The 144179-nt window shown below is 36.5% G+C and overlaps 4 protein-coding genes and 2 pseudogenes across 4 annotated transcripts in view; 2 read left to right on the top strand and 4 right to left on the bottom strand.

The window, feature by feature from the left end:
- The window catches only part of HMGN5 (high mobility group nucleosome binding domain 5), a 7031-nt gene extending 6240 nt beyond the window's left edge, over window positions 1-791 (bottom strand). Inside the window, exon 1 of the mRNA XM_054566602.1 lies at window positions 680-791. Within this exon, the coding sequence (XP_054422577.1) occupies window positions 680-694 (15 nt within the window). The 5' untranslated portion in view covers window positions 695-791. The remainder of the gene's footprint in view (window positions 1-679) is intronic.
- Window positions 792-33824: 33033 nt separating this feature from the next.
- Window positions 33825-34650, bottom strand: LOC129065368 (60S ribosomal protein L7a-like; annotated as a pseudogene).
- Window positions 34651-38221: 3571 nt separating this feature from the next.
- LOC129065367 (peptidyl-prolyl cis-trans isomerase A-like) lies at window positions 38222-44825 on the bottom strand (annotated as a pseudogene).
- An 8951-nt stretch (window positions 44826-53776) lies between these two features.
- SH3BGRL (SH3 domain binding glutamate rich protein like) lies at window positions 53777-112130 on the top strand. The gene is made up of 4 exons (XM_054566649.1): window positions 53777-54009; window positions 105633-105818; window positions 108386-108466; window positions 110480-112130. Exons 1-4 carry the CDS (start codon window positions 53965-53967, stop codon window positions 110510-110512), a joined length of 345 nt encoding a protein of 114 aa, XP_054422624.1. The 5' UTR covers window positions 53777-53964; the 3' UTR covers window positions 110513-112130.
- A 7798-nt stretch (window positions 112131-119928) lies between these two features.
- On the bottom strand, window positions 119929-122817 carry LOC129065335 (SH3 domain-binding glutamic acid-rich-like protein 3). The gene is made up of 3 exons (XM_054566601.1): window positions 122770-122817; window positions 120403-120570; window positions 119929-119994 (listed from the first exon to the last, which is right to left on the bottom strand). Exons 1-3 carry the CDS (start codon window positions 122815-122817, stop codon window positions 119929-119931), a joined length of 282 nt encoding a protein of 93 aa, XP_054422576.1.
- A 4769-nt stretch (window positions 122818-127586) lies between these two features.
- LOC129065334 (TLR adapter interacting with SLC15A4 on the lysosome-like) lies at window positions 127587-128466 on the top strand. Its single transcript, XM_054566600.1, has one exon. The coding sequence runs from the start codon at window positions 127594-127596 to the stop codon at window positions 128464-128466; it is 873 nt and encodes a 290-aa protein (XP_054422575.1). The 5' UTR covers window positions 127587-127593.
- The last annotated feature ends 15713 nt before the right edge of the window (window positions 128467-144179 follow it).

The following is a 144179-nucleotide window of genomic DNA, read 5'->3' as shown; positions in this document are numbered from 1 at the left end:
ATGCCAACATGAACAACAGTTTGTCTGGTTTAGTTCTTTTTTCTTTCCACCTTTAGACGGAGAGCTCGGAGAGCCCCGGAGCTCTCAGCCCTAAAGTTGCTAATTACAGCGGTGAATCTCTCCCTTCCCTAGGACAGTTTGAAGTCTGCGCCGCCTAATGGCACAGGATTACCATTGCATAGCCATCTGGCATGACAAGAAGTGGAGGAGGGAAGGAAAAAAAAGGAAAAAGAAAACGGGAAGAACAAAGGCAAATATGGGAGAAAGCCATGGCTTTCGTACTCCCAAACGGGACGGTTCCCGGAGAAAAGCCGGAGGCTGAGGAGGAAACTGGTGCCTGGAAGTGTGGTTGGGAGAAGTGTTCTCCAATAGGGTAAGCGGAGGAAGGGGGGTGGGGTAGGAAGCGACAGCACAGCGCTATGGCTGTTTGTAATTCAGCATGGAGACACCTCTTAAGCGATTCTTTGCCTTAAACAAAACAAGTCAAAAGTGAACTACTAGTTGCATGCGAGACCATCCTAAACCTTACACCGACTGCTCTTTGCCGCTCCCTCCCCTTCCATTCCGTACATCATAAAATCGAACTGGAAGCCAAAATGCTTTTTTAAAAAAATCTCTGCCGATTAGGAAATATGTATTTCGGTAGCTAATCCCCTTTATATCTTCCCATTTCACTTACCTTTCTTTTGGGCATTGTTGCAGCTCTCCGTAGGAGATTTTAGCAGTGAGCAGAAGAAAAGCTGAAAGCAGTCTCCGCTCCGGCGCTCTGCGAGCAACTGAGTTTTCAATGAACTAATTGCAGCACGACCTGTACTCGCCTTCCCCCTCCCAAAAAAAAAAAAATCTCTCGTTATTGGCAACATTAAACACACCAAGACGCAACCGAACTACGTGAATGGTTAGCTGGAGTGGGAGCCAGATTGGAGTGACAGGCTATCGGGCCAATGAGAGGTGGTGACCAGTCTAGGGGGCGTGGTGCACGGACTTGCCCGAAGCCCGTACGCTCCCAGCTCCGACCGCTGCCTGAGCAGAGGAGCACGCGGACTTGGAAAACGCAAAATGTTCAAGCACGAAACCAGCCAGAGCGCCCGAGTTGTCTCGATCATTTTCCCCCCCCATTTATGTTGTAATGACAGGCAAAAGCCAGTGCAGTTGTTTTCTCCACAGTCTCCAAAACCTCCGCTTTTACTTCTTCCCGGGGCAGGACGTGGAGGGGAGTGCTTTTGAGACCAGGTTGCGCGTAGACTCGTCTTTCCATTCTAACTTTGGCGGGAGGATGGAAATGAACTAAGCGGAGAGAGCGCTCATTCCAAAGTACCAAAGGGCAAAGATGTTTTTCTGGTTATGGGTATTTTCCGCGAAAGCAGAACTGTGGTCCTGGAACAAGGAAGGTGCCAAAATTGCCTGTCTCCTGCAAGTAAAGAGTAGCGCCAAAACTGGGAGCTCGAAGAGCAAGAGGTGCCTGAAGGCAGGGGCACGCGATAAATAACCCTTATCCCACTTGGTGGGAATGCACCAAGAATTCAGTGGGACCCCGCATGAGCTTTATACTATCCAGAGGGAAAGTGCTGTTACGATGGATTTTAAATCTAAAGGGAGGTCCACATATGAAAGTACTTAGGACTCAAGTCAGGACTAAGATGAGGTGGTTAAAGCACTCACCTCTGGCGCAATATTTAAGGATGTGTCCCAAGCTCGACAGATTACAGTTTAGCGATTGAGGTGAGCCCTGTTAAGTGTAAGGTAGAATCCTGTCCTTATTTAAAAATGTGATATTTTGTTAGTCATGGACTTTTACATTCATTTACTTCTTTAAAATAGTGTATTAAATATCTATCTTCATTACTGAGTTTTGGGGTGCCTTCGGGGCGCTTAAGGAGCGTGCTTCCCTAGCCTCGCCCTAGTCCTAGCCATTTTAAGTGGCTTTCTACTCTAAAAGAGGCTTCTCTCTGCTTTCCAAAGTTATTTCCTGAGACCTGACAGTTGTTGGAGTGGGGCTGGGCATTGGCAAATAAGGTATTGAGTATAATTATGGGTAAAACATAGGACCCAAGTCCCTGAAGCCCTTTCTGAAAGTACCTTGCTTTGGTTGTTAGACAGCTAATTGGACGTAAAAGGGCTCCAACAACAGCCCAAATCCCTGCTCTGGAAAATTTATCCAAAAAAAGGGGGGGGGAGGGAATTAACCAAATTAACCTTTCGAACAGCTATTTAAAGAGAGAATTCCATTTGTATTCATGTGGATTTAAAAAATTGAAATGGTGAGTTAAAAAAATAAATATTCATAGCTGTTACAGAATACCAAACTATCCCTTCAAATTAAAATGCAGCCTAACAGGAAAACCCATCATTTTAATTTTTATCCATTCTTCCCCCGCATCTATAGTGGGGAATTAAACAGATTAGGTAGAATAAGACTGACTGCAGCTCAATTCCCTTCTTCCATTCCCTTCTTCCAACCTCATTTTGTATTTGAAGTCAAGTAGGTAAACCAGAAAGATGTTTAAATTGCATCTTTTGCCCATCATTATTAGGATCATCCCCAGATGCCTTAGCTGCCTCTTTTTACCCTTATCGTGAAAGCATTATTGGGTGAGACTAGATATGTTTCAATCATTTTATTTTCCAAGAGTTAGAAGCTAAGCATAAAAATTGGGTTCAATATAAGTATTGCCTCATAAGGATAAAGAGAAACATGAAGGGAATAAATGATCTATCATCACTGGAACACATTCATTCAACAAATATTTAGCATTATTTTGTGAGTTGGATTTTGTTTTTGTAGACTAGCCTAAGAAAATGCAAAGCCCTGTGGCATGAAAAATTACACTGCGTGGTTTGTGGCTTTAAGGATTTTTTTTGTAAGTTTGCAGGATAGAGCAAACAGATGCATACATATTTATAAATCAAGGTTGCTGGTTGCTTGTTTCATGTAAGTTGTGCAATCTAAGTTCAATTTACTCTGAATTGTTTGGTAGATTTGTTATGTTATGGCAAATGCAGAGGTAGGGAGAGTTTGTTCTTATTCTGAGAACAGAATGCCTTGTCCGAGTGGATTGAAACAAATGATTATGAGGAGCTTTGGGAGAGAAGACAGTTGGGAGGCAGAGCAAATCTTTCAGGTCAGTGAGCTCTAAAATTCCCCTTAAGTTTGCAAGCAATTTTCTTTCTTGATCAATTTCTCTTCCACGCAATGTAACCTGTTGCAGTTGTGATTTATGTCTTAGCAAAATGCAAAAATAGCTATACACGCATAAGAAAATCTCTGATATGAAGTATTTCTTTAATTCCTGACCTCCACCCTCCATGTTCTTTTTTCAACCATCAACCAGAGTGGTCTTCTGGACAAACCAACCTGCCCTAGGCTCTTTGCCTTTGCTAAATTATTACTACTGACTGCAGTCTCATTCTCTCTCATCTTCACCTATCTAATGTCTACCAAACTGTTCAGGCCCCAGTTCAATATCACCTCTTTGAAACAAGCCTTCTCCAATCATTTCAGCCCTAAAAGATACTACCTTCTTGTTAGACTATAGAATTTAGATAATACCACTCATATGACGTAAGAAAGCTTGATATTTTCCACTACATCCCCAATAACTCAGTCCTACAACTTCACATTTAATGAAAATTGTATATATTAGTTCCTTTTGCCTAAATATTTTGTCAACACAACACTGCATACCACCTATAGAAGTTAACTTTAAATGCCATTTTTCTAAAATTGATAAATCATTCCTTAGTAAAGTTTTTATTTTTCGTACAATTGTTGAAGTTAGACTTCTTATTGTTTTTTTTTCCTAAAATTATATTGGCTAATTTCTCTTTTTAGATTATTTTTTAATGACTATGAAGGTTGATTGCCAGGCAATTCTCCACAGTGCACTCTAATTTCCACTGGGTATTAAGTGTGCTACTACGACTCTGAAAACTTACAGGAGCTTTAGCGTGTCCATTTTGTAACCACGGGGAAATGACATGGGATGATATGAAAAATTATAGAGGGACACACCAATATTAACCTGTTTGAGAAAGAGAATCCAAAAGAAAATATGGCTTTATGAGGAAAGGAATGCTAGGCAGTTAAGATAAAAGGGATATTCAAATATTTTTGCATAATCATAATTTTAAAAGATATATATATATCTTTTACACAAAAGATATATACACAAAACACTCACTGGGATGTAAAGTACAGCACATGGAACAGAGTCAATAATATAGTAACTATGTACAGTGTCAGGCTGGTACTGGAAATGCCAGGGGGACCACTTTGTAGAGTCTATGACTGTATAACCACTATGCTGGACCCCTGAAACTAATACAAAAGAATATTGAGTGTGAACTGTAATTTAAAAAAATTTAAATTGTGATATACACATACAGTGGAATATTACTCAGCAACAAAAAGAAAAACACTATTGGTGCCCATGGCAATGTAAGAGAATATCACAGACACTACGTTGACTAAAAAAGCCAGACATAAAACAACACATGCTGCTGTATTAAATGTACATGAAGTTCTAGAAAAGGAAAAACTACGGTGACAGAAACAGAAATAGGAGAGATTGAATTTTTGGATGTGATAGGAACTTATGATAATTGATTATGCTGACATTTACACTGCTGTCCACATTTGTCAAAATGCATCACACTGTATACTTTAAATGGGTGCATTTTATTTTATGCAAACTATGTATCAATAAAATGGATCTTTAAAAGTGGGGAAAAAGACATATAAACGATGCATTATTACATGCATTTCTAAATACACTACTTTGCATGCAATGGGATCTCAAAAATACTGGTTCATCAATAAATATTTTCTTTCCCTTATTGTTATCTTTAATTTTGGCCTCATCCACTACCATTATTATCCTTATTATATCAGCAAAACAAAAATGAACAAAAATTAGTTACTATTGTTAGCAAAAAAATAATGTAAAACTTCTAGCATATAATTAAGAGAATATGTTTTAAATAAATTGTTGGTTGGTGTTTTTCAAGGGCCAAATAAATGGTAAGTCTATAGTGAACCAAATACATCAATGTGCTTATTTTTTGAGCTTTGTTTAAGATTGATGTCAGCACTTAGCAGAAACTCTGGAAAAAAATAATCCTGAGACCCAAAGCTTCCCATATTCTATGTTCATTCACAGCAGTCCTGAGATTAATAAAATATTGCATTAATGAGTGACCCCTGATATGAAGGATCTGGAAAATGTTTCCAATGATAAAAAGTAAATGGGGCTGTTTTCTAGAGGAAAAAGGAATATAATACAATTTTATGTTTTTAATTGCAAAATGTCTACCTACTTATAAAATAATAATTTGAAAGAATTCTATTTTTAGGCTTTCAGACCTTAAAGCTTAGATGAGACTGTTAGGACTTGCCAAGTACTTGCCCATGTTTCTTCTTTCTTTTGCCAGAAGAGTGATTTCCAGCTTCTAGTATGTGTCCTCATTTACCTGAATAGTTTCAAAGTTTCTCACTTTAGCTAGAGAATTCTGGTTCCCTTAACTTTACTAAATTCTATCTATTGAATTTAACTTGCTTTTGTTATGGTTAATATCCATGTTTTACATGAAATGTAAGACTTTTAAAACCTTAAACTTTTTATAATGATCAGCCTTATCATACAGAAGCATAGATATAAGTCTATAGCACATAAACTAAGATTTAGATTGGTACACTTCTACACGTTGTGTGAATATTATGGTACACTAACACAATAGCATCTTTAGTTTAAAACATTTATATTTTGGCTTTTTATATTTTAATTTACCTTAGTGCTCCAGGCTTTTTCTCTCTCTTTAGAAAGTTCATTAATGCTGGTTACCCTTTTAAAATAATTAAAAATTTGATTAATGTCTCATGGTTCCCATATGGGACTAGAGTTTATTTTCAAAAAAAGATGGGCCAGATTTTTGGTGTAGTCCAACTGTCTTTCAGTGGGGTTTCACTAGAAACAGTCACCTTTCACTGAGAATATAGTGATGACCTGTCAGATAGGCTATGTGTCTTCATTAATAAAAATATTCAACTTAGTGAATTGATATCATTTTAACCTCAAGCTAAAGGTAAATATTTGGCCTTTATCTACTCACTTAGAGCTTTACATATCAGAATGTTTTATAATAATTACCCTCCAAAATGCTTTATTTTATTGTAAATTACTTGAAACACATGGGCCATCGACAGAAACTTGTTTAAATTTAGACATATCTAAAGTGTGATGCCAAAGTTAAAACTACTTTTCTTCAATCTTCAAACTATAGTTAAGAATGCTGTGATAAAGTTGTAGAACTCAGGTAGATTTTGTTTTGGAAAATTGGCAATCTGTGCTGTTGTTATTACTAACCGTATATTCCTTCAGGAAGATAAATGAATCAACAGCTGTAAAACAAAGGTGTTCGGTCTGAAAATGCTTCAGAGTGTATAGCAAAGGAAGAGTGGAAGAAGGAAGAGAAAAAAGATCACTGAAGAATAATCATTAAGGAATTCTCTCTTAAGAGTCATCAACATACAGAAGAGAATGAGAATAAGAAAGGACCAGAAAAGAACTACAAAAATATTCAGAAACAATAAAATATCAATACCCACATACCTATCAATAATCACTTTAAATGTCAAAGGTTAAATGCTAAAATCAAGACATTTTTGGATAAAGAAGAAGTGGTACATATATACAATGGATTATTACTCGACTGAAAATAAGAATGAAATCTTACCATTTGCAACAGCACGGATGGACCTAGAGAGAATTATGCTAAATCCAGTAAGTCAGACCTACAAAGACAAATACCATATGTTCCACTTATATGTGGAATCTAATGAAGAAAATAAACACACAAAAAAATAGAAACAAAGTCACAAATACAGAAAACAGACTGATGGTTGCCAGAGGAGAGTGGTTGGGGGGCTGGGTGAAAAAAGTGAAGGGATTAAGAAGTACAGATTGGCAGTTACAAACCACTCATGGGGTTTTGAAGTACAGCATAGGGAATATAGTCAATAATATCGTAATAGCTATGTATGGGGCCAGGTGGGTACTAGACCTATGAGGGGGATCACTTTGTAAATTATATAAATGTCTAACCACTGTGCTGTACACAGGAAAATAATATAATATTGAATGTCAACTGCAACTAAAAAATAAAATTTAAAAAAGTTATTTGGGTGGATAATTTATAAACATCTGTGTTCTTAAATTCTAAGCACATGGAAAACATTTATGGCAGGGTCACCCTCATTACTTCTTTTTCAAGGAATCATTCTTTCTGTTTGTTTGTTCCTATCCTCTTTTTATTTTCAGTTTATGTTCAATTTATTTGTTAAACAATAGCTGACTTGCTTCATTCATTTCCCACTTACTTAAAGCCCGGGAAATTATATTTCACATTGAAATCAGTAACAAGTCATGCAAATGGGCAAGCTCAATTTTTATATACTTTGATGACAGTGGTATAAGTCTACATTTACATATTCTCATTAATTACAATAAACTAAACATATCTTTGGAACTTCTTTTGGTTTTGCATTTATATTGTCTAAATGCAAATAAGACAAAAAATTTTTTATATGAACATTAAATAATTTATTTGTTAGATTGTATATTTTCTTGTCCATTTGATGTATGGAGTCATTGCTGATTCAAAGGAAGGGAAAACAGAATTACTCCTTCAGTCTCCTTTTGTTTTAATGTTCTACTTCATTTCTAAATTTATTGTGAGATTAATTGCCATTCATCACTTAATTTCTTCCAAATATAGCCAACAATGGAGATTTTTAAAGGAGTAATAAAATGCATGGTATTTGGGTACATGAAGTGTACTTTTTAAAAAATTTATAAATATTTATTTGTTTTTATTGTTGTTCAAGTACAGTTGTCTCCATTTTCTCCTCTTTTTGTTCTGTGAAAAAATATAATTTGTGTAATTCTTGAAAACAAACATTATTTTGTTATTTTATGCTAATTTTGAAAATTAAAAGTAGTATTCTATTACAGTCATCTTAATTTCACCTTTAAAATAATTGTGGCAGAATATTTTTTTTAAAATATCACTTTGTTTTGTTTACATTTAAAGAACTTACCCAAATCTTTGTTTATCTTACCTTCAGCCAGTTGTTGATGTCTGTGCTTTGAGAAGTACACAGGCCAGGTTCTTGGAAATTGAAAAACTTGAGAGAAAGGAGTCCCAGAGAGTAGAAGAGAAGGGAAGAGCCATTGTAAAGGAAACTTTGAACTTTCCTCAAGGCAAAGGAGATGGCAGGTCACAGGATAGTAAGACCAATGTACTTATTTGGCAGTTAATGTCCCAGATTAAAATATGCCTAATTAGATACTAAAAATACGGTAAGAAGAGGAGTTCAGAAAATGATTGGAGAAGAAGTGACTCAGAGACGGTAACAAGAACCATTCTTGGAAATATCTTTTCCCATTCAGTTGGTTGCCATTTTGTTTTGTTGGCAATTTCTTTTGCTCTGCAGAAGCTTTTTAGTTTGATATAGTCCCATTCGTTTATTTGTGCCTTTACTTCCCTTGCCTTTGTGGTAAAACTCATAAAATCTCTAGGATCAAGGTCCATAATTTTATTACCTATGTTTTCTGCTATGTGTTTTATTGTTTCAGGTCTTATATTTAGGTCTTTGATTCATTTTGACCTTATTTTTGTATAGTAGGAGAAACAATAGTCTAGTTTCATTCTTTTGCATATGGCTTTCCAATTTTCCAGCACCATTTATTGAAGAAACTTTGTTTTCTCCATTGTATGTTTTCTACTCTTTCATTAAAAATTATTTGCCCATATACATGTGGTTTTACGTATGGGCTCTCAGTTCTGTGTATTTTTCTGCCAACATCATGCTGTTTTGATTACTGTTACTTTGTAGTATGATTTGAATAACGTTGTGTGATAACACCAGCTTTGTTCTTTTTTTCTCAGGATTGTTTTGGCTATTTGGGGTCTTTTGAGTTCCATGCAAATCTGATGATTTTTTTTCTTTTAAAAATGTCATTGGGATTTTCCACAACAGTTCTGACAAGGGGTTAATACCCAAAATATATAAAGAACTCACACAAATCAACACCATACTATTCAATTGAAAAACTAAAAAACAGCAGAGAACCTGAACAAACACTTCTCCCAAGAAGACATGTAAATGGACAACAGAGATATGAAAAGATGCTCAACTTCACGAGTTACTAGGGAAGTACAAATCAAAACTACCATGAGATACAAGCTCACACCTATTAGAATGGCTACTATCAACAAGGCAAGTAGAAACCAGTGTTGGAGAGGTAGGGAGGAAAAAGGGACCCTCACTCACTGCTGGTGGGAATGTAAACTGGCACAGCCACTGTGGAAAACGGTATGAAGTTTCCTCAGAAAATTAAGAATAGAGTTAACATGTGATTCATCAACCCTGCTCCTAGGTATCTATCTGAAAAATTAAAAAATGTTGATTTGCAAAGATATATGCACCCCTGTGTTCATAGCAAAATTATCCACAGAGGCCAAGACATGGAAACAACTGAAGTGTCCTTCCACAGAGGACTAGATAAAGACGATGTGGTACATACATACAATGGAATACTACTCAGCTGTAATAAAAGATGAATACTGTCATTTGTAACGACATTGGATGGACCTTGAGAATATCATGCTAAGTGAAGTAACTCAGTCAGGAAAAGCTAAGAACTATATTATTTCACTCATATGTAGGATATAAAACTGAATACAACAATGAACAAACAAGAAAAACAAAGAAGTAAAAATCATAGACACAGACAACAGTGTGGTGGTTACCAGCGGGAGGCTTGGTGGGGTTAGTAAAAGTTAAATGGAGTCAAATATATAGTAGTGGAAGGAGATTTGACTTTGGGAGGTGGGCACATGATGCAATATGCAGATGATGTATTATAGAAATGGACACTTGAAACCTATGTAATTTTGTTAACCAATGTCCAATAGATTTAATTAACCATTTTTAAAAAATCGATAAAAAAGAACCAATGCTGGAGAGTAGCACTGCTTCACTCCCCCACCAACACAGAAGTATGCCACTTCCTTACCTTGGCCAGCAATTGAATGATATTATAGTACATACTATTCAATTGAATTGAATAGTATATTGAATGATATTAATTTTTACTTATTAGATAGTTTAAAATATCTCCTTTTGATTTGCATGTTTTTAATTATGAGTGAAGTGAGCATCTTTTTAAGTTGATGGCCACTTATCATTTTTTTCCGTGAATTATTTGACCATATCCTTTCTTTTCCGACTTGATTTATTCTTTCATCTTTTGAAGGTTTTGTGCTTTTTTTTTTTTTATACCGGTATGTTTTTCAGAGAGAAGATTTAAGTTTTAATTTCATCACTTCTTCTTTATGACTTTTTGATTCTGTTTCTTGAAGAAGAATTTCCCCATTTCAAAACTGTAAAAATACCCATGCATACTTTTCTTTATAAATTATATAGTTTCACTTTTTATAAATATTTTTACAGTCTTCTGGTCTTTATTTTGTAAGGAGTGAGTGAGGATGTACCTTTATATTTTTTTCTAAATCTGAGTCAATTGTCTCTGCATAAAACTAATAATAAATGTTTTATATATAAATATAAATATTTAAATATAAATATAAAACTAATATAAGTGAGGAAACTCAGGCAATGAAGCAACTCACCTAAAATGTCTCCGTAAGTTATTAGCAAAGTTGAGGGTAGAAATCAGTTCTCCTACTTTAACTCTTGGCCTGTAATTTTTCCAGCAAAGTGCACTGACTCATTGTCACTGCCTCTGTTTAATTAAGTACTTTCCTGGCTTGACAGTATTGTGATTTAGTCTAACCCACTAGAAATTGGATGAAAAAAGCTTTTTATTATAAACAATTATCTGCTTGCTACCAGGAAAGTGTGAATTAGAAAATGATTTATTTCCTTGTATAGGAAGATCTATACCAGGAACTTCAGAGAGGGAGACCAGCTGCGATTTAGACTGGTGCTTGGCATAAGATGGGAAGGTAACGATTACAGCGTTATCATGACAAAGGGTTGAGGCAAGAATGGGAGGAAGATAAGAGGGGGAACTGGACTTCTTTAAATTTTGCTCTTAGGTCATATTTTCAGAGAGTCAGCCCTTGGAGATCATTAGTAAAATATTCCCCACTTTTCTCCAGATTAAATTAATAAACACAACTACCATTTATTGGAAGCTTACCATGTGTCAGTTACTGTTTAGGCTCTATATGAATTATCTCTGGTCCTCAGTTTACATATGGTGTATGTAGTAATTGTTGAGCCAGAATCCAAACTCAGATGAGCTTGACTCCGAAGTCTTTGATCTTTTCATTACATTTCAGTTCTTTCAACATGTAATGAGCATAAAAATACCTGTTTATTTTATCCAGTAATTCTACTTTTGAATTATAGTTTAGAAATCGATTATTATAACAACACGCAAAATAAAAATGTGCTAATGTAATTAATTAGATAAAGAATTAATTGCGTTTGGTTTCCTGTCTTGCAGTTTTAAATTTTCAGTTCTCCCTAGGACATACACGGTGCCACCTTGCCTCCAACTGTGAAATAGCTGCTAGATATATGCTTGTAAATGTAATATTTGTGACCACAACTGTAATTCGCATTCATTCACTCCATAAATATCGATTGAGCATTTCCCAGGGCCTAGCTATTCCATTAGGCAATGAGAATACAAGGATTTGACTCTGGTTCTTGAGGAACTCATAGTCTAGTACAGAAGTAGGCATGCCTACAAAAATTACAGTGTAGTATCAGATGTGATATAATCAAAATATGTGCAAAATAGTATGGGAATCAGAATAAGAATCAACTAACACTGTTTGAACATAAGATCAGGAAAGACTTTATTGAAGAAGAAAAAATAAAAGATGAGAAATGAGCATTACAAGTAAAGAATTACTAATAATTTTATATGTCTTTTTACTCATTGTAAAGAAGTAATATTTGTTAAAATGCCGATGTGCTGATTATTTATGTTTTGGAATTCACATTAAAACAAATGCATATGTATTAGAATGCTTGCCAACGTTATCACCCCAAATTATCTTCTAGAGCACCTATGAGTGTGCTCACACTTTGAGAGGTACTTTTCTCTTAGAAGGACTGGCCCTGTTCCTCCCAGGGCTCAGTGCAACTGCCTGTTTTTTTTTTTCTGTAACTGAACAATTAAGTGAGCATTCACTATTATGTATTTTTTTAGGTAGTGCCGAATAAGTAACCTTTCTTATTTCTTGCTGGGCTAGACAGAAGTAGAACTCTGCCTTGGGTACAGCTAGGTAAACCCATGCAAAAGAATTGTGCTGGAATTGAGAGGGGTTATGTTAGTGCACAGCCAAAGTAGCCAATTTGATCTTGACTAGCTACCATTTTAGGGAAGCAGGAGCTGCTATGAAATCAGCTAGCAGATTTGTGGAATAAGTCAGTCTCCTTGCATAAGATGTGAAGATAAGACTGGCAAACATATGACATGTATACCACATAATTTCACTAACATATGAAAAATTAAAACTATTACCTTTTTAGCTTAATATATCTTTTTTAAAAATTGCCAATTCATTTCAATATTTAAATTAAAAATTGAAGCATAAAAATGTCGTGATTTAGGTAAGTTGGACTGCCATTGAAATTGTTTTATTATATACTCATATAATGACAATGAAAATACCTATTTGCTTTCAATGAGTACTAAGAAATGAATGAATCTATTGATGAGGAATCTATGAATAGATATACATCTGGCAAATAAGAGTGACACTAAAAAAACAGAATGTTTATGCATATTACAAAACTTGTCTAATATAAACAGAGCAGCTGACTAAATATTGAACATTAGCCTGTTAGAAATCATGCTATGTGCTGTACTGTTGTACTGCCATTTCTCTATTGTGTTGCGCTCTTTGGTTACAAGGATTTATTACAACGAGTTTAGGACCTCATATTGAACTTGAATATTGCAATCAGTTTTGGATTTAATATTTGTCTTCATTAATATTTTAAATTTGTTATGATCAACCTTCAAATTTCATCATTAGGTTTATTTCTTCTTTAATTAAGCAAGTTTATTGAGACATAATTCACATACCATAAAGTTTACCCATTTAAAGTGTACAATTCAATGAATTTTACATATACAAAGGTGTGAACACATCACCACAATCAATTTAGAATATTTAAGTCGCTCCAAAAAGTACACTTTTACCCATTAGCAGTCACTCCCCATTCTCTCCTAACCACCACACCAATTGATCTGCACATTTAATACAACCCCTAAATTCATGTGAAAATTAAAGGGACCTAGAAAAACCAAAGTAATCTTAGAAAAGGAGAATAAAGTTGGAGGACTCACAGTTCCCAATTTCAACATTTATTACAAAGCAATATTAATTAAGACAGTGACATAAGGATGGACATATAAATTATTACATGTGTGAATAACTGGTTTTCGACTAAGGTGCAAAGACGATTTGACAGAAAAGAAGTCTTTTCAACAAATGACACTGGAAAGAGGAGATATCTACATGCAAACAAATAAAGTTTCATTCTTTACACCATGTATAAATTCACTCAAAATGCATCATACATGTGAATGTAAGTGATAGAATGATAATACTCTTAGAATAAAACATAGGAGTAAATATTTGTGACCTTTGGGTTAGGCAATGTTTTTGTAGATATGACACCAAAGAACAAGCAACAAAAGAAAAACAAATATGTTAGAGTTCATCAAAATACAATATATTGTGATTCAAACAATATCATAAAGACAGTGAATAGACAACATGCACAAGGAGCAAATATTTGAAATCATTTATCTAATAAGTGACTTTTATTCAGTGTATGTGAAGAACACTTACAGATAAATAATAAAAAGATACATAAACCAATTTAAAAATGGATACCAGATCTGCTATGACTCAGCACTTCCACTTCTAGATATCTTCCAAAGAGAAATAAAAACACACATATACACAAACACTTGTACACGAATGTTCATAGCAGCATTATTCATTATAGCCAACAAGTTGGAGGAACCCAAATGTCCATCAACTGATAAATGTGTAGGTAATATATGGTATATACATATAATGGAATATTGCTTAACAATAGAAAAAAATGAAATGGTGATACATTCTACAATTATGGATGACACCTTAAAAACATTATATTAATTGAGAGCAGCCAGTAACAAAGATGATATATGATATAATTTTATTTACGTAAAATATCCAGAAAGGCAAATCTATCGACACTGAAAATCAATGTACTGGTAGTTGCTTGGGATTGACAGGGATGGGAGGAATTTTGGGGAATGGACAGTGAGTGTTCAATAGGTACAGTGTTTAATTCTAGAAGGACAAAAATATTTTAATATTGATTGTGATGATTGTTGCACAACCATTTTATACTAAAAAATATTGAGTTGTACAATTTGAGTGAGTGAATTATATGGTATCTAAATGACTTATTAATAAAGCTGTTAAAAGGAAATATAGGTACATACAATAGATTATCCTTTTCCTCGTGAGTTTTATAAGTCATATTTTAAACAAAACAACTAATCAACAAAACAAACAAGCAAGAAAAATATAACTGGCAACACTGAAGGAAAAAACAAACCGACAGTAACCAGAAGGGAGGAGGGAAGGGGTAATAGGGAAAAGAAGGGGAAAGGCAAAGTCAAGGAACATGTATAAAAGACCCATGGACCAAGCCAAAGTGGGGAAGGATGGAGGCAGGGAGGTGAGGGTGGGTGGGGCAGGGGAAAGTGGTGGCAGTAAAATGGAGAAAGCTGTAAAAGAAGAAAAAAATTTAAATGAGAACAAAAATAATGCTATCAAATATAAAGACAATGACATTTAAAAGTGAAGAATGTAAAGGGACCCCCATAGAAGCATGGTATCCACACTACAAAGTGGTAAAATATTGAAATCAGTAGACTGTGATATACTGCAACACCCAGAGCAACCTCTATAAAAACTATACAAAGATAAATGCTCAAAAGCAATATAAATAATTCCAGGTAGAATCTTAAAATGTTTTCTTTTTTAATTTATAAATCATGTTTATTCTATTACAGTTGTCTCAGTTTTTCCCCCTTTGCCCTCCTCCACCCATCCCGCCCCCCTCTCCCACAGTCAATTCCCACTCTGTTGTCCATGTCCATGGGTCATTCATACATGTTCTTTGTGTAGTCCCTTCCCCTTCTTTCCACCATTGTCCTCCTTCCCCATCCCCTCTGGTCACTTTCAGTCTGCTCCATGTTTCCATGCCTGTGGTTTATTTTGTTCGTTAGTTTACTTTGTTCAATAGAGTCCATTTATAGGTAAGATCATATGGTAATTGTCTTTCATCAGCTGGCTTATTTCACTTAGTTTAATATTCTCCAGTTTCATCCATGTTGTCACAAAAGGTGGCAGTTCCATCTCTCTTTCTTTCTTTCTTAAATGCAGATTGATTTTATTTATTTTTTTAATGTCAAAGTTAATTATATTAAAAAAATGTAAAACCATTATAAAGTCTTAGCAATTAAACCAACATGACACCAGCACAGAAAGTCAAGAAAAGAGAAACAAAAGAATGACAACCACAGGTAACAAACAGAAAACAATAATAAATGGCAGACTTAAACTCTAATATATCTATAACAACATTAAATGCAGATTGTCTCAATACACCAATAAAAAAGCTGAGATTGCCAAAGTGGAAAAAAAAAGTCTCAACTATGTGCTGTTAACAACAAACTCATTTCAAATTCAATGACATGAATTGGTTGAAAATAAAAGTATGGGGATAGATATACCATGCAAATATTTATTTTAAAAAGCAAGAGTCACTATGTTAATATCCAATAAAGTAGACTTCAGGATAGAGAAATTACCAGAGACAGGAGGACATTAAATAATAATAAAAGGATCAATCCACCAGGAAGATAAATGACTTAAATGTCTATAAACTATGCAATAGAGCATCAAAACAAACACATGGAGCAAAAACTGATAGAGTTGAAGGGAGAAAAAAACAAATCCACAACTATAATTGGGGTTTTCAACATTCTCTTCTTAGCAACTTACAGAACTGCTAAGCAAAATCAGCAAGTATATTGAAAGAACAATACAATAAATAAACAGAAATATATATGTACAAAGGTCTGTCCATGTAATATGAAAAGTATATTTATTGAAGAAGATACAAGAAACATTTTACATAGGACAATGATGCCTTAGTCTTCTTCAAAGTACACACCTTGGGGCCTCACACAGTTCTCCCATTTGCCATCAGCTGCCCCATTGTATGTTCCTGAATCTCATCGACGGTGTGAAATCTCTTCCCTTTCAAAGGTTTTTTTAATTTTGGGAAAAGCCAGAAGTCGCAGGGCACCCAATCTGGGCTGTAGGGGGGCTGAGTCACCTGGGTGATTTGATGTTTCACAAAAAATAAAGCATGAGGCATGATGCATGAGTGGACGCATTGTCGTGATGAAGCTGCCAATCATCAGTTGCCCATAGCTGCAGCCTTCTGAATCATCTGAATAGTTTTCATGGAGGAACGTTCAAGCTTAGTGCAAAATTGCATGCAGATTTGTTGCTCTACTGACTCAGTCATTTTGAATGCGACAGCCACACAGTACACATGCTCACTCAACAGCGTCTACTGCCCCCACTGACTAGGACAGTGAAGTCATCATTGCTCATGATGCACATTCCAGTCCACTCTCCTTGGCTGCCAGGTTACATCAATGTTGTGCAAACCATTCTCGTTATATTAACAATGGACTTTTTCTGGACAGACATTGTGTGTGTGTGTGTGTGTGTGTGTGTGTGTGTGTGTGTATACACACAGATACACAAACCACTCCACCCAACAACAGCAGAAAAACAACAGGTTTTTCCAAATACCCGTTGAAAATTCACCAAGATAGACTGTATCCAGGGCCATAAGACAAACATCAACAAATATAAGAAATTGAAATTATATGGATATGCTTATAACTTGCTAGTGGTAATGTAAAATGGTACAGTAGCTCTGGAAAACAACTTGGCAGTTTCTTGTAAAAGTACATATGCAATTAGCCTACAACTCAGCAATTGCTCTCCAGGGCATTTTTCCTTGGAAAATTAAAACTTATGTTAACCTATAATCCTATACAGGAATGTTAATATCAGCTTTATTGATAACAGTCAAAAAGTATAAAAATTCAGATGTTCTTCAATATTTCAATAGTTAAGCTGTGGAACAACTATACCTTGGAATAGTATGCACTGATGTAATGGAATGAACCATTGATGCATGCAACAACATGAATGAATCTCCAGGGAGTTAATGAGTGAAAAAAGCCAACCCCCAACGGTTTTATGCTTTATGAATCACTATATAACATTCTTGAAATGACACAATTTTAGAAATGAAGAAATAGTTAGTGATTGCAAGATATTAGGGACAGAGTAAGAGGTAGAGAGAAGGTTGTGTGTGTTTATAAAAACACAGCACAAGGGGTCCTTGTGGTGATGAAATTTTCTGTATCCATACTTGGCTGGGGATATATGAACTTGCATGTGTGATAAAACTGCATAGAACTTAATAAAAACACAAACAAATGAATGCATAGAATATGGGGAAATATGAAAAAGATTAGCAGATTATATCAATATATTGTTTGTGCTATTGTTTTATATGTGTATACACACACACATATATATATACATATTTTTGAAAGTTGTTATTGGTGGAAACTGAGTAAAGGACACAAGGGATCTCTGTATTTTTTCTTACAACTCATTGGGAATCTATAATTATATCAACAAAAATTTCAATTTAAAAAACAGAAAGAGGATCAGATTTGATCCATAAATTGTAATTTGTTGACCTTCCTCTAAAGAGTATGCAATGCCATTTTTCTTCAGGAATTAAATGATTATTCATGTTAGTTGTTGAATGGCTGGTGTTTTCCTGCAATGTTTGCCTCCAATGTAGTATTGGAAGCAGATATTTGTGCTATGTGAAAGTGTCCTATATCAGGATAGGCCAGAGTATGGCCAGAAGTAAAGCAGGACTAACCCATCTCAACAACAGCTAACATCATGCTGATTCCATTGTTATTTAATCACAATGACTGAGCCCTCAACACAAAATTTAAAACAGAGTTAAAATTTCAATTCTGGGTTCCTCTGTGTAGAGCTCTTCCTTCCAGATAGCTCAATGTTTTGGTTCTTCAGCTTCTTACAATATTTGATTAAATATCACTTTCTCAGAGAACCATCCTTGATGATCACATTTAAAAAACTATTTCCTTATCCCCTTTCCTTGCTTTATTCACCTCCATAGCACTTATTACTTTCTAACATACTATTTGTTTAACTAACTTGTTTATTTTGTCTTCTACTCTAGAATGAAAGCCTTATAAAGCAAACAATTTTGTCTGCTTTGCTCACCACTGTATGTCAAGTGGCTATATCATAATAAGTCATCAATAATTACTTATTCAATAAGTGAATAGCTGGGCATCTCCTCAGCATTTTGTTCTGAGAAGACTTCTTGATAGATCTATTTCTTCTTGGGCACTCTGGCAATATAATTATGAAACCAAGCATATCTTAAAAACCTGTAATCATTGATATTATCAGTAGGCAAAGATGAAGCTAACAGAATGTTCCAGATGATAGTTCAGTTATGAGCTTAGACTGATTGAACTCAAGAACCAACATCAGAATGAGTAGCCCCATGTAATTACCTACCTTAATAAGTTCTAGTAGATGAGTTTCCCCTACCAGCAGATGCCCATTACATGTGCCCACAAACCCTGGCAAAAGCTTGAAGTGTGTCTGGACCTACTGGACCATGAATGAGTTTCGTTCCCCAATTCCCTGAAATCTGTCATTATGTGGGTCTATAGGCAGATTATATAGGTAACTAGGAGTTCCCTGACTTAAGACAAAGCTAGAGGGAGAGAAGCTAGCTGATTTTTATCATTATTGAATAGCTGCAGCATTTGTTGCTGATGGGCCCAGCACATATGTACATAAAGTGACTGACTTTTGCGCAATAAAATATTTCATCCTGCTGCATTCACTGCTGACTTCTGCTAGACTGAATCAGGATGGCTAGGAGGTGGGTCCAAGTGCCCAGGTAGTTTTTCAGCTATACATACAGGTCCAAGTTGCTAGTCTTGGTTATCTAAATCAGTGGTTCACATTAAAATATGTAAATCCTCTCTTGGGTGTCATGTTTAGAGCAGCATCATTCCATAGTATATCCTTTCTAGACACTGGAACTCATTCACAGTGTCTGCCTTCTGCTCTGGAAGTATGGGAACCTCCTCATAAGCAGAAAGTCACATAACATCCAAAGTTCTAATGCTAATCCAATGTCGATCTACAGGATTGCTGTCCGCTCATCTATGTCCATATGTATATGTGTAGTGTTTCTGGAGCTATGGGTTTTATAATATGATGGTACTGGGTTAGTAAAAAAAGTTCATTTAGTTTTTTCTGTACGATGGCTCTAGTAGTGCTTAGTTGTCTTTGACTTTATTCGAAACAATTTTGTTAGATTGTTATGACAGCTGTCATAACAGTGTGCATTTCAAAATCTTATCAAGTTGGTGAGTTTCTGTAGCCATTTTAACTGGAATAGAAGTGTGTATCTGTAAGTGGAATGCTGTTATAACAAAATCTAAAAATGTGTATCAGCTGGGATGAAAAGAAATAGAAATAGTACAAAATGGAGTCCTGTGGACTGCCAGACTACTACAGGGGGAAGCAAGCTGGGAAAACTATTTAGCTGCAAACATGAACTATTATTTTTATGCAACAAGGAAAGATGGCTTAGATTTGGAACCAAGTGGCTAGAGTGAACCAAGTAGGTAGAGTGAGGAGTAATAGAGAGCAACTTTCAAGCAGTAGTACACAAGAAGGAAATGGCAACATGTCCATACTTAAATGTCGGAATTGCTATGGACCAGTGATTGCTACCTTCTTTCTATTCCCCCCTCCTCTCATTCCCATTAGTGTCTATACTGGCTATGTTAGGGCTGCCCCCGCAATTGTATGTTGGGTATGTCTATCAGATAAATTGTAATATTAGTTTTCCTACATTCAAGTCAAGATATACTCAAGGAACTGTATCCAAAGGACCAAATATGAGGATCTTCATTTATACCTGGACTTGATTTAAAGAATGAGATCTGGTAGGTAAATGTCTTTCATATGGGCTTAGACTTGAAGGATGGGATCAGTGTATTTTGTATATGGGAAGGATGTTAATTGTTGTAGCCAGTGGGCGAATTGTGACAGATTGTATTTTCCAGGGTTAACTATAACAATATCTCCAACAGCACATATTTTTCTTAAAATGTGACTTTTAACATTTATTTCATCAAGAGCTAGGATTTATGTCTCCTCCCATTCAATCTGAGTGGGCCTGTAACTATGGAACAACTGATGCTGTTTGAGTTTCAAGGCTAGAACATAAAAGCTGATAGAGTTTCTACTTTGTGACTATTGAGACACTTGCTCTTGGATCCCAGCCACCATGCTGTGATACAGCCTCAGCAGCTATGTGAAGAGGTCACATGTCCAGTTGACAGTCTCAGCTTAGATCAGAGCTGACAGCATCAATTGCCAAACATAGGAGTGAGTGAAGCTTCAGATGATGTTAGCTGTCTTTGATTCTTCTTATCTGAGGCCCCAGACACTGTTGGGCAGAGACAATTCATCTCTGATGTGTCCTTTCCCAATTTGTAACCTGTAAAATCTGCGTGCATGATAAATCAGTTGCTATATACCATTAAATTTGAATGGTTTGTTATATTGCAATAGTAACTGGAACAAGACCTAATAGCCAATAGATTTCGTTCCTAAATTAGGTACTAGCCAGATAGGTAGAGTGTACTATGATAGTTTTGGCTGAGGAACTCCATCTCTAGACTTTTCAAGCGGTATTTTTAAAAAATTTAGCCTGGATAGTACATAAAACTCATTGCTGTTTGGATTAGGAGTTTGTCAGAGAGCTATACTGTGAAATATATTAAATATATCAAATAGGTCACTGTTCTTCAAGCTTTCTAGCCTCCTAACACACATGAGGAATGAATCCCTTTCTCAATACAGCAGTGGCATTTAGGTATGAGGGTAGGAGGTATGTACCATAATCTACAAGGGGTAAGAAGAGGGAATTCATAGCTTGAAAAAGCCCTTAATCCCTGGATATTCTTATGTTTTCTCTATTTGAGATTAATTGATTGATATACTAACATGCCTCTCAGACCTGAGACAAGACGATTGGCAGGTTTCAGTTTTTCAGCAGCCAGGGGCATTGAAAAAGACAAAGGAAATCATTAGGAACTGAATTTATTTTATAAGTGTCCTTGAGTTGTTACATAGGGCTCTGGAGTTTCATATTTGTTTAAATGTGGCCCTTTGGTTGATATATAACTTCAGGGATGCACAAAAATAGATAGAAGCCCCATAATACTAATAATGTTATTTCAAGGTGACATAGAAAAGCTGTCATTAAGTATTACTGGGTTCTTTCTATCAGGGATTCTCCTCCCCTACAATAACAAGACTATGTCCAAAGTGCTGAAAAAGTCTAAAGTACTAAGATCAAATTTTAGTTCAATGCACTAATTGTGTAGTCTGACTCACATCTATTTGTTTCCTGATGGGAGTAAAACTCAGTCCGAGATAAACAAGAGCAAGGATACAGAATCAGAAAGATGATTGTTTGAATACACCTCTATTTCCTCTAAGTCTTCCTTTCCTAATGCACACTGGCATTTTCAAACCAGACCCACCCTTTTACCCTTACTCCCTCCAATACTGTGTAGCTAATGTCCCATCTTTGTTATATTTTGTCAATCTCAGAATACAGATTTCTTTGTCCACTTATCTTAATTTGGGTTCATAATGAAATTTATTTCATTATGAATGCCTCTCATTCCTTTTTATGTAGCATTCTTTCCCTTTCCTTTTGACCAAGGTCAATGTCTCTCTAGTTTCTGGATTGCCCCATTATCTATTTCAGTTACTCAAAGCAACCAGTAAATTTGTAGGAAACCTATAAAATAACATGCAACATTGAGAAAAGCTGCTGGAATAGGGGAAAGGGGAAAATAGGGTTGCATCTAGGATTTCTTTCTAATATCGGAGGTGGGGAATGGAGGTTCTCAGAGAACCCGTGGGTTTATAACAGCAAAGACCTCTGGAATCCCTGCTTTGTTATAAAGAAACTTGCTATACAATAAGCTTTCCTCAGGTCTGGTGTTTTGTCAGTTCCCCCCCCCCCCCGATGTATCCAAGCACTTACAATAATTCCTGGCATACAGTAGGTGCTTAATATAAAAATTTGTTGAATGATTAAATGCAGTCCCCCTTCTGTCTGGGAAGCAGCCTGATATAGTGGAGAGACATTGGCTGTGGATTGATCCTTTATCTGACATCAAATGTTGGAGTTACCCAAGAGTTTAGTTATGGACTACTTTCTCTTCTCTTTTTTATTTCTTTTTTTGAAAATTTATTTTAAACCATACTATATAATATTAATCTCAGGTGGACAACATAGTGATTCAGCATTTATATATCTTATGAAGTGATCATGACAATGTCTATAACCATCTTTCACTGCCTGTAGTTATTACAATATTATTGACTCCATTCCCTGTGCTGCATATTATATCCCCATGGCTCACTTTATAACTGGAAGTTTGTATTTCTTTTTATTCAGTATACTTTATGTATCACACTATTATAATTGCCCCAATTTTTCCCCATTTGCCCCCATCCACCCAGTACCCCCTCTCCCTCCAGCAATCCCCCCCTTAGTTCATGTCCATGGGTTGTACATATAAGTTCTTTGGCTTCTCCATTTCCTAGACTGTTCTTAACCTCCCCCTGTCTATTTTGTACCTACCGATTATGCTTCTTATTCCCTGCACCTTTTCCCCCATTTTTCCCCCTCCCCTTTCCTGCTCATAACCCTCCATGTGATCTCCATTTCTGTGATTCTGTTCCTGTTCTAGTTGTTTGCTTGGTTTGTTTGTTTGTTTGTTTTTAGATTCAGTTGTTGATAGTCATGTATTTGTTGTTTCTTTCATGTTCATAGTTTTGATCTTCTTCTTTTTCTTAAATAAGTCCCTTTAACAATTTATATAATAATAGCTTGGTAATGATGAACTCCTCCTCTAAATCTATATTATTTCTTCAACTGTTACCATCTGCTCCCATGGCTTCAATTACCATCTGTAAGCTGATGATGCCCACATTTTTATTTCTACCTCCAATTCCATATATTCAATTACCTGCTTGACATCTCTGCTTGAATGACTCACAGGCACTTCAATCTCATATTTAAAATTGAACTCATTATCTGTTTCCCATATCAGCCACTGAGATGAGTTGAACCAATCCTGCTGTGGTGTACATGACATTGATTGAGCCTAATTTTAGCTTTTTTAAGTCCTAGAATATTATTTCCAGCAGCAGACTGATGATATATCCATAACACAACTCCCTTTACTTACCTTATATATACTTGTTCACCAGAATTAGAGTCGAATAGAAACAAAAACAACTTTCAAACTCTGTTTTTTCCTCCTGGCTACCATCCTAGAAAATTCTATGTTTAAGATCTGAGCTAACTTAATTTTGAGTTTCAGAACTATTCAAGTTCTGAGAAACACAATTAGGATTTGAGAAGGAATATCAGAATTAGGGCCATGGTATACATTCTATGTAAACGAGAAGGTATATACAGGGAATAGCTCACCTTAGCTTTGAATGACTCAAGGAAATATTAGGGTTAAGTATCAAGGTCAGGACAAGATTTTTCAACATCAACATGAACACTATTGACATTTTAGACCAAATAATTCTGTGTGTGTGTGTGTGTGTGTGGCAGGGCAGGGGAGGGGAGGAGGCTGCCTTGTGCATTGTATGATGTTTAGCAGTATCCTTGGCTTCTACCCATTAGATCTCAGTAGGACACTCCCCACAAAGTTTTGATGGCCAAAAATGTCCTCAGATGTTGCTAAATATTCCAAGAGGCAAAAATTTCCTTGGTTGATACCCATTGATCTAAGAAGATGGCTTTACCAGAGGTTAATGATCTGAGAAATCATATTTAAAAGTATACACTAATGGGATTATTACCAAATCATTCTGTACATACACCTTACCTGTTGCAGTAATGAGACAAAGTCTGAAAATTTTTTATTGGGCATGGGTTAATCATACAGTTACTATGACCAGAAACAAAATGTATAGTATGGCTTATTAGAAATTCAATAAATTACTCAATTATATTTGCTCAATATGAATAATAAAATCCCAATCATTGATGTAAGGAAAACATATCTTTTTCAACTTAAGAGGCTGCTTCAGAGAAACAAAATAGCTTTGCTGCCTCACAATAACAAATGGAAAGACAATGGATTAGATGAACTACCTAGAAGTATTGGTAGTTCTAAATGACAGCATTGCCTTTATCAGGGTATTGAAAGAACACAGATTTTGGCTATTTAAATCCCCAAGTCACCTGAGTATAGCCAATTTGAAAAGATATTTAGAAAATATTAGTTCCGTTGAGATGCTTTTAGAGACTTACACAAAGAAGAACCTCATACATTCTTGGCTTCTAGCCAATCAGTTGCATTAACAACAAGATCCTAAATAGTCATTTCAGTATCATTGTTGGCACGGACTCCCAGATGCTATATCCAGCATTGGTCTTCACTGTCCCTGACATCTTGCTTGTCTTGGGTAAGAGATTCAATAATACTTTCAGGGTAGATGTTACTTGGCATATGTGCATGCTGGTTTATCCAGATTAAAATTTAAAAGCTTTAATCTATGCTACAGGACCGGGTTAGCAACAGAGATATGCCATCTCACGCGTTCCATGTATAGGAAATGGAATCTATTCCCAAGGAGGAAATTAGGACTATTTGGAATTCCTGGAGTACCTGGTACTCTGTTTTAGCAAACATGTCTGAACACTTGTGTCTGCCTTCAGACAATATTTGTAGTAGCTGTCAGCTATGTTGCCCTACATAAATCCTTGTTGCCTCAATTTATGGGGTAAAAGATAGATGCAGAGCATTATGAGCTAAGAGAAAAGGACCTTCTAGACGAAGAGGACTCGTGATTTATCTATGAAAATAAATTTCAATTTTTTACGACTACTATCCAAAGTACAAAATAAATTTTATGTCTCTATGCATAAATGTATATGCATACATACACACAAAAATATTGAACAGAAACATAAGTTTCACAAAATAATCATTTTTCTAAATACTATGCATTCTTATATTTCTTTCTTTTTAAAAATATTTTACTTATTTATCTTTAGAGCGAGGGGAAGGGAGGGAGAAAGAGAAGGAGAGATACATAGATCTGTTGCCTCTCACACATGCCCATCTGGGGACCTGACCCTCAACCCAGGCATATTCCCTACACTGGGAATTGAACTGGCAACCTTTTGGTTCACAGGCTGGTGCTCAATCCATTGAGCCACACCAGCCAGAGCACATTCTTATATTTTTTACTCTGTTCTATTATGCTTCACTTTATAAAAATGCTGTTTGCAACCCACTGACTTGATTTCACTACTTAATGGGCTATTATCTGCAGTTTGAAAAGCATTCTTCTAGGGTGATTAAGATTTTACTTTAAGAATGATATAATTTGCAGGCAGTCAATCAGATATTATGCTAACTTCTGCACTGCTTTGTGCAAGGGAAGTAGAAACATTAGGGATTTTTTTTACACATTTGTTTTCTCTCAAATGATATTGGCATATATTTATGACAGTATTCGCAATGACTATTAAAATAGAAAAGATCCTAGACCTACTTGGATCTGGATTTTTTTTTTTTTTTTTGCTTGCCAAGGGTGACAGAAGACATTACGTCCACTATGAAACTTCTGCACACTGCAAAAGATGTCCAAATTTGGCAGCTTATCTGGAAACAATCCATAATGGCCAACTCATAGTGTTAATGAACAGAGATGTCTTGTTTTTAAACCAGATAACAAAATTGTGGGAGCAGCTAACTCTTGTAAACCAATTATTTTACCCATCATGCCAAAAATTAAAGGGATCTAATCACAGTTGCTTAGATTTTGTGGAGGAAATGCTTCTCTCTATATAAGCTATTATGCAAAGTAGTCCAAATGATGGACACACAAAAATCCAGAACCACACTATCGTGATTCTCAGGAGATTCACTGCCTACAGTTTGATTTTGCTGAAACATGCCAGGCAATGGTAGTGTGGACAGAGCAAAACAGTTAGCACATGATATTCTTAGCACTTGGCTATAAAGACTCTAAAAAATGCCCCTTTCTTTACCCTTCATTTCTGATATTTATAGAGAATCCCAACTGTCTCCAGAGCCCTAACTTGTAGTGGATGTTCAGAATGCTTATTCAGTAAACCAGACCTATCATGTGGCTAGATAAAATGAGAAACAACCGGGCATCCCCAGATGAAAAATCGCTGTGGCTCACAACAGCAATGTCAACACTTGTGTGCTGTGCGAGGGACTCCAGGATGGGTGATGAGTACTGTTATAGACCTTGGGCCACCCTTTCTAGTATACTGAATGAGAGGTGAACATTATACCCCACCTAGTTAGATTAATTTTGAGGCCACCACCTATGCAAAAAGAGCTGGTATAAAATGAGGTGGATATAATACAGGGGGATCTACAAACATGATCTATTGCCTGAGGATGAACTAGAGAAATATACTTTTCATACATAGGTATGTCCAGCACTTGGGGACCAAGGCAGGAGTATGAATCATCTGTCCTTTGCTGAATCAGACTCACTGTGTCTGATTTCCATAAGAAAGATAGGTAGAGAGTGAGTCAGAAAATGAGGCTGGAGTGGTTGTCATCGTAAGCTATGGAGCCTGACTACCCTTACCCATAGACTTTCTAATGGACAGTGTTTTTTGAACATGTGGCTACCCAGAGAGGACTCAGTAACTTACATAACACAAAAAAGACCTGGAGGCTTATTTCTGTAGGGAAAAAAGGGATCAGAGGGAGAAAAGAAAATGCTCATCTTGAAAAAGAGTACTAACTCACAGCAGAAGTCATTTGAAATCTGGATTAAAGGCCAGCTTTATTCTGTCACCGTGGCTGTGCCAGGGGAGGATGTCACAAACAAAGTTCAGGGTTATTTGGTATGGGAGAATCCGGGCCTGTGAATCAAGCTTAGAATGATTAGATAAAAGAGTGCTTATTTTTCCCATTCTTGCAAGAATGTAGTAATTAATTCCTGCATAAAGATTTACACTGTTGCCTGTATACTACAAAGTTTTTACTAGAAAGAGAAAGTTGTAGGGAGTCTCAGTATACACTCATGTTTTGTTCAAGGTTTTGGGGGGACTGGCAGGAAAGCAGCCCCAGGAAGCCAGTTACCTGAGGGGCCAAAGAACTTCTTGGAAAATATCTTGTCCTCAGAAAACAAAAATCCCAGAACACAAGATGAGTTCAATGGGTCAGCCCCATTAGAAAGAGTGATTTCCATTACAGCACAGGTATGTATCACTCAGTTGCATTAGGCACTGACCTAGCTCATTCACAGGCACTTACATTGAAGTCCTGGAGGGATACCTAAACAATAAAAGAATGAAAAATGCAATGAATTGTTTCGCATATTAGACAGCATTACATGACTGCTTTACCGCAGCTCTGTCATTCTTCATGACACATTAAGTATTTAATCCTTACATTCAAGTATCAGGAGCATTAATGTCAGCAACCTTAGATGGGAGACGGCATTCTCAGGCCACATACTCCTGTCAGGCTAAGGCAGTAGGTATTAGCAACCTTAATGCAAAATTTTTCCAGGAGTACCATTAGCAGTGAGAACCTTCAAAAGCCATCAGTAATGAGAGGTGCCTTAAAAGGCAATGGATACCATAGCTTTTTTTAGCATGGGCAAGGACAAGACATAATTACAGCAGAGAGAGTAAGAAAATGGGAGGCACCAAGCAGTAGCCAAAGGACTGACTGATTCACACAACATCTGACAGATGTACCTCAAGGACTCTCAAATCTACTTGTGTTGCACTAGGGCCATAAGTAGAGGGAGGTAGAGAAGGCACTACATTTTTTGAAGCAAGTGAATCCAGAGTCATAGAAATACTATTTGTTAGAATAAATCTATTTTACATCCATGACAATGCGGCCTGGAAAACAAAAGTCACTTATAATATTACTTTTCTAGAAGAAAAAAATGTATAACAAAAAAACTTGAATATGGGCTGGTGGGGGGAAGTAGGTTTACAGCCATGAGTATGCAAAACAGAGTTTATTTTTGTGTTATTTATAAATTATTGTATTATTTTCCATATAAACAACTGTAAACCTACTTTTGCCCCACTCCTGTATATTAAGAAAATAAGGCAAAATTAAGTAAAACCAGTTTGCGTAGTTATGTTAATGGTATAATTTATAAGACTGTAAGTGTATGCACTAGGGGCATAATGGAGTCAACTGTACTTGAACAACAATTAAAGATGCAAAAAAAAAAAAAGAAAAAAGTAAAATCAATGGTCTTCCAAACAGTAATAACAAATGATTATCAATGAAATATATAAATGATGAAACATACTTTGTATTTTGTATCTTCTTCAATAAATGTCTTTATTTTTTATATTACACGGCTGGATACATTCTGGACAGACTCTGTGTGTGTGTGTGTGTGTGTGTGTGTGTGTGTGTGTGTGTGTGTGTACAGAAGAGGATTTGAAACACATTAGTATATAAATCTCAAATCCTCCAAATCTATCTGCATGGTAGGAATAATAGTGACTAACATGCAGAGCCTTCACAACCACTATCAGTTTCTGTTATTCATATGTAGATAAAGAAGCTAAAAAGACAGACTGTGACTTAGCCCTGACATACTACAAATATATGATAAAATTGGGATTGGGCTCTTGTTCTGACCGACTTCAGTCTTTTGCTACAGTATTCTGCCTTCCAAGAATGTTGATTCCAAACATAGAAAAATGTATGGTGCTGCCACGAGAATAGCACATTGTTATTGTGACCGAAAGGGAATCTGCCTTAATATCCAATCTGTGTGTTACACTAAAAGTAGGTATAATTTGGTGAACATTAAGTGATGGATAAAATGCATTTTGGAGATCTGCTTATGAGAAAATGAGATTTTATATATGGACAAACCAGTGGCCATGAAATTACAGCTTTCATTAAAGACAAAAAGCCCTGCACTTTAGGTAAGTGGGAAGGAAAATGAATGGCACTGAAGTAATATCTGAAAAGGTAATGATTGTACAAATTTTCTTTTTCTCACAAATATAATTTATTTTCTTTACAAATACAAACTTTTGAACCCTGAATTCTTAAATGCCAGGTAGTAGATTGGTTCTAGTTTTGCATAAAATTCAGGAGTTGTTGGAAATGTGAATAGAAACATAATGGCATGTTCCCAGGCTTGAGAAAATAATTTAATCAGTTCTGACTCACATGTTGGTGGATGAGACAGAAACAGCTTACATTTCCTTGTGTATTTTTATGTGAGATAATTAATAAACATAGAAATATTCTGAATTTTCCTGAGGTGAAGGTGTGCAACTAAAAAATTAAAACTTTTTATTGGCTTCCCATTATTCTCTGGATAAAACCCAAAATCCTATGACCCTAGAAAGCCCTGCATGGTTGGCAGCAGCCTCTTTCTCTGCACATCATCTCGAGTCACTCAAACCCTTGTTCACTACACTCTGGTCACACTGCTTCAAGGTCATTACACATACTGTACCCTAATTATGATACATTACTGAAATTATTTTGTCCTCCCATTAGAAAACATTTCAAACATAACAATAAGTATATAAAACAAGAACTGATAAGTATGCTTGCAAGGAACTATTTGAAGAATTCTAGATTAATGTAATAAAGTTTAGACTTATCAAAAGCAAATTACTTTTTCTGAATCATATGCCTTGATAAAACTAAATGTGCTGGGCAAAGCTAAAAGTTATTTGCTTAAATCTTATTTCTTTCTTGAAAGAATTTGAGGAGGCTCTAAATCTCGTTTTAAAGAGTGACACTGCACCCTTTCGTTTCTCTTCTGTGTGCTCCTTAAATGTCTATACATAATACAGGGGAAAATAGAGGGTATACATTTGGGAAACCAAATGTAGTGTGTAGACCTTATTTGGATGGCAATGAGAAAAGAAATAAATGGTTATAAAAAGACATCTTTAAGATAATCAGGGAAATAATTAATGTAGCCTGGGTATTAGTTGGTATTAAGGAATTACTGTTAATTTTGTTAGGTATGAGAATGGCATGGTAGTTATATGAGACAATAAGTCCTATAAATTAGTTATTATACTTAGGAGGAAGCACACATGATGTCTGAAAATTGCTGTAAAATATGCCAGCAAAAAGTAAAGGAAGAAATACATGCAAAAAGATTGTCATAATGAACGCTGAACACCCAAGGTAAACTCCTGATGTTAAAGAGAAAAAAAGCTATAGAAGAATGTGAAGAAAACACAGGTAAATTTTTTAATAATTGAGGAAGAGAAAAGGCTTTTAAAACTGTGGTTCAAGATTGAGAAGCCAAAAAATAAAAGATCAATAAATAGCATAAACTACATTTTTAAAAAGACACTTCTGCATGACAAAAAAAGTTGTATATTTTTAAAACAATAAAAAGCTGGACAAATATTTGCAACTTAAATCACAGATGAGAGCAAATATTTCTAGTTTATTAAGAGGTCCTAGAAGCTAATATGAAAAAGACAAGTAATCTAATGGAGGAAAATGAGAAAAAGACATAAACGGACACTTCAGAGAAAAGTGAGTACAAATTTCCCATACATATAAAAAACGTTCCATCTCACTTATAATAAGAGAATTATGCATTAAATGCCAATGAAAGATACTTTTTACCAATCAGTTTTGGGAAATAAACATTCTCAATACCTATGGAGTATAATTTGATAGTATTTATCAAAAATATAAATGAATTTATCTTTTGACTCATCAATCCTAATGAGAATTTGTGTCTACAAATATATCTTCATATGTATACAAAGCTATTTATTGGTGTACTGTTTGTAATAGAAGATTGGAAATAACTCAAATGTCCATCACTAGAGAACTTAAATAAGTTGTGGTAAACCATATAATGAAGCATTATACACCTGTTTATAAAAACCATGAGGAACCTCTCTGTATATACTGATATGCAAAGATCTCCAGGATATACAGTTAAGTGAAAGAGAGTATGAAAATGAAGAGGACCTATAATAAAATACCTTTTGAATAAAGGACAGAAGTAATAATGGCATATATCTTCATTTTCTTGTATTTACATAGAAAAACACTGCAAGTATCCACAAGAATTAACGAAAGCACTCAGTTGCAGGGTGTAAAAGAAAGAGGTGCTGATGGAGAAGAGATAGGAATGGGACTTCCCAATATAAACCTTGATTTTTTGCTTTATTTTTTGAATCATTTAAGTACATTCTAAATCCAGAACAATACAAATAACATTTTAAAAGAAGAAAGTTAACTCCTCAACAAGCCTTGAATATTTCATCCAAGCAGGTTTAGTCTTTTTCTTTACTGTCCTCCCACTGTATTTTAAATGCAGTTTTCTATAACACTCTTCAGTCATTTCCATAATTTTTGTTTCTTGTCAGTCATTCCTACAAAGCTATGAACTTAAGTGTAGGCATCCTGTATTAATGCATTTCTGTCTCTTTCATAATGCACACAGTGCCTTGCATGTGGTAGCTGACCATTAAATATAACCTTTTCAGGCCCAGCTTTTTTAAAAATAGATTTTATTTATTCATTTTAGAGAGGGGAAGGGAAGGAGAAAGAGAGAGAGAGAAACATCCATGTGTGATTGCCTCTCACGCGCCCTACAGGGGACCTGGCCTGCAACCCAGGCATGTGCTCTGACTGGGAACTGAACCAGCAACGCTTGGGTTTGCAGGTCAGTCCGCTGAGCTACACCAGCCAGGAAAGTTTTGCTTGTTTTTATCAGATGGTGAACCCTTAATGATTTATTAGGTATTAAATTAAGATAATGAACCGAGAAAGACCTTGAAAGATTAAAAATAATTTTTCTATAATTTCTAAGTTAAATGATGCCAATACTATCACAATACTTAGTGATATCTAACATGATCACTCCCTAGTGAAATAATAGAACCTCATTAGTGGAAAATAAGAATCATACCTTTAAAAAATCTTTGCTCATTACACTGATGCACTTATCCGTGAAGACCTCCCACATCCTTCAGTTTTTTATTAAGGGTTTGCAGAAATCTATTAAGCTGTTTTTAAAATCTGCCCTTGTTTTAGTTTCCATAATTTGAAGAATTGATTTTGAAAGACATTAATGATATTTAGACTACTATAGACCAGTAGAGTAGAACAACATTAATAAATAAGAATTGAAGTTCTAAGACTGATAGAAATATTTTCCTAGAAAGCATATAAATTCTTTGAATGCATGAAATTCCCTAGCTGAAATGTATTTATTAATATATTCATTCATTCAGCAAAGATTTTTTGAGCAACTGCTATGCTAGACATTCTGAAGTATTAAGATATAAATGAAATACAGTCTTTGTCCTCAGGGAGGCAGTATTGCATAGTGGTTAAGAACATATGGAATTAAACATAATTTTGAAATATTGCGTCTCTACACAACCTTGCGCATTATTAAACACTGTGCCTTATCTTTATCTTCTGTCAAATAGGGCAATGATAACTATTTTACAGCATTGTTATGAAGATTTAGATTAAATAATGTGCATACAGACTGTACACAGTGCTTGGCACATAATAACCGGTGCAAAAGTGTTTCTTTTCAGTCTTATTGTCTAAAAATAAAAGAATTCTTTTTATGCAATCTATCTTTTCATAAGAGTAACATTCGTATGTTTTATTATAGAATGTAATCCCATTCCAAATACTTGCATGGTATTACACATGGTACCCTTATCCTAATTCTCAGGCTCTATGAAGCATGGGAAAACAACTTTTTCGAGTAATGAGGATATTAGTAAATGAAATTGATGAATTATTATTAGTGCTGTTAATAAGAAGAATAAAAGAGGTCGCCAAAACTGATGATGAGAGAATACATGTAATTTATTTGAATGAGAGAGGAATTTTAACAAAGATTCTAAGTGTATTAAAAAGTATTTTGAAAAGGAAATGGTAACTACTGAAAGTCGGTATGGGTTCACTAATATATTATGCTAGACTAATAGACCACTGTTACCTAAACTGGTATCCCTCAGAACATCAAATGCTGCTAAAATTATATTTACTTTCTGTGGACAGGTAAGTCTAGGAAACATGAGATTAAGCAAAATTAAATGTCGTCATGGGTATTCACTGCAGAACTTTTCAGAATTTTAGTACACTAAAATGTATTTCATGTTTCCAATAGGGTAATACAGTATGCAGTCTTCCCCAAATGTGAGCCTAACTACAAGGTTGGACAAAAGTAGGTTTACAGTTGTTCATATGGAAAATAATACAATAATTAATAAATATAAGAATATAAACCCTGTGTGTTATGTACTCACAACTGTAAACCTACTTTTGTCCCACCCTGTATTGTGGAGGTGAGATGTGTGTGCTCACTAGTGTGAGCACATTACTTAATCAGCATTACCCAAACTAATGTTTTATAAAATATAGTTTTGAAAATACAGTTCTATTTCAAGTTTCTGTTTTGTTTGTTTGTTTGAAGAATTTTTATTACTTTTTTATGTATGAAAAATTCAACAGTGTACACTTAGCCATCTTGGCGGCCAGGTCTTTAGCCCTGGCCTTTTCCAGTTTGGCAATGTGAGCCACTGACTTTGGACCCCAGGATGTTGCCTCCCTAGTGGCAGTGGATCTCATCACATCTGTCCTTGTAATTGGTCCAGACAGCTTCCACCAGCTTAGCCAGAGCTCCTTTGTCTTCCAAGTTAATCTGTTTAAAAACGACAATGGTTCATGCCTTCCTGTGGACTAGAGGCCCCCTTTGGCCTTGCCCTTGGCGATGCAGTAGGGAACCCTCGTCTTCCCGCACAGGGCCGGCAGAAAGACAACCAGCACGATGGGATCCACATCCTGCGCAATCGCTACCAGCTGGACCTTCTTGCTCCCCACCAAGGCGATGAGAATGTTAACCTTTGCTCGAGGGACGGATGGCCTCTTGATGGGCACATCCCCTTTGCCAGCAGCCTTTTTCTCAACCTGGGCCAGCAATCTCTGCTTCTTCTCTTACTTTGTCTCTGGTCTGTACTTGTGGACCAGCTTGAGCAGCTGTGTAACTGTTGGATGTTTCAATGCCTGGTTGAACTGGTTAATGGCAGGAGACTCTTTCAGATGCTTGTAGAGAATAACCCTTTGCCTCTGCAGCTGAATGTAGCAGAGTCATTTGATAAAGCAGGTGAGGTCCCTTTGAGGCTGGATGGACTGTCCAATGCCAAAATTCTAGGGCCTTTTCTCAAACAGGGGATTTACCACCTTCTTGGCCTCCCACTTCTTCATGACAAGATGTCTTCTTCCCCTTAGACTTCTTTCTTTTTGTCATCTTGGTGGCAGGAGGAAAGTTAAAGTTTCCTTATAGCGTTAATAGAGTAGTAGAAAGGAGAATGGCTCGGCATTATATTTTAATTTTTAGAAGGCATTTGAAAAAATTCATACCATTAATCTAAGGTGGAAAAATGTTCTCTGGCTCAGTCATCTTTAAACAGTTTTCTTACATACCCCTTAAAATAATTTTGAAAACATATATGTAATCTCCATATTTTTAAGTTGATACCAAACATTTTTCATCATAATTTTTAAATTATTTTCTAAAATTTTGGATCTCAGAAGTACAGAATTGGCTTCATCATAAACATTTTCTATGGTCTACTCTTTTCATTGGTCTTATACATGAACTACTTTGAGTCATTTCTTCAGTCAATCATTTTGTATAATGTAATAAGCATGCACAAAACCAACACCCAAAAAGAAACTTAGGCCCTGAGAGTAACTTCACATTTATCCACATATTTTCCTGCCAGTATTCCATTTCCCTGGGTCACCTAACCTGAATCCAGTGTTCATTGTTCCTTAGCTTTCTGTTTTATTTAGCTTTATTGTGTTTAAACACATTCATAGACATATGAAAATATGCTCAACGTCATTAACTGTCGTTGAAATGCAAAATAAAACCATAATGAGATACCACCTCACACCTGTCAGAATGGCTACCATCAATAAATTAACAAAAACGCCAAGTGTTGGAAGCAACTTAAATGCCCATCAGTAGATGATTGGATCAAAAAATTATGGTACATTTACACAATGGAATACTACGCAGCAGAAAGAAAAGAAGAACTACTAAACTTCGCGACAGCATGGATGGAACTGGAGAGCATTATGCTAAGCAAAATAAGCCAGGGGGCGAAAGACAAATACCATATGATCTCACCTATAAGTGGAACCTAACCAACAATACAAAGATGCAAGGAAAATAAGACCAGCAACACTGAAAGGAAAAGAAACCAACAGAGACAAGAGGGAAGGGGGGGTGGGGTAAAGGAAGGGAAGGGGAAAGTCAAGGAACATATAGCAAGGACTTGTAGACAAAACCAAAGGGGAAGAGTTGAGGGAGGAAGGGAGGGAGGGAGGGAGGGGGCAAGGGAAAGTGGTGGGGGGTAGGCAGAGACAAATGTATTTGGAAAAATAAATTAATTAATTAAAATTTTAAAAAAACCAACAAGTGCTAAGGAAGATGTGGAAGAAAGGAATCCTTTTGCACTGTTAATAGGAATGCAGACTGGTGCAGCCGCTATGGAAAGCAGTGTGGAGTTGTCTTAAAAAATTAAAAATGAAATGGCCTTTTGAGCCGGTGATTCCACTTCTAGGAATATATCTGATGAAGCCTGAAATACTAATTCAAAACAATATGTGCACCCCTATGCTCATTGTATTATTTCAAGCCAAGATTTGCAAGCAGCAGGAGTGCCCATGAATAGATGAGGGGATACAAATGTTGTGGTACATTCACACAATGGAATTCTTCTTGGCAGTAAAAAAGAAGGAAATCTTAACCATTTGCAACAACACGGAGGGACCTGGAAAGTTTATGCTAAGCGAAATAAGCCAGTCAGAGAAAGACAAGTACCATTTGATTGCACCTACACAGGCAACCTAATGAACAAAATATATTGAGGAACAAAATAGAAACTGACTCATAGATACGGAAAACAGACTGACAAGCTGTTAAGAGGAGAGAGGGGTTAGAGGACTGGGTGAAAAAAGAGAAGGGATTAAGCAAAAAAAGAAAAAAAAAAGCCCAAAACTCATGGACACAGGAAACATGATGGTGATTGCCAGAGGAGGAGTAGGGACAGGTAGAAGGTAGACAGGGCATAAAGAGTGATGGGAGGAGACTTGACTTTGGGTGGTGAACACACAATACAATATACAGATGATGGATTATAGAATTGTATGCCTAAAACTTTGATAATTTTAGTAACCAATGTCACCCCATTAATTTCAATAAAATTAAAATAAATAAAAATAAAAATAAAAAGGTCTGAGGAAAAATAGATTTTAGGTATTTGATATTTTACACTATTTTATATATTGTTTTTTTATTGTTGTTCAATTACAGTTGTCCCCATTTCCCCCCATTACTCTCCCCTGCCTTACCCACCCCCACCTCCCACACTCAGTCCTACCCGCCTTTAGGTTTGTCCATGGGTTCTTTATACCTGTTCCTTGATGACCCTTCCCTTTCTTTCTGCCTTTATCCCCCTCCTCCCTCCCCCCGGTCACTGTCAGTATGTTCTTTATTTTAATGTCTCTAGTTCTGTTTTGCTTGTTTGTTTTATTGATTAGGTTCTACTTATTGGTGAAATCATGTTTGGTTTTTTTTTTCTTGTCTCCGTTGTCATGTGTTGCTAGTAGCTCTTTTTCTGCTGCAGATTTTATTGTGTAATGTACAAGTTTTTTGATGCACTCATTTACCGATGAGCACTTTAATATATTTTTAAAGGTACAGTTCCTACATCTATTGCTAATATGTTGGAATACCATTCTGTTTATATATTGAACTTACATCCCTCTTTCTTGCCAAATAAATTAATTTATTATTTAAAATAGTTCCTCTATAGATTTTTGGATTTTTACATGCACAAATATTATTTATAAATAATGATATTTAAATTTTCCCCTTCAAATCATTATATCTTTATTTTATTTTTCTTGTCTTACTGTATTGGCTAGAATATCTAACAGCAGGTTAAGCATAAAAGGTAACAGTGAACCTGTATTCTCCATTCCCTCTCTGAGAGAAAAAAAAAATCTCAATATTTCACCTGTAAGTATGATATTTGTTTTAGGTTCTTGTACCCTTTTAAAATCAGATTCAATATCCTCCTTTTTATTCCCATTTTGCTATTTTTTTACTCATGAAAAGATGTTAAATTTATCAAATCACTCTCTCCAACTATTTCGATGATCTTAATGTTTTTCTCCTTTACTCAAATAATGAGGCTGGGGGGAGGGAGTGAAGAGGGAAAAATTGGGACAACAGTAAGAGCATAAACAATAAAATATTTTTTCAAGTTTTCTTAAAAATAAAACTGTCTCTGTGAAATTCATTCGAAAAACACACCTTAGAAAAACATATCATTTCAAAACTATTTTAATTTCTATATTAATGTAACATTCCCTTACATAGGCATTAGGTAGACAAGTTTAGTCTATATCCTTACTCTATGAAATATACAATCTGTATAAAACCTGAACGTTTCAAGGACAAAAGAAAATCTGGTTTCTTTGCTAAAGGAACAATTATCCCTGTTTCCAAATAAATATAGTAGATTTCCTACTTAATTTCAAGAATTATTTTAGTTAAGTTATATCATCCTTTATTAAAAATAGTGGAGATTTTCCTTACCTCCTTTTTTCAGTCAAAAAATAACTAGAAATCATTGACACAAAGACTCAAAAAATTGCATTGATTGCTTTTCAAATACTGAGGCAATACTGAATTCGTAGAATAACCCAACTTGGTCATAAAGTATTATGTATTTTATTTTATTTTATTATTTTTTGTTGTTTAGTTGTTATTTAATAATCATAAAGTTAACTCTGCAGTCCAGCTAGACTTGGAAGGGGTAAGGAAAACAAGAAACCCAATGAACTGCGGTGAGAACACGAAGATTATAGAACATTCCAAGCAGATGGGGGTGAAGGGGTACTCTTCTGAGCTGCAGAAGGAATGGTCTGGTGGTTAAGATAAAGCATAAGTCAAATTTATGAGAGTTGTCACAGTCAGTAATGGTGATCTTCTTGCTGGTCTTGCCATTCCTGAACCCACAGTGCTCCACGGCTGTGACAACATCCACGCCGTCTTTCCCCTGGCCGAAGACCGCATGCTTGCCGTCCACCCAGTGAGTCTTGACTGTGCAGATGAAAACCTTGGAACCACTTGTGTTGGGTCCAACATTTGCCGTGGACAAGATGCCAGGACCCGTGTGCTTCAGGATGAAATTCTCATCATCAAATTTCTCCCCGTAGATAGACAAGGGGTTAATTGAAGGCGTGTGAAGTCACCACCCTGTCACGTCAAGCCTGGAATAATTCTGTGAAAGCAGAAACCTTTATAAGCAAATCCTTTCTCCCCAGTGTTTAAAGCATGAAAGTTTTCTGCTGTCTTTGGAACTTAGTCTGCAAACAGCTCGAAGGAGACACGGCCCAAGGGCTCACTGTCGGCAGTGACGTCGAAGAACACCGGTGCTGTTGATCGCGGCGGGGCGTGGAAAAAACCGAGACTGTGGCTTCTGCATGGCCATATGATTTTTACTAATACTAAATTTGGTTTACTATTGTTTTGTTCAGCAACTTTGCCTCTATTTTTCAATAGTGGGATGGGACTACTGGTTTATTTTCTTGTTACTCATCAGGTTTTGAAATGAATATGAAGCTGTCATTAAAGTGATCTGGAAATAGCCCTTTTTGTCTATTGTCTGAAGAAATTTGGATAAAACTGGTATTCTTTATTCCTTAAAATTTTGGTAGAATTTGCCAAGGAAACCATTAGGGCCTGTAGTTTACTTTGTGGTAAGGTTTTAATTATATATAAATTATTCTTTGGCAAGGTTTTAATTATATGTAAGTTCTTAGTGGTTATAGAACTATTTAGGCCATTTTGTGTACATTCTAGTAAGTTATATTATTCTAGTAATTTGACCATTTCATTTCCTTTACTTCCATAAAATTATTAATATTTTCAAAATTATACACGTTGTGGTGTGTTCTTTTCATTCCTGAGATAGGATAATGCAGTTTCTCTGTCTTTGTCTCTGTCTGTCTTTCTGTCTGTCTCTCAAAGTCAATCTCTCTAAGGGTTTATGAACTTTGTTACTTTTTATGAAAGAACTAACTTTTGGCTTTGCTGACTGTATTGTCTATTTTATTTTTTATTTCAGTAATTTCTGTGCTTATGTTTGTTAATCCTCCCTTTTTCCTTTTATTTTCTTTGGGTTTAATTTAATGTGCTTTCTTGAGACTGGTGCTTAAATCACACATTTCCTTGTAAATGTGGCTTTAACTGAATACTACAACTTTTTTTTTCTTTTTTTTTCAATTTATTTACTTTTTAAATACATTTGTCTCTGCCTCCCCCCCCCCACCTCTTTCCCTTGCCCCCTCCCTCATTCCCTCCCTCAGCTCTTCCCCTTTGGTTTTGTCCATGAGTCTTTGCTATATGTTCCTTGACTTTCCCCTTCCCTTCCCTTTCCCTGCCCCCCCTTCCCTCTTCTCTCTGTTGATTTCTTTTCCTTTCAGTGTTGCTGGTCATATTTTCCTTGCATCTTTGCATTGTTGGTTAGGTTCCGCTTATAGGTGAGATCATATGGTATTTGTCTGTCGCCCCCTGGCTTATTTCGCTTAGCATGATGCTCTCCAGTCCCATCCATGCTGTCGCGAAGTTTAGTAGTTCTTTTTTTCTTTCTGCTCCGTAGTATTCCATTGTGTATATGTACTATAATTTTTTGATCCAATCATCTACTGATGGGCATTTAGGTTGCTTCCAGCACTTGGCTATTGTAAATTGTGCTGCTATGAACATTGGGGTGCATAGGTTCTTTTGTATTGGCGTTTTGGTGTTCTCAGGGTATAGTCCCAGCAGGGGAATCACTGGATCAAAAGGCAGTTCCATTTTCAGCTTGTGAATACTACAACTTTTGATATGTTTTCATCATTGTTCAGTTTAAACTTTTCTAGTTTCAATGGTGTATTTTTATTCTTTGACTCTTGGATTGTTTAGAGGTATGTTGCTTAATTCCTCAAACATATTAGGATCCTATAATTTTGTTTTGTTATGGATTTATAGCTAAATATATTCTGTGTGACTTCAATCCCTTGAAATTGATTAAGGCTTAATAGTACAACATATGTCAGTTTTATAAGATTTCATGTGCACCTGAAAATGATATATACTGTACAGTCATGGGGTAAAATGTTTTTTTTTTTTTGTCCCTCAGGCCAAGTTTCTTAATTGTGTTTTTCAAATCATTTATGCCTTATACTGATTTTAGCCTGGTTTTTCTATTTAACAGAAAACTGTTAAAATATCCCTCTATTATTGTGAATGTGTATATTTCTCCTTATAATTCGGACTTTTAATGTTTTATTTATTTAATATTCCTAGGTGGCATTAAGTGTGACTAGGTACATATACATTTAGAATAACTATATATATTCACTGGTAAATTAGCTGTTTTATCATTATGAAATGCATTTTTAACCTCTAGTAAGTTGTTGCTTTAAAGTCTATTTTGTCTGGTATTACTATAGCTAGACCAACTTTCTTTAGGGGGTAGTTTTTCCATTGTGTATTTTTTCTATCTTTATTTTGAGTTAACATGTATCTCTTTTTTAAAAGATTTTATTCTTTATTTTTTAGAGAGGGGAAGGGAGGGAGAAAGAGAGGGAGAGAAATATCAATATGTGGCTGCCTCTTGCATGCCCCCTGCTGGGTACCTGGCCCACAACCCAGACATGTGCCCTGACTGGGAATCAAACCAGCAACGCTTTGGTCCTCAGGATGGCACTCAGCCTGCTGAGCCACACCAGCCAGGGCAACATGTATCTCTTATAGGTGGAATAAAGTTGGATTTTCAGCTTACGCAGTCTAAAAATCTTTAGCTTTTAATTTGATTAGTGACTCTCTTTACATGTAATGTATTTCATATATATAAAATATTTGTGTGTATATATACATATATATGACTTATTACTATGAGATGTCGCACTCATTTCTGTTGCTTTTACTTTCCAGTTTCTCCTCATTTTAGATTGATTTTTATTTTTTCACTTTGATATTCTATTAGCTGGTTAAACTTTTATATATGTATCCTTCTACCATTTCCTGGATACTATAAAGATCTTTGAATCTCTGAATGACATTTATCCAATTTATATTAAAATTTTCTTGTGCCTTTAATTCTGAACATATTTTAAACTCCAAATGACACAGTTATTATTGTTTCACATGGTCATTGTTTATTTCAGATTGACTCAAATATTTCCATGCTGCATCTCTCAGTTTTCATCTATAACATTTTTATTTTGCCTGAAATACATCCATTACTATTTTAATTAGTATGGGACTGCTGGTGAAAATTACTGTTTTGTTTATCTGAAACTGTCTTAATTTGACATTAATTGAAAAGAAATATTTGTTAGTTTTAGACTTCTTTTTTGAAAGTTGGATTCTTTCAGTACACTAGAGCTATCTTTCCATTGTCTTCTGTCTCCTTTTATTTTTTGATGAGCAGTCAGCAGCAGGTCATATTGCTTCACCTTCTATAGTAATATGTCTGTTATTTTTGGGGGGAGGCTGCTCTTATGATTTTTCTCTTTCATTGCTTTTTAGTATCATTTCTAATCATTTAGAATAATTTCTCTTTTTAAGCAGGATATTATTTTCTTAAACATCTTATAAATTTCCAAGTACAAATTTTTTACCTCCCTGGTTAAATCTATTCTTAGGTAGTTTTTGAAATTAAATTTATTGGGGTGACAATAGTTAATGAGATTATACAATTTCAGCTGTATGATTTTATAATATATCACCTGTATGATTTTATAATATATCACCTGTAAAAACTGCAATGAAATACCACCTCACAACAACCTAAAGTCAAATCAACTTCCATCACCATATATTTGACCACCTTTATCCTTCACTACCCTCCTCCCCCTTCCCCTCTGATAACCACCATACTGTTGTCTGTGTCTATGACCTTCTGTTTGTTTTTCTTGTTTGTTTGTTTATAACTTCCACTTTTATATCCCACATATGAATGAAATCATATGATTCTTAACTTTTTCTGTCTGATTTATTTCACTTAGCATAATATTCTCAAGATCCATCCCTGTTGTTGCAAGTGGCAGTATTTTGCCTTTTCTTATGGCTGAGTAGTATTCCACTGTGTATATGTACCACAAGTTCCTTATCCAATCATATTTTGAGGAACACTTTGGTTGTTTCAATATCTTGGCCACCATGAATAATGCTGCAGTGAACATAGTAGTGCATATACATTTGCACATAAATGTTTTTCAAATTTTGGGGGTAGATACATCAAAGATGGTTTGCTGGGTCATATGGTAACTCTATTCTTAATTTTTTGAGGAACTTCCATACTGTTTTCCATGGTAGCTACACCAGTTTACATTCGCACCAGCAGTGAATGAGGGTTCCTTTTACTCCGCAACTCCTCCAACACTTGTTATTTCCTGTCTTGATGATAATGGCTATTCTAATACCAGCTGTGAGGTGGTATTTCATTGCAGTTTTTATTTGCATTTTCTTAATAGCTAGTGAAGTTGAGCATCTTTTCATATATCTGTTTGCCATTTGGAGGTCTTCTTGGAAGAAGTGTCTGTTCAACTCATTTCCCTATTTTTTTTAATTGGATTGTTTGTTTGGTGTTGAGTTGTATAAGTTTTTATATATTTTAGAAATTAACCCCTTGTCAGAACTGTTGTTTGCAAATATTTTCTTCCATTGGGTTGGTTGCATTTTTGTTTTCTGGGCCATTTCTGTTGTGCAGAAGCTTTTTTTGTTTAATATAGTCCCATTCATTTATTTTTGCCTTCACTTCCTTTACCTTTGGGGTCAAATTCATAAAATCTTCTCTATGACTCAGGTCCATAAGTTTAGTACCTATGTTTTCTTCTATGTCAATTTATTGTTTCAGGTCTTATATTTAGGTCTTTGGTACATTTTGAGTTTATTTTTGTGTATAAGCATAAACAACAGTCTAGTTTCATTCTTTTCTATGTGCTTTTCCAATTTTTCCCAGAACCATTTATTGAGGAAACATTCTTTTTTCCATTGTATGTTTTTGGGTTCTTTATAAAAAATTATTTGCCCATATACATATGGGTTTATTTCTGGGCTCACACTTCTGTTCCATTGGTCTGTGTGTCTGTTTTTCTGCCAACAACATGCTGTTTTGATTATTGTCTAAACAGTATTATTTTCAAGTGCTAGAGATTGTTGGTGAAAAAAAATTAGTAACAGTAAGAGTCTGGATGATATTTTATTTCAAAGAGTAATTACTATTGCTTTTGGAGCAATATCAGATTACCTCACTCTAATCAATGTCCGTTGGGGATGTGGTCCAGTTTTGTTTTCTGTGTTTGTGGAGTATAGCTTTTTGGAGAAGCAATGCTATGTGTCTTCCAAGGTAAGGGCATAAAAGGTCATAAAGCTTCTGCCTTATTCTCTGGAGCTCTGATCTGCATTTTAAGATCAACTATCTGAAGATGCCACAAGGAAGACTAAGTCACATGTTCAGGTCACATGGAAGCACTCTTGACACCATTTGCAGATGAGCTTAGTGCTTGAGTCACCTCCACATACACACCTGATACATGAAGAAAGAAGTCTCCATATGATTTTTGCCTCCAGCCATTAAGTTACTGTCACCCTTAAAGACTTTGTAGATGAGGCCACAGACACTGGAGATAATATTCACTGCTGTGCTGTGGCTGAATTCCTGGCCTATAGAATCTTTCAGCACGATCAAATGGTTTTTTCATGGTGCCATGTTTCAGAGTTTTTTATTAGACAGCAACAGTACACAGAATGAATGATTTAGAAGTGTCAGTTCAATAAGAAAATGAAAATAATATATGAATGGAAAGAAAAAATAAAACTGTCACTTTCTTGAATGATATTACTGTATAAATATAAATGCTAAAATATACACAGGTACATTATTAATATTAACATTTATGTTTATATTATTAATATTAACATTTATATTTAGCAAATTTTCTGTATACAAGGTCACTATCCAAAAAATAATTGTATTTTTGGATTGCAGTTACAAACATGCTAACTTATTAAAGGGAATCATAAAAGACTATGAACAGTCAAGACACTAAACAAAGAAAACCGAAGTAGGAAAACTTGCTGTAACAGATTTCAATTCATTAAAATTGATAGTAATTAAGATAGTGTGATATTGGCACAAAGGTATATGGACACATGGAATGTAATAAAGGTACCAGAGCACACCCAGTCCCAGTAGAGGCAGCCACAGATAACAAATTGTGTGACAGCTCCAAGCGGATAGCCCAAGGCAGGTTACAAGCAGCATCTGATGTTAACCTGCACTGGAACCCTGAACTAGTGGATCCAGGACAAACACAACCAGGTGTAGGCTTCAGACCATACCAGAGCATGACCTAACTAATCACACAAGTGGCACACCCAAAGGAAGATCCTGGCAAGAACTAGACCTTGCAAAAAAAGACCCTCCCCAGGGGGCAGCCTCTGTGGTCTATCCTTAGAGTCAGCCAGCCTGAGGGTTCACCTCACACACAATTGGGCCAACAGCATTCAAGACTCAACTACACAGGGAGTCTCATATAATCCACACAGGAGACATTCCCAGAACACTTCGCTCAGGTGATCTGGAAGATTGCACCCATAAGCGCCATAAGGCACCTACAACATAAAACCACCACAACAAGTTTGGGAGTCATAGCAGATCTACCTAATACATAGTGATAAAGACAAGAAGGCAGACAAAATGGAACCACAAATAAACATGCCCCAAGTGAAAGAATAAGAGATATCCCCCAGAATAAGAATGAAATGAAATGGAAACAACCAAAATACCAGATGCAGAATTCAAAACAATGGTTATAAAAATGGTCAAGGACCTTAAGGGGAAGAATGGATGATCTAGGGGAGAACCTAAAGCATCAAAGAGATCCAAAGCACTAAAAAGGACATAGAAACCATAAAAAAGAACCAGTCAGAAATGAAGAACACAGTATCTGAGATGAAGAATAGAGTAGAAGGATTCAACAGCCAGTTAGAGGAAGCAGAGGCTCAAATCGGGGAATTAGAGGGACAATATGACAGACTAACATGTGTCAAAGGCGAGGGTGGTTGGGGGGCTGTGTAAAAAAGGTGAAGGGATTAAGAAAAACACACACGCGCGTGCGCATGCGCACACACAGAAACAGGCAACAGTATGATCATTATCAGAGGGAAAGTGGGGCAGGGGTGGTGGGAAAGGGTAAACAGAGTAAATGTAATGGAAAGAGACTTTACTTGGGGCAATGGGTGCACGATGATATTTCGTTGAGTTGTACACTTGAAACCAGTATGGTTTTATTAACCAATGTCACCCGAATAAATTCAGTAAAAAAGACAAAAAAGCATAGGTAGACATAAATAGATAAAAAAAGATACCAGCAACAAAACACCCAGGCATGTTTGATCACTTGATCTTTGACAAAAGTGGCATTGCAAACCAGTGGAAAAAGAATGTCTTTGCTCTTTTTCAAAATTTCTAAACAGATATTCCACAAAATAAAATATCCAAAAGGCAATAAAATGTAAAAAGGTGAACAACTGCCTAGTAATCAGGGGAATGCAAATTAAAACCACAATAAGATAACCATTCCTCACCAAATAGAAGGCATAAAAGAGAAACATAGGATCCAGAATGAGGATCCCACACTAGTCTATATGATGCTAATCAAACCATATTTGGAGTGTGAAATTCAGTTCTTGAGACCACCCTTTCAAGAAGAAAGAAGCGGACAAAGTGGAACATGTTGAGAGGAGAGGCCTGTAGACATCACAGCGTATAGAGTGGTTAGAGCAATAGGGACTATTAACTTAGAGGAGAGAAGGCTTCCATTACAAAAGCTTTCACAAGAATAGAGACGAGTTTACAACTGTGAATTATTAGTATGAAAGAAACATAAAAGGAAACAGTTGTCAGCTCAACCTCAGGAAAATATTTCTAAAGTTTGGAGCTGACCAAAAATGGAATAGGGATGTCTCAAGAATTGTGAGCTAACTGTAACTGGAGGAGTTCACCAGCAATGCCTAAAGGACAATTTGATGATGTCATTATTGTTAGGGTGTGGAGGGAGCTGGGGGTTTAGACAGACCTGTGAGGTTCTTTTCAAATTTCTAAATCCGTAAGTCATGGGGCATGTTTGTATGTGAAAGAGATCTGAAAACAGGCCTCCCTTTGGAATAAATAACACCTGTACCCTAAACCCCATTGCATTTCAGATTTCTAAATCCATAAATCATGGGGTGTGTTTGTGTATGAAAGAGATCTGTAAACAGGCCTCCCTTTGGAAGAAATAACACCTGCACCCTCCCCTCCCCCATTACATCTCTTTCTAGCGATAACTGAGCTGACTCACTACTCTTCTGGAATCAATGATTCCCCATGAAAGAATAACAGACCAGTTGTCCTTACTGCAAGCACAAGAATTTAGAAATAATTATCGCTATTGCTGGAATCCTATTGTTCTCTGAGAACTTTTCTTGTTACTGCTCAGGGACAATGGATAAAATGACATTCTACACATGTCTCAGTTGGGATTCTGTACAGAGCTGATAAAATCTTGTCTTTAAATTTGGTTTCCCACCAAAGGGGACTGGAGGGAGGTTAGGGAAGGGGGGGTAGCAGGGAGGGGAAGGGGAAGGGTCAGATCAAGGAACAGGTATGAAGGACACATGGACGAAGCCAAGGTGAGGGATTGAGGCGGGGAGGAGAGTGGGTGGGGCAGGGGAAAGTGGTAGCCAGTAAATGGAGACAAATGTATGTGAAAAATTTTTTTAAAAGAAATAAATTTTTTAAGTAATAAATAAATAAATTTGGTTTCCCAAGCAAGGAACACTTATTTTCCATGGGTATATGGCACCCTCTAGTGGCTACAACTATGAACATAACGTGTTGGGTGAGATCAGAACTCTGAACCCAATACTTCAAATACAACTTTTGGCACCAAGCCATAAAGTTGCTTCCTGCTAGTGAGCATCACCGTATAGCAGGTAAGTGAGACAGGCTTAGAACTCTTAAGCAGAACACGCTGCTGGCACCCAAGGAGAAAAACAGTAACTCCTCAAAAGTACAGTATTTTTCTGTATTTAAATATTTTGTCTTAATGTGTTGTTTGTTAATAGAAGAAAAATGTGATATTCCTAGTTTACCACTTGCCAGAGCAACCATAAATGTGGGGACTATGTCATCGTTGAGTAACGCCGTTGACGATCCAATCTAACAGTCAAATCTCTTTGAATATAATCAAGAACCCAGGTATTCTTATTTTGAAAACACAACTCCACAGTGTATCAAAGAAAATTTCAAATGTATTTACCTCCTTATTGATCGATTGATCGATTCGGAGAGAGAGAGAGAAGGCGGGGAGAGAGAAAGAGATAGAGATCGATCTATTTGTTGTTGCACTTATTTATGCATTCATTGGTTGATACTTGTATGTGCCTATACCAGGGACTGAACCCACAGCCTTGGCATAGCAGGCTGATGCTCTAACCAACTGAACTACCTGGCCAGGGTCCCTACCTTCTTATTTAAATAGACATGAAAAAAATGTTCAACGTCACTAATCATCAGAGAAATGCAAATTCAAACAACAATGAGACATTACCTCACAATGGTCAGAATGGCCACCATCAATAAATCAACAAACAAGTACTGCAAGAATGTGGGGAAAAGGGAACCCCAGTGCACTGTTGGCGGGAATGCAGGCTAGTACAGCCACTGTGGACAACAGTGTGGAGTAACCTCAAAACTTAAAAATGGAACTGCCTTTTGACCCAGTGATTCCACTTTGGGGAATTGAGTCAAAGAAACCCAAAACACTAATTCATAAGAATATATGCACTCCTATGTTCATTTCAGTGTCATTTACAATAACCAAGATCTGGAAACAGCCCAAGTGCCCATCAGTATGTGAATGGATAAAAACGCTGACACGACAGAGTACTACTCGGCCATTAAAAAAAGGAAATCTTACCTTTTGCGACAGCATGGATGGACCTGGAGATTATTGTGCTAAGTGAAATAAACCGAGCAGAGAAAGACTAATGCCATATGATCTCACTTATATGTGGAATATAATTGAGGAACAAAATAGAAACAGAAACAGGACACGTGGAACAGACTGACAGCTGTCAGAAGCTAGGGGGTCCTGGATGAAAGAAGGTGAAGGGATTAAACAAAAGGCATATGACACATAGACACAGGTAACAGTGTGGTGATGGCCAGAGGGAAAGGTGGGGTGGGAGCGGTGTGGAGGTGGGCAAAGGAGGGATAAATGGGGACAGAAAGAGACTTTGCTCTTGGTGATGAGCGCATGATGCAGTGCGCAGATGATGATTTGCTGAGTTGTACACTTGAAGTCTGTATGGTTTTGCAAACCAATGTCACCCCAATAAAATAAACAAAAAATAAAAATATGTAAATAAACAAATATCAAATAAAAACCGTTACAATTTTAAAATTTTGTTTTTAAATTTAAAATTATTTAGGACCAAGAAATTTATTAAATTATGCTCGACAGTGATTTCTTGACAACCATTATATGTACCTGGGAATTCTGCTAATGTAGGGGAAAAAAATCTAAATTCCAATTGTTTTCAAATGAAATGAACTTTATGATTACTAAATTTAATATTTAACCAAGTTGATGTGGTGATGTTTTGTAGACATTTCATTAAACGTTTCTTGATTGTGTATTTGTGGGCTTCTTCTTTTTATAATGTGGGGTCAACAGTATTTTTACTTTCTCCAAAGTTTAAAATTAGGAAAAAAATTCTTCTTCTGGCCACGGTGAACTAGGTGATCTGGAAAAACCATCTCCTAAAGGAAATGTAAAATGTTAGAAGACACTTGACAAAATTTTCTTAAAAACGTCGAAGACCTAGACTAGAAAGTGAGGAATTACCAGGTTCAGAAAAGGGGATAGATTACAACTTCTGAGAGCTGAGTAAGGCCGTAAAACTGCTTTTGCCCTAGTCAGGGCTTCCCTTTTGGCATGGGGAAGAGAGAGAACTCTTCTGGGGACTGATACCTTTGAGTGGGGTATGAGAGCAAAAGCAGTCTCCACTTGAACAGGAACCTCTGCTCTAAAGAAAAAAAACCTATCAGTTAAGGCGAGGGAGTAGAAATCATTCAGAGAAAAGACTGAAGATGTAGGAGTGTTTTCTCATCATAAAAGTGAACCTCCATCCCTGGCTGGTGTGGCTCAGTGAACTGAGCGCCGGCCTGCAAAACCAAAGCGTCCCCAGTCTGATTCCCGGTCAGAGTACGAGCTGGGTTGCAGGCCAGGTCCCCAGTAGGGGGCGCGCGAGAGAGACCCGCACATGGATGTTTCTCTCCCTCTCTTCCTCCCTTCCCCAATCTCTAAAATAAATAATTAAAATGTTTTTAAAAAATCTACTCTCCAGGGAATGCAGTGAACAAGTTTGGGGAAGAGAGAAACGTGGACACTGAAGCTGAGGTAGAATTTTCGAATGGAAGATGCCTTCTTGTACTTATCCTATGCCATACACGCGACCCATATTAACTAAAATCCTGGTTGGAACCCTTCCGTGTGAACAGATATCCGCAACTCTGTCTCTTTCTTATTCTCTTTGTTCACCTGCAGCCATGCCTCACGCCCGAATTCTACCACGGTGTGTACAGTTTACTAAAACTGTACTAGCTCAACAGTTGGCCCAAAAATGTAGGGCAGGAAACCAAAATGTATGTTTTGGGTAGTGTGGTACTCAACCATTAGCAGTATGAGTACCTGACCCATCAAAAGGAATATGGAGCAGAGAAGTATTTGTAAGAACTGACCTGCCACCTTAGAAAAGTGCCGCATGTTAGGGACTTACGTCAAGACAATCTGTGAAGGAGTGGGGGTAAAATTCTTGTGACTGGGGTAACATCAACTACTTCTGAACAAAATTAATTGCACTGTAGACCACGGCGACACTGGGCCCCAACTGTAACTTTGTAAGAGTAAACTGGAATGCTTATCCAGTTTTCCAGCAATTCCACATCTAGGAATTTATTCTGAAGATATTATTAGATAGGTGGGCAAAAATTTATTGATAAATATATACTTCAACAGTAAGTACAATACAGAACGATTGAAAACAAGCAATATGTTTAATAATGCAGAATTGTTTAAATAACTTTTGGGACATCTATAAAATGGAACCATGTAAAGCCATGAAAAAGCATTTTGTAAATTCATATTTTTAAACATGGGATAATTTGTTTTATTTTTTTATTACAGTTTACATTCAATATCATTTCGTACTAGTTTCAAGTGTACAGCATACTGGTTGGGCATTTATATAACTTACAAAGTGGTCCCCCTGATATTTCCAGTCTCCACCTGGCACCACACATAGTTACTGCAATATTATTGGCTCTACTTCCTCTGTTGTACTTTACATTCCTGTGACTATATTATAACTACCAATCTGTACTTGTTAATCGCTTCACTCTTTCACCCAGTTCCCCAATCCCACTCCCCCCTTGGCAACCGCCAGTCTGTTCTCTGTATGACTTTTTTTTCCTGTATAATTTTGAAAATATATTTTTGAAGTGAAAAAGAGCCATTTACAAAATAGTGTCTTATCATAAATAAATTTCAAAGATATATTTACTCCCTCCCTTTCCTGACTCTTCTCTCAAACCCTCATACCCGCCCTCATCTATCTATCTTTGACTATACCTGGAAGGAATTACATCCACATATTAAAAAGTGGTTATCTCCAGATGTTGGGGATATGGATGATTTTTTTTGCAATGTTTGTTAAGTTTTCTGCACATAGCATGCATTTATTTTATAATTTTTGAAATATGTTAGCATTTAGTTAATAAATAGATTTCTTTTTTAAAGATTACATTCATTTATTTTTAGAGAGAAGGAAAGGGAGGGAAAAAAAGAGGAAGGGAAACATCCATGTGTGGTAGCCTCTAGCACACCCCGTATTGGGGACCTGGCTTGCAACCCAGGCATATGCCCTGACTGGGAATCGAACTGATGACCCTTTGATTTGCAGGCCAGCACTCAATCCACTGAGTCACACCAGCCAGGGCAGAGAAATAGATTTCTTATCACAGTAGGTTATAAATACTGTTCAAAAACTCATTGATCCATCTTAGTTTACTCAGGCTTTAACCTTTTCGGTCAAATTATATGAACTAATAGTTTTGGAGAGAGTTTTATGATGGAGTAAAATGAAGCAGAAATGAGCATTCTAGAACATACATTCCAGGGACGGTTGCATATAGTAGGGAGCAGGTCTAATATAATCTGTTATGTTAATTTCTAGGGGAAAAATACTAGTAAAGCCCTTCCCCCAATACATCCTAAGTGTTCTTGTGAATAAGAATCAACAGATTTTGTTTATATATCAATTTAGTGGGGATATTTTCACTTAGATTAATACATCTGTATTTAAAAGAAGTTAAGTATCAAAGAACATCTTCCCATTCATCTAACTTTCAGATAAAGCTCCCTGGACTCTTTGCTAATCCTGGCACTCAGTTCTCTGGAGATACTAATTTTGTCATATGTATATGTAGAATAAATAGAAGAGTTTTTCTTTTTTCTCTTTATTTTTTTCATCAATTCAATAAAGACTATTGGTCCAAATAGAATACATGTTGACCAGGAAGGGATGGGACTATGCTAGTAGATGGCAAATGATGTCAGTTTTCCCAAATCAAAACCTGAAGGAAGTTTTCCCTGTCCTGTGACCTGGGAAACACAATAACACTGACTCTGACAGTGATGAGGGTGGCTAGGGTATCCTGCTGGCTCATTTGTGTAACAGTTTTAAATCGGAGCTAGAAAGGTTAAGAGTTGGGCAGATGCAGAGGGCAGAAAAGAATATGAGGATGTGGGAAAAGGTGAATAAAATGATAGGAAGAGCAAAGACATGAAAACAAGTAAGTACTGGGATTTCAGTGGGGAGTAAACAATAATTCTGCAGGGAAGTTAGTTTAAGGGAACAATGAAGACTATGTAAACAGTGTAGGGCCAGATTAAGGCGGGAGCTCCTTAGAAACGTATCACTTTGGTTTGATTTGATAGTCAGTGGAGAGCTATCTTAAGCATTTCAGTCTGTGCTGTCTTTAGTGCCAAATAAAAGTGATGTTTTAGGGGAAAAAATAGTTAACAATTATTGCGTACTTTTCCTGTTCCAGGAAGTGTGTTACAATTATGGTTAAGAGGGTGGCCTTTGGAGTTGGTTGGACTTGAGGTCTAGTTCTGGCTCCGGAATTTACTCGCTCTATGACTTTGAGAAAAAGTATTTATTCCCTGAGACTCAGTTTCTTCTGTAAAACTGATATAATAATATCTATCTCTTAAGGTTGTTTTATGGATCACATAAACTGGAGAAGGGGGAACCTGTTAACAGGAAATAGTTAGAAAGCTACAACAATTACTAAACATGGGAAAAGGTGGTAAAACCAGTGGAATACAGAGAGAAACCAAGTACAAAGGAAAGTAAAGAAGTAGGACAGGTGACTGATTCCCTCTATCAACTCCATCTGTGAGTTCCTTAATTCTGTTCATTTGACATAATTTGGAAATTTGAAATTACAGTGTCACATACATGGTGCCTCTCTGGACAAATAACCATTTGCTCCCTTTCTGTCCACCATTTCATCATCCCCTGCAATATAGGATCCAAACTCCATTTCTTCAGTCAGTTAATAAGGAAACAATGCAATAAAAAATGAAAGATCATTTACTTTCACCGCATTTTCATTATTATTAATTTTTTTGTTTTCAAGGTCTTCCTCCATTCTTGAGCTTGCCAGTCAGTCTTCCTGCGTGTTCACACAGAAGCAGGATTCCTAATCTTAACAAAAAGCAAAGCTGCAAAAGAAATCAAACCCTGCCATTTCTGGCTGAAGGAAACCTGAAACTTTTTATAACGCTCAGCCCTTCAGTGCCCAATTCCTGCCACCAGGTAACATCAGAACAATCAGTACATAATAAACAGTGTCCTTAAAATGCACAAGGGTTTAAGAACACGGGCTTTCTTCCTAGGGTGCGGATTCCTAGGGGATTCAAGGAACATGTGTCTTCTTATTTGCATTTATTTGTGAGCCGGAAGTTCTACGCAGAACTTTTAGTCTCCGTGGGAAAAGGTCCTTCATTCTAATCTAATTGAATTAAACCCTCCCTTTTTCTGTTTCTTTCGCCTATCCCCGTTCTCGTGAAGAGAGTAGTAAAAAAAAGTGTCAACAGATCTCGCGGTGCTATTCGAGATTCCTTAAAAAAAAAAAAATTAGAAATGATGCAAACAAACGCGTGCCTTCCGGGGTTTGGGGCTGGGACTGCAGAGCTCCCAGCCCAGTGAAAGCAGCCAAGGGAGGAGGCGGGGCTCTAGCGAGTTCCCCTTCCACGTTCCCCCACCCATCTCTTCCAACCTCTGTTCGGCTGCTAGCTCAACTCCAGCCTTCGCTGCAGCTGCTCTCCAGCCATTTGCAGGACCCAAACCACCGCAGCCTCTGTTCCCAGGATGGTGATCCGTGTGTATATTGCATCTTCCTCTGGCTCTACGGCGGTAAGGAGGGCGGGGAGCTCATCTTTGTTGTTTTCCTCCACACCAGGCTGCTACTGCCCCAGAACCGTTAAATTGCAGAAGTTCGTCTGGCAGCTTCTCTTTCGGAAGACACTCCGACCCCACCCCCTTCTTCTCTTTCTTCCCTTTGTTGTATTGATTTGGTTTTTTCCACGGAGTTTAGCTTTGTTTGTCTTGGGACATTGGGGCCACGTTTCTTCTTTGAAGGAAAAAGAAAGCTATGGAGTTTTGGTAGATGAGAGATGGTGATATAGAGTCTTAAAAGTTAGGCCAATAAGTCAGGTAAAAATCACACACTGGTGCTTTTCAAGAGTGGGACATTTCACATATGTACTCTAGTTACTGAGGTGAGGGTCAGAATCGCACATCTGTAAAGGGTATAAAACATGCTCTAACTGATAACAACTGAATGGAGGCCTACTGAGGCATTACTTTCAGAAAGTGATACTTCTGTAATAAAAAGACTTATTTTACTTGTACGTAGGAGAGGGTGTTTAACTTCCGCCTAAAGAGTCTGTCAGAACTAGACACAATGGGGGGGGGGTGTAGCTGAAAACAACAGTACAAAGTTGTGGGTTTTAAAAAAAATAACAATAATCTCCCCCCCTCCCATATTGTATCTTATTTTGACCTTTGCTTTTCTTTCAAAAGCTTTTACTTCGAACATTTCCTAACTGGTTCAAATATATTGAGAAAAATGAATGAAAAGGGAACTTAGAAGTGGCTCCTTGGGTACTGCCAGACTGAGGTTGCTGCTGCTTCTAATTATAGGACATACCCCCAAATTCACATGCTCTTAATTTATAGTAACTTTTTTTTCAGCAGCCATGCGAAACAAAAGGCAAAAGGATAAACTTTCGTGAAAGTTGAGTGTATATCCATGATGAAAGTCTCTTTTCCACAGCTTAGGGGAAAAGCCAACAGTGTGGGATCAGATGTAAGATGGACAAACCCCATCCCTCTTCCTAGCTTTAGAACACCAGCTTTTCTGTTGTTTTTGTTTTTGTTTTTGTTCTGCTTATTTACTCCCTAAGAGGATTTGGAGCAGAAATGAATGTTGTGTGAAAACCCAAGAACTTGATTGAACCTTGAGCTTTGGCTTCTTTAGCCACCATATGTGAGTTGTTCAGACAGTTTTCAAGTTGAATACTTACCTTTAAACTTTTTGAGCAAGTTTAGGTTAAAAAGAAAAAGAAAACTTTTAAAATTGCCTTTGAACATCACTTTTGGAGCTTCTCGCCTTATTACTTTCCATATATATTAATTCTGATATTTCAAAGTAATATTTGAGTTGTTCAGAGTCTCAAGTCCAATACAATGTTTGTAAAATTTGAAAGACCAGCTTAATACCCTTAGTTAAACCCTTGTTTAGATTGACCAGATCAGGAAGTTAGTTTCATTTTGGGTGATAGGCAGTTCAATATTGCTGTTTATTCTTTGCTTTCTTACTCTTCTACCCCTCCTCCAAAAGCATAAAACTCCTTTCAAAGTTCTCTTCATGCAAGAACAACTGCACCTCTCTGTTTATCAAGACTTAAGTTTCTAAGAGCCTTAAAAATGACTGCTATCTCCTATTATGTTCATTTTTAGACTCCATTGTTGAAAACTATGCAAATAAGAAATATCTATGTTACCTGTGTTTTGTTTCAGTTTTATTTTCTTACGGGTGATTAGAGACTTGTCTGTTGTTGCCGTGATACTTCTGATGAACCTGTTATCAAAGTTCTACTGCATATTGCTGAAATAAATCTTTGTTTCAGTACAACCTTACCGCACTTTTAAAAAATACTAAAACAGTATAAAGTCAATGTGCTTCAGGAAGAGATCCTTTATACCATGAGTGCACTTCCATTAGCAATCCAAAGAGTTTTCCTTCAATATCGATGACATGTTTTTAAAACAAGATTTAGAAATTTGGCAGCAGACACCAAAATGGGAACCCAACAATTGCACAAAGTGAGATGCTCTTATTAAGTAACTATGTGTAGTTTTCTGAAGAACTTTTGAAAGACAGTTTTTGGTTTGGTATTGGCAAGCTCTGTTTTCTGACTCCTCCATAATTGTCATAAAAATAGCCAATATTAGATGTTTTATCAGGCCGGGTAGGATCTATGAGAATTGCAAGACCATATTAACTTATTCTTTCCTTTTCTCAAGATGCCCTTTCCCTGATAGCTTGATTTTTTTTTAAAGTTTTCAAACTTGTACTCAACTCTGTCCTAAGATGGAGGAGTAACACTTGCTTCTGAAAAGTTTAGAAATGAAAGCAAGTATGTTCCTTTTGGCAATGGATTTCTTGACAGGTGATAATAGAAACACTTAAGTTTGCCAGATACTATCTCATTTTTTCTTGACAATTTGTAGTCCTGGGAATTAGATACTATGATTATCTCTATTTTCAAGATAAGGAAATACAGGTTCAGAGAGGTAAACGGCTTTCTCAAGGTCACACAAGTAGTAAGCCACAGAGCTGGAATCTAATACAAGCTGTTTGAGTCCAAATAACATGTGTTTAAACACCAACAAATATATGCTCCCAGCGATGCTTCACAGCTAGAAGGAATGAGGAAATAAACGTCGACGTGAGGTGAGAGGTATGGAAAGGAGTAAGCCCTGTAAGTGGAGCAATTGCCTGGATATATACATATAAGGGAATAGGAAAAAAGGAGCTAGTGTGAAGGAGGGATAGTATGTCTATATAAAGGTGAATGTCAGTATGTGGAGTAAATGGCTGTTCATTCAAGGCCAGGGAGATCACAAAGACATGCACATTTGGAGCTGATTTTTTATAGGTCAAAGTATGAAAATTCAGGTCTGAATACTGTTTCTTTTTATGGTAAACATTTAGCAAGAATGTACCTCCAAAACTGTCTGTAGGACGTGACTTCTGCCTGTTCAGAACTGTTCATGCATGTCTTGATCCACTATAACAGTAATATACAGCATGCATTTCTTGAGATTGTAATAACCTGTAAATTTATATTTAATGGGAAACAAATAGTAAGTACAGAGGTTATATGACTTAATAAACTTCAATAACTTTTGACAAAAATCAATACTGGCCTTTGGTAAGAATTACCGGAGTGGTAAAGCTTGGTTTTAACTGGTTTGGAAGTTTTCTTCCTGTACTCTTTTGCCTTAGATCCCTAGTAATCTCCCTTTTGTGGCCTCTGTTCATTCTAGGTGTACTTGGTGTAGACATTTTAAAGTTGTCGTAGATGATAGATGATTTCTGAGGGTTTCATTTATGGAATAACTTTTGTAAAATGATCCCTTTCATGACTGCTAACATATAGACTACTTGGATTGTCCATAGAGCAAATGAAATATACATACTTTTCCTCTATGGCAGTATTCAGTGCATATGCTATAAAAACAAGTAAGATGAACACTCATGCTAGCCAATGCATGAGTCACTAGTCACAGTATTTTCTTCATTCAGATAATATGTATATAGAACAACAAACCACAGTTCATATACATAATTCCCAATTAATTGCATCTTAGGTGACAAAGTGTTTTTGCTGCTCTGTCTCTGTATTTATAAATCAAACATTGATTTGGTTTATGCAGTGGTCTTTGTGATAGCTTACAAAGTTTGATTGAATGCTGTTTAAAACTGTTCATGAACTACTTAGAAGAACAAAATCAGAAGCTTTTCATCAGAGGACTGGACATGGGTTTTGGATTTCCCTAGCAGTGAAAAATGGGCATCTTTTCCATGGCAAATGCAGGAACTCAAGACCAGTGCCTTCAGCTTGGTGCCCTCTGTTCAATGACTGGTTTCCTAAGTTTCATAGGAATGGCAAAGTCTTTTAAATAATTTGGCCCAGTCTAAAGAGGCTTGGGAAACAGTTAATGATGATGATTCTTGGTCGTTTAAAAAGGTACTGAAAAGTAAATTGGTTGTAGGGAAGAATGTATTGTGGAATTTAGTAAGATTAATAATCTGGTAGGAGGGATGGATCCATCTCAATATCAAATACTAGTCACTTTATTAAGGAAGCATTTTGATCAATAAACCTTAATGTCAGTCCTTGCCCTGGGTTAGCTTGGAAAAAAATAAATTAAAGCCCTACCCACAATCAGGTAAAATATTCTAATTCTCTAGTTAATCTCTAAATTCTTTTCTAAAATATATATTGTACAAACATGTATTTTATGGGACTACTTTCTGATTTAATTGAAATGTCAAGGGTGAATGATAGGTTGCATTTCTTACTGATAAAGTTAAACAGACTGAGAATCTGTTGGTTGCTATCTGACCATCTGTTTTGTTTCAGTTCTATTTAGCAGTGCACCAGGAGGCCTTTGAAACCTGCTCCTTAAATACTTCCTCCAATCCACACCAAGATTAAAAAGCCATACATTTAGAGAGAAGGGGCAGTTCATTTATGGTGGTGGTTTTTAGTAATGTGAGAGGCAGAGTTGACTTTTTTCACTTGTCCAATAGGGAATAATTCCAAGCAAAGGAGTTATTCTCTAGCCCAGTCTTTCACATTTTGGCTTTATTAGTTGCTTTGAAGTGTTGTAGATTGCCAGACATCAGGCAAAAATTAAATATAAGTTTAAAAATATCATGACTATTTCAAAGGTCGTATATTCAAAATTATTCAGTGTCAGTGCGGCTAACTTTTTTTTTTGTTTTAGTAGCCTTTCATTAACGTGATTAATCAAGATTTTACTCTAGTAATAGTAAAAACTAATATTTATTTATGCATCATATATGTCAGGCATTGTGCCCTGTGCTTTACATACATTATCTCTCTTATTTTTACCCTTATAATAACACTGCGAGGTAAGTGCTATTATTAGATCCATGTCATGTAATGGGAAAGAGGGTTACATTTCTCTAAGACCCAGAAACATTAGGTACATTGCTCAAGATCAAAGAGCTACAAATGGCCGAACTGGGATTAGAAACCAGGTTGTTCTGATTCCAGAACCCACTCCTAAACACTGTTATTTACAGATCCTCTTAGTGTATAAGTATTGAACAGAGATTATGTCACTAGCACATTAAAATCTTGTCGTGATTAGGAGTCTATAACTGCCGTTTAAGATGGTGTGTGATTTCTGAAAAGAACAAAAAAGACTGGGTGACGCCTAAGCAAGCAAACGTTTCTGTATCCATAATCTGCGTGAGAGTTAGGTGAGAGTGGGGGAGGTAGGGAGGTTAGTAGCACCATTTTCATGTACAGTTTAGTTTTTTTTAAATAAAATTGCCTAACCAAAGGCACGTTTTTAAATAACATTTGTGCCACATATTGAACTTCTGTGTCTTTGATTCTCTCCCTGAAAAGTATCTTTCTGTGGATAGACCAACATGATTAAAAGGTGGCTTTTTATGATTCTATAAATCTAAATTTATCAGGAATGCAGTACTACTCTAGTCCCTTTGGCTTAGTTGTTTCTTAAAATGAGACCCTATCGAAGAGTTGGAGTGGGGACAAACATTTTTGCTTAGGCGATTTCCAACTGTGAGTCAAGACAAATAGAACTTCACTTTCTTAAATACCAGAGAATATTCATCTCAGTTAACAGTTATACGTAAATTTTGTTGGTTTCCTCAGTAGCACTCAGCCAGTTGTTTCATCAAAGTGCAGCATATTTTTCAATGTTAAAATTATAACAGTAAATATATATTTAATAATAGTGGTATGATACTAGAAACGACTCTATCCAGTGTGGTATTTCAAAGTTAATTTAGGAGGAAAATGAGCATAGATAATTACTTAATATGCTAAAAATATGATACATCATCTCACTTTAATTTCTCACGCAATTAATTTGTCAGCTTTAGTTGTTAATAATAAGAGCTATCATTTATTGAGCAGTTAAAATATGCCAAGGATAGTAGTAAGAACTTTATATGTATCAGATTATTTAATTCTAATGGCAACTCAGTGAATTCGGTAATGTTAGTATGCCCATTTTTAAGAAGAGGAAACAGGCTCAAAGGGCTAACAACATCAGAAAGCTAGCAAAGGACCCCCAGTTTATATGATCTGGAGCCCATGATTCTAACCCCTATGCTATTTTCTGACTACTCAATAATAGCAATAATATGCTATTATCTGATGGATATTTATTAATCACTCACTTGAATGTGGCTCTGAAACTAATTTAAAATCATTGAAAAATTGCTTTTCTAATGAACTTGGAAAATTAGAAAAAATACTTCTTAATTAATTCGTCTCTAGCAGGACCAAGAATAATTCTAGTGGCCTGTTACATCATGTAGAGAACTTAGGATTCGTCAGAGCAGAAAATCAAAGTTGTATAGCTTAGTATTAGTTAGAATGCATAACATGTACCTTTATCCCAATATAAGAAATTTACTTTGTGTAAGGCACTCTAACTAAATGCAGATGGACAAATTATTTTTGGAAGGGATTGTAAGCTTTTAGCTAGAGCTAGTAACTTTAGAGTGATGTATGCATTATTGGCTCTTGCCTCTGTGATTTGAGTAGGTCATGAAACCTTTGTTTGCTGCTCATCACTCTCACAAGTGGAATATAAATGACACAAAATGAAGAGTAGCATGTAAGAAAGCCTCTGCAAGTGTTGTTATTGGAACTTCATTACTGAAAATTACGGAATCTGAAGAGAGAAGTATATATTTCTCACTTGGAATTCAGTCTAGCTCTACTAAAAGATTGACTTTGAGAACTAGAACTACACATTGCTGCAGGGTATCCACCAGCCACAGTGCATTGTGTGTACCTTCAAAAGTCAGTAACTACATTTACATTTCATGGAAAGCGATGTACTGTGTGATGTTTTAAAACACAACACATCTAACACAATCTTATCTAAGTTACATCTAGATGCCCAAATGGATTTACTGTAAGTCAGTATCTAATTACTTTTTCAAAATCACTCATTTACAGGGATAGATTTTTTTTTCACTGCATAAGTGGTTGGCAGAGACATATTAGTATTGTACTTTTAGGTTAATATATAAACTAGTGGAACAGTACAAAAAACATTTAAAACAAAAGGTAATAATGGTACAACAATTAGATACCATGTTGTGGAACAGCTCATATTAAGAGATTCTGGGAGAAGGAAAAAGCAAACTTTGAACCCTTGAATTGTCAAAACATGCATTGCTCCAACGATTACAAATAAAGGTAGTTAGATTATCTCCCAGTGAGTGAGATAATTATGGCCTAAGTCTATACTCTCACTTGCAAAAAAGACCATCATTTGATGTCTTTTTACGATTTCTTGAGGTTGGGATGGTGGGCATAAATTCGTGTGTCTATTTTGTTTTAGTAAAAATGTATAGCAATGTTCATTTCATATGGTTAGTGATTAATAAGTATTCTATATAAAAGAATATGATAAAAAGACAAAGACATATTGTATATAATATTAAATTTTTTCTTCTAAACATTTTTTCAAGCTATAGAGACTGTCTCTATCACAGTAATTGTCTTAATTCACGTACATAAAAAACAAAACATTTTGAGGCCAAGTCAATGTTTTTACAGTTAATGTCCTAGCTTTTCTCCTCTTACATTGATAGGTCTGTCAAAATTCAAGGTATCTTGTAGAGCTCTACTTTGCAATAGTACTATTTCAAAATTCAACAGAGATAGCAACAACTTCTGTACCTTCTGCACCAGACCATGAGCTTCTTACTGCCCAGAATATGTTTATACATGGTAAGCTTCTAACTAAATGCTTGTGATGCAAAAATGGACGACATGTTTAAATTCAAGTTGAAACAAGTCAGTGAAATAGAGATGTGCAGTTGCTAGTGGGAAATGTGTGACTAGAACTTGGGGAAAATGGTGGCTGGAGAGTACATTTGTGATTCATTCACAAAGATGTGCTTGAAACCATAGGAAAGAATGAGCTCACTTGGAGGGAGGAATTACAGAGTGAGATGAAAAGAGAGCTGAGAATAAGGACAGGACCCTGGTGAGTGTTCACATTTGGGATAATGTGAAAAGAAGCAGGTGGGCAAGGAAATAAGAGGATTCATTGAGACATCACAGTGGTATTCTTTAATGGAAATGGGTAGGGAAGAGTTTTCCAGGACAATGAACATTGTTGCTGGTACTATACAGAAATCGTAAAAGCTGACTTGAAGAGGCCATTGAATTCAAAATAAGGAAATTATTAGTGACCTTGGAAGTAAGAGTTTCGGTGAATTAATGAGGAGAGCAGCCTGAGTGGAAAGTGTTAAGAAATGCAGAGTATAATGAGGGACAGGTGAGTTATATAGACTAATAGTGGAGTAGTTTGGTGAAAGGAAAGGAGATAGTTGACAAGAAAATGAAATTATTCTTGAGCTACTAAAAAAGAACAACACTAAGTGAACTAGAATTTTGCTTTGAAAAATTCCATTTGTCGGTTTTCCCAGCTTATGTTTATTAGAACATTGATTTTTTTTATTTCCCTGTTGAATCAACTTTAAACTAACTCGAAGACTAGTGGCTGAAATATTAAAAAAACTAATATTTTGTAAATTATGACAGAGAGAAGATGAACATTTGTGATTACAAAACAATGAAACAATGTCCAACTTTATGATTTATATCTGAAAAATGGCCAATGAATATTTTATCAAGACAAATACAAATTACTTTAGACAACATTGTCTTTGAAGTATAAGAGCCTTTGCTAATTTCACTGAGAACTAAAACCATATAAAGTCTGAGTTGACCATGTAGAAACATGTCTTTATTTTTAAATTTAAATTAGCCTTGTAAGAGAATAAGCAGGAAGGTTGAAGTTCTTAAAGAAATTATGAACAAAACCAAAGGGGAAGAGCTGAGGGAGGGAAGGACGGAGGGGGCAAGGGAAAGTGGTGGGGGGGTGGCAGAGACAGATGTATTTGAAAAAATAAATTAAAATAAAATTTAAAAAAAATTAAAAAAAGAAATTATGAAGAACAGGGGACAGCTTCCATTACCCTTCTTGCCACACTTCAGTAAAGACCAGTTTGACTCTTTACAAAATATTGTTCTAACTTGCTATGAGATGTATTATTTTAGTCATAAGAAAGTACAACCAATCTGTTTTTTTTTCAATTTAGTGTTTTACATTTAGTCCCCTCCCCCAATCCTAAACCAGTTTCCAAAAGGCTAGAAGGAGTTACAGGACTGGCAGGTCAATAGGCAGATAGTCCACTTAAGATTTCTGGAATGACTTGGCGTTTGGTGAATGCAATTTAAGAAAGAAAAAAAAACCAATGAAAGATAAGTGGAAAGAAATGAAAAATTTGGGATTCTGTATAAATTAAATGATTAAATTCTAGATCAGAGTGTGCAATATTTCTAATTGAACAATCATAGTAGTATATGTACGCACACATATCATATAAACACTTGGCAGAGATGCTCAGGAGCTTACACAGGGGGTGGACAATTTGAATAAGTTATGTAGACAGGCCCTGCCAATTCTGGGTCTCTAAGCTGTGCTGGGGATTCTCTTCCTTTTACCCCAAGTTTGTTTATTCAGGATATATTTTTTGCCATGCACTGAGCTGGACTCTGGACTGAGGTGTTTGAGGGCAAAAAAGGGCCAAGATCAAAGATTTCTCAGGCTTTTCCATGATCCAGAATATGGAAGGAAGTATGGGGATGTCAGTGTAGGGGACTAAGCTGTGTCTGCAAAAAAAAAGGTGTATAGGATAGGCTGAGATGCAGAAATACTTTAGGACTACTTGCATGCAAGTTGGTACGCCATCTCACAGGAATCAGTCTCCTGCCTCCCAACATATTTTCTAAAGAATTTTGTCCTCCCTCTCCAGTTTTCCTAACAGTGAACTCTTCCTTGAATAGCTGTTGTAGAAACAGCAAGAGTTTATGAGTTCAATTCAACTTTTTAGTTTATGAGTTCAGTTCAACTTTTAGTTGGTGTTCCTGCCATTTCACTAGTGAAAGATGTGGGAAGTAGATTGTAACCACGGCTTGCCCTTTCCTCTTATATCTGGACACTTGGCTCAGTCATGATTGTTATACAGTTCTGATTAAAGCCAAATGTATCGGTGATGACACCAAGTTCAAGATCTGTAGTTTCATTGCCTATTTCTAGCTGTTATCTCAGGATTCTGGAACAAAGCATGCTAATGTCCTTTTTCATTGTCTGAAAAATGCCTTTTAGGCTTTATAATTCCTTCATTTTGGGATCACCCTGGCCTTGATTTTTTTGTGTAAACAATTATGCCGTACAAAAATCTTAGGTATATTTACTAACTCCTTTGTTTATAACACTCCAGCCATCTTATGTTTGTCTCTCCCTTCCTGCTCTCCTTAGCTCTTTCCATGTTTCCCAAAGATTTTTGGGCTCCCAACACTATGTTTTAATGTCTGGTTCAGGGTTCTGCTTATCAGTGTGCTTTATTTACTTTGGGTTTAGTTCATGCCACTGCTACACTGAGGTTTGATAAGGATCTTGTGCTAGACCTTCCCCTGTGCAGGCTATTCAGTGTTTGCCTCTGGTCAAGCATAGGGCAAAGAGGCTAAGAGCTCAAAATATCAGTATTACTCCCTGTCTTTCCACCAAATCATTAGAGAAGTAAAGATAATTTTAGCTCCTCTTCCCCCCTTCCAACATATTTCTAACTCTCCCAAACACAAACATTTGAACTCTATCAACAATGGTTGCCTCATTACCAAGAGTTATTAAGCATGGAAATCTGGTTTGGTCCTGTTGTTCTGGTGTATAATTTTTCTCCTACTATCAGATTGTTCTTCTTAAAATAGCATTATGGCTTACAAATTTTTATAATGGTAGTTTTGTACACTAAAAGGACTATATCTTGATAGAGAGGGCATGGAAAAAATTAATCTTTATTGAGATTAATGTCACTTGTTATTAAGGACCTTAAGAGTATAATGCTGGAAGTCCCTTCTCCATTGCAGAAAAAAAGGTAGTTTTTGGTCTTTTTCATTTTTATCAGCATCAAACATACTGAACACAAAATATCAGAAGCGTCTGGTTAGAAGGGATCATAGGAGGTCATCTAGTCCATCCACATAAGGACTGCCTGTGAACTGTCCCAGAAAGATTGTAATCAATTTTCTTTTAGTAAACTCTCCAAAGGAGGAAATATACAACCTCCCTTGGTAATATGCTGCAGTACTACTTTCTATTATTTGTTGTCCTAGACTCTGGGACTAAGATTGTAGAAATCTGGGTGACCAATGAAAGATATTTTTTTACCTGTTTTTGAGTAGTGAAGAGGAACATCAGATTTTTGAAACCATGGAAGCAAAGGAAGTAAAGCACTATACAATATGTAGAAGATATACCAGTTATCAATTTACCATATATTTCCTAAATATCTGCTGATACAATGTTCAATTCAGGACAAGGTCTTTCTCCTGAAAGAGCTTACAACCTACCTTGGTTTGGAAAGCTTTAAATAAGTCTGCTGATTTTTCTTCTCTTCTCTGTTCCCCTTTTCTTTTTCAGGAAGCATGGTGGGTTCATGCCCATAGATCGGTACACTCTCAGATCATGCTATAAGGGAATATTTTCATATGTTGGTTATTTTGTGAGATTTGTGATTTATTGAATTTAAACTAGTCTCAAAATCAACATTTTTAACATTTTTAAATCAACAGTTCCCTGAAACCCAAGTATTGAGCATTGTTCATTTATTATAAAAAAAAATAGTGTTATTAATGCAGAAAATAATATGACATGGTTAATATAAGACCTAATGCAATACCTTTAAAAATTGAATTTCCAGAAGAATATTTTGTTGTAAAACTATGAATTTTACTGGTTGCTGTTACAAAAAAACCCCACAAAACATGGCTGTTTTAGAACACCGAGTAGAAGGCTGTGACTTTTTAATGTTGTTTAATAATAATTTCTTTGGACTCTTTCCCATTATTAGTGTACTAATCAACCAGAGGGTCCTGGATTTGGAAGAAAAGGCCTTAGAATAATAGGTTAATCTCTATGCCTTTTTCCCCCTCTGTAAAATAGAGGAAATGACCTTACCCTTATTTCCAAAGAATGTTACTTAGATTTTTAAAAAATGGGATTAATAGTAAGTACTTTGAGTTCCTTAGAAAGAAAATTTTCTTCATCAGCAGCCCAAAATACCTTGTTAAAACTGTTAGGGCACTTGCCTTTCTCTGACTGGCTTATTTCACTTAGCATAATGATCTCCAGGTTCATCCATGCTATCACAAAGGGTAAGGTTTCCTTCTTTTTTATGGCTAAGTAGTATTCCATTGTGTAAATGGACCACAGCTTAAGCATATGATTTGCCATATGATTTCACTCATATGTAGAATCTAATGAACAGACTGAACTAACAAGGAAAATAGAGACAGACTCATACATAGAGAGCAGGCTGAGAGTTTTGGGGAGGGAGAGTTGGGGGGCTGGGTGAGAGGGTTGGAGAGATTGAGAAAAAAAAGAGAAAAACTCATGGACAAAGACAACAGTTTGGTCTTTGCCAGGCATTGGGGGAGAAGAGTGGAGGAGAATATAGGGGAAATAAATGATGGATGGACAGTTGACTTGGGGTGGTAAACACGCAATATCGTTGTTAGATGATGTGTTGTAGAACTGTGAACCTGAAACCTGTATAATTTTATTAATCAGTGTCACCCCAGTAAATTCAATAAAAAGGGAAAAAACTGTTAAGGCAAATAGCCTTTCTGTTTTTGTTTTAGAAATTGGGATTTCTTGTTTATTTTTAGAAGTCCAAGGTTAGGTTTCAAGAGAACTTCAGCTTGTTTTGTTTTGAAATGCTAATATTGGCTCAGAATAGTGTCCTATCTATTATTATTCCTTTTCCTTTGAAAATTCTTCTCTTAAGTGGAACCCAATCAACAAAACAAACAAGCAAACAAAATGTAACCAGAGACATTGAAATAAAGAACAAACTGACAGTAACCGGAGGGTAGGGAAGGGCAGATAACAGGGGAAAAAAGAAGGGTCATCAAGGGACATGCATAAAATACCCATGGACAAAGCCAAAGTGGGGTAGGATTGGGGATGGGTGGGATGGGATAAAGTGGTGGTGGGAAAATGGAGACAACTGTACTTAAACAATAAAAAATTTTAAAAATTACTAGCAGAAAAAAAAGGAGAAATATTGTGGGCTCCTATGTTTGTGTTCTCTGTCCCTGTCTCTGTTTCTCTCCCTTTCCCCCTGTCTCCCTCCTTCCCAGCTTCTCTTCCTCCTTCTCTCTCTCTCTCTCTCTCTCACTCTCTCTCTTGCTCTCTTTCTCTCTGGTTCTTCTGTATGCACTTGAAAGAACGCACAGTGATTTGCAGGTAGTTGGGTGTGATGATAATAACAAAGGTGAGTGCCAAAGGAGATATATTTTAAGCAAGGAAAAAGGGTATAAAAATGTTATACAAGATTTTCAACTCTGCAAAATAGGCTAATAATGCTACTTGCGGCATTCACATTTCCAAATTAGAGTTGTCCCACATAAAGAATTTTGGATATGTATTTTTGTGTTCTAGACAGAGAATCTTATGCTATTGAAAACGATCACATTCTTTTCATTGATAGTCTTTCTCTTCTTAGATGATTTCATCCCCACCTTCCATTTCTTCTGAATCATTAGTAGCTCTTACACTTATTTGTAAATATTAAAAATCTTTTCTCCCTTCGCCACAGCATACATGCATCTAGAGAGCATTATGCTAAGTGAAATAAGCCAGGAAGTGAAAGACAAATACCATATGATCTCACCTATAATTGGAACCTAATCCACAAAAAAGCAAGCAAAATGGAACCAGAGACATTGAAATAAAAAACAACTGACAGTAACAGCGGGGGGCGGGGAGAGGTGGAGAATAACAGGGGGGAAAAGGGGAAGGAAGGGTCATCAAAGAACATGTATAAGGGACCTACGGACAAAGCCAAAGGGGGTAGGTTCGAGGGTGGGGCTGGGGGGAGAGGTGGGGAGAAATGGAGAAAACTACTTTAACAAGAATAAAAAAAATTTTTTAAATATTTTTTGTTTGGTTATATTTCAGCTCTTACAGGCAAATTTGCAGTAACTTCCAGTCTCAAGACATCCTAAATTATGAACACATTTTATAAAACCCTACTGTCTATACCCCAAATATGACTACTTTTAAGTACAGCTTACAAATCAGAGAGACAAATGAAGGCACAGTTTATAGTTAACCCCAAACCACAGAGTTGGAGGCAAGGCTGAGAATGAATCAAGAATAGCTATTAAAAGGCATTATTTCAGGTTACAATTAATGTGTGAGATTAAGATGGTTTGTATTGACTAATTTTATTTTATACATAAAGCTTATTTTGAGCGTCCATTGTGATTCCACTGCGTTTTCCTTAAACTCCATTTTTTGATAGTGTAATAAAAAGACCATGAGTCATTCTTTGTTTTAGTCAATTTTGTCAACAGTCTTTTTTTTTCCCCCCTTTTTTCCCCTCAACTCTGGGTTGGAAACATGATTTATATTTTAAAAAAAAAGCATGAGAGGGGTGTTGTTATAATTTCTTCTTGGAGATTGGCGATTTAAAGCTAACACAACTTGTCTTTTCTAAAGAAGACAATGGATCAGATAATGACCTGATAAATGATATGCAGAGCTAAGTAAATCTGGTTTCCTCATAAAAGCTCTGTACAAGTAGAGACTATATTCCACTCAACACTCAGCACTTTTTCAAGACTTCTGTGCCTGACATAAGTTCTGCTACCCCCACTGTGATCCTAGTTGGACTGTTTAACCAAAACTGTGGCTCACTACCAGTTATATGTGAATAAAGTCAAAACCTCAGAAAGAGGGATGCTGTACCTTAATCCAAGAGTGGGCAGTCAATTATGGTTTTCTTCCAGAAAAAAGTGAAGTTTCTTTTTAAAATTAGGCGTCTGTTAGAATTTTAGACACCTACATTCAGCTCAAGGTTCTTTGGTGATACCTGTGGATTTGTAAGCATTAGTTGAGCTTTTGCTCTCTTATGAAAGTTTTTAAAAAAGTAATGAATGGTTTATGTTGATAATGTTAAACTTGATAAATAGGAAGGATGATTTAGCAATCTCAGAATCCAGTTGATAATGTACATATTTCTGAGAACTGCAGGCTAGCTCCCAGCTGAATGAAATTGATACTTTATCTTTGATTGGGAGAAATGTCAACCCTTCCCTTAAATGTCTCTGAATTGTCTCTTTCTGTAATCCACTGCATCCAGAATCCCTATTAACTTTCCTAAATATACTTTAACTTTCTGCATGAAACATCTTGAACCTAAGTGTCTTTTTATAATCCAGTAAAACCTTGTGCATATTTTATTGTATATTGTATTGTAATTTTGTTTATATCTCTCTTCCCTACTAGACTGCGAGCTCCTTGGGCTTTGTTTTGTCCATCTCCATCGTGTTCTCAGCCTGTAGCACAGTGCCCAGTGCCTAAAAATTATGTAACGAGTGCATTCTTTAGGAATTAGTGCATGCATGAATGACGGCATGCGTGAATAAAGCAGTTGATTTATACCAAACAGTAGTATCTGTTAACTCATGGATTTGATATGCTGTTGGCCTATTTTTTTCTATTACACATTAGTATAAACACACAGAATTGGATAGATACTTCATTCATGTACTAAAAACATCTTGAGTGCCATCAGTGAAAAGCTCTGTACTGGAGACGCTCTTCGATCCAGATGTCTGGGATCGCTACTCCCAGCATGGGCCAGGTGTCTCTCAGCCTCTGTGCCTTTTTGTTCCCAGTGTTTGCTTCACGTGAGTTGTCTTTCTCCTCCCATTCCGCAGGCTTTGGTCTTACCCCTTCTTTACCCCTTCTCACTAGTGAAGTCTTTCTTAGCTACATAAGCTAAGACAGTTCTCTCTCTACCTCTAAACTCCTTTAGCACTTACTGTCTATGATTTTTGAGGGATGCTACTTACATTGTCAGTTGTCTCTTTGGTGTCTATGTTCTGATCACTCCATTAAACTCTCTAAGGATAGGAACTTTATCATATATATCTTTAATTCCTAAGCCAGAAGAGATGTTCGGTAAATGCTTGTTGATCAATTTCTTTACTTTTTCTTCATATTGTTGCCTTAATAAAATGAGCAACATTGCTGTAAAATTTTATGTGGGAAGAATTGTATCTCTTGCTGAAGTCTAATTTTAACCCCATAGAGTGTTCTAGCTGAACTGGAATTATAGTCCCATTTTCCAACATTTTATTCAATGCAGACATCTTTTATTTTTTTACAGCCTTTCAAATATTGGCATTCTCCAATCTTTAAATATTGTTTCATTGTTATACAACTGGTTAACTTCTACTTCTAACTATTAGTTACTACTACTACTAACTACTAAGTTAGTAAAAACAACTTCCAGTAATTCTAAAAATAGATTGTTTCGTTATTAGACAACTTGAGTTATTAAAAAGAATTTTCAATTAAGCCAAAATATGGTGCATTCTAAGCTCTACTCAGTGGTCTGGGTTTTTGTATCTGTAAATGCTCTCCTTGATATCAGAGCCCTTCACCTGAAATAAGACCCCTATGACGTCTCCCTGCAGTTTTCTGAAAAGATCTTTTGAATATCTGTCTGAATTGAGCATTCCTAATTCTTTCAGACATTACACATTATACATATATTTTATATTGTTTACCATCCTGGCTGGCACCTTATAATTTAGACCTTAGTAATTATTTTTAAAGTTTTTAATCCTGAAACCTTTAGTGATAGTCTTCAATGTTGTCTTAGATACACATACACACATCTATATACAAAATTTAATAAATTTTATTAAAAGCATATTCAGACAGATGATATGTTCAAATTGTCTTTGTGAATGAGAGAGACTCTGATGGCAGTAGCACCTGGAATAAATGTTGTGATAGAGATAAGAGCTGTGGTTCTGTTTTGTAATGAATTAGAAATGTGATTTTCAAATCACCTGTTTTCTGTTAGGAAAAATTAAGGAGGACCAGCTTTGTGATCATTGGACTACTCTCGATACATTCATTGGGTGAATTCACACAGGTGATTCCTGTGCCCAATCCCAGTGGATTAATTATTGGTGTTAGAGCCAATAGTGGTCAGCAGAGTAATGGACTCCCAAATGTGCCCACATCTTCATCCCTGGAACCTGTGTCTATATTACCTCATATGGCAAAGGGGACTTTGAGGTTGTGATTAAATTAAAGATCTTTAGATGGGAAAGTATTTTGGACTATCCTGGGGGGACTATTATGATCAAAAGTTTCCTTATAAGTGAAAGATGGAGACAGGATAGTCAGTGTCAGATTGATGCCATATGAAAACGATTTGATACTCATTTCTGGCTTGAAGGTGGAGGAAAGTGCCAGGAGCCAAGAAATGTGGGCAGCCTCTAGAAGACGGAAAAAAACAACAAAGAGGATTATCCCCTAGAGCCTCCAGAAAAGAATGCAGCCATGCCAATACCTTGATTATAGTCCACTGAGACATGTAGGACTTCTGAAAGTCCAGAAACATAACAAATTTGTGTAAGTTTAAGCCACTAAATTTGTGGTAATTTGTTACAGAAGCTAACATACAAATGTTCAAATTTAATAGTCTGAGTTTTCCTTGACATAATACAGAGAATTGAAAGTAAGAAGTTCTAGAAAATTACTGGCAATGAAGAGGCAAGATGATGTTCCTATATGGAACAACTGAGCATTTTTCCAATGATCTGCTAATTTCGCAATTGTCTATATGGGACTATGACCAGAGTTCTGGAATATCTAATCTAGCATCATGGAATTGTGTCTGTCTGCCTGTTTTGTTGAGAAAGATGCATCACTTTGGGCACAGTCAGTATGTTATGGCTTGTCTGTATAACTTAATCTCCATATGAACACTTTCTGACTACATAATATAAATGGTTACAGAGCCAATGTAGCAGAAGGAATCCACAGGCCTATTTTAAAGTCTAATCTCAAAGTTTTTCTGTCTCAAGAAAAATACTAAGCAAGTCTCCCTGTTTTTCTATGCCTAGGATCTTCGCTATATAATATTTGTTATTACTTCTCAAAGCTTCATGAAGATGATAAGCAATGGGATATTTGACCTATACGAAGATTGTTAAGCATTAATGAAGATATGATGATACTAAATGACTAGCCCTCGCATTCTTAGAGAAGTAGTAGTAGAGTGAAAATTAAAATTTTGCTGGTTTCAATGTGTAGTATTTTCAGGTTGTACCATATTTTACTATAATAAGGATATCGGTTATAGGAGGAGATTTATACCATTCATGGCAATAACTTTTGATCTGTAAGAATTTTAATTTCATCTTGTCTAAACTCATTTTACACATAAAACTGAGTTTCAGAATGATGAAGGAACTTGACCAAAGTTACACAAGTCACTAGTGATGCAACCGGGAGGACATACACAATTTTTACATATAATGCTGATGTCATAATTAACGTTAGTAATGTGTATGGAATCTTCAGAATTTATCAACAGAGGTAAAGATATTTTAGGGGTAGGATGCGGGGGGGGGAGGTGGGGATAAGGAACTATCTTGTTTATCTAGATTTTTTCATTAGCATTACTTAATAGGTAATTGAACTTAATAGGTAATTACCAGCCATCCTTTTCACTTATGTGTATATAGGCCTGGCTTTTGCTCTACATCTTGGTCTACTGATTCCTATCTTAAAGCTAGAATTTAATTAAAAATTTTTACTATGAAAATGTTTTGCTTTGTTGCAAATTGACTTTAATACTTCTTTATATTTTCATTATTATTGTATGTTTTCCAGAAGAGCAGTTTTATTTTAAATCACAACACTGATAACCTGTCTTAACTGTGTGTGGGACGGGGGGGCGGAGGGAGACGGAGGAGGAGAGAGAGGGAGAGAGAGAAAGAGAATGAGTTTTTTTCTTTTGCAAGAATCCCAGAATCACACAGAAAACCAGTAGCAACCCATGGCAGCCATACAACTGTGGGTAAATCATCCTTGGTTTCGCGAATGAAGCATGAATGTGCTTGGATTCAGTTCTATTCCGGAGATAGGCAGAGCAGTAGCCCCCAAAGATATCGAGGTCTTAATCTCTAGAACCTGTGAATGTTACCTTATATGGCCAAGTGGACTTTACTAGTATGATTAAGTTTAGGATCTTGAGATAGGGACATTATCCTGGGTTATCTTGGTAAGCCCTAAGTGTAATTACAAGGGTCCTTGTAAGAGGGAGGCAGAGGAAGATTTGATGGCAGAAGGAGAAGTAGGTGATGTGATGATGGAAATAAGAGGTTGGAGTGACACAAAGAAAAGCAGGTCACCAAGGGCCTTCAGATGGAACCAGCACTTACACAATCTTGATTTTAGCCCCATAAGACTAATTTCAGGCTCTGACCTCCAGAACTTTATGAGAATAAATCTGTTGTTTTAAGACCCGAAATTTGTGGTAATTTGTTACTGCAGTAAATAGGAAACTGAGAATCCTGCCTCTCTGACATTGATACATAAGTCATGCACACTCAAATAGTTCACTTAACTGTGTCACTGCTTTTGTATCTCTTAAGTAAAGATGGTTTTAACTGGCCCAAACTACAGATCTCTCAGGCCCGTCATGGGTAAATTTGTAAAGTTGTACCTGAAATGAAAATCTTTGGGCTTTTCACAACAATGATGCTCATTGGGAAAAATGGAAGGCCAGAGGCCAAATGTTGAGTACTTGATTGTTGGAGCCCCCATGAGTTAGAAATATGGTGCAAATGGTTCAGTTACTTCGTGCCTTTAAAACTGCCACATTTTATATTGATCTGAAGGAGATCACCAGAGCCATTGCTAAAGTGATCAATTAGCCTCTCCTTTAAGAGTTCCATTTTATCTTCCTACTTAAAATTAACTAAAATGTTCCCTTTTGTACATTTCCCACCAGTGCCTATCCTAACTCTGTTGGGTCTATTTCAGAACAGAGAGCCTGCCTTATGACTTGCAAAACCCTTGGGAACTGAGTCTATGTGAGGAATGCACAAACATTCTTGAAGAAACTATTAGATGTTGACAGCTTCCTAGCCTAAAGGAAACCAGTTATCTTAGTTTTAAAATTTTGCTTTAGAAATGACTTATTTTTGTTTGCTCTCTTGATAAGTATCTTAAAGGTCCAATGATTTCATTTGCTTTTTAAGCTTTAAGGAGTAACATTTATTGCAAGTACTCTTTTAATCATAGAATTAAATTTTCTTTTTAGTTTGTGTAAGTTGGACTTGCTTTAACTATGCTAAGCTGAGAATAGGCTGAGTACAATGAATGGTGAACTAACGCTTGGAGTGTTAATCCATGTGATAACCTTCTTCACTCATTTCTTGAATTTCTGCACTCTCTAGCAATTTACAGAAGTTATTACAAAATAAGCTTTGATCGTGTAGCTTCATGTTCTCTCATGTATTTCACCAAGCAGGCAATTTTAGATACCAGTACTCTAGGAAATATGATGACAGTGATTTCACGTGAATATGTAGAGACCTTTCCTAGTGGTAGTTAATATTAATGTGCTTATAAGAAAAAATATTCCATTTTAATCTGTTTGTAATATATGTTAATTGATTTTTTCTGTGCTTATATGTTTTGGCACAGAAATTTTTTTTAACAAAATATATTTCTAATTTTTTTAACAAAGTAATATTGAGTGTGACACATGAGCTACATATAGGATTTAGAGGTTTTAAGATTAGCTATTACTGAAGTTGGGGAGTCCTATGTGGCCTGTCTGGAATGGTGGTCCTCTTTTGGAAAGAATGTAGGTATCTGGTTGACTCTTTTTTAAGGAAGTCTGTGATGCATATTTATCTCTGATGTCTAGAACTCATTTCCGGAGGCTATGAGCAGGGTGCAAATGATTAAACATGGGGTTACTAGTAATTAGGGAATTTCTAGATATGGGGTAGAAAGGAAACTAGATTTGGAGTAAGAAAGTCAGAGTTTGAATTTTATTTTTATTTCTTAATATATTGTCTTTATTAGATTTTCCCATTACCATTTAGTCCCTTATGCCTGCCTCCCCCTAGCAGTCACCACACTGTTGTTCATGTCCATGAGCAGAGTTTGAATTTTAGTTCCTCCATTCACAGAGCTTTGTTATAGGTCCCCTAGTTTCGATGAACCACAGTAACCTCAACTAGAGAATGGGTATACATATTCCATGAGGTTGTTGTAATGAGTAAGTAAATACATGTTAATTCATTTATTCATTCGCCAAGTGTATTTGAAGCATCTTCTATGCGCTTGACTCTGTGTTAGGCCCTAGAGATTCAGCAGTGAACAATACTGACATGGCCCCAACTTTCATTAAGCTTAATTCTGATGGAAAATGCAGCTATTAAAGAAGTAGTCATAAATACATTTGTAATTACAATTTGAGATAAGTCCCATGAAGGAAGGGTACAGGGTTTAGAGTGAGAGCATAACAGACTTACTTTAGATTAGTGTGGTCATGGCAGGCCCCATGGTGGAAGTGGTAATTAAGCTTAGTTGTGAAGGAAAGAAGAACAAGGTATATGCCATACAAGAACAAGAACATTTCAGGCAGAAGAGCAATGGCGCGAAGAGCTAGAAGAGGAATTGAGCTCGTTATATCTGAGGAATATGAGAGATCCTTGGGGTGGCTGGAACAAATTGAATCATTTGAAAGAAAATTGGAGTGAAAATCAGAAAATAGATCAAATAGAGCCTTGTGAGCACAATGGCAAACTATATAAACTCTAAAATCTTCTAAAGTTTAAAGTGGTGACAATATTGTTGTTACTGCTATTATCAACATAATAGCCCCGAGTTCTTTCATCCCTGTAATGTGTGATTTTAACTGGTTCTTAACATGAAGATAAGATAATGTATTTTCTGTATTGCTATTTTGACTCTGAGCCAAATAAATGGGAGGAAATCTGGGTTTCCCTCACTTGCCTTAATATTAAAAGTATGCTTCTGTAGTTACTTTTCTCCAAATGAGATTATTGGTCCCTTGGAGTTCCTAATTAGCTCACAGTAGGTTGAAGAGTTTTAGCTGTTTGTATTTATAACATCACCAATTTCATCTGTGTAAGGGAAGTAAAGAGCTCTTCTATGGAGAGGGAGGGAGGGAGGAAGGGAAAAGAGAGTGCACGTGGCAGGGAGGGGAGGAGGGGAGAGCAAGCACAGGAATGAGGGAGGGAGGGAGAAGAATTACAAAAAGCACATTGCTTTTTTTTTTTTTTTGGTATTTATTCTGCTTTAATGTACCCAATTTCCCTCTAAGTTTTTTCTTTTTTATTGTTGATTCTATTTTTTGTTTATTTTTATTGTTTATTCTATTACAATTGTCCCAATTTTTTCCCTTTTGCCCCCTTCCACCCAGACCACCCTTCTCACCCTCTCTCCATTGTCCATGTCCATGGGTCATTCATACGTGTTTTTTGACTAGTCCCTTCCCCTTCCTTTCACTATTTCTCCCTCCTCCCCTCCTACAGCTGTCATTCTGTTCCATGTTTCCAGGTCTCTGGTTCTATTTTTCTAGTTTCTTTTGTTCATAAGGTTCCAGTTATAAGTGAGGTCATATGGTATTTGTCTTTCGCCAGCTGATTTATTTCAGTTAGCATAATAGTCCCCAATTACATCCATGCTGTCACAAAAGGCAGGAGTTCCTGCTTTATTTCTGCTGTGTAGTATTCCACTGTGTAAATGTATCACAGTTTTTTAACCTGCTCATCAACTGATGGGCACTTAGGCTGTTTCCAGCACTCGGCTATTGTAAATAGTGCTGCTATGAACGTAGGGGTGCTTAAGTTCTTTTGAGTGTTTCAGGATTTTAGGGTATATTCTCAGCAGTGAAATCACTGGGTCATAAGGTAGTTCCATTTTTAGTTTTTTGAGGAAATTCCATACTGCTTCCCACACTGGCTGCACCAGCCTGCATTCCCACCAACAGTGCACTAGGGTTGTTTTTCTCCACAACCTCACCAGCACTTGTTTGTTGATTTATTGATGGCAGCCATTCTGACCAGTGTGAAGTGACAGCTCATTGTGATTTTAATTTGCATTTCTCTGACAGTTGGTGACATTTAACATCACTCCATGTCTGTTGGCCCTTTGTATGTCCTCCTTGGATAGTGTCTATTGAAGCCCTTTGCTCATTTTTTATTTGGATTGTTTGTCTTCCTGGTGTTGAGTTGTATGAGTCCTTTACCATACTTCTTTATATAACACTCCTCAGGTAAAGCAAAATCTTACTTTTTCAAGTGATTTCTAGAAGGAGAAACAGATTCAGGGAGAATTGCACATCATTTGTGCTCTCTGTTTTTTCTGGCTGTCAAAGTGGAAGACTTCACAGAACAGCATGGTAGAAAAAGAAGTGTCCTTAGAAGTTGGCTATTTCAAATGCCTCATTACATATAAAGAGCTGCAGCTCAGGGACTAGACTCTTCAATCACCGGGCTCCCAGGTCCATGCTGTTTAGAATACTGATTTGATAACGTTGATGTAAAGCAGATATGCTCGCTAGTTGGTGGTCCATGGTTCTTCAGGAAGAGAAGCCAGAAAAAACCATGTTGGATTGCTCATGGAAAATTTTCACATAGAAATACATTTAAATATTATTTTAGTAGAAACTTGTGAACTCAACTGTGGTTCACTTTTAATCTTTCAAGAAAAATAGTTTCCTGCCAAATTTTACCAGATGCGTATCTAAAATGATCAACTAGCAGATGAAGTTCTCTTTGTAATGGGAACCAAGGGAATACACATCATTCCTTTTATTATTAAAACAGCTGTGAAGCTCAGTATTTCTGGGCTTTTTTTTAATGAGGGGAATTGAATTTTATTTCATATATATTGTTAGCCTCTTAGGGCATCATTATTGGTTGTTGGTCATTTTTAGAATAGAGAAATTCGGTTATAGTTTTGGATACTTTTTAAAATCATTTCTATCTGATCCTAAGGCTCTAAAATAAAGTAGTAAACTTTATTATGGGATTTTATCCTCTGGTAGAAAGCCATTGACTTGTTGGTATAGCTTTTTAGAAGGGGGGTTCCTAGCTTGTACCAACTGCTAGCAGTTATTAACTGAATTGCTCTTAAATGATGATGGAGTCCTCATTTTTGTGATGAACTAGTCAGATTTTTGCTGAAGAGTTAAGTTGAAAACAGAATATCTAATTTGTGCAAAATTAATGTGTTAACAATTTTCAAAATGATTTATTTTAAGTTTTAGAATACCGTTGTGAGATTTTATGGATATATTTGATTTTTGTCTCTGGTTCATGGCACAGAACTCCTAAAATCCAGTGCGTTTTCTTATTCGTACGTAATGAGCCCCTTTCAACTCAGCTCGAGTTTATGCTAATAAGGTGGCTCTTGGCCAGTTGGGACCTCTAGGTAGCTTCAGGATGGGGGCTGGTCTTGAGAGGAACCAATCAAATGACTGGAATGAGAAGGCCAAGTGTTGGCTTGGCGTTTAGGGATTGACTGACTGGATATACTGTGTTTCTGGTCAAGTGAAGCATTTTCTGGTCAAGTGAAGCATTTTCGGGGACATGAAAGTTAACCAAATTTTGGTTTGATGACATGGTACCATGGGCAGGAGCTGTGCTATCTTGGGCCTAGAAAGTTATTTCAAATATAGATATGGTACATACACACACTCACACCTCTCTACATCTCTAAGCCTCAGTAGAAACGAGGGTAATGATACCTACCTATGTTACTTGGCTATTATAAAATTCAAATGAGACAATCTTTTTAGCACAGTGCTTAAAAACAGAAACTGTTCAGTGTTATTTGTCATTGTTTTTGTTATTACAGGCATATTTGGATAAATTAATATTGTTCCTAAAATTTTTATTAGGGACAGCACTATATACAAGCCATTTAATTCCTTCTGACACCTAGTTAATAAAATGAGGCTAATAAAAGTACATATACATCACAGAACCATTGTGATGACTAAACAAGATGAAGCTCTCAGTGTTGTGCTTGGCACACAGTAAGTATTCAATAAATAGTAGTGATGATGGTAATGATGATAAAGAACATGATGTCACCTGCCCTCTGGAAAATTAAATGTAAGCCAACTGTCAGCTTTTCCAAACTGCAAGATTTTACTGCTTAATTAATACTCTCCCAGAACTGTTTTTTCTATTCCTAAATTCAGACTTTCAAATGCATAGCCATCTCCCTCTCTGTCTGTCTCTATCTCTATCTCTAACTCTAACCTCTATCTCCCTCTCTATCTCTCTCTCTGTCTCCTCAGGCCTTCCACATCCCTAGTGCTTCCTGTGGTTTTTGCATACCAAAGGCAGATGTTTCTTTGTGAAAGCACTCCTGGCATGAATTGGCTTACTCTTTCAGAGGTCCAGATGAGCATTACAATGAGCACTTTTCACATCATTAAATAGTGACAGTTATTTCCTTCTTTAGACATGAAGGGTCACATGGCAGTTTGTCTGTGAACCGAGGTCTGACCCTGCGCTTATGTGACTCAGTTTAGCTCACCATAATCTTGGCCCTGTCAGATCATGTCTTTATTTAAAATTTGGTATTTTTGGTCATTGTATATTTTTGCATTAATTTTTATTTTAAAATTTTCCTTAAAATCTTATTTATCTTGATTACTAAGCTTTCTGGCGCCCTTTACATTTTCACTTGAGTGCCTCACTTCCTTCACCCTAGTGCAGTTGAAACAACAGGAGAGCACCAGACAACTTAGAGCCATTTGTGATCGTGGGATCTAGCTTTTCAGAGTATAAATATGGGTATGTACCGGAGTAGTAGTTGAATTTTTACTCTCCATTGATTAAGAAAATAAATAACAATAAGCTACCATTAAGTTGCTAACACTTTGAAATGAATTTGTATTTTAATTTATAGAACAGTATCTATACATTGTGGAAAACATAGCTGAATGTTTTAGAGCAAGACTTAATCTCACAGTCTCTAGGAAAATGCTTTGTGTACTTAGAACTTTGTAGGCCTTTTACATTAACTTTTCTTCCCACCTTACTCCCCCTCTCCATAGTGATCTCTGGACCACAGATCAGAAACTGCCTCTATAAAAGTTCAGATATAAGGAAAATCAGTGTGCCTAAAATATATCCTACAAAAAGCAGGACTTTTGCCTGTGTTTGAAGAATGAGTAGGAGTAAAGGAGGAAATAGGCATGGAAAGACTTTGTATTTATTGAGGCTTAAATCCAGGCACTTTACATTCCTCTTCCCATTATTCTTTATCTCTGTGAAGTAGACATCTTATGCCCATTTTACATATAACGAAATCGACTCTTCAGATATTTGAATAACTTGGCCACGGTCTTTTTAAAAAATATTTTTCAATTACAGTTAGCATACAATATTATATTAGTGTCAGGTGTACAACAAAGTGATTAGACATTTATATACCTTACAAAACAATCACTGTAATAAGTCTTGTACCTATCTGTTAGCTAAGGTCTTATAGCTAGGAAATTTGCAGTCAGGATTCATAACCACGACTTTTACATATCATTATTCTAATAAGGGCAGAAATCAATTATTGTTAATGATGATAAAGAAATTGTGCGTTTGAACTGGTATTTATGGAGTCCACAGAAATTGTAGCAATTGTTTTCTTTTGTGCTTCCTCACATGGCAAGCCCATATTAATTACCTCAAAGTTTTTTAATATCCTGTTGAGAAAGCTTATGTTTCTAGACTACCCTCCAACAGATTATTTCATCATTGACCGACTTTATTAATAATGTTTACCTCTACTGCCTAGCCTCTTTCCATGGTCCAGAATAATCTGTTTTTCTCAGGCTATCTGAAGGAGGTGACAAAAACATAGCGCCTTGATTGGCCCTTTCTAAATTTCTTAAATTGCATGTGAAGAAGTAGGTTCTCATTACAAATAGTTTGTGCCAAAGTAGAAGTACCTTAACTTGCTTATTTCCCAAAAACAAAAAAGCAAACATTATAAAATCAATTCTGCATTATGCACGAGGAAATGATTTTCATTACTTTGTCTTTAGTTATCTTTGATGAATTTTACAAGGTACACTTATGACCAGTTCGGTGCAACTTTTCCTTTTAAAGGTTTGAATGATTCTTTTCTTCCAGTGTTGTTCTGGTTATTTTGTATCCAACAGCAAGTACATGTGATTTTTGATTACATTATTTTATAATTTATGTCACAGCAAAATGTTTTCTATTGAGTTTTTTCCAAGAAAGTGGAAATACTTTCTTCTTTTGTGACATGGCACATGATATTTAACGTGCCAATAGAAGTTTCAGGAATTCCAAAGTTCCTAGATGAGCTTTAACTGGAATTATTCATTCTTTCCAATTAACTCTCCCTTTAAAATCATTAAACATCTCTGGGTCTGTGCTATACGCACCTACTAGATTATGACTGTATAAACTTGGTAAGAAAGGTTTACCAGGCATGTTTTAATATCATGAAGGATTGTTATATTGAGCTTTGGACTACAACATTTTCCCATGCCTTTGATATTTTTGTGGCAGTGTTTTCGACCTACGCAAGTCGTTACTGCAGATATTTATGAGTTGCCAAATAATCACGAAACATCTGGGTTTCCACAGGCTGTAGTGTTGCGCAATTAAGGACACAGACTTTGGGTTCAGGCTTCATGGGTTCAAATTCCATTTACTGGTGCTTTTCTTGAGTATATTCCTTAACTTTTCACTCTCAGAGACTCTATTTTGTTGTCTGTCAATTAAAGATAATAATATCACCATTACAGATTTCTTTTAAAGATTAAGAGAAAATGTGATATGCTTCACACTGTACCTAGCACATACAGGGCACTCAATAAAAATGTAAGCTGAGGATGATGATGGTGATGATGATGTATTTAACTTTAGCAAAGAAAACAATGTGTTTATGAGCTTAAGGATTTCGGATCTGGTATGCCCTACAGAGACCACTAACTACCAATCTACCTCAGAAAAGTAACTGCCCTTAAATTTTGTGCAATTTAAAGGAGTCTCTAATTTAAAGAACCCAGAGCTTCTATCTTTCTCATGTATTATTGCCAACTCTACTCTTAGCTCCCTCCTCCCTCCTTTTCTCCTTGTTACTATACAACCAACTGCACAAACTCACTTAGGTAGGTATGTAACCAGCTATCTTTCTCCCTCAGACCACTGGGGTATTATCACTTGACTACTTCTTACTGAACTTATATAGTTTTCTAGCTGACAACAATTATTTGTTTAGTTCTCATTCTCAATCATTGCTTTTGACGTGGCTGCCTGTCCTCCTTTCCAGTTTCTGGAGTTTGAGTTACTACCTTGATCAATCAGATGGCGAGTGTTGTTTACTTTTCTATTAGTTTGCCCAGTATACGGGCCTTATAGAAAACTTAACTGAAGGGCACAGACTTGGATATAAAACTTCAGTTTGTGAAGCCTAGAGACTGTATGATTACTCAACACTTCCTTATGTCCACGTGTTGATAATGTCCCATATCTGTTCAGTAGAAAAGAGTGCAAGTGCTGGGTGTGGGCAAAATGGACTGGGAGGCTGCATTTAAGATGGATGTCAGAAATTAGCAATATTTTCATTATCAGAGATAAAAGGAAAGAGCATTCATGAGAGAGGCAACAGTAAGAGCAAAGATATGACTGGAAGACTGGTGAATGACTCAATGTTAGGTGTTCTCTAAATATTTCAATTTTTTTTCGTTTTTGTTCTTTTTTTTTTCCGTGTGCTGTGGGGACCACGTGCTTCGGAAATTTCATAGGAATACCTTGCAAAATTTTTTCAGGACGCTGTAAACCTATTGAATTAGGATCTATGGGAATGAAATTCAAGATACTGCATTTTGAACAGGTGCCGAATCCAAAAGCATCAAGAAGCTTTATTTAATTAAGGTTATGAAGGTGAGGACCTGGGAAGACCAATCCAGGTCTTTCTTAAAGGGTTGGAAACTACATTGTTTTGAGAATGAATACTGACATTCTAAAAGTGGCAGTGTTTGTAATTAGTCTATGTACAGGGAAACAATCCAGATAAATACATAGGATTCTAGGAATTAAGGGCAGAAAATTATCTGAAGTCATTAAGATTTTGAGAGAGAAAGAGAGAGAGGGGCAGGGAGAGAAGGAAGAGAAGAGAGGAGAGGGGAGAGAGAAAGAAAAAAAGATAATCGTGCATAGAAGCCCTGATATGACTTTGAAGTACCAGGGAACACCCAGTAAGAAAGCAGACACAGCCTGGAATTTTGGGACCATGGGGATTAGATAGACTCAAGTGAGGCGTATGGTAGTGAGAGAAAACCCAAATGATTTTATTGAATTAAATCCTTACTTGATATTAACTCCTTATCAGATATATTGGCGAATATGTTCTCCCATTCAGCCGGTTGGCTTTTCATTTTTTGATCCTTTGCTGTACAAAAACTTTTTAGATTGATGCAGTCCAATTTGTGTATTTTTCTTTGTTTCCCTTGCTCAAGGTGATATATCAGAAAAAATACTACTACAAGAAATGTCCAAGACTTTACTGCCTATGTTTTTTTTCTAGGATTTTTAGGGTTTTGAGTCTGACATTTAAATCTTTAATCCATTTTGAGTTTATTCTTGTGTATGGTGCCTAGTTTCATTTTTTTTGCATGTATATGTCCAATTTTACCAACACCATTTATTGAATAGACCATTTTTACCCCATTGTATGTTCTTGCCTTCTTTGTCAAATATTAATTGACCATAAATGTGTGGGTTTATTTCTGGACTCTCTAGTCTGTTCCGTTCATCTACATGCCTGTTCTTGTGCCAGTACCGGGCTATTCTGATCGCTGTAGCATTGTAATATAGTTTGATATCAGGTACTGTGATCCCTCCAACTTTGTTCTTTCTCAAAATTATTGTGGCTTTTCGGGGTATTTTTTGGTTCCATGTAAGTTTTTGGAGTATCTGTTCTAGTTTTGTGAAAAATGCCATTGGTATCTTGATAGGAATTGTATTCAATCTGTAGATTGCTTTGGATAGTGTGGATAATATGTCGATTGCTTTAATGATGTTAATTCTTTCTATCCATGAACACAGTACATGCTTCCACTTTTTTGTATCTTCTTCAGTTTCTTCAGTGTCTCATAATTGTCCATGTACAGGTCTTTTACATACTTAAATTTACTCCAAGAGGTTTTTCTTTCTGATGCAATTGTAAATAGGATTTTTTAAACTATTTTTTAAAACTATTTTTTAAATAGTTTATTTATTTATTTTTGGAGAGAGAGAAAGGGAAGGAGAGAAATGTCAATCTGTGGTTGCCTCTCGTGTGCCCCCTGCTTGGGACCTGGCCTGCAACCCAGGCCTGTGCCCTGACTGGGAATCTAACCGGGGACTTTGATTCACAGGCCAGCATTCAATCCACTGAGCCACACCAGCCAGGGTGGGATTGTTTTCTTAGTTTGCCTTTCTGATAGCAAAACTTATAAAGAACTTATAAAACTTAACACTAAAAAAATCCCCCAAAACCAAGCAATCCAATTAAAAGGTGGGCAAAGGACCTGAAAAGACACTTCTCCAAAGAGAACATACAGAAAGCCAAAAAACATATGAAATGATGCTCACCTTCACTAGTCATCAGATAAATGCATATTAAAATCACGATGAGATATGACCTCACACCTGCTAGAATGGCCATCATCAATAAATCAATGAACAAGTGCTGGTGAGGATGTGGAGACAAGGGAACCCTCGTGCACTGTTGGTGGGAATGCAGACTGGTGCAGCCACCGTGGAAAACAGCATGGAGTTACCTCCAAAAATTAAAAACAGCTCCCTTATGACCCAGCGGTTCTACTTCTGGGAATTTATCCAAAGAAACCCAAAATGCTAATTCAAAAGAACATATGCACCCCTATGTTCATTGCTGCCTTATTTACAATAGCTAAGAATTGGAAGCGTCCAAGTGCCCATCAGTAGATGAGTGGATAAAAAAAAGCTGTGGTCAATTTACAGAATGTACTACTATGCAGCTGTAAAAAAGAAGAAAATCTTACCTTTTGCAGCAGCATGGATGGATCTGGAGAGCATTATGCAAAGTTAAAGCCAGTCAGAGAAAGATAAATACTGTATAATTTCACTTGTATGTGGAGTCTAATGAACAAAATAACCTAACAAAAAAATAGAAACAGAGGGAAGGGGCAGGGGGCGGGGCTGAGTGAAAAAATGAAGGGATTAAGCCAAAAAAAAAAAAAACAAAACCCCAAACAAACCCTCACAGACAACGGTATGGTCATTACCAGAGGGAAATGGGGGTTGGGGGAGTAAGGAGAAGGTAAAAGGGGGATAAATGGTGACAGAAAGAGACATGACTTTGGGTGGTGAACACATAATACAACATACAGATGATGTATTATAGAACTGTATGCCTTAAACTTGTATAATTTTATTAAGTAATGTCAACCCAACAAATTCAATAAAAAAATCCTTATCAATTATATTTATAACGTTCTTTTACATATATTCTTATATATCCACATTGATATTCATAATAACCTATAAACACAGTTATCTGTCTTTTGGAAATTAAGAAACTGAGACCCAGAATATTTGTGACTTGCTTATGATAACATATCTAGTAGGTGAAACAGACCATTTTTAAATTAAATTCTTTGAGGTAATATTGGTTAATGACACAGATAAACTTCAGTTGTGCAATATTATAATTCTTTATCTGTATACTCTATTGCATGCTCACCATCCAAAACCTAGTTTCTTTTTGTTACCACATATTGTACCCTTTTACCCCATTTTGCCTCTCCCCACCACCCTTACCCCCTGGTAACCACCATTCCGTTACTTGTATCTATGAGTTTGTTTAGTTAATTTCTTTTTGGTTTTATATTCAACATATGAGTGAAATCATATGGTTTTTGCCCTTTTCCATCTGATTTATTTCAGTTAGCACAATACCACCAAGACCAATTCATGTTGTTACAAGATGGCAATATTTTTCATGTCTTGGATATTGTTAATAATGGTGAAGCAAACATAGAAGGACATATATATTTTTGACTTAGTGCTTTCATATTTGGGGGGGTAATAAATACCCAGAAGAGGAATTGCTAGATCACATAAAATTTGTATTAATTTTTTTTTGAGAAACCTCCTTTCCAGGCCAGATCATTCCATGCAAGTAAGTTCTCAGCCTGGAAGGAGGGTTTGGTGAGGCCTCTACTCTGTGCTACAGTAGATGGGAGTGTTACTTCAATATATCAGGCATCTTGACAGGGAAGGGCAAAACACTGGTAATTGCAGCTGCCCTTCCGATGGAAAATTTTAACATTGCAAGTAAATTCCATTTGTGTCTGCACATATCGTAGTTACAAGAAATGTCCCAGCCTTACTTTGGTCAAACTGATTACACAGGGTGCAATGAGAAACACTGGAAATTCCAGACCTTCACTAATCACCTTCCCCACAGATGATATTGACCAGACATTATGATAAGAATTGTTCTCTGTTCAGCGGTTGTGTGTTTATTTAGGAAATGAATGTGTTCAGTACAGCTTCAAGGAAAATATATTTGATAACATACCATCTGGTAGAAAGTAGAAAAAAATACAGTTTTAATTTATAAACCCTCATCTGAATTTCTGATGTTTCCAAAAAAAAAAAAAGCCTGCTGGATTTAAGTGAATAATACATAATTAAAGAAATTCCCTGCGGCTGGTGGGGCTTAGTGGATTGAGCGCTGGCCTGCAAACCAAAGGGTTGCCAATATGATTCTCAGTCAGGGCTTATTGCCTGGGTTGTGGGCCAGGTCCCCAGCAGGGGGTGCACAAGAGGCAACCGCACATGCATGTTGCTCTTCCTCTCTTTCTCCCTCCCTTCCCCTCTGTCTAAAAATAAATAAATAAAATCTTTTTAAAAAAATTCCCTGGACTTTCCTGAAGTAAGGAACACCTGGCTCTCTCCAATTTATCATAAACTAAGTTGGGCGATGTAATAAACAATATCATTATTGTTCATTTTTTAATGGATATTATTCAATATCACTTTAAATCCATTTTTAATTTCAGTTCTAGATTTACAAAGAAATGAATGCTGGGAAAATGTATTAGAAAGAACTTCTTAAAGTATTTTTTAAGTGTTAAAAGAAATTTTGTACTTTAATCCTGTAGTTTTCTTCTATTACTTTAAAGCCATTGATCTTTTTATAGGATTGACCAGTTAGCTTCCCCTTTTCAATCCTTAGAATAAAAAATATCAATATTTTTTTAAATTTCTAGAATTATTATTTTTTTACATCTTACTTAATGACCTAACTTTCATTCATATAATGCAGTGGTAAAGATCATGGATTTAAGCTGTTTACCTTGAATTTCTGTTCCACTATTTTCTAACTCTGTGTTCTTGGGCAAAGTTAACTGCTCTAAAAACTGTTTTCTCATCTGTTAACATGAGATTATGTAAAGTGCTTAGTGTAATATTTGGCACATGACATAAATATTTAAAAATATACAACTGTCAACAAGCATTTTACTGTAGTGTGGCAAATTGACTTTCGTGTCCTGCTAAATTTAAATTTTCTCTAAAACAGAAATAGTGTCTTCTACTTTCATGCTTCCTGAAGAGCGAGGCTATGGAGGAAGAACTAATCTGCAGGATGTGTGGGAGGGAGCTTTGAATTTTATTGCCAGGATATTTCATACAAACCTAGACTGAAGAAAATAGAAAAAAAAACATTTTTTTGAAAATTCTCTTTTACTTAAGTCCAGTATAGCACCAAATCTGTTTAAACTGTTTTTCAACATTTTTATTTGTTTTTACAACAAGAGAAATGGGATTCCACACATTTCTGGAAAGCTGAGAATATTTAGTGATTTTTTTCCCCCCAGTCCTCTACAAAACTAGTCACTGAGTGTTTTTGTGTCTAAAGCCTAATGTTTAAAAGTTGCAGGATTCTATGATGAAGAATTATTTACAAATATTTATCATGCAGATCTTTTCAAAGAACCATAAAGCTTAAGAAAACTGCATATCAAGCAAACAACAAGCAGACATGAGATGTTATTGCTTTGGTAGATTGCACAGGGTTAATCAGTAACCTTCACATACTGTAGTCAGAATGAGTTTGGTGCTCAGGGCAATTAGATATATTTCAATAAATTATCTATTGTGGGATCACTAGGTGATGCCTTAGAATAATTTATTCCCCTTGTGCATATGAATCTTAATGAAGAGACTGTATCTTAGTGGCTCACCTTGGAAACTGCCCTATAATTGAGCCTCACTTTTCAGTATATGGATTCTCATTGGATCCTACGCAGGTTTTGGCCACCTTTGTAGTAAGCAGTGAACACTTTTAAAAATCACAAGGCAAAATGAATATTTTAATGGCTGTAATTTTCCAGATAACTTATGCTTACTTCTAATAATAATAAAACAATTGTGATACATAACATTTTAGTAGTAACACCAGACATTAGAATCCTTCTTTCCTCTACTTTACTTTCAGTAAGGATTTGATAGTGATAACTGCCATTTTTTTCATTGTAAAACTCTATTAGTATTAAATTTACTCCAATAAATTATTTCCTGAACCAGGATCAAATCCTTTAGGCAAAAGCATGTTTACAGTGAGAATAAATGCTTTGCACCTTGTCTAGACTTTAAAGTGAGGTCATGGTTTACTTTTTGTCTTTCGGCATATATACAGATATTTGGCTTTAGAGTGAGAGAAGTTAAAGATGTAACATTGATCACAAGAACTGGTTTTACAAATAACAATCCACCTTATGAGCAATTGCTGAATGAATGTGTTTTATCTGGAGGTAGAAGAGTTTGGTCTGGCTTGATGGATTTTTGAAGAATCCATGATTTCTATTTTTAATTGAATTGCTATACAACTTAACTCCCGCAATTTTCTATTCAACCAGGTGATGGAATTATAAGCTTTCATTCCCCAAAACTACATTTGATGTTCATATTAGCTTCCCCTTCAGAAACCTCTAAGTGCTGAGAATCTTATAACCAAATAGGCTGTTTTGTTTTAATAATTTTTCATTTTCAATTACAGCTGACATACAATATTGTATTAGTTTTAATTGTGAATGTCAACTGTAATTGAAAAATTAAAAAAGCACATTATATTAGCATCAGGTGCACAACATAATGATTAGACATATATAAAATCACGAAGTGATCACCCTGGTCAGTCTAGTACCCGTCTAACACCATATATAGTTATTACAATATTATGGACTATGTTCATAATGGTAGATGTTGGTAGGCAATTCTCCATTGGTCTTGTGAGCAGAAACACTGACTACCTTTGTCCCATATTATCTTTACAAGGATGCAAACAGCCTTGAAAGATGAGATAATGTCTGCCTCTCAGGAAAAGGGGAGGGTTACTTACCACCCAGTAGGAAAGATTTGGGCTCCCTAACCTGGCCTCTGGTGTCACCCTGTAGGAGTGGAGTATCAAGGAACAGATACAAGAAAACTCTGATACTCTGGCTACTGCTGTTGCTGTGACCCAGAAGCCTCATGTTTTCTCCCATCATGTTTAAAACTGTGGTAGATTTACTTGTTAGTTTGCAAATAAGGTAAAAACATCAGATCTTTCACCATTACTGACCGTAGTTCTTATTGCTGGACATGCTGTTGTTCTCGATGGTCATAGTCCAAATAACAGCAGTAGCAATTAAATTGCACATAAACTCACTGATTGTACAGAGAGTCCACAGAACAGCATGACCCAAGCCTCTCTTGTTTTAGCAACCTTGATTTACTAGTTGGTTAACTTCTCGAACCATTTGATCTTGGTCTTATTTAACCAATTAGGTAATGCATGGTGGTGTTTCTCAGTTGGACAGTTTAGAACATGCTTTATTGGCTTGTGTCTGGGAGTACATTCATACTGTTCTTTGGAATGTTCTTCTGGGGCACACTCCTGAGCTAAGGCTTCAGAGTAGTTATTTTTCTTATGGCAAATGAATTTGTTTTGGCCAGCATACAGAATTTGCTGAGTTGCCACGCTTCCTTTAAAGGAAAGTATTTAATTTCGTTTGCAATGAAATGTTGTCATCTCACCAACTATAGAAGAATAAAAGCAGGACTATAGCTAGGGTAGTTGGAAATGGTAGTATTATTTGTTGGTTTTTTTCATGTGTTTTCTGAAGACAAAGACAGCCCTTTAGCGTAAAAGTGACACTGTGGCCCTGCCATCATCTGGTTCGTTGCAGTTATTTTCCCCAAGGGGTCTAGAGAAGGGAAGGAAAGGCATGCCTTTTTTTTTTTTTTTTTTTTAGTGTGAGTGTAACTTGGACCAAGAATTATCTACCACCTCAGCCTGTACAATGTCAAAAAAGCATTCCTATAAACAACGTTTACATTGTTAAACACCACTTAGTAATACACGTGTCTTTGTGGAGATTCTTGCAAATTCCTTAAAAACAAAAACAAAAACAAAACTGTGATCATGTGTTTGTGGAAGGCCACTTAAAATCCTTTACTTTGAATAGATTATAATTGCGGGTTAGCTTAAAATTGGGTGGCTGAGTTTGTTTTCAGTGTGGAAAAAAATAAAGCCATGCCTACTTGCCTCGGCTTATGATATTACTGAAGCATCCTATTTAGTTACACAAAGTTTTCATTGTTTGGAAAGCTGACTGCGTGATCTAAAAATCTGACAGGATCATTTGTAGAAATTAACCAGTTAGATAATGTGTACAAAGACTTGGTATCTCCCGTTATTATGCACTTGATAGAAGAGTAATTTGAAGGCTAAATAAATTGAATTTAAGTTGAATTGGGGCAGTTTGTGACATTCCCATGAATTTGATCAACGTGCAAAAGGATTTTGGTTCTTCCCTGCATTTGATGTTTTGCTTCCTGGTGGGTGTTAGGTTGAGATTCTCTCCTTACTTGAGTGATGTCATGAGCAGTAGCTAAACCTCCCTCAGTCATTCTTTGTTTTGTTCCCATTTTTGTGTTGCCACTGTAACACCACTCTTGAATTTGAAGAAGCCATTGCTTTAGAATATTTTAGAACTCTTAGAACTGCCCTGGCTGGTGTGATTCAGTGCATTGAGTGCTAGTCTGCAAACCAAAGGGTTCCTGGTTCGATTCCCGGTCAGGGCACATGCCTGGGTTGTGGGCCAGGTCCCCAGCAGGGGGCGCGTGAGAGGCAATCACACATTGATGTTTTTCTCCTCTTTCTCCCTCTCTGCCCCTCTCTCTAAAAATAAAGTCTTTTTTAAAAAAGTAGGCAGAATCGCTTCCTTTTCCTTTAAAAAGTAAACAGAAATGGAAAAATTTCATTTCAACCTAGGGTCATTAGTATTAGCATTTCTGAGAATGTGCATGTGTCTTTGTATATATGAGTATTGATTGATCTTTTCCATAGAATGATTTTGGGGACTTTCAGAAATTAAGTCAGTGTCTTCCTTACTTATTGTTTCACAATATTTTTGGTCTTCCCCTTTTCACAGAAACAAATGTTGGTGGATTTTTACAGTGAACACTAGAAGAGTATTGTGAGTGCAAGGGTTTATGGTTCAAATTGCCTTGACGTTGAAATTTTTTCTTACTGCTGCATATTTATCCGACAGTTGGTAGTGGTAATTCTTTCGCATTTGGAGCAGTTTAATAGAAGCCAAAGTTGCCAATCTAAGAAAAAGCAATTTTATAGTATAGTAGCATGTTTTTAATGGAAATTGACTCTAGGGCTCAAGAAATATATTTCTTGACAGTATTTAACTTCCAGTAAACACTCTCTCTGACTCTTACAATAGAAACACCTTTTTCCAGTCCATATCAGAATAAAATCACTTACTTTGGTTGATGCTTTCTTGAGCACAACACTTCTGGAACTTTGATGAAATAAATAGTTGCAATCTTACTAAGGTCTCCCAGGGAGAAATTTACAGCATCTGAGTGGTCTTTCAGACATTTGTTGCATGTGCTGAACACAACCTATCTTGCTTCCCCGCCTCGCGTGCAGTGAGTGAAGAAAATGACTAGAGTTTATGAATATTCAGGAATCAGTCCAGCATTTTACAAGTCACTTTCCGTAGAGTGACTACTTAGTGACTAGACTGCCTGCTTTAAACACTTATCTATCCCCTTCATAAGTAGTTTCTATTGATACCGATAGCAGCTTATCAAAAGGTTATATTGAATTGTGTCTCTCCTGCTGCATCCTCGCAATGTCATACTGCCCCAGAGTGACTGTCCTGCATTGTGATTGATTCATTGTTTTTCATACCTTGGGGAAAGGGGTTCTCTTTCAATTGTGTACAACTACAGTTCCCTGTGCATATTCAAAATAGTAGCTACCATTCATTTGCTACATGTTTACAGAACACTTGCTATGGGTCAGATATGAGAAAAGGCACTGGATAAAATGATGAGCAGGATAAACAAAGTTCTAGCCATGAGAGAGCTCATAATTTACAATCTAGTCTACTTCGTGGCCGGCAGTGTGAGAGGTGCATTGCTTCTCTTATCTATACTTTTCTGTGCAACCCTTCTGGAAGGTGGGTATTACTCTGAACTGAGTGAAGAATTTGAGACCCAGAGAGACTAATCAACTCTGCTGCACAGATAAGTGGTGGACCTGAGATTGAAACCTAAGTCAGTTGCGTTTTGTATTAATTTTCTATATTGTGTAACAAATTACTATAAATTTAGTGGCTTAAAACAAAACACGCTTATTATCTCACAGTATCTGTGGGTCAGGAGTCCTGGCATAACTTTCCAAGACTGCAACCAGTGTGTCAACCAGGACTGGCTTCTCTTGTGCCGCAATCCACTTTCAAGCTCATGTGGTTGTTGGCAGAATTTGTTTCCTTGAGACTGTAGTACTCATGGTACCTAGCTTCTTTATAGCCAACGAAATAGGAAAAGATTTCAGTGTGAGCCCGCTGGAAAAATAAAGCCTTGGATGACATCACCTCATCACTAGGGTGACATCCCATTACCTCTGCCATATTCTGTTGTTTGGAAACAAGCAACAGGTTCTGTCCACACTCCAGGGAAAGGGCTATGCAATGGAGTGAACACCAGGAGGTGAGGATCATGGGAGGCAACATGAATGTGTCTACCACAGGTTCCATAGTCTGGTCTTTCCCTTATACTGTGCTGCCTCTACTAAGAGGTCAACATACATGAATTGACTTTTGGAATATTTTAAAACTCATGTAAAGCTATATAACACCACTAGAAAAGTTTTGTAGAGAGATTCCCATAATCTCATGATTCCACCACTACTCAACTAGTCTCCTGAGCAATGTGCTAGGCCCTCGCTCCTACTCTCTAAGCAGTCATAATGATTGCCTTTCAATTCCTGTCTAGCCTTTTGAAAACATACACAGTTCTTTTTCACAGAATCATAGTAAATACATGATTGTCTAAACTTGTTCACTCATTGTATTATAATATTTTTTGTTGCTACATAATCATACGGTGGTCAATTTCAGTGTGTTCATTGCAGTCTTTCAAGTGACACTACACCTACTATTCACTTGGCCATGTCTGAATGGTTGGATATGCAGGTGATTTTCAGTGTTCTACCACTAAAAAACTAATTAATAAAGAACTACAATAAAATATACCAAAACATTGCATAATCTCTTCAGGCACATAATTTTTACCCTGTTATGCATTATTTACTTAAACTAGGAATCCAGAAGTAAAAGTACTTGATTTTTTTTTAATATAGGAATGTTTTCATGGTCTGATTTTATTTGCCTTTGACTGAATAAACAACCTTCAAAATTGCCAAGAGATGTGATAATGTTGATTGGAATTCTATCATCATTGGAAAGAAGGACAGTACCTTCCTTACCTGCTCTTAATCAGAGAGGTTTGGTGGTATGAAGTAGAGGAAATGATCTTCTCTTTATGGTCATGGAGCAGATCTCAGGGTGTTCTATCGTCGAGTTCAAATAAGGACAAGGATCCCCTCAGGACTTTTCCTTAGTACAAAATGATGTCACTTACATGGATATTTTTTCTTGTTCATAGTGTAGGACAGTGCCTTCCCAACAATGAGGCTATTAACCTGAGACATTTGTGAATCCTATACTTCCTTCTGTAGAGGCGCATATTGGCCTAATTTATTTATTCAGGTGCAGTACCCTGTTGTTCAATATGTCCATTTTAGCAGCACATTTCACAGTAGCCTTTCCTGCAATGGAAAAGGAAAAGGAGAAAAAGGCAGAGCCAATGTTATACACAGCAGACTAGCTTATATTTGTCACCCAGCTCACTCTTAATAAGAACAGATGAATTGCGTATTATTTTCTTGTGATTCAACGACTGATACTTTGGAGTTGCTGGTTACAGCCTTTTAAAAAAAAAAGGTATCTGTTGTGAGCTGGAGAATTTAGCTACCATATTTGGTTCCCATATGCCTGCCCTGTGACCTTACATCAGCCTCTTGGAGGATTTGTGTGTTTTTGCTTATCCTTACATGGGAAAGCTGCCTGGAAAATATGTGTGACCAGAATTAGAAGTCCTGTAGTGTTTTCAGGAAGTGTGGCTTTAAGGGAAAGCTGTAGTTTGTGAAATTAAGTTTGCTTACTGCCAGAATCTGTTTCACAGAGAGGTAGTGATTAGGACACCTTGGCTGACTCTAAAATCAACAGCATTTTCTACCTATTCATATATCAAGCAAATTCCATTCCTTCTATTATCACAGAGTTCTAAAGAGAATTAAAATCTGTATAGAAACTCATTGTACTGAATTAATAATAATAGTGATTAGTGCAGGGAGGTAGAGGCTGGAATGAATTTGTGTATTTAATTTTAAATCCTTACTGCAACCTTAGTATGAATTTTTTTGGAACATAAGGTCCATATGTGTTAGAGTGGCACCTGTCACAAATGTTTAGTTTTGATATTGGATCATAAAAGTTAGTGCGATTTGTTTCAAGGAAAACTTTCCCTTTAAGCGGTCTCCCAAAACTATCAGAACAGACTAAAGTGACTGATACCCTATTTCTCCCTTGGCACTCATTTCCTGTTGCCACCTACAGTGACAAGTCATTGACACCTCTGTGAAAGCAAAAACGTCCTCACCTTCACAGCTCATTTGTCCAAATATATTCCAGTTTGAAATGGGAATGCAACATTTTTATTCCAGTAAAGGCAATGGAATTCTTATGAATCATTACTTCTTCACTATACCCTCTTCTTACCAATGCTGAAGGTTCCAGGAGGCTTTTAATGCTGGTTGGCGTGTTTCTTTGTTTCAGTAGCACAGAACTTCAGTAAGAAAGAATGGAAGGGGTCACCCAGGAAGATATACCCTGTACATAAAACCTTTGAAATAATCAACAGGTTTTCTTGCTCTTACTTGAGGGTAAATTTTGGAATTAAGAATGATACAAAAGAATTATCAGCCATGTTTGCACCAGAGGTGCCATCACTAAGCTGACGGTCTAATTAGCATGAGATAACAAACATGGTAGTGCATGTAGCGTCGAAGAGGTGCTTTGCACTCTGACAGATCATGGGCAAGTGTGTCCTTTGGAGAAGGTTCCTAATCCACTTGAGCATTTGTTTCTTCATGTGTGAATCTGGAATGAAAATAGCAACAGCTGCCTCATAAGATTATTGCGAGAATTAAATAAGATAAGCATGTAAAGGGCTGAATATAGTGTCTGGCCCATAGGAAACACTTAATAAACAATTATTATTACATTGTGCTGTAGCATGAGATTACATGTGGTACAATGCAGGGAGGTATCTGGTACCTATAAAATTTTGCAGTCCGTTGTTAGCAGGCCCTCAGGTCGGGTCTGTGTGTCCCTTTGTTGCCCCTGGTTAGAGCAGCCCTAATCCACCCACTTCCCTGCAGCAGAAAGAGGCCAGACTTTGATTAAGAACTGGCTAGATTCCATCCCTTTAATTATCTGCTAGTAGTGAATTTGTAATCCTATAATTATGATTTGTAAATTCTTTGAGACTCAAAAGAATACCTCTATTTTATTTTCTTTTTATGCGTATCAGGGACAGAACAAAGGCCTAGAGGCCCAGTGTGTACCAAGCAACTGCATCCTTGATTGAACGGTCACCCCTAACATTACCTATGCAAGGGTTCAAGATGCATCCTTTGCTAGCAGCAGAGAATCTTAGAGTTGGAATTGGGTATTCCAGTCGCTTTCTGGTCTTAATGACGTGGAGATTGAGTAAATTGTGTACACCCATACTCATTTGAATGATAATGGAAGCAAAAGCCCAGTCTGGTGACTAGAATTTAGAATTAAATGATATAATAAGAACACGTTAAAAAGTGGCATTAGTCTTTATAAGAGGTTGTCAACGTTGTATAAAATTTCTTAAGATAAAGCCAAATAAAATATCATGAGGCTGGACCAGGAAATGTAGTGGAACAAGACTTCATTCAGCTTTCAAAGTAGGTACATCAAGTCTTGAATGCCGGCCCTGCCACCCACTAGCTCTGTGACTTTGTGTAAATTCCTTAACCTCTTTGAGCCTCAGTGGTGAAATGGTGGTAATAACATCTGTCTCACAGGGTTATTATAAACATTAAATGAAATAACATTATGTCAAACACCTACTTTTAGCCATTCTCACTTACTTGGCCTTCTATAAATGGTAGTTATAACTGGTAGGAGTAATTAGAAGACAATATCTGTCTCCTGGTCTTCTGTGAACCCAGTCACAACCTGAAATTTCTGTGAATTGGAGAATAATTGTCGAGTACCTCTGATACCCCAAAGTGTCTCTCTGTGCTGGATGAACCCACAGCTTCTGGGAAACCAAAAACTCTAATGCTTGTGAAACTTTTGAACTTCAGTCCTGCAGGGGTGTCCAAACTTTTGACGTTGCTGGTCCACACCGGAAGAAGAAAAATTGCCTTGGACCACACATTAAAAAATATTGCAACACATAATCACAAAAAAAATCTCAACATGTTTTAAGTAAATTTACGATGTTGTGTTGGGCCGCATTCGCGGCCATCCTGGGCTGCATGCAGCCCACAGGCCGCGGGTTGGACACCCCTGCGTGGTTTGCTGAATGCAGCTGCTGTGTTACCAGGGAATGTGCTAGCAGTGAGGCATTCTGTTGGGCTTTGGAGTTTTCGGAGAGTTCTATTTTCCAATCAACTTTGTTTTAGGATTTCCAAGTGATATTTTAAAGAATAAAGACTCACGTTGCTAGTTGAGAATGGAAACGAGGCTTTGTGCAAATAGTAATTCTAAACAATTATCTCCCTGCACTCAAATCTTGGGTAAATGGAAGTATATAGGCCTATTGAAAATACCACAGTCATCAGTACTTTAAGAGTGGCAAAAATATCTGATATTGGAAAAGCTGGCTAAAGAATAACTAAAATCCACTAATAGGCGGAGTTTTCTCCTAATCCATTGTGGAGAACCCATCGATGTAATTTGATGCACAGGATATTTAACACAGGGAATTCTTTTGAAGGTAGACTTCTGGTTAATGATTAATCTATGAGCAATCCAGCCCAGTCACCTTCAAAGACTGAGGTGTGTTGCTTTTGAATAAGCTCTCATAGCTTGCAGATTATAGCCACCTGACTTTTCTCAAACTGTCCTAGAAAGTATTCTCAGATTTCCAGTATGCTGCCAGAGTTTGTTTTCTTTTTAAGATTTTTATTTATTTATTTCTAGAGAAGGGAAGGGAGAAATAGGGAAAGAGAAGGAGAGAAACATCTATGTGTGGTTGCCTCTCGTGCGCCCCCTGCTGGGGATCTGGCCTGTAACCCAGGCACGTACCCTGACAGGGAATCAAACTGGCGACCCTTTGGTTCACGGACCAGCACTCAACCCACTGAGCCACACCAGCCAGGGCTACTGCAAGAGTTTTCAAAGGAGCACTTTGCTTCCTTTATATGGCTGGACTGATTTTCTTGTAGCTTTACTGAGGTATAATTGACTTATTTACTTGTTTCTAAAGCATAGAGTGTGGAAAGTGGAAAAATAGCCAGTTTTCAGTGGAGAAACCTGGAAGAGACTACCTTAATCAAGTAATGAAGGTCAACACCACAATTAATATGTCATATTGACATCATGCACCCTTGTTATCATGTTATGTGAAAAACGCTTCTTCGCAATATTCTTCCCAGAATTCCCCAGCTCCAATCTAAATCCATTGGAAAAACATCATACAAACCTGAATTGAGGAACATTCTACAAAATATCTGGCCAGTACTCCTCCAAACTGTCGAAATCACGGGAAAAAAGAAAAGCCTGAGCAGCTCGCAGACCTAATGAGACTAAGGAGACATGCTGACTGTATTATGGTATCTTGAAAAGGATATCTTGAACCTTGAAACCAAAACAGGACATTAGGGGAAAAACTAGTGAAAATCAAATAGTCCAGAGTTGAATGAACAGTGGCTGGTTTCGACTGTGCGGTGAGATGGCACCAGCAGAGGAAACAGTGACAGGTATCTGGAAATTCTCTGTGCTATAGCTGCAGATTTTCTGTAAATCTAAACTTACTCCAAAATTGAAGTTTGTTAAAATTTTTAAAAAATGAGGAACAGTTTTGGAGGCACTCCATTTAAAATGATATTTTGCTCAATCAGTATTATCTACTTTATGTGCAGCCTGAAGGTGAGAGCACTGGGGAGAAGCATAAGCAATAGGCGTGGCCTAGACTTCCAGGTGCTTATCAACTAACGAATGAAAGAGGTGAGAATTGGACGTGCGAAGAGATTAGCAAACATTGGTATTACATGTACTTGATTAAGCTCTAAGCTTGGTAGTGCAGACTGTAGGAAGTCAAAGAGTGGGGGCTGAAGTGGCCAATGAGGGGGCTTCCCAGAAGGAGTGAACTTGGACGAGCAATTAGAATTGCATCAGTGAAGAGAGGCGAGACTTAGAGTTGAAGGAAACAGAGAAAAAGTTGGGTGGAATAGACTCAGGGAAAAGTAAAGTTAACCTGATCTAATCTGGGAGCTGGAGGGGAATGCATATCCGTAGAAAGGGAGCTGGAGCCTTTACTATGCAAAACCTTGAAAGTTAAGCCTTTGGGATGGGGTTGATACTGGCCACAGGAATCCAGTATAACAGCACTAGGATTGCAGTTTATGTTTCAATTTCTTGGCTTTTAGCCCTTGGTCAAATCTGTGTCTATCATTTATTAACCTGCTAACACTACTCTCAACATGTACATTTGATAACATTATATACGGGTGCAGGTCACCTGCAAAAAGTCAAAGTCAAGTCATGCTCATAGTCTGGACTGAAAGGGCTTTTCTTGGCTAAATGATAGGTGAGTTTTGGATAACCTCATCTATAAGCCCTTTCTTATCTGGAATTTTCCTCTGTCCACACTCTTTCCCAGAGTCAGAAAGGACTTTAGTCCTTTTGTCTGTTACTGACTCAGTTAAAGCTTGTGTTTACTAACAGGTGAGCAGTGCATTATATTCTGATCATTTTGTTCCTTAGAAAGATTGTTGGACTTTTCTTTCTTTTTTTTTTTGTGATAGGTACACTGCTGATTAAAAAAAAAAAAGAATGGGAAGGGTCTGATGCTTTTACACTTTCTTGTCTGTTTCTTTGTAAATTTAAAGTACAGAAATCAATACCTTCCACACTAGCCTTGCCTACCAAGAACTATTAGGTGGCTGACCTCTTGACAAAGGGAAGGCATAGGCTGCACTGTTCTCCGTGCAGTTAATGAGAAACAAGAAGGCCCATCCATTCTTCTCTTCTGCGTACATGCTGCCTATGTGCAAAGAGGTTCACAAATTTGTGGACTTAGGAATTCATTGGAGTCAATGTAGACTGGTCAAGGGAAAAGAGACCATAATAACTAGGAATTCAAATGATATAAATAGGGCTATTTGGAAGACACCATAAGACATCTATCTCAATTTTGTTGTCTTTTTAGTCAATGTTATATAGTCTATAAAGAAATCTTTCCTACACGTCAGTCTTATTTCCCCAGCTAGAAATTGAGAATTCTAGTATGTACTGCATATAGTGAAAAAGAAGAGGGCTTTGTAGCCAGATTTCGATTTGTGATTTGCTGCAGGCCATTCAAAGTGCTGTCTTCTTATGCTGGTGAGCCTTAACCTGTGTGAGCCTCAATTTCCTTTGTTGTAAAATGGGGCTAATTATACTAGAACCTTTGAGAATAGTGTCAAGAGTCTCACACAGAGTTCTCTACTCAGGAAGCATTCAACAAGTGCTAATCTTCCTTTCTCTGTAAATGTCTTTATCTTGTGCAAACCTTAACCCAGTCCTAACATGTAATAAAGCTTGGAGATTTCCTCTTGGGATTATCCAAGGAGGCCGTTCCTGCTGCTTTCTCACATGACCCTGTTTATGTAGGAACAACTATGGGTGCAATTCTAAGGCAGACAAATAAACTTTACTGTCTTCCTTACCTGTGTAAGTCCCTCCCTCCCTTCCAAATGTGTACACTGCCTGACCTTTCTGCAAAGGCCAAAGTAGTAAATCAGTAATGCTGGGGTTTCAGGCATCAGAGGATATAATTTTAAGGTAGGATGGTACTCCCGGCGCCCTGTGTGTGTACAGAAAGCCATTTCTGAAGGAATAGGATGGACACTAAAGTTCCTTCTGAGTCTAAAAACAAAAGAAAACAAAAAACGGGCAGATAAAAGTGCCAGATAACAAAAGGCCGTATAGATGAGGTTATTTAGGACTATTTCATTTATTTAAGAAAAACTTTTTTAAGCCAGAAAATGGGCATGACTTGATTTTCTTTACTGTCACCATGTGAAGACAGCTATTTTTGAGCAACTACCATCAATATCTAATTCCTCCTCTTTTCATATCAGGCTCTACTTTTGAAATTACTTGGGCCTTAACATCTCTTTAGGCATGGTTAGAATTGCAACTAAAAAGGAAATAATAACAGTAGATTTTTTTTTTCTTTTGGCAGCAAGAAAATAGCAAATCTTAGGCTGTGCTCTTTTGCTGCTACATCTTGGGACATCTGTGAGAAGGGAAGCCTAGGAAGCTGTAGGTAGAGATGGGAGAACAAGAACAAAAATCTTTTTATTGTTGACACTGTTAGAGATGCTCCCCATCTCTCACACACCTCCCGACCCCCCACCCTGGCCTTCAAAGAAAATTCTTAATAGTTATCTTAACCCAAATTTGTTGCAGACTTGCCAGTAAAGAGCTGTGAATTAGAAGTTGTACATGGCTGATTGTGATCAAAGCATTTTTGAAAATATTGCAAAACAGACAAGTTGAAAACAAGAGTCTCTTGCTGTGGTTGTGCCATTGGATTAAGCAATAGGAAGCCAGTGGCTGCAAGACTCAAAACGGCATTCATTTAAAAACACACAGAGATCGCTTTGGTCACCCGAGGACTACACTGGGGGCCCCGCTGCAGAGGTGCAGTGCCAAACAGACTGACTGCGGATATAGATTTGATTTACCTTTTAGATACGTTTTGTAAGTAGATTAGAAAAAGAATAAAAAAGCAGCTTTAAATGCTACTTATTCACTCTCCTTTACCCCACTGTTAAATCCTTAGGCCTGGGTTAGGCCAAAACAGGCTTATTATTTTCCTATAAAGTAGAGTGGCCTTTCTTAGCAGGTAGCATTTGAAATAAACAGAACCAGTGGGAGGGAATCTGTGTATCTGAATTTGTCTTTGCAGAAGTTGACTAGGTAACAGATTATATAACCTGTTGAAAATGACAAAATACACACCCAGACGATTGTTTATTCGCTAACAGGTCTTAATTGTGTGTAAGAATTTAGTCATAGAAATCGTGAGCATCCATTTAGAAAGTTTCCAAGTTTGTTTTGAACTAGTATACCTTCATTGCTCTAGTGCAATAGGCTACCCCGTCTGTTAGTTCAGTTTTCACAGATGGCCAGTTATGTTCAACTTTACTTCGTCCTTTCACGAAAACAAAAAATTGAGCCCTGGGTGGTGTGGCTTGGTGGACTGAGTGCTGGCCTACGAGCCAAACGGTTGCCAGTTTGATTCCCAGTCAGGGCACAGGCCTGGGTTGTGAGCCAGGTCCCCAGTAGGGGGCGCGCAAGAGGCAACACATTGCACATCAATAATGTTCTCTCTTTCTCCCTCTCTTCCTTTCTCTCTAAAAGTAAATAAATAAATCTTTTAAAAATTGAATTTATGGATGCCGTATGTAGCATTTGTGCTGTCATTACTAATCTTTGTCTAAGTGGCATACATAATAGCAATGAGCGCTTGCTTTCTCTTCTAAGTTGCACTCATTGGCTTTGACTTTCAGTAGGCCCTTCTCACCTAACTGCCTTGTATGGATAACTAGTTGTCTTGGCTTCATATTTAAACAGTGTTATAATTGCACTTTTAAAATATATGTCTAATCCTTTCCCCTAGACTGTAATCCTGCATGGGAATCTCTGCTATCTTTCTTTAGGCTTTTTAGAGAACCTAAAATAAAGTTTTTACACGTGTAACAGGCACCCAAGAAATACTGTTGAAATGGCTACTAAATAGAATTTTGGGTAATCCTTTTAGATTTTAGTGCAGTAGAGTTGGAACCACTTGTCAATGTTCATTAAAGCATCAGCTGAGACAATGTGACACAGGTTAATTATAAAACAAGACAAAAACCCTACCTTCATTAAAAGTTTTATGGTAGGTTCACACTTTCATGAAAAAGACTCTTGTTTTCCCACTTGAAGCATAGTAACTGAAGTATCGTTTTTCTTTTGAAGTTTGAACATGTATACTGGCCCCTTCTAAAGCAGATGCCTTGTCAGTTTCCTTTCTTTAAAAGAAACTTTACCCTTTAAGAGAAACAGACAAGAAACTTTCTAAGGTTAGCTGCGGATAAGCATACAGTTTCACAGTAACCCTGCTCCACCGGTCTTTGGAGGAAAAGATACCTTGAACTTCCAACCTTGGCATGTGGACATCAATAACATCAATAACCTTTTAACACAAGAATATTTTTCCTGTAGGAAATTATATTCCTCAGTGAACTCTTGTAACACCCATTCTTAATTATTCTTGCAATGTATGATTTTCAGTCACATGTGTTTATTGTGTCCCTTTAAGCCTCACTGGGGAATTACAAAATTAGCATCACCTGAAGCCCCTTTATCAGGATGTGTGGTAGTGAATTTGTGCTTGTATTATAAGAAAAGCAATAACTCTCTAGATGGAAAATACCCCATGTTGGAAATAAACTTGATATGTGAAATTTGTGTCCTACAGATATGATTGAGTTAGGAAGCTTTTCTTTTATGTTCCCTGAAGATTCAAAGCTGAAGAAATGTTCTTGTTTTACAGGGCAGAACCTACTAAAAAGTGTTGTTATGGCCCATTCTCTTCAGCCTTGTGGAAATATAGGGCACTATAGGATGCATGTGTACTTATAGGTGGGTAGTTCCAGAACATGCGAGAAGTACTTATGGTCCAGAGATGATGGCTGGAGGGTAAAGAGATCAGTGAAGGTTGGATACTGTACTTCCCAGAGATACTAGGCGTGGCCACCATCTTAACACAATGAATGTGCTCTCAACATAGAATGCATGCAGTGGGGTGGGAAGACTTCAAAGAGTCATTCAGAGCCACATACAATTATTAGCACGTTAGCTAAACGTTATCTCTGCATTCATTCAAAAATACCTGTTGGAATGGCAGGTGCCTGAAATTGTCATATTTATAAGGCATCCTTATATTTACTTAAATTTTGTAAATAACAAATGCTTGACAAATTACTTGATAAATTTCACAGTAACTGAATACTCCCTATATTATCAAAGATTGGAACCCTCTATCGAGTGTCCAGTCCAGCGATTTTGAACCTTTTTCATCTTATGGCACACATAAAATAATTACTAAAATTCTGTGGCACACCAAAAATACATGTTTTTTGACAATCTGACCAAAAAATAGATACGATTTTGATTAATTCACACTGGACAACTATTGTTCTGTTGGCTGTTATTTTTTGTTTGTTTGTTTCACAATCTAAGGGAAAAGGGGTGAGTGCCCCTGACTGAGTGATCAGGTACTGCATGTTTTAAAAATTCTTACAGCACAGCAGTTGAAAATTGCTGGTTTAGTCCATTAGACATTCGCTCCTGATTATTTGACTTTTACATTGATTTTTCTCAAAATTAAAAAGGAAGTATATGTTATATTTAGGACTGAAATTTTGATTTTATAAGCTAGTAAGGAAATAAAAATTATCTTGTTGCAAATTGTGCTGGCAACTGGTCTTGAAAGAAGGGCATTCTATCTTCTGATCAAAATAGCTTATAGAAATTTCACTTCTTACTGGGAGACATTGAGAATTTTTCCTTTGGGGTTATATGATGAGAGGGAGAAGTACTTGCATAAAATCACAAGCAAATTAGAAGGGCAAAAATACAACCTAAGTGTATACATATGTGTGTTGGAAGGTGCAAATCCAGAGAGGACTTGACTGTATGGAAGTTTTTTATTTGCATTTTTATTTCCTTTGGGAGGACTGCTGCTTTGATTTTATGTTTCTGATGATTCTACTCTATGTGTCTTTTTAGTGTAGCTCCATGAGGAAATTTTAATTTCTCTGATTAGGTGCTCTGCACCTCAGAAATGTTAAGTAAGAGTTTCAAATTTGGATAAATTATCATAGATGTGTGAATTAAGGTTCTCAAACAAGTGCATATTAGAGGAGAAGCCTAAGTAAAAGTGTTAACTTCACTATTTTAAATCTCTTCTAGGTATAATTAGAAGACATAATAAACGTATTATCTCTACCTGTTAAGCCAGCTGAAAAGTAGCACAGATACACATGAAAGATACCTTAGCAACGCATATTAAGGCCTAATAAGTGGTACAAGTGTATTCCAAACATACCGTATTTTGCCGTATATAATGTGCACTTTTTTGCCCCGGTTTTTGAGGGAAAAATAAGGATGCACATTATACATGGGTAGTACTAATTCTGTATCTCTATAAATGTTTTTAATTCTTTTATTTATGCTTATGCTTTAAAAGAGTAACTCTAGAAAGCAATAATGATATCTGTATGTTCCAAAACAAATGCAAACATTTCTTTATAGTACAAAAACAAATATCTAAATACAAATAAATAAAAATTGAATTAAAAAATTAAAATGAAAGATGTTTTTCCTGAAAGTTTGGGCCAAAAATGTGGGTGCACATTATACACAGAAGAATATGGTAGTGTACAAGCAGACTTTGCTTTTATATCTTCTTACTCAGTTTATGTTGTAAACAGTGAACATTGAGACAGAGTGACTCTGAGGCTTGTGACATTCTCAGGGAAAGATTCATTTCTGTTCACTACATGATGCTTGTTAAGACAGGTAGTCAAGTTGGGTTGTTTGCAGTGACTTTCAACGGGGGCCGAAACGAAGAAGGGCCTCTTATAAAACAAAGCTTTCCACTACTCATACTTTTGAGTTAACTGCATTTTAGGTTATTGACATGCATCAGCTAGCCTTACATTTTCATCATTAGATGTGGGAATTTTCAGGGGAAAAATAGCAAAAGGTTGACAGAAGGATCTGTGGTCTGACAGTCCTTCAATCCACTTCTGAGACATTGTTGACAGCAAAATAATAAAGAGGGAAAACCATGTATCTTCTGTGAAACTCCAAGTCTTGATCCATGTCTACGTTTATTTTGGCTTAGTTCACAAACACTGACCTTTGTTGAATTGGCAAATAACAGAAGCTGTTTGTTCAACAATATATTTTCTTGTGCTTTGGGCCCTAGATTAAGAAGAAACAGCAGGATGTGCTTGGTTTTTTAGAAGCTAACAAAATAGGATTTGAAGAAAAAGATATTGCTGCCAATGAAGAAAATCGGAAGTGGATGAGAGAAAATGTACCTGAAAACAGCCGACCAGCCACAGGCTACCCCCTGCCTCCTCAGATTTTCAATGAAAGCCAGTACCGTGGGGTAAGGAATCAATTTAAACTCTTGGGGATTTTTTGTTTGGTTGGTTTTGGAATGGATTGCCTCAAATCCATCCTATCCGTCTCTCCCCCTTGCCCAGACCCACAGTCACTTCTGTTCATCCCCTTCATCCGTCCTAGGCAGCTGAGATGTTTTGCCTAGACTGGAAGGCAGATGAGTGAGTCATCCGCCAAAAATTACCTCCAAATGTATAAATACAGACCTTGGGCATATAGCTTTACATTTCTTCATCTGAATCCCAACCACAGCAATTATATGACTGTTTCTGGCATGTCCATGAAAGAGTCTCTGAGAAGAGGCCAGCCATTTGACTTATTTAGATTCACATGGGTTAGAAAGAAGAGGAATGTCTTATTTTCTGCTTGAAGCTAGTAATACTTTTATTCTGGTATTATGAATGAATGTTAAAATTTTAATTGAGCTCATTGGACTTATGTAAGGCATGAGGGAAAAATTATTTTTGCCTTGCGACTGGTGCTTTCAAGTATGCCATCTTGTTTAACCTTCATTTAAACGATGGGATATTTCCCTTCATTCTTCATTCGCTGTATATTTAAGTACCATTTGTAGCTCATGGCCATTCTATGCACAATGGCAAGTACAAATATAAATAAAACCCAGGCATGTGCCCTGACTGGGAATCGAACTGGGGACCCTTTGGTTCACAGGCTGACGCTCAACCCACTGAGCCACACCAGCCAGGGCTTTTGTAAGTAGTTCTTAATGTTAAATTCCCCATTTAAACTCTCAAGGTTTCTCAACATTGGCACTACTGACATGTTCATTTGGACAATTCATTGTGCATTCTCACAGTTGTGAAAAACCAAATGTTTCTCCAGACTTTTCCAGGTGTCCCTTTGGGAAAATTACCTCTTGTTGGGAAACACTCAAGTATGGTGGCTGAGGTTCTTATTTCCCAACAGGAATGTGACGGAAACAATTACCTTGCCTACGTATGTGAGGCTCTGATATAGAAGATGCAAAATGTATAAAGAGATGTTTGTTCCAAAAGAGCTTATGCTGTGTATATGAACAAGTAAAGCACATTTCTATGAAATGATAAATAATATGATACCAATGTATATATAGTACAATACATTCTGGATTCATGTTATTAGAATCCAAGAGATGTAAATAAATTATTTTTATTTTTTCTCAAGAGAGTTCCTATATAAGAAGCATACTATGTCACAGTCTGTTTTGTTTACCCTTGTATTCTCAGCACCAAGAACAGTGTTGGAATGTAGTAGGTGCTCAATACATATTTGTGGATTAAATTATTTAATCTGGTTTAATTGAGAACTAATCTTCTTTTCTCTCAGAGTTATAAGCCTGTTTGTGTTTGCTAAGTCCAAGGCCAACAAACGATAATATATTTTGATTCTAAAACACTTGAAACAAAGACAAGAGGCCCTTACATAGAATTTTTAAGATCAGACTTCAGTAAAGCTTTTTTCTTTCACATGCATTTAAAGACTGGCATACATTGTTTTTGTTGTTTTCTGTTAGTAAGAAATGTCTCTTGTATGACTGCTGGATTTTTTTAACTAGCATTTGAGGTTACTTCCAAGTGGTCGACGATAGATATGACCTGTATTGTTTGTTTACCTTCAGTAGCTCACAGGTCATGTGTCTCAGTATGGAACTTGTATGAAGATCCAGTGAGTTTCACTTTTGAATAGTGAGCCCAAACAGTGTGTGAGGCTGCTCAGATAATATGCCTGTTGTTTATGGCTTATTCCTTTGGCATCTAGGGTACACAAAAAGATACTTTGCTTCAATACTTGTGGAGATTTCAGCGGCTATAAACAATTCTGACTGTTAAATAGAATCCCTAAATAAGAGAGAGATTCTGATGATTCTTGGGGGCGGGGAGTGGTCATCAGGGACTCAGCAAATTATGAGGGCTTTCTACCTCTAATTAAATCATATCAAATGCTAAGGTTATCTCTGTTTTCAATCAGACAAGCTAAGGCCAAGTATAGGCCATGGTTGTGTTTTCAAAGTAGGGTCATAATCACATTTAGGCAATTCTTGTTACTTTTGAAGCATACTTGATGGCTTAGAGGATGACAGAGGAAAGAAAGCCCAACCAAATTGAGTCAAAAAGTGAGGCTTTTTTGGAATCCCTGGATAGGAGCCTTTTAGTAACTTGCCTGCTCTTCTGAAGGTTGTAGTTCATGAAAATCACATTCTCTTCCTCCAAACACAGCACAGATTTACTATTCTGATGGCCTTGGGTATATATACCTAATATCTGGCCTACCGTAGGTTCTGAGGACACCTCTACTTTAATAAAAGTGGGAGAGAAATCATGGGAAACTGGAAGAACAAACCCCTGCCTGAATAAGTGATCTCTTACTGGCAAGTACATTAAAAGAGATCCAATAAGCCTCTTCACTGTCCTTTCCATGGATTCTAACTAATTAGTTAGCCTGCTGCCACCAAGGAGGGTGACTAGTCAAGCTGCTTTGAATAAATGTCCTCATTTTCTTTCCTTTATTTGGTTGCAAACTGCTAATTCTTTTTGCCTTTTTGTTCCCACCAAGGACTATGATGCCTTCTTTGAAGCCAGAGAAAATAATGCAGTGTATGCCTTTTTAGGCTTGACAGCCCCGCCTGGCTCAAAGGTATGATTTTCTTGTTTTCTAGGCCTGTTTTATTTCCGCTAAGTTTTTCAATCAGTAAGATTTCCACCTTTATTCAGCACTCAGATTAAGCCAGAGGCCTTGCAATAGAACTGAAAGGAAATGGTCCTGGTCTGCATGTACTTCATCCCTGGTGGGTCTTATAAGTATGTGAGTAAGAGGTAACTTCTTCATCAAGCTATTCAAGGCAGCAAATCTCTCATTGACCCATTCACAAATAAGTGGTAAGCATTTTCAAGACTTCAGTTATTCTAGCTGTCTTTCACGGTTCTACATCGACATGAAGCATCTTAGTTCATGGTAATCTTCTTGGCAGCCATTTATCGTCTTTGTGTGAGGCAAATGTTACAATCATTTATTCAAATTAACTGAGAGCATTTGAGTTTCAAAACTGGTTGCTAAATTGCTGGCTAAATTTGGGGCTTTTTCTCTGCCAACAACAAATTAATTTTTCAAGTGGCAGTGTTCCCATGGAGACCAGATAAAGAAAAGAATGAAAAATTCAATTGCCTGTATAATGAAATGTCTCAAAGCTATGGGCTTTAAATGTACCTTTGCCTTTTACCAAAGGTCTTCTTCACCCTCGCTGGTTTGATCAGAATATATGTCCCCTGTTCTATCAGTTTACATTTTGTTATTAGGAACTGATTTTATGTTAAACAGGTCCATTGAACTCTATCCCCTTCTCTAATTTTGAGAGTCTGTGTTATTGTTCATATTTTCACTACAAACCATTTACTAGCATTGTTATCTGAGTCACTGTGAAATTCTGTTTCCTTGTCAAACTTTCTTAAATTGCTTATTTTAAGTTTTTGAGTAATTTAAGTCATAAGAAATGTTAGGTAAGGCATTATTATTTAAATAAGTGAGTAAAGCCCAAGTTAAGTCATTGATGTCAGTACATAGGAACTACAAAAGGAACACTAGTCTGTTTTTTGTAACAATGACAGCCTCTCCTTCTGTTAAAAGTAGGAGGCCTTCATTCATTTCTTCATTCAACAAATATTTATTGAATATCAAGTACTGATGGACATGTATGATGAGGCAAATACAGAGAATACATCATAGTCCTTAAATTCACAGTGTTTATAATCTAGGGAGGTATACACACACACACACACACACACACACACACACAAATAGTTATACAACATATATGTCTACAAATAATTGTAATTCAATACATATTGTGGTAAATTCTATACCATTGGTGTGAATGAAGTACTATAGGTATCCTGAGGAAATGATCGCACATTACTAGCAAGGAATTTGGGAAAGGGTTCACAGAGGACATAGCATTAGAGCTGTTAGGGATTCCAAAGTACTGGACACCAAGGCATCTTTTACAGAGGCAGCAGCAGGAACCACTGCATTGGAATGTACCTGCACACTGATAATAGAGTCACCCCCCTTATTCACGGACCCCCTAGTGGATGCCTGAACCCATGGATAGTACTGGATCTTATATATACGATGATTTTTCCTATACATATACACACCTATGATAAAGTTTAATTTTTGAATTAGACACAAGAGAGTAACAAGAAAAAGTAATACTAAAATAGAAGATTTATAACAACGTACTGTAATAAAAGTTGTGTGAATGTGGTCTCTACCTCTCTGAAAATTTCTTCTTGTCCTCTACTCACTTTTTCACCTACAGGGAGCACTCGAACTGCCAGCGTCACTGCTCTTGTGCTTTGGGGACATGATTAAGTAAAATAAGGGCGACTTGAACACAAGGGCAACGGCACTAAAGCAGTTGATCTGATAACTGGGACAGCTGCTAAGTGACTACCAAGCGGCACAGTATACAGTTTAGATACACTGCACAAAGGATGATTCTCATCCCGGGTAGAACAGTCATTTCCAAGGGCCACTTTCTGCTTTTCACTATTCTTAGTAATTTAAGCTAATGTAGTCCAACCAAAATAGCATGGGCGTCTGCTTGGGTGATATTTAAATCTAAGTTATGTTTCTTTTTTTTCATTTCAGGAAGCAGAAGCTCAGGCAAAGCAGCAAGCATGAACCTTAAACATTGTGCCTTAAGCATCCCGGAAAAGGAGACTCCATTGTTTTTTTATAAAATAGCAGAATTCTCTTGGCTTCAAAAGAAATAGGCTTAGTGTTGAAATAATAGATTAGTTGGTGTTTTCGCATGCAAACAATCAAAATGAATACATAATTAAATGTGAATGTTATGATGAGGAGAATGCCAGATGAACGTAAAATTTTAAGTAGCTGTCATGGAATAGTTTTGTTATCTGCCAAGGCATTTTATATACTTCAGTGATTTTAAAAAGCAAACACTTGTGTACTTTGTTGGTATTATTATTGCAGCTTAAGTATATCTGTAGCTCTACAGTGAGGAATTTAGAAAGGAGAGAGAGAAAGAATCTGTCTTTGGTTTCCAAATTGCCTCATTAATTTTAGTGAACAAAAACATGTACCTTTTTGATGTGACGTTATTGTGACTAAAATGTAGTTGCGGCTAATGTTTATGATATGGCAGACATTGTAATTTCCTATAGTAATTATAACATTCCCATTCTTTTGTAGTTGAAACTTCTGTGTACTGAAGCACAGGTTTTCTAGGCTTCTAAATGTAGCCTTTCACTGTATATTTCAGTGATCAGAACAGATGACCTCCCCCACACACACACAAAAGATGCATTCAGTTGACAAGTTTCTTGCTTAATTACACAGCTATGATGCAATCATGTCTCGAAGTTGCTTGGCCCAGGGTGCTTATGTATGTTATAGAAGTAGGATGGTAAGTACGTTTAAAGTGGCACCCTTTTGTAAAGAGCTCAGACTTTTAAGTAACTGTTATAAAATAGGTCTGCATCCATTGTCCAAGACTATTTTTGGGGGGGTATTTGCTAAAAATATCTTAGTGGTTTCCCCCTTTTAAAGCAAATTGTAATCCCAAATGCCACTCTCTCTCAGATACTTGATCTTTTTATTTCACCATGGCCATATATTGTATGAATACATTAATCTAAGTATCCAGAATATTTTGTATGCCTTTATTCCAGCAAATAGCACAAATATCAGGTAAAAATTCATTTTTTAAAAATGTTAATTCTAAAAACTTCTAAGAAGACAAGAAACATCATGGCCTTAATCACTGACCCATAAGATATGCATATTGTACTTTAGTTCCACTACTTTATTAATAAACCACCTTTTTAAATTACATTATCACATTATTTGATGTTTTTGAGTCTGTACTCTTTGGTAAAATCGGCACATAATGAAGACATGATTTTGTTTACTGAGATTCAAACTCGATGTGATGCTTTAAAATAAACTCAGTACTTTTAGAAATATAATTTATGCATTCCTGGAGTTTCTAAATAGTTTAACAGCAATTTTAGATGAGTAATGCATGTTTTTTTCAGAGAGTGGGGAAGAATAAAGGAGACGATAACAAAGAAAACAATTTAAATGCAATTTCTAAATTTTCTGTTTAAGGTCCTGAATTTTGCAATATACACTGAAGTCAAAGAAATGTTCCATTGTTTTCTGTACAAAAATATGCTCTGGAGAACTCTAGAGAATACAGGGTGCTTTGTAATAGATTCTGGAAAATGTGTAAAAAATGGGTCAATATTTTTTCCCGAGCTTTATTAAATGCTGATGATGCTACTTGCAATAATCTCTGTGGACATTTTTATTTTTATTTTAGTATCCAATAAGGTGATACTGTCAAAAACAGTCTTCAAAAATAGATGACCTTTTTGAAATGTTTATATCTGCTAGAGTATAACTTAAAATTAACTATATATATAGATATATATATATACTTTATATATATATTTATATATATATAAAGTAAAAGGTTGGATTGAGTCTTCCTAAACTGACATCTTTCATTTTGTTAGCTGAGCACTATATGTTTGGTAGATATAATAAAAGGAAGTTAAATTCTGAATATTAAGGTGAATTTTATAAAGAATTTTCACAAAATTTGCCTGCAAAATATAACTGTTGCTACTTGTTATATTACTTTTGGCATCTTTCTGTTTATAACTCAGACATGCTAATATTTTGCCTTTTTAGAGGTTAATTGTCTTTAAGAATATATGACCTCTAGGAAAATTTGCATTTTCACTAAGCAATGCAAATTAGTTGTTGATGGTATTGTTAAATGCCAACACTTCTTTGGCATTTCCCATACACAGGAAACAGAATTTTGAAACAGAAATTGTTAACTACTTGCTTGGAAAGTCTAAATACAGAGAATTTTGTGGAGACAGATTTCATTACACATATTCCATTAATTCAGAAGAAAAAAGAAAGGTTCTCATGGATTTTATTACTCAGCTGTGGATGTTTAAAATACAGAAAGATTGACATTGATATTGTTTTCTGAGTAAAATAAATTGGTATTTCTTTTTTTAATTCCAATATAACTGATTAAGAGACATTCACATTTGATTAATTTGAACCTTCTAATTTTCCGCTCCCAACTTCTCTACCTCATCTTTGAATATTATCAGTCATCTCCTTTTATTAGGCAAACAAAAATCTGTATTTCTACTGAAATAGTGACCATACTGTTTATACAATTTTCATTTTAGTGTAATTTCCTTTTTAACATCTTCATTGAACTATAATTCACCCACCATAAAATTTACCCATTTAAACTGTACAATTGAAGATTTTTAGTATATTGTGACTTGTGCAAGCATCACAATTTAAGTTTAGAATATTTCATCACCCACCAAAGAAACTCTGTATTCATTAGCACTCATTCCCCATCCCCTCCTCCCTCAGCCCTATACAACTGCTAATCTACTATCTGTCGCTATATATTTACTTATTCTGAATATTTCACATAAATGGAGTCATATAATATGTGGTTTTTGTGACTGGCTTCTTCAGGGTACCATGTTTTTGAGCTTCATTCGTGTTCTAGTATGCATCAGGACTTCATTTTTTATTGCCAAATAATATTCCATTGTATTGATACAACCATATTTGTTTATCCATTAATCAGTTGACAGACATTAAGCTCTTTCCACTTTTGGGCTATTATACATAGTACTGCTATGAATATCGTGTACATTTTGTTTTGTTTCAACACGTTTTTAGGGTTTTTTTTTTTTTTGGAGTGTATATATGAGTAAGTCATATGGTAGTTCTATGTTTAAAAATTGGAGGATCTGCCAAAGTTTTCCAAAGTTGCTGCACTCTTTTATATCCCCACCCAGCAGTATAGGAGGGTTCCAATTTCTCCATTTTCTGGCCAAGAGTTGTTATTATTTGTCTTTTTGAGTATAGTCATTTTAGTGGCTGTAAATTGGTATGTCATTATAATTGTGATCTGCATTTTTCTGATGACTAAGTATGTTGAGCATCTTTTCATGTGATTATGATTACCTATATATCTTCTTTGTAAATATATCTTTCAAACACTATGCATTTTTCAATTGGGTTATTTTTTTAAGTTGTGTTTATGCAATATATTCAGAATACAAGTCTTATCAGATACGTGATTTGTAAATATATTCTCCCATTCTATGGATTTTCTTTTCTTTTTTAATATTTTATATGTTCTTATTTCTTTTTTCAGTTACAGTTTACATTCAATATTATTTTGTATTAGTTTCAAGCGTACAGCATTGTGGTTAGACGATTGTATACTTTACAAAGTGATTCCCCTGATATTTCCAGTCCCCACCTGGTACCCTACATAGTTATTACAATATTATAGACTACATACCCTATGCTGTACTTTATATCCACATGACTATTTTGTAACTGCCAATCCGTGCGTCCTCAATCTGTTCACCTCTTTCACCCAATCCCCCAACCCCACTCCCCTCTGGCAACCATCAGTTTGTTCTCTGTATCTATGAATCTGTTTCTGTTTTGTTTTTTCATTTATATTATTCTCTGTATTCCACATAGAATTATATGGTCTTTGTCTTTCTCTGACTGACTGACTTCAAATAGCAAAACACCCTCTAGGGTCGTTGAGGGACTGGGTGAAGGAAGTGAAGAGATTAAAATGTACATATTGGTAGTTACAACATAGTCATGGGGATGTAAAGCATAGCGCAGGGGACAGAGTCAATAATAATGTGATGACTCTGTATCATGCCAGGTGGGGACTGGAAATACCAGGGGAAACAGTTCGTAAAGTATATGATTATCTAACCAGTATGCTGTACACCTTAAACCAATAAAAAGTAATAGCGGAAGTGCATTATAATTAAAAAATAAAGTATATAAAAATGTTAAGTCAAATCACAGTATTGAAGAAAATGTTTGCAAATCACATTTGATAAAGGATTTGTATCTGAAATATATAAATAACTCTTTTTTTAAAGATTTTATTTATTTTCAGAAAGAGGGGGAGAGAGGGAGAAAGAGAAACATCAATGAACAAGAGAAACATGGATTGATTGCCTCTCACACGCCCGCATCTAGGGACCTGGCCCACAACACAGCCATGTGCCTTGACCAGGAATCAAACCAGCAACCTTTTGGTTCATGGGCCGGTGCTCAATCCCCTGAGCCACACCAGCCATGGCAAGGAATCTTGATAACGAGAAAACAAAACAAATCAATAAAAAAATTGGAGATAGATCGGAGTAGATATTTCACCCACAAAGAAGTGTGGGTGACAAATAAGCACATAAAAAGATGTTGTGCCTCATTAGTCACTAGAAATATGCACACCTATTGAAATGTTTACAATCAAAAGGTTGTTTTATGCCAAATCATATGTGGAGGATCTGGAACTGTCCTGCATTGCCATTGGGGATGTAAAATGATACAACCATTCTGGGAACTGTTTGACAGTTTCTTAAAAAGTAAACAGCCCTGGCTGGTGTGGCTCAGTGGACTGAGCGCCAGCTTGTGAACCAAAACATCAGCTGTTCGATTCCCAGTCAGGGCACATGCCTGGGTTATGGGCTAGGTCCCTGGTTGTGGGCATGTGAGAGGGAACCAATTGATGTGTCTCTCACGCATCGATTATTCCTTCCCTCTCTTTCTCCCTCCCTTCCCCTCTAAGAATAAATAAATAAATAAATAAATAAATAAATAAATAAATAATAAATAAAAAGTTAAACACAGCTACCCTATGACTTAGTCATTCTAGTCCTAGGAATTTACTCAAAAGAAATGAAAGTATAGGTCCATACAAAGACTTCCACATGAATGTTCAAAGCAGCTTTGTGATCATTAAAAACTGGAAACAATCCAAATGTTTACCAACAGGCCAATAGATAAAATGGTGGTGTATTCATACAATGGAATAATATTCAGGAGTAAAAAGGAATAAACTATTATCAATACATGCCGCAACATGGCTGAATCTCAGAATAATTATTCTGACTGAAAGAAGCCAGAAAAGGTAGTACATATGGCATGATTCCATTTATGACAACTTTTAAAAATACAAATGAATGTATAGTGTTAGATAGCAGATAAGTGGTTGCCTGGGGGTGGGCGGGGGTAGAGCAGGAGAGAGGGTTACAAACGGAGGTTACAAACGGTTCTTAAGAAACTTTTTGGGGTGATGGGTATGTTCATTCCCTTGATTGTGGTAATGGTTTTATGGATACACACATACACACACACACACACACACACACATTTCTAAACCTGCAAAATTGTACACTTTATATATGTAGAGTATATTGTGTGTCAATAAAGCTGTTAAAAAAGGTAAAGTGAGCCTCTTGTAGACAGCATATAGTTAGATTATTTAATCCATTATGTCAATTTCTGCTTTTTGATTGAAGACTTTACTCCATTTACATATGAAGTAATTACTAATAAAAAGGAACTTCTGCTATTTTCATATTTTTGATATGTCTTACACCTTTTCTGCTCCTCATCTTCTCAGTTACTGCCTTCATTTGTATTTATTTTTATAGTTTATTGTAGGGCATCTTGATTCCCTTCTCATTTCCTTTTGCATATATTTTAAAGATTTTTTTATGGTTACCAAAGAGATTATCATTAATTTTCCTAATTTATAACAATTTAGTTTGCATTTGTACCACTTTAACTGAAATAGCATATAAAAATTCTGCTCTTATATATAGGTCTTTCCCAACCCCCCATTATGTCATCACAATCGAATCTTTATACATTTTGTAGCAATAACACAGGTTCATTCTTTTTATGAATTTATCTTTTAAATTAAAGTTGTATACACCAGTAATGAACTATCAGAAAGAGGAATGAAGAAAACAATCCTATTTACTATTACAAGAAAAAAAAATAAGGTACCTAAGAATAAACATAACCAAGGAGGTAAAAGACCTATACTTGGAAAACTGTAGGACACTAAAAAGAAATTGAGGAAGATACAAATAAGTAGAAGCATATACCATATTCATGGACAAGAAGAATTAATATTAAAATGTTCATGCTGCCCAAAGCAATCTATAGATTCAACGTAATTCCTATTCTAATACTAATGGCACATTTCGCAGGTCTAGAACAAATATTTCAAAAATTTCTATGAACCAAAAAAGACTGCAAATAGCCTTAACAATGTTGAAAAAGAAGAACAACGGTGGAGGTATCACAATACCTGATATCAAACTATACTACAAAGCCACTGTAATCAAAACAGCCTGGTACTGGCATAAGAATAGGTATATAGATCAGTGTAGGAGAACAGAGACCCAGAAATAAACCCACGTTTTTTATGGTCAGTATTTAACAAGGGGACATGAATATATAATGGAGTAAAGAAAGTCTCTTCAATAAACAGTATTGGGAAAATCGTCAAGTACATGCAAAGAAAACTAGAACACCAACTTACACCATGCACAAGAATAAACTCAAAATGGATAAAAGACTTTAACTAGCAAAACCATAAACATTCTACAAGAAAACATAGGCAGTAAAATTTCAAGTATCTCTCATAGCATTATTTTTCCCAGTATGTCTCCTAGGGCAAGGGAAAGAAAGGAAAAAAATAAACAAACAAATGGAACCTCATCAAACTAGAAAGTTTTTGCATAACAAAAGAAACCATCAATGAAATGAAAACACAACCCACTGAATGAGAGGAAATATTTGTCAATAGATCTGATAAGGGTTTAATAACAAAACTTAAGAAGAACTCAACACCATAAAAACAATCCAATTAAAAAATGGTCAAAGGACCTGAATAGACACTTCTCCAAAGAGGACATACAAATGGCCCATAGACATATGAAAAGATGCTCAACATCACTAATCATTAGAGAGGTGCAAATTAAAACCACAACGACCCCTGGTGTGGCTCAGTGGATTGACTGCCAGCCTGTGAACCAAAGGGTCACTGGTTTGATTCCTAGTCTAGGGCACATGCTTGGGCTGCAAGCCAGATCCCCGGTGAGGGGCACGCGAGAGGCAACCACATGTCGATGTTTCTCTCCTTCTCTTTCCCTTCCCCTCCCTAAAAATAAATAAGTAAAATATGTATTTTTAAATCCACAATGAGACCCTGGCTGGTGTGGCTCACTGGACCAAGTGCCAGCCTGTGAACCAGTGGGTCGATGGTACAATTCCCAGTCAGGGCACATGCCTGGATTGCAGGTCAGGTCCCCAGTGGGGAGCATGCGAGAAGCAACCACATATGGATGTTTTTCTCCTTCTCTTCCTCCTTTTCCCTCTCTCTAAAAATAAATAAGTAAAACCTTTACAAAAACCCACAATGAGATACCACTTCACACTTGTCAGAATGATTACCATCAATCAATCAACAAACAGCAAGTGCTTGCAAGGATGTGCACTGTTGGTGGGAATGCAGGCTGGTGCGGCCACTGTGGAAGACAGTATGGAGCTTCCTCAAAAAATTAAACGTGGAACTGCCTTTTGACCCAGTGATCTCACTTCTGGAAATATATCCTAAAAATCCTGAAACACCAATTCGAAAGAATATGTGCACCCCTGTGTTCATAGCAGCATTATTTATCATAGCCAAGATCTGGAAACAGCCCAGGTGCCCATCAGTAGATGAGTGGATAAAATGCTGTGGTACATCTACACAATGGAATAGTATGCGGCCATAAAAAGAAGGTAATCTTACCGTTTGTGACAGCATGGATAGACCTGGAGATTATTACACAGAGATAAGCCAGTCAATGAAAGATACCATATGTGGGATCTAATGAACAAAATATACTAATAAACAAAATAGAATGAGTACGAAGTTTAGATTTTAACACTTCTCAGAAGTAAGTGTGCATCTGGAGATGTTCATTTAAAATTTAAATATTTTTGCCCCAACTTTTTAGAGTTATGGGGCAAGGCTCAGGAATCTGCATATTTATTATGTTCTCCAGGTGATTCTGAGAGGTGTTTTCCCTACACCACATTGTGAGAAACTTTATGCTGCAGGCTCCATACACCTAAAGTCATGTTTTAGAAAGATCCTTTTAAGGCTATTGTTCCCAAATATAGTTGTACATAGAATCATTCAAAATGGGATTCAGCCATGTTTTTTCCCAGTTCCTCAGGTGATTCCATGGTTCAGTCAAGATTGAAAAGCCCTGATTTAACAGTAATGAGGAGAGCAGATGTCAAACTAGTAAAACTGGAAATAGGAAGTTATTATTACAAAAGTACAGGCAAAACTGGTGAAGACATGAGCAAAGGCAGTAGCTGGAAAGCTGCAGAGTGTGGGGCAACTGGGATATGAAAACTAGGGTTTGGTGACGGGTTGCATATGGGCGTGAGGGAGTGTGCAATATTAATGACTATGTCCAGGTTTCTCAGTCGGGGTTTGATTGAATGCAGTTACCATTCAACAAGATAGGAACCACGGGAGTAAAAATAGGTTTGGAAGAAGACTACGATTTATAACAGAGCTGGAGGTCCAGGGAACGGTGACCTAAAATTGCTATTCTTTACTCTTAGTTTCCAGACTGAAGTGTACAAAAAGAGATCACCAGGGGGGGTTGTTAAAAACACAGTTTTCTATTCTCCCCCATTTCCACTTAGGAGGCCTTGGAATGGGGTCCAGTTATTTGCTTTTTTCTTTTTTAACAGCTCCAGTACAAATTGTAAGCCTCTGTCACGCTGAGAAACATTTTACAAAATAAAGCTGAAAGTAAGTTGAAAATTGCATTAAAAGTCTATTTCTTGCCTATAAATTGACAGCTACTAGGGACTTAAGGATAGATAGAAAACAATGGGTTTTTTTACACAGTTTTTATAAAATGTTCACAGCGTAATAGATAAATGACTTTAACGCATGATTGAAATGGTAAAAGCTCGTCAAGGCCATACCACCCCAACACGCCCGATCTCATCTGAAATGGTAAAGCCGCACCTCTTAATGAATACGACTTAATCTAGACAGCAATTAATTTTAGTGAAACCGTTTTATTGTTAAAATTAAAAGTGACAGATGTAGATGGAAATATACGCAGGCCCATGTCAGTCACGTTGGTAAACATCGTTCATGCCCTTACGCCCATTCATTCCAACTTCAGGAATTTCAGAATCTCTTTGTTCTCCTTTGCCTTGTTAAACATTTCAAAATCCTAAAAGGGATCAAAATTAATTCGTAATATCAAGGCTAAAAATTCTCACTTATTAACTCATTAAACTCAAATGTCTAGGTAACTTTCCCAATTATCTTGCCTGGGCCTTTGCAAATTTCTGTCAGCTAAGTTAGATTTAAAAAAAAAAATTCCCCAGAGTATCAGAAGTTCATACTATAACATATGAAAAATACTGCATAAGTATTCCAAAACAAGCAGCATGATATAGCTTTTTTTTTTTTGTGACAATCTTTTTGTACCAAAGCACAAATTGCTTTGTCTTCAGGGATATATTGTAAATGGAGAAGCCTTACCATTGCATTTCATAAATGTATTATTTCCCCACGTACAATATGGGACCTTAAGATATAAAATAAAAATAAAATAAAAATAAACATTTACACTTACTCCACAATATTCTTGGCCATTGAATATCTGAGGCGGTAGAGCTTTTGGGCTGGAAACCTTCATCCTCATTTGTTGAAGTTTTTTCAAGCTGATAGAAATATCTATTAACTCATAATTTATTTTGTAAGCATCTAAAATTCTGATAACTTCCTCCTGTCTCTGCTTCACCTAGGTAAAGATGTAAAGTGACAGAAAGATGTTAATCAACTGATCCCAAAGTGCCATGTTTAATTTTTATTTTCCCTGTCCATTATGCCATGGAAGAGGAAAAAGCTTTTAATGATGTGGTACTTCTTTGAGGAACAAAAGTTATGTGATTTTCATATATATCTACATCACATACATATAGTGTATATAATATACAAATATGTTTAATGTGTGGACAAATTACGGGGGGCTGAAAATCTCCAGTGGGTTATAAATGTCTACGAGAAACCTCTGCCTATATTTCAGAGCTCAGAAATTTCTGAAATTCCAAACTGAAACATTTCCACTTTCTGAGTCACATTAGTTTTTAAAATTGCGAAAGCATAGTGCCTATGACTTAAGTCAAACTTTTGCTGTAGTTTTCCAAAACCTTTTAGGAAGAGCCCTTTAAGAAAAGAGCAATTGCTTAAACCAATGCTAGTTTGACCATGGCTCCTAAGAGCAGGTAGCATCAGCCTTGCCTCACTCCAAAACTACAGAATCCGATTCTCTGGGAGTGAGTTCTAGGAAAAGTTTTAACAAGTCCTGCAGATGAATTTCACCTTACAGTTTGAGGGACAGACCGACAGGCGGGTAAGCTTTTTGCTCTATCCATTGTGGTCCTTACTGATTCAAATTAGTTCCCTCTTACAGTCTCGTAGGATCATGCTCAACAACATAAATCACAACATTCCAAAATAATGAGTCAAATTGTCTACAGTTTTCTTTTTCAGACCGCTTCTTGCTATTTCGTAGTACCCAGGCCAAATCCCTAACCTTTCTGACAAGGCTTTATGCAAAAGCAATGCATTCTTTCTAGGCTTAGATCGATTGTGATTCCTCCCTGCGCTTATCATTGTATGTGACCCACAGCAGGAATGTGATAAATGTTTGTCAGTCATTTATAATCAATTCCAAATCCTTCAATTTTCATGCTTCTCCAAAAACGTTGCCAAATTAAGTCTTTAACCATAGGCTGGTGTTTCTATAACTGAGTTGTCTAACGTGTTAACCCCTAACCACATGTAACTATCGAGCACTTGAAGTATGGCTAGTCCAAAATAAGATGTGCTCTAAATGCAAAATACATACTGGAATTTGAGGACTTGATGTGAGAAAAGAATATACAACATCTCCATTTTTATAATGCTCATATGCTGCAGTGATAACAGTTTGTCCTTTTTGTGTTAAATAAAATATATTAATTTAATCTCTCTTTTAAGTGGCTAGTAGAAGATTTAAGATGGCATATGTGGCTGGCAATATATTGCTGCTGGAAAGCACTGTTCTATAATCTACTTATATCCTGGCCAAAATATTCATCTAAGCTCAGTTAAGAAATGGATTACTACTCAGACATAAGATGAAATAGTGCCATTTGCAACATGGATGGATCTTTAGAATATCATGCTAAGAGAATAAGTCAGTCAGAATTAACTACAAACCATATGATTTCATTCATATTTGGAATAGAAAACTGAAACTCGTAGACACAGAGAACAGTATGGTGGTTACGGTGGGGGAAGGGGCGGTGGTAATAAGGGCTGAAGGGGGGCAAATATATGGTGATGGAAAATGATTTGACTTAAGAGTGGTGGGCACACAGTGCAACATACAGATCATATTTCATAGACATGTACACTTGAAACCGATATAATCTTATTAGCCAATGTCACTCTGAAACATTTAACAAAACATTTTTTAATTAAAAAAAAAAGAAATACGTGATCTAGGCAAATACACTTCCTTAAAAATTAACCATCAGTTTGCTTTTTGGGGGCTACCCAGTCTTCTGAAGGTTTGGGTCATTTCTTCCTCTCCCAAACTAGGCAGGCATCTTTATCTCTTTCATCTCCCATCCTAAATAGGGTCCTTTATCACTTCCATTCGAAACATCCACAAAATTATTGGAAGCCCTTCATGTGGTTAGAGCTTGGGGCACAGAAACCTCCCCAATCTCTTAGGCCCCAGAGCCCAACCTGTGTGAGGGCATTAACCATATTGCCTGAGGCCCCGCCCCCGCACGTCCCACCCCAGAAAACCTAGAGAGGAGAAAGCTGAAGAATGAAAGGCAGGGAGAGAACGGTAATATATTAGCACAATCCTCAAGTCCCCAGTTAGGTTATCTTCACTGTAGTCTTTTTTGGTTTTTAACCCGCTGAGACTCTTCTTTCCACTCACCTCCCTAGACCCTGATACGCTGGAATAATAGACATTAATGGTGCTCATTGCTCCCACTCAGAGGCTACTTTGCAGAAGTAAGCCGCAGTTAGCCACTTCAACGTCGCTCACGGCTCGGGTAGGCTTTCCGAAGTCTCGAGCCTGCCCTTCCTCGGGGCCGTTGCTAAGGGCCGGCGGCCACTGCGCTCAGGATTGGCTGGGAAACTATGGCCTTTGTGGCGCAGGTGAGCGCCTGTTCCGGAAATGCGGGGGCCTGGAGGCTACTAATCAGTAACTTCCACCGGCCTAGGGGGGAGAGTCTGAATTCCCACGGGTTGTAAACAACAGTTAAACCCCCTTTCCTCTCATCTGCGGGGCCCAGGGGAGGAGGGAGGGGAAGAGCAAATGGTCTCTACCTTCCTGCTGCCCCTTTTTGCATCTTCCTGCAACTGCAGCTGTGAGTGAAGGGCTGAGACTCCTGAGGGAGAAAACAGCCAAAATACAGTATCAGGATTGAAGAGAGACATAAATTAAAACTTGCGTTGCCTAGGTTTCTAGGGACAGAGCAAATGGTGTGAGGCTGACCTGGATGGGACCAGCCCACCATAGCAGTCTTTGTTACGTTCTCTCCTAGCGCAGAGAGGTGACTCCTTTCCCACTCCAGCACTCCTGCCTTCTTGAGGACTGCGGTTTCCGGGACACCCTTTCCTCCTGGGAGTTGACCTTTTGGTTTTCGTAATTGTGGGTGCAATAGTTCCTGCCTCTCATAGCACTTCCTCTGTTCCCTGTGTAAAAAGATGACTTTGCACTGTAATGTCAGCTTCCTCTTGAATACATTCATAGGTCATCTTTTATTTCTAAGTTTTAACCTTTTCCAGCAGTTGAAGATAGCGACAGCATGGACAGGATTTTAGAGGTTTGCCAAAAATTGGCAATAGGAATTAAGAGGGAAGGTCAAAGAACCGTAGCGCCAGCTTTTGTGTTTAGGCAAATTTGGATTCCGTGGCTCTACAAGGGACTAGTTATGGATCGTAGGCAAATTACTTCTTTCTAAATGTCAGTTTCTCTATTGATGCCTACGGGGCAGCATCACCTAAGTAAGATTAAATAAATTCAGTATGTAAAAATGTTAGGCACATGGTCTGACATGCATCGGTAGATTAAAAAATGATAATTATAATTGATGAAAATAAGTGTCAGACTCTATATTTTGCTTGGGAACAAACACATCAGTATGAGTAAGAAAAAGCATTTACCTTCAAGGAACTCAGAGAGTGCTAACCAGCAAGATAAGGTAAATGAAATGGAGAGAAATCTTTACCAGGCTAGGTGCTTAAGAACTGAGAGCAAAATAAAAACCTGAAGAATGTATAGTCGGCCAGGAAATAATAAGAATAAAGGACTTTGAGGCAGAAGAACAGTCATGAAACATCATGGCAATTGAAAGTTTGGGAGCAAGTGTAGGAATAAAAGCTAAAAAAGTAAACAGGGAAAAGAACATAGTCGTTCAGGGTTCATGTTAGTTTTTTTTTTTTTTTTTTTTGGTCTTTTTGAGGCCGTTTCCTGTTTTGTAAAAATATGCAAAATCATAACTTGCAGATTTACTGTTAGGATTACGTAAGTGTAGATGTTGCCTAAGGGCACCTTTGATTTATAATGCACGTGATAAATTATGATTATTGTTAGTCAATGAATTCTTAGAAGATATTGAAAGACTTAGCAGGTTTGGGTGAAAGGTGGATCTAACTGTCTAGTGGATTTGAAAAGGGATAAGATTGGAAGCAGCTGCAGCAGTCCAAGAACAAAATGACTAGAGAAAGGCAGGGATCATTGGACAGGGCACTGCTAGGATTTGCAGAAATTGGATATAGGGGTGACTGAGGCAAAGGCGATAGGCTATGACTAACGAAGGAGTCTAAGTTAGAAACCATTTGAGATCTCCATTTTCTTTTAGTATTCCTTTGTGGTGACAGTGGTAGAAAACTTGTTTTTCACAATTGTTTTTGCTGCGAGTCCTTGAATTCAAGCTAAATTAATACACTGTTCCTTATAAGAGGATATCTTTGACAAGCTAAAATAAGTGGATTGGTATGGCATACAGAATTATAATTAACCTATTGTATGGGATGTTTGTGATAATTACTTTGACATAATTACTTGTAAAATAAAAGCTGTATTGATAATTGTAGCCAAAAGTATGAACTAGGTAGAAATTTTGCTCAGTCTAGTTTGGCAATTCGTGTCTGGGTTTGAACTCATTCTAACGGATGTGGCAGACACGCGTGAGATTGGGAAAATGATTTATAAAGAAGGCTGTTTAATTTTTCTTATCCTTTTGTGTATGTGAATTATTAATTTTTCAATTGTGCAAATAGTGCATGAATACATGTTACTTGTAGAAGAATGCAAACCATATAGAAATGTAGGAAGCAGCAAGGAAATTTGCCCCTTCACCTTCTACCTGTCACCCTCCTCCCAGAGGAAACTGCTATTAACAGTTTGATTTATATCCTTTTCCACAGACATCATTACATATATTAAGCCAATGAAAAGGAAGAGAAAGTCAGTTATAGCAGAGAAGTTAAGCACACAGTCTTTGAAGCCAAGCTGCCTGGGTTCAAACACAGGCTCTATGCCACTTAAAACTGTGTGATATTGAGCCTCTTATCTAACTTCTCTGCACCCCAGTTTCTTCGCTGGTAAAATGACCATTACAGTATCTGTTTCCTAGAGATATGATGAAGATTAAATTAGCTAGTACATGTGAAGTATTTAGAAAAGTGCCTGGCCCATAGTACATGACGCAATCCTACTGTATATGTTGTTGTGCAACTCACATTTCATCAGTTCACGTGAAGGCAATGCAGTGTAGTGATTAAGACCATGGGTTCTGAACTCACTTGCCTGGTACACATCCTAGTTGCACCATTTACTAGCTTTGTGGCCTTCAACAAGTATAAAACCCTTCTCTGTCATGGCTTCTTTTGTTAAATGCAGATAATAGCTTCTGTTTTAAGTTAAATAGCATGTGTAGAACATTTAGAATGAGTGTTTTGTAATAACTACTTAATAAAGGCTTATTATCATTCTATTATTAAAGATGCTTAATTTAGTATTTAATGTAATAGATGTATCATAATTTACCTAACCATCACCTCGCTGGTGGCTGTTTAAGTTCTTTTTAATTACTCATTGGTACAAAATATGCTGGTTTCCATACTGCAGTTTTTACTTAAAAATTTTAAAAGAACCTTGCCTCTTGTCTTCGCTTGGATGAAAAAAGCTACTGCTGTCAGTGTTTCCCACTGTCATTGCCATTTGCATATTGAAGAAATACTTTCAAGATCCTCTTTTGGTATGTGAACATCATGACCACCTCATTTTCCTGTTAGTTTGCTTCAGTCCTAGGGCATGAATGGAAAGCAGAACCATCTTGTTTTGTATGGTTGAAGTTATCATTCTGAGGTATAATCAGCAGCTGAGAAACAAAGAAGCCAAAGGTACTTTTCTTCTGTTTGCAGTGTTGGAACCTCAGAAGACTAAATCTTTAGGTATCTTGATATTCAGAAAAGGTAAATCTAAATTCTCACATATTTTGTGTTGTATTGTTTGATTTTCTTTCAAAAACCCTTAAAATATGAGTAAGTAGGCTTCTTGGAAACATTTATAGCAGACACTATAGACCTATAAAAGGAAAATGGGGTATTGAATCAAGTCTGCTTTCTTCTTTTGCACCCTTATGGCGTTTATAGGAAAAATTGAGTCTTAAAATTTCAGGCAAACCATGCAAAAGACTGAATAAGTACTTTGAAAAATAAAATTTAAGTGCAAAAGAAAAGAATGGAAGGAAGAAATGAAGGAAAGGCGAGTAGGGGGGAGGGACGGAGAAGCAGGGAGAGAGGAGAGAGACAGAAAGGGAGAAGGGGGAAAGGCAAAAGAAAAAGAAAAAAAGCATGGTAGTAGAAAGTGACAAAACTATTTGCATTTATTTATTTATCATTTTAATTGTTTTTGAGTGTACAATTCAGCGGCATTAAGTACATTCACGTTATTGTGTAACCATCACCACTATGGTTCCAGAACTTTCTCATCTTGCAAAACGGAAACTCTGTGCTCATTAAACATTAATAATTTCTGATTCCCTAGCCCCTGGCACCCTTTTTTAATGTTCTGTCTCTATTAATGTCTATTTCAGTTTAGATTATTGAAAAAGTAAGTGGCTACATTTATAGTTTAAATCTGAAAGTGTTCATGAGTCCAGATTATGTATAAATATGCATTCCTTGTACACATTCTAAGGCATAGTAATTTTTTCAGTGTGTGACTCAAGTGACAGTAATTAATACACAGTTAAATTAAGACTGAGTCCTTGAAACCAGGTTGATTTTAGATAGACTATTTGAAGATAGAGAAAGGGTTAGGTATTTTAACTAATAACTTTAAAATAAATCATTTATGGCAGCTGAATAGACAAGTACATATACATAGTTGTACACTTGCATAAGTTTGTACTTTTTAAAACATTTGCATGTGCTTCATATAATATTCTTACAATAACCCTGTGAAGAAAACAGAGGAGTGTTGTCACCATTTAATTAATAGAAAAATTGAGACCCAGTAACAGTAATTTATCTGATATTAAAAAGGTAACGGCAGAATTAGAACCCAAGTATCCTTATTTCTGGTCCTATTTTCTATCCTTTGAGTGATACTGCTTCCCTAAATCACTTGTGTTTCATACAGAAGATAAATCTTAATTTGACCTTTTAATTTATGTTGCCCTAATGAGTTCTTTTATTTCAGGAATATACTGCAGCCTTCTGTTTAGAAATATTGCCTAATAAGATGCTTGGGGAAGCCTTCCTAATTGAATTCCTATACAAAGAACAGAAATATACAAAATTTTGTAAACCACTCACATATAAGACCTCAGATGCTGAAAAGGAAACTTGGAAAAAGCAGCTTTTAGACCTAGAAGACAATTCACTTTCCCCTGATAAAATAGAAAGTCAATATAAGGTTGAGAATGAAAGTTCAGCAGAGCATATTAATGATACAAATCAAAGGAAATCTGTGGATGAGATTTCCTTTCCAGGAAATGTGTCTGTTGCATTGCCCATTCCGAAGAGAGAAAAATATGATGAAAGCCAATTGGATTTATACCGATCTTGGTCATGTACAAGTATTTACCAGAATTATCCTGACCTGCAGATTGGAGGAGACCACGTGGGGAACATGTATGACTCAGGCTGCTTCGTGGAACACATACGTGATGATGCTTTTAATGGTCCCCTTTTACTTTCAGAAGATATCCCATTGGGCCATTCTCCTATCACTGAGCCTCTAGAGAAACCACCTGCCTCAAAACTTTTGAGTGGGGATGAAATTCGAGAAAAAAGTATGTTGTTCCATAAGCAGCCCCTCTCTAATTCTATGCTTAACAGTTATATGGAAAAAAAAGTGGATGAAGTCTACAAACAATTTTTGGAAGAAAATCTCACTAAGTGCCTCTCCATAACCAACCTTATGACTTCCAATTTGCTAATGAATAATGGGAATCAGATTAGCCTTCAAATCTCTCAAGAGCAGAACACAGAGGTATCGAAAGGCCTGGAAGCTCTCCTACATTCTTGCTCAAGAAACAGTTCTGAATTCAGCACTCCTAACCTACAAATATCAAACCAGAAAAGCAGAGAATTTGTATCACATCTACGGTAGGAACCAATTAGAGTTTTATTGGACTGACTTAAGAGACTGAAATAACAATAGTTTTCTCTGGTTTATCAAGTCACATCAGACCTCCTTTGCGATGTGGTTATTAAATTTTTTGAGAAATTATTTGACCAATGATACATTTGCATTCTTTCAGGAGACAATTTTAATAATTAAGTTGCATGACCATGTTTTCTGATTATTTTGACATCTTTAACAGTTGCCGCATTCGTGTTTGTAAATGTCATATGTACTTATTTATTTAATTGCCCCTGGCACCGCAGATCAATTACCTCACTCTCACTCATCAGCTTTATTACTGCAAAAGTGGTACAAAACTGAGTTGAGGAGAGGATTATTGCTTTCAGCTACTGAAAGGACCACTAGAAATGATATCATACGGAAGCATTTATTTCACCACAAAGTGTTTAAAGACTTATAAGTAATGTTTAAATGTTCTTTCTTTTATTTTCAACATTCATACAGTTGTTTTACACTGACAATCAGAATGGCCTAAGGAAAATTATTCAAACTAAAGTTGTATTTAAATGATATGTGAAAAAATATGGATGAATGGTTTAAGGAAAAAATAGAATTTGACATTGAAATTTGCAATTGAAATCTGATGCTCTGAAACTTTCCTGGGGCAAGCATCAATTTTTTTGTATCGTTATGTTATACATGGCGATTTTAAGGGGAGAGAGGAAGGAAAACATGCAGGGAAAGAGGACAAAGTACATAGAGAATCACCGTGTAGAACTGAAGAGGCTCTCTTGGCAACTTTTGACATTTCTTAGCTTATCTTCACTCAAGATCCTGGTTAAGGATAAAAGTCAGCAGGATGTTATGGTGATTTTGGAATCTAAATTAAATAGGTTAATTTAAAAAACATGTTGCCCTGTCTGGTGTGGCTCAGTGGATTAAGCACCAGCCTGCGAACCGAGGGGTCCCCGGTGCGGTTCCCAGTCAGGGCACATGCCTGGGTTGCGGGCCAGTAAGGGGTGCACGAGAGGCAACCCATGGCTCTTTCTCTCCCTCCTTTTGCTCTCTCTAAAAATAAATAAATAAATAAAATCTTTAAAATAAAAGTAAAAAACATACCTAAAAGAATGGTATGGTTTATTGCAGACTAAACCAAACTCTACACTTGACAGCTTATGCTTCTTCTTAGATGTAGTAAAATGATTGGTGTGCACTTTTGCTGGCAAAATAAAATTGTACATATTTGTTATGGAATTATTATGATTACATTATATATGAATAAGATTTGTGCATTAGTGATTACATAGTCCCCTCCAATTATATTTTTGGCCTCTGATTAAATTTTATAGACTGAATTGCCCTCACAACTCGTTCTTTTTGATCACACAATCAGTTTATTTTCTTTTTTTTTTTAATTAATTTATTTACTTTTTATATACATTTGTCTCTGCCTTCCCCCCTTTTCCCTCCCTCTCCTTGGTCCATGAGTCCTTGCTATATGTTCCTTGACTATTTTCATCTTCTTTATATTTCTATGATCTAATGATAAGTACCCCTGATTTATCTTGTTTTTATTTTAATCACTTCTTTCTCCAACATCCCCTCCCATAACCCTGCTAATCAATATTCACCATTCACACATTTGATTCTGAAGAGACAATGGGTAAAGATTTTGGAAAACCTGACTTAGCATCTTGTAGATACTTAAAAACTGTTGTGTGTACATTGTCTTATATATTGCTAAATTTGTCCATTTAATTGAGTTACCAAAAAGATAAAATATTAATGTTATTCTTTATCTTTTCTAAATGGAATTAAATCTCATTGGGCAACAGTATTGCTGTGAAGTTCTCTTATATACAGTGATAGGTATTAATACTTTATAAAACATATTTATAAATATTAAAAATACATAGTATTATATAAAAGTCCACAGTATTTAACTAGTATCAAATTTAGAAATGCACTTAATTATATTCTTAAATTTCAATTATTCCCTCTTATATATGTCATCAAAATGCTTATTATCAAAGATACTTGTTAAAGTGTACTGAGAATTCATTGCAATATTTAAATAAAGAAATATGATACATTTGGTATTATTTTTCATTTGACCTCACACGTGCTTCCTTTAATATTTGAATGAAATATGCATAAGAGATTGTGCCTTAGCATATTTTGGCCTTAAGTAATTACTTTTCATTCTGTCTTTCATCATGGGTTTCAGTTCTATGATAATCCTGTTCCTTTTTACAATGTTATTCAAAATGTGTGGAATGATATATTTCTTTCTGTCTCACTTTTTCAAGATTTTACAGTAGTGGTTTTGTGCTTGTATAAAAATGGAGAGTGTTATTGATTCAGTAGTCACAAAGGATCATCCTATTTTTGTAAAGATTTTATTTTTAGTGAGAGGGGAAGGGAGGGAGAATGAGGGAGAGAAACATCAGTGTGTGGTTGCCTTTTGAGCGCTCCCTACTGGGGACCTGACCTACAAACCCAGGCATGTGCCTTGACTGGGAATCGAACCGGCGACCCTTTGGTTCACAGGCCGGCGCTGAATCCACTGAGCCACACCAGTCAGGGCTCATCCTAATTTTTAATTTTATTTTTATTGTTGACACTATTACAGGTGTCCCCATTTCCTGCCTCTCTCCTCCACCCACCTGCCAGCACCACACTGTTGTCTGTGTCTCTGCGTCAAGATATATGTTCTTTGGCTAATGCCTTCTTTCTAAGCAGGGAAGAAGTAGAAGAGGTTAAGAATGATGCCCAATGTGGTCTTGCTTCCTACCTGTATAGGTCACTTTAATTTATAGCTCATCTTTGGGTTTGGGGTCACTATTGGAAGGCCCACAGTAGGTTTGACCCAGTCTCAGGTGATTTTTTATCAGGAGTGTCGTTCAATCATCGAAACCAATTCAAGAGATAGAGTCTGTATTGCACGTTTGGAATTTTTAGGTTTTATATAACTTCCTCATGGATTAGTCTCCAAAAGTAGCCAGTCTCCCTGAGGTTCTTAAGAACCAAGGTAATAATAAGCTGGTCTATTCAAGGTTTTAAGCAGACTTGGCTTTTATGGTTAACATTTGGGTCTTGTTGAAACTGATTTTTGGAAGTGGAAAAACAAATAAATAGCTCTCTGGGCATAATTTTCCACATGCTATTTTCTTCCTGTGAGGCTGCTTTGAGGGTAGGAGTAGAGTAGATGTTTATATACGTACATATATATTTATCTTCAAATAAAATGACTTAAACTTCAGGCAACCTGAATAAAATAACATTACTACATAGCATGTATTTGGAATGAAGGGTGAAAGGTTAGCTTGATGAGAATTAGTATGTGCAATAAACTGGAATAATTGTGCAGTTAAGTGGATGCTTGCTTTCAGTCAATACAAGAAGAAAAACAAAAACAATAGATATTCATTAAATCAAATGAAAACTAAATATTTTTATGGCTAGTCATTTCCATGCAAAAGTAGCCAGTTATATATGTATGAAAATCCATGATAAATGAAATAATATTTGAAAGCAAAAATAAAGAAATGATGGCCAAAATATTCTCATAATGTTAAAATAAAGACAACCGTCTTTTGGGAAATGCTTATTGGAAATTTGGGACTTTTGATCTCCAATCATGTTGGTATGTTCTTTCCCTCAAGGTCTAGTAGAAATGTAAAAAAATGTTCTTATTATTTCCTGTTGGTTTCATATTTAATATAGTATAAATGTATAGCACCATTTGTCACCATTTTGTGAATTAGTCTTTAATTATATTTAAGAACATACTTATAAAATGATGAAAATCAAATTACAACATATTAATGTCAATTATAAATACTGAATTATTGTTATAGACAGCTAATTTGAATTGTTCTGCTATTTCTCTTTAAAGATGGGAAGTTTATAGGTTACAGAATTGCAATGTAGTTCTGGTTTTCACTTCCTCAAATGAATACAGGCACTTCATCATGAGACCTAAATTGTCATGAGACCTTAAATGACTGAAGTTCATAGGTAACCTATTTCCTGAAATTTATTTCTCTCTACAATTGTAAACTTGGACCGATATCTACAGAAAAGAATTTGAGTAGAATTGAAAAAATTTAAGCTACAGCTCAGGATTCTGAAAACTTGTGCAGTTCTGCCCATCTCCTTTAAGGGTTCAGCGCCACTTTAGGGACATCATTTAATTGTAGAGCATCCTTGTATTCTTTTCTTTAGGTGAGGCTTAAGAATTGATATCTAAGGGGTCAAATGATATGGGACCAGCTTGAGCCTGGAGCAGACATCCAAGGTCAGTTCAAGATCAGAATGAATTCTCAGAGCTTTTGCTCCTCTGAATAGACATATCCTCAGGACACTCCAGATACTAGAAGAAATTGACTGGCTATTTATTCGTTAAACAACTATTTATTGAGCACTGTGATAGGTGAATACAATTTCCACAATTACTGTTTTTCACTGAGGTTACAGTCCAGCTGACCTAGAATGAAAGAGCAAAAAAGTAAGTCATCACGGTCTAATTTTAAGGTCATGAAACTCATAAGCATGTAGCTCTTGATAAACTATGCTGATAGTTCTGCTTGCTTGGCTTGTACATAAGCTAGTCTGAATCTTGTATCCGAGACTGCTATTTGGTTGCCATACCAGCGTGCCTCTACTGATTATAACACATGCTGGGATATTTCCGTGTCAATTCGTATGAAGCTGCTACCCCCAACTCTCCAACTCCTCCCACCACAGGTACCCTGGCCCCTCGGGCTCCTCCCTTTGGACTTGCGTATCTTACTATGATCCAGCAACTGCACAGACAACGGGCCTTTAGTACCCAGCTCCAATACTTCTTGTGGCACTTCTTATTCATATGAGTTGGTAAATATTTTAACCCTCACTTCTGCTTGTATCTACTTCAGTATTGAGGTTCCTATTCTAAAAACCTGCTCAATAGCATTGTTATTCCTAGACTTGGGTCCTGCTTCTGTTGTTCTAAGTAAATGAAGATGTATTCACAAAGAGCAAATCTTTGACTGAGGTTTTCTTAGTCACTTTCTTTGAATCTTTATTTCTGTGTTCTCTAAGACCATTCGTTTCTTGGTAGATTACCCAGATGCAGGTTGACTCAGAGAATTATTGCCTGCTGCCTGTTGACCAAATTGAGTGACCTGAGACGCTAAAGGGAGGACCACATATTGGGTGTTGTACAATAATTACTCTGAATAATCTATATTTTTTCCTGCTTATATGTTGTCTCATACCTAAAAGCTACTGGTATTGCATTATGCTTCATAAAAAAAAAAACCCCAGTTATTTCTGTTTCACAATGAACAGTTTTACTTTAAAGCCTAAGTATAAAATAGGTGTATGCCCTAAGAAGACGGGCTGTCTATGTGAAGTTCCCTAAATTTATACTATAGAGATTCATTCATGTAACACAAGATTTTATTACCTATTGAATGCCCATCTACCTAACAGGTACTCATTTTGAGTATCTATTATATGATAAACACTCTACTGAAAACTTTACTCATATTATCTTATTTAATCCTTTCAACAACATTATATAGGTGATATTGTTATCCCAACTTTACACAACAGAAAATTAAAGTTCCCAGATGTTAAAAAAAATTTTACTCAAATCATACAGCTACTCAGAGTAAGAGTTAGTATTGAAATGAAGTCATTCTGACATCAGAATCTGGGCTGTTAATTTAGGGTTTGCTAGATTTAGCAAATAAAAATACAAAATGCCCAGTTAAATTTGAATTTCTGTACAGCAACAAGTTGGTTTTGATATGGGCATGTCCCCATGCAATGTTTGGGACACATTTATATTAAAGAAATATTCATTTATCTGAAATTCAAATTTACCTAGGCATTCTGAATTTACTCTGGCAACCCTACTTTTAAATATTACCCTTTGCTTTTTCCCAGGGTGACTTAAAAAGCAGGATGAATGATGAGTTCGGAGAGAGCAGAGAATATGAGAGCAGCGGGTGGAAAACTGAGGGACCCAACTGAGCTACAAAAGACCAAGAACTCTGGACGCTGTAAATCGAAGATACCATTTTATAGAGTCAATACCTTGAAGGAGATCTAAGGAGAAAGATTAGTCTCCTGGGTACCTTATAGACTAGCAGAATTTTTCACTTGTGTAGGTGTGTTGAGACATCCACATTTCAGTTTTGTTACATGAGGAAATCATTCAGTGAAGCAAATGGGAAGAGAGCAAGAAAGAGGAAGGGGCCTGCAATGAAAATATTTGTGTTTTAGGAAAGTTCCAACTCAGCCACTCACTCATTGCCTGACAAGGCCCTTTGCTTCTCCAAGTCCTTATCTAGAAAATGAGGAAAGCGCCACTTGCCCCACCTGTATTGCAGGACTGTTTTGTGGATTAAAGGGAGGTGAAAAGATCTGGTAGGTGGTAAAACATTCCACTCATTTAATAGGGCCTCTATATGAAGAATCAGAACAATTCCAACAAATCAATCAATCATCATGTTCAGCATTGAGATGGGGGAAATTTTTCTTTTGCCAACCTGTTTAATGCTTGTAATGAATTCCTTCTGATCATTTAACAGGACCATCTAAAAGTAAAATTAAGAGAGGAGAGTCCACATGTGCTGTTAGTGTTTGCTGCTGGGAGGGGACATTTTGTGTTCTACAAGAATATATACCTGGAATTTTTTTTATTTTTATTGGATTTATTCGAGTGACATTGGTTAATAAAATGATATAGGTCTCAGTTGAAAAATTCTATAACACATCATCTGTATATTGTGTGTTCACCGTACAAAGTCAAATCTCCTTCCATCACCATATATTTGACCCTCTTTACCGCCGTTTACCTTCCCAAACCCCTCTCTCGTTCTGGTAGTCACCATACTGTTGTCTGTGTCTATGAGTTGTTTGTCTTTTTTTTTTCTTTTTGCTTTCCCTTCACTTTTTAATGACAGAGTTGCTGTGATTAAAAGAGGGAGAAAAGATTTTTGACTCTCTTCCTACATTAAGGCAGATCTTCAGGGGGTCCCTTATAATAGTTTGAAAATCATTGACCTAATCCAGCGCTTATATTTTATTGATTAAAAATATGCTCAAAGAGTGGGAAAGAAATTGTCCAAGCAAAAAGAATATAGAAAAAAAATTTCCCAAGCAATTAGCGAATGGCCAAACTGTAACTGGTACCCCCAGATCCACTAAGATTTAGGATTGATATGCCATGTATTTTGCAAACTTATTCCGTTATTTGTGATAATTTTTCTTGGTTTAGTCGCTTACTGGACAATGGTGAGGAAATAAAGTGAACAATGGTTTGTCAACTATAAGATCTATACAAATGTTAATTAATTAGTCATATGCAGTTTTTTCTAGTTTACAGTGATCCCTCCCATCTCCAAATTTCTAACCTTCTTATGGTGCCTGTGACACATTTTAGAGACCCATTTGGAAATTTCATTACCAAGCTTTTTTCTTTTGAGTATTTCCAGCAGCCCCTTTTTTGCCCCAATTACTATTGCTGCCTTAGAAAGGTGCAATGTTCAACAATTGTCACTCATACTTTTTTTGGGGGGGAATAAATGCTGGGGAGAGGCCTTATCCCACTGAGTTTTGTATTAGATCAAACAAAGAAATGCCCTGTGGGATGGTATCCTATAGAAGATGCTATTCGGGTCAAATAATGGCAATTTTCATTTTGGGGTTCAAACCCATTTTAACTCCTCTGGGAGTGGGAAGGACCCTTTTTTTTTTTTTTACAGATATTATAATTACAATGTTATTAGATTTCACCATAACTGTGCAGCTGGGAAAAAGTGATATGAAAATAGGGCAAGATAAAAATGCCACAAAGCTCATTGTTCTTAGCAAGATGCAGCAGAATTTCTTGACAGTGGTCAATTCTCTAATAATTTTCTTTGTGCAAATTGTTCTCCGCTGGTTTACTTTTTTGGCTCTTTTCATTCTGCCATTCCTTCTCTTCTTCCTTTTTCTTTTTCTTGTTTTTCTGCCTTTGGATTATTTCCTTGAAGAATATTCACAGGAATAGACCAAAGTGTCAAAGTATATATTTGCCTTTCCTTGAATCATTTCCCCTTCTTATATAATGTCTTAAAGGCTTTTGTTTACTTAAATACCTCACTTGCCCGACAAACTTTTCACAGTATCCGAGTCCACTATAATGGAGTCAGAAAGTATCTAAATAAAATAGCCTCAGCTTCAACATCGGTAAGAGCTGAGTCCCAGTTACTTTATCAGCAGCTGAATCACAGCATAATCCATTTCCAGTGTTTCTTTAGTCCATAACATTGGGGTTTGTTTTGAACTCTATTATTTAGTTTGCCTTGTTGATCATCCTAGTTTCCTTCTCAGATGTGAAACTTTAAGGTTGCATCTTTTTGCGGTTTCCTGATGTACTGTACAGCCTATGCTAATGTTTTCCTTGGCTGAGGGAGTCCTAATCCTTGTCTTACATGTTACCAATGAGTTGGAAAGATTTCTCATAGGGACAGTGGTAATCCTTCTAAAACCAGGATATAGCCGTATCCCACTGTGTTATTGCCTGTCACTTGTCACATCTCATGGCTAGACCCTGTTCACTAGATTCAAATCTATTTTGATACAACAATATTCATTTTTGTTCCTTTGGAACAAAATTAGCTGCCACATTTTTTTCTATACACAATTTCCACTTTCCCTACTACCTTTTTGGCCTCTATACTGTATATCTTATCCAAGCTTCCACAAATCTTTACTCTGCTCCAGCTACATCATTAATGAATATTTAATGGTTCCTAATAGCTATTATAATATTAAATTAAATAAAAATTGTACATGTTTATAGTACTAACAGTGATGTATCATTATCACAAACTCATAAAAGATACTTGGTGTTATAGATTTGAAAAAATTAAATTAGTTTAATGAGTACAAAATAAAAAGGTATATTTTAAACTACAAGCAGAACATCTGAGAAGAGTATCTTCTTGACATTTAGGGTTTGACTTATTTATGTAGCAATTCTTTCTCTTATTTTTATAAATAATTGCTATATATTATATTAAACCTGTAATTTATACTCCAAGCATCATAATAATTAAAGATGGCTTAAAATGAAAGCACACAAACATTGAAAAAGCTTAAAAGAGCTATCACAAAGAATATAGAAAAAAGGAATGGGGATAGTAAATGCTATGAAATTTTGTTCTCAGCATTCTGGCATCCAAACGATAAAAAGAAACATGTTGGATTATTAAATTTTTATTATACAGTAATCTATTTTCCAACATATGTTTGAAATACATATTCAAGAAATTTTGAGATTATAATTTTTGTTGTATGCTCAATTTAAAATCCACAAGTACACTACCCAAAATATTTTTATTCCTTTCCTGATCTATATGAACCAGAAATTTTCTGCTTCAAATTTCAGAGATTCACTTCTTTGACTGTATCTTAATGCTATGTTCTCTTTCTCCCTCCTTGCCCCCACTCTCTCTCACGCGCGCGATTTGACCCAATATTAGAATATTGGGATGCACTCTGTGGTTTAGGAAATACTGTAAATAGTAGTAGCAGTAGTAGTAGCAGTAATAGTAATAAAAATACCATTTTGCCCACTAGTGCCATCTAGTGGAAATATGTGGGAATTGTGGGTTTACACTCAATGTTTAGAAGCTGGTGAGTCATCTTTTTATCTTCTTTCCAAATTATCCTTGATAAATACTTATTACCTTTTCAATGGAGAGAAATAAATCAAAGTGAGGAATTTTTGTAAAAGTTAATATATGACCTATTTTCACCAGTTTTGTTTCCATTAGGGTTTTTCAATCAGCCGTCACTTTGAAACTACATATCATGTGATTTATAGTATTCTCTGCCTTTCAAAAAAGATTTTATTTATTTATATTTAGAGAGGGGAAGAGAGGGAGAGAGGGAAACATTCATGTGTTGTTGTCTCACGTGTGCCCCCTAGTGGGGATCTGGCCCACAACCCAGGCATGTGCCCTGACTGGGAATCAAACCAGCGACCCCTTGGGTCACAGGCCGGCGCTCAGTCCACTGAGCCACACCAGCCTGGGCTATTCTTTGCTCTTCATAATGAAATTTCCTCATTGTATATAGGAATACAGCAGGGTTATACCCTTTAAATAATGTAATAATAGCTGCAATTTGTTGAGTATTTACAATGCATTGTCTCATTTAATCCTGTAAGGGAATACTATTATAATCTTCTTTGTATACAGGAAACTGAGGATCGAGATCCTAAATTAACTTCTCAAGGTCTCTAAGGTAGGAGGTTATGGATCAAATACTAGAATGCAAACTTTCTGGTTCCAGAGCAAATACTCTTGACCACAGTCAAGGGTGTCGAACACAATCTGGTTATTGCTTTTCTCTTTTGATATAATCCACCCTCATTTGTTATAACCAAGAATATTGAATAACATCCAATTTTAACTCTTTCCCTTTAAATTGAGGAACAGAAATGTGGGCTTTCTCCATTCTTTAGCAGATATTTGGCAAAAATGCAAGAATTCTTATATTGTAAAATGTAAAGATAAAGAGAATTCATATTCCATTCTAGTCCCTTGTTATAACTTAAATAAATCGTATCATAATAATACAACTTTTTAAGACTTCATTTACCTTGCCACCTACTATAAATTTTCCAAGTCCATATATTTAAAAATAAGTATTATCATAAGGAAAATGACCACAAAGTCCTCATGTGCTTCTGCCAGATTATCTAAGCATCTTTGCGCACCACACACTGATTTAATTTCATTTTAGTAACAGTGACAGTTAACTTATTTTGAAATACTGAATAATAATAAAACAGGACATAAAATTATTGTGTTTATCAAGAGAAGACATGCTTTTAAAAAGATTTTATATATTTATTTTTAGAAAGAGGGGAAGGAAGGGAGAAAGAGAGGGAGAGAAACATCGATCTCTTGTCTCTCGCGCACTCCCTACCCCCATCTGGGACACCTGACTCAAACCCTCTCCTGGGGACCTGGCTGCAACCCAGGCATGTGGCCTGACCAGTAATTGAATCAGCAACCTTTTGATTCCCAGGTCAGTGCCCAGTCCAGTGAGACACACCAGGCAGGGTGTTTGTTTTTTTAATTAAGAAAAATTTTAATTCTATTATAACTATTCCTTTTGTAATTCTAAAATATTTCTTCATTTCCGCAGAATAATACAGTGAGAAAACAACTGAAATTTTTGCTAAACTATTTAGGGAAAACAGAACTTTGAAGTGAAATTTAGTCCTATGCTGAGAAGTGTATTTCAGGAATGGACATAGTAAAGATTGTATTCCCCATTTTTAGCATAAACAAAATTTGAAACAAATTCTTCATGACTGTAGGCATTTATAAACTACTTATTAGCACAAGGTTTTTCTAACACTAAAGTCCTTACTGAATGATGACTACACCCATGATAAAACGTTATGTTCTAGTAATAAAAATAATCTATCATTTAAGCTAGGATTGATGTTATGGTAATAATAATGATCTATCATTTAAGCTATTATTTATGGATGCTTACTATTTCTTTGATACAATGCTTTACATGCATTTTCTTCACAACAATCCCATTGGGTGGGTGGTTATTGCTCATGTGCTTATTTTGTAGTGGGATAACAGGCTTCTGGAGGTTAGCAAACTTCTCCAAAACCATGCAACTAGTAGATGATAGAATTGATATTTTAATCTAGACTTGCCTGCCTCCAAAAGTTGTCCTCTTAACCACTACATCACATGAATGCTTAACGTCTCTAGCTATGCAGCCTTAAAGGGAAAAGGCTTAAATATTTAGTCAGAATCCCTCACCCTCCTATCCCCACTTTTTATTTTTGAAGGTAAAACTTCTACTCAAATACCCTCTAGTGCTGCAGGCAGAGATGGTTCTTAGCTTTGTTCAGTGACAATTAGAGATTTGTAGCTGCCCCAAACAGGGTTTCCATGAATAAGAATAGAAATTAATTCGACATGAAAAAAATAATTAAAATATTTACAAATCACTGACTCTATGCCAGAAATGATAGTAATTAATTTTTGTGATTGTAATAAAAGAGATATAAACAAAGTGCTTTGACATTTCTAAGAAGGAACCCATTACTTCTGCCCATAAAACTTAGGAAGAGTGTGGACAGAGGAAGGGATTTGGAATGGGTCTCAATTTTTGACAAGGAGAAAAGAGAAGACATTTGTTAGACGGACGAAGGTGAATAAATGTATATAGGCATGAAAACAGATAGTGACTTTGGGCAATGATGAGTAGTCTGATGTGACTGGATCATAAGAGTCATTGTTACAGAAAGAGAGTTTCACAGTATGAGGGTGGAAATATAGTTTTGGGCCATATAATGATGTATTGAATACTCTGCTAAGACATTTGGACCTTATCCTATGGGCACTAGGGATCCATTGGATATGTTTTTAAAACAGAGAAATAGATGAACATGATTTGCATTTAAGAAATAAAAACCCTTTGACTTCAAGATGGAAGATGAATTGGAGAGAGTATGAATGCATGCAAAAACCAACTATTGCCAAAACTCCAATAAAGAGCTTATGAGCGCCTGAAATAAAATAGTAACAGTGGAAAAAAAATCAGAAACATTTTGGAAATACATTCAATAAGACTTGAAACTGTGAAGGTGGTAAAGGGGATAGAAGAATTAAAGATTATTTTAAGCAATAGTCCTAATGACTGAGAGGTATGCATTGATTAGAATAAAGCAAACCAAGAGTCTACTTTTATTATTCTGAACTCTCTACTAAATATCAATTATATTGCAAGATATAAAGGAATTACTCAAATTAGCTGAATTAATTATAGTTAACCTATATTCACAGCAGATGTCACTGTAGTAATTGAAGAGGGCTTCTGGATCCCAACTTGGTCAAAGAAAATGTAGCTTTGGAAGATAAGAAGAGTTGACATTTTCTCAAGAGATTTATTTGTCTGTATACAATAAAGACTACGATATGTAATTATTCTCTCCCCTTTTTAAGAGACTCAGTTTTTCAGAGAAGTTTTAGGTTCACAAGAAAATTGAATGGAAGGCACAGATATTACCCATGTCCCCCATGTCCCACTTATGTATAGGCTCCTCCACTCTCATCATCCCTCACTAAAGGGATATTTGTTACAATCAATCAGCCTACACTGACACAACATTATAACTGAAGTCCATAGCTTCCATTAAGGTTCCTTTTTGATGTTGTTCATTCTACATATTTTTACAAATATATAGTGATGTATCCTCCATTATAGTATCATGTTGTAACTGAGAAGAGGACTTGGCTCTTAGTGGGTCTGCCTTGGGTTGTCCTGTTGTGTGTGGGCTCTTGACTTCATGCAGAAAAGATTCCACAACACGCATACATGTGACTATCGGGGTATGGTTATTAAAGCTGGAAAGTAAAACAAGGAAGAGCCCAGCACAGAAGACGCAACAGGGCTGCCTTGGTTCTCTGGAAATGCTATAGGAAAGAAATAAGCCTAGGTGGGACTGCTTTAGCTCACTAAGACATCAGAGAAAAGGGGACCTTGAAAACAGGTTCAGGGAGTTCTCCCCAGATGAACTGCTGCTGCTCATTGCTGTCCTGGTTGCAAGCCCCATGGGGTCCACTAGAATTCAGGAAATGCTGTCTGTGAGGGAAGAAGGTGGTGGTAGGGGAGGGGAGAGGGATGGGCATGCTCTCAGGAGGGAGAGGGAGAGTATATGCTGGGTCCTTCATCCTAAAAGCTTTTAAGGGTGGAGATCTCAAGGGAGATCCTAGGGGAGGATGTAATAGAGTATCATCAGCTTTCCAGGTGTGTCCTCTCAGGGTTGTGGTCTCTGGTGATTGGTCAGTACCAGGGCAAGGGGGTCATTATTCAATGCAACTGGTCCCGAGTTAAGCCATGGTGTCTGCTTGTCTGGTTTTGCTGCTGTTCTGGGTCTGCCGCTGAAATACAACTGAGGCCTACATGTTACCTCCAGGGAGGTGAACTTTTTCACCTGATTGTAAATTGCTTGTTCAGCTCTCTGTTTCAGTTTCCCTATTCCACTGGCCAAAGAATTTTCCTAGTTTCTTACTATCCTGTCTCACTCTCCTCTCAGAAACTTCCATCCCTAATATCTTTTCAGAGTGATGAGGAAGGAGGGTTTCTTTCTCTTCAGTAACTGCTTCCTGCTGACAAAGGTCGTGGTCCCTGCCTGCATAAGGTATGGAAATCTCTTCTTGTCTGATCTAAGGGAGAAGAGGGAATGGGACCTGAGACTGGAACAGAGAGGCTCTTAGCTAATTCTTCCAAATTTGGGGGTAGGCTGGAATCCCGTAAGCATCATCGTCTTGATATGGAATTGTTGTATCAGACCCAACCATCTAGTCCTGACATCAAGTCAATCCAGTCAAACTGTTGAGTCTCATTTCAGGAGGTGGCAATGCAGATGGCCTTCTAAAGGGAAGCATATACTGTGTTAATAAGCAACCAGGTAAAAAAGGTCATCGTATACGCTCTATAAAAACAGAAAAGAACACAAAGGTTAATAAACATAGCAACTCATAAACCAGTTTCTGAGTCTTCAAGACTGTCAGTTGAGAAGACTTCCAGATGCAAGGCTTTTTCTGGAATGAAATTAAGCAGGGGCAGTCTGATAGATCCTCTTTGTCTGCAGTTTAAATATCTCTGATGATGTCATGAGGTGCTCAGGTAAATTCTGTATGGCTGACACTGCCTCAGTAGTTCTCAATAATTTCCAGTTGAAAGATGAGGGGGAAAAAAGAAAATTAGTTTGAAAGAAAACTAGAAAAATTCAGGATTTAATTCAGTTTGTAGGTGAAAAATAAAACTTTAGAGCACAATATCTGCAACTGCATATAATAGATTTTATTGAAACAATTTTTTCTTCTAAAATCATCCTTATTTTTATTAAAGAGACTGCATTAAGTCCAGTTTCAATTTTGCCTGATTATTTGCATAAACACAACAAAAAATAGTAATCGATTACATAGACTCTTTTAAGTCTACTTGGCTGGGGTTTCACAAAGAATCTTCAGATTGAGCTTTAGTCAGCCTTTCAGGGCAAAGAAGCCAAACCACACAGTTTCCATATTGCTTTTCCTGCAATACCTATAAGTTTGGGTGAATTCCTCAAGTTCTTGAGATCCCCAGAATGTTTTGAGGTTACTTTCTTGCCATCTTTCAGGAAAACAACCTTCATTCCTTACCTGGAAAGACTGCCGTGAATCATGTGACAAAGCAATTCTCCAAGGCCATTTTTCCAAGGGGCTCTTATTCGCTTCAAAAGTCAATCTTAATTCCTTAAGGCTTACTGGTGACATCCAAAGTCCAGGCATAACTCTTTTGACATTCCAGACAAAGACTTAGCTAAAAAAAAAAAACAAAAACAAACACAACTGGCGAGCCCCTGTGTTTTTAACTTCCCTTTCTCTCTATTTCCCTCTCCCTGTTCCCTTCCCTCCCTATAGTTAGGTCTCACTCATGATTGCTCATGATTGGAAGCCTGCAGTGGCAAGTGGTGGTACAGAAGGATTTGTGTGGATGGCCTGTTTCCTATTTCTTTACCTTCTTCTCTATGCCTTCCTCTCCTGACTATTTGGCTGCCTCTAGATGTCTGGGGATTGTATGAGAGGTGAGGGAAAGAAAGTATATGTTATTAGACTTCTCCATTGTAATTTGGCACCTACTGCCCTCATGATGTGTCATGTGCT

The sequence above is a fragment of the Pteronotus mesoamericanus genome, unplaced genomic scaffold (assembly GCF_021234165.1).
Source record: "Pteronotus mesoamericanus isolate MK-2021 breed Mesoamerican mustached bat unplaced genomic scaffold, CSHL_Meso_final contig_177, whole genome shotgun sequence".
In the NCBI taxonomy this organism is placed as follows: domain Eukaryota; kingdom Metazoa; phylum Chordata; class Mammalia; order Chiroptera; family Mormoopidae; genus Pteronotus; species Pteronotus mesoamericanus.
Note: the sequence above shows the minus strand (reverse complement) of the source record. Positions and strands in the feature narration are given on the sequence as shown.

What these genes read in the sequence shown, in the direction of transcription:
- SH3BGRL (XM_054566649.1), top strand. Translation starts at nt 53,965, where the DNA reads ATGGTGATCCGTGTGTATATTGCATCTTCCTCTGGCTCTACGGCG. An exon ending in ATGAAAGCCAGTACCGTGGG is followed by an intron (nt 105,819 to 108,385) that starts GTAAGGAATCAA and finishes GTTCCCACCAAG; the next exon opens with GACTATGATGCCTTCTTTGA. An exon ending in CAGCCCCGCCTGGCTCAAAG is followed by an intron (nt 108,467 to 110,479) that starts GTATGATTTTCT and finishes TTTTCATTTCAG; the next exon opens with GAAGCAGAAGCTCAGGCAAA.
- LOC129065335 (XM_054566601.1), bottom strand. Translation starts at nt 122,817, where the DNA reads ATGAGCACCATTAATGTCTATTATTCCAGCGTATCAGGGTCTAGGGAG. An exon ending in GCGTATCAGGGTCTAGGGAG is followed by an intron (nt 120,571 to 122,769) that starts GTGAGTGGAAAG and finishes ATCTTTACCTAG; the next exon opens with GTGAAGCAGAGACAGGAGGA. An exon ending in ATGGCCAAGAATATTGTGGA is followed by an intron (nt 119,995 to 120,402) that starts GTAAGTGTAAAT and finishes GATCCCTTTTAG; the next exon opens with GATTTTGAAATGTTTAACAA.
- LOC129065334 (XM_054566600.1), top strand. Translation starts at nt 127,594, where the DNA reads ATGCTTGGGGAAGCCTTCCTAATTGAATTCCTATACAAAGAACAGAAA.